The sequence below is a fragment of the Zingiber officinale genome, chromosome 10A, assembly GCF_018446385.1.
Source record: "Zingiber officinale cultivar Zhangliang chromosome 10A, Zo_v1.1, whole genome shotgun sequence".
Lineage (NCBI taxonomy): Eukaryota > Viridiplantae > Streptophyta > Magnoliopsida > Zingiberales > Zingiberaceae > Zingiber > Zingiber officinale.
This window is the reverse complement of record NC_056004.1, coordinates 2,636,020-2,780,198: the sequence shown is the minus strand read 5'-3', so window position 1 is coordinate 2,780,198 and position 144,179 is coordinate 2,636,020. Positions and strand designations below refer to the sequence as shown.

General features: G+C 39.3%; 9 protein-coding genes, 1 long non-coding RNA gene and 1 pseudogene across 15 annotated transcripts; 8 read left to right on the top strand and 3 right to left on the bottom strand.

Moving 5' to 3' along the window:
- The first annotated feature begins 29,130 nt into the window (after window positions 1-29,130).
- Window positions 29,131-29,588, top strand: LOC122027159. The gene has a single exon (XM_042586050.1). The coding sequence runs from the start codon at window positions 29,185-29,187 to the stop codon at window positions 29,443-29,445; it is 261 nt and encodes an 86-aa protein (XP_042441984.1). The 5' UTR covers window positions 29,131-29,184; the 3' UTR covers window positions 29,446-29,588.
- Window positions 29,589-30,686: 1,098 nt separating this feature from the next.
- On the top strand, window positions 30,687-31,831 carry LOC122027158 (chlorophyll a-b binding protein CP29.2, chloroplastic-like). Its single transcript, XM_042586049.1, has 2 exons — window positions 30,687-31,257; window positions 31,339-31,831. The coding sequence occupies exons 1-2, from the start codon at window positions 30,748-30,750 to the stop codon at window positions 31,702-31,704; spliced, it is 876 nt and encodes a 291-aa protein (XP_042441983.1). The 5' UTR covers window positions 30,687-30,747; the 3' UTR covers window positions 31,705-31,831.
- A 4,749-nt stretch (window positions 31,832-36,580) lies between these two features.
- LOC122027157 (uncharacterized GPI-anchored protein At4g28100-like) lies at window positions 36,581-38,557 on the top strand. The gene is made up of 2 exons (XM_042586048.1): window positions 36,581-37,477; window positions 37,899-38,557. The coding sequence occupies exons 1-2, from the start codon at window positions 36,848-36,850 to the stop codon at window positions 38,289-38,291; spliced, it is 1,023 nt and encodes a 340-aa protein (XP_042441982.1). The 5' UTR covers window positions 36,581-36,847; the 3' UTR covers window positions 38,292-38,557.
- Window positions 38,558-52,431: 13,874 nt separating this feature from the next.
- On the top strand, window positions 52,432-53,960 carry LOC122027656. Its single transcript, XR_006124484.1, has 3 exons — window positions 52,432-52,964; window positions 53,210-53,426; window positions 53,628-53,960. It is a non-coding gene; the product is annotated as an uncharacterized LOC122027656 (long non-coding RNA).
- LOC122027653 (LIM domain-containing protein WLIM1-like) lies at window positions 53,015-54,089 on the bottom strand. The gene is made up of 5 exons (XM_042586649.1): window positions 53,954-54,089; window positions 53,784-53,880; window positions 53,656-53,699; window positions 53,494-53,577; window positions 53,015-53,417 (listed from the first exon to the last, which is right to left on the bottom strand). The coding sequence occupies exons 1-5, from the start codon at window positions 54,086-54,088 to the stop codon at window positions 53,169-53,171; spliced, it is 609 nt and encodes a 202-aa protein (XP_042442583.1). The 5' UTR covers window position 54,089; the 3' UTR covers window positions 53,015-53,168.
- Window positions 54,090-54,780: 691 nt separating this feature from the next.
- Window positions 54,781-59,324, bottom strand: LOC122027655 (surfeit locus protein 1-like). Its single transcript, XM_042586650.1, has 6 exons — window positions 59,149-59,324; window positions 58,940-59,037; window positions 58,602-58,840; window positions 57,385-57,458; window positions 55,070-55,353; window positions 54,781-54,922 (listed from the first exon to the last, which is right to left on the bottom strand). Exons 3-6 carry the CDS (start codon window positions 58,651-58,653, stop codon window positions 54,853-54,855), a joined length of 480 nt encoding a protein of 159 aa, XP_042442584.1. The 5' UTR covers window positions 58,654-58,840; window positions 58,940-59,037; window positions 59,149-59,324; the 3' UTR covers window positions 54,781-54,852.
- Window positions 59,325-61,631: 2,307 nt separating this feature from the next.
- Window positions 61,632-63,093, top strand: LOC122027282 (F-box/kelch-repeat protein At5g43190-like). The gene has a single exon (XM_042586205.1). The coding sequence runs from the start codon at window positions 61,817-61,819 to the stop codon at window positions 62,957-62,959; it is 1,143 nt and encodes a 380-aa protein (XP_042442139.1). The 5' UTR covers window positions 61,632-61,816; the 3' UTR covers window positions 62,960-63,093.
- A 2,897-nt stretch (window positions 63,094-65,990) lies between these two features.
- On the top strand, window positions 65,991-92,455 carry LOC122027135. 5 transcript variants are annotated; one of them, XM_042586005.1, is made up of 18 exons: window positions 65,991-66,289; window positions 66,829-66,891; window positions 67,002-67,204; window positions 67,276-67,333; window positions 75,344-75,406; window positions 75,510-75,823; window positions 75,894-75,951; window positions 77,337-77,476; window positions 77,580-77,646; window positions 77,835-78,085; window positions 78,691-79,117; window positions 79,212-79,312; window positions 79,392-79,435; window positions 86,708-86,876; window positions 89,918-89,950; window positions 90,209-90,353; window positions 91,813-91,931; window positions 92,021-92,455. In XM_042586005.1, exons 1-18 carry the CDS (start codon window positions 65,998-66,000, stop codon window positions 92,162-92,164), a joined length of 2,691 nt encoding a protein of 896 aa, XP_042441939.1. In that variant the 5' UTR covers window positions 65,991-65,997; the 3' UTR covers window positions 92,165-92,455. The 5 variants fall into 5 exon arrangements, 4 of the variants coding, with proteins under 4 accessions (XP_042441939.1, XP_042441938.1, XP_042441942.1 ...); XM_042586004.1 differs by having other exon boundaries at window positions 77,832-78,085; XR_006124296.1 differs by lacking the exon at window positions 92,021-92,455 and having other exon boundaries at window positions 77,832-78,085; window positions 89,918-89,957.
- Window positions 92,456-107,185: 14,730 nt separating this feature from the next.
- LOC122028212 (serine/threonine-protein kinase GRIK1-like) lies at window positions 107,186-113,727 on the top strand. Its single transcript, XM_042587242.1, has 11 exons — window positions 107,186-107,581; window positions 108,233-108,307; window positions 108,411-108,455; window positions 108,849-108,923; window positions 111,505-111,592; window positions 111,681-111,805; window positions 111,929-112,024; window positions 112,238-112,304; window positions 112,395-112,510; window positions 112,611-112,689; window positions 112,822-113,727. Exons 1-11 carry the CDS (start codon window positions 107,366-107,368, stop codon window positions 112,950-112,952), a joined length of 1,113 nt encoding a protein of 370 aa, XP_042443176.1. The 5' UTR covers window positions 107,186-107,365; the 3' UTR covers window positions 112,953-113,727.
- Window positions 113,728-114,160: 433 nt separating this feature from the next.
- LOC122027921 lies at window positions 114,161-118,969 on the top strand (annotated as a pseudogene).
- Window positions 118,970-119,089: 120 nt separating this feature from the next.
- On the bottom strand, window positions 119,090-122,334 carry LOC122027922. Of its 2 annotated transcripts, none has more exons than XM_042586937.1 (4): window positions 121,732-122,334; window positions 120,739-120,795; window positions 119,561-119,988; window positions 119,090-119,372 (listed from the first exon to the last, which is right to left on the bottom strand). In XM_042586937.1, exons 1-4 carry the CDS (start codon window positions 122,263-122,265, stop codon window positions 119,336-119,338), a joined length of 1,056 nt encoding a protein of 351 aa, XP_042442871.1. In that variant the 5' UTR covers window positions 122,266-122,334; the 3' UTR covers window positions 119,090-119,335. The 2 variants fall into 2 exon arrangements, with proteins under 2 accessions (XP_042442871.1, XP_042442870.1); XM_042586936.1 differs by having other exon boundaries at window positions 121,729-122,333.
- Window positions 122,335-144,179: the final 21,845 nt, after the last annotated feature.

Here is a 144,179-nt window from a genome sequence, read left to right as displayed (position 1 = left end):
TTAAACTCAACTCAATAACTTTTAGAAACCAAATTAGCATTCAATCCTCAATTGCAATCTAATCCAACAATTACACTCTAAAGCTCATTCACAAAAATATTGAATAGAGGTAAACAAACAATTCCTCCAATTAAGCATTCACAAATTTCATTTGATCACAGCAACAAAAGGATATCCTATACAGATATCAAAATCTAGCTAACTAAATCATCAAAACTAAACAAACTAATGTGAATTAAAGCTTCTAATTCAAAACACAAACTAGTTAGCAAACTAATCAGTAGTTAAACAAGATTCGGATTGCAATGATTCAAACAAATCAGAATTGCAAATAAAATTTCATAAACGTAATTGCAGAGGGCATGAAGTAAAGAAGAAATATCAAAGAAAAGACTACAGATAAGGAATGGAATCAGATCTGAGGATCTGAGCAAATGTGAGAACAAATTAAAGACAAAGTTAAAGAAAATCAAAAGTCTAAAGACATTCCTCAAACCAAAACCAAGCTCCACATCCTTCGCCTCTGCCATGGCACAGAGCTGCCTCAGGGAACGCCCTTGTGGCAATCACCAGCAATCCACTAAATAACCAGCACATTCAGGAGAAGTCCAGAACTATAGAGAACGCCCTAGTTAGCTCGGATTCACCTGAAATCTCCAACCGACGAAGAAACAGAGCACTCTTGCCAAATCCGGAGACGCGAGGTGGAAATGAAGATGGATCGATCTCTGGAGAACCGGAGAACGCCCCTAATCCTCCAGAGATAATGGCAGCAGCTCAGATCGGAGAACGCCCCTAAATCGCTGCTCTGCACTTCGTCTGCTGGTCGCCGGATCACTAGAGGTTCGCCGGAGATGAAGATAAGTGAAGATCAGATCTGGAAGTGGAATGGGAGGCTGCGGTGTCGCAGAGAAGAAGGATGAGCAGTGGCCAGAATCGCGAGATCGCCGAGCTCACCGCACTGTAGCTTCTCACGAAGCTTTTAAATCATCTTCAATCTGATCGGACGGCTTATAATCATCGGATCTTGATCAACGGTGGAAAATTGCATAAAATCCGATCCAACAGTACCGATCTTTCTCTATGGACCAGATCTACTCCTCATTAGGTTGGATGAGCCTGATCTTCAATGGATGGCTCAGATCTACTTGATCTTCAATGGACGGTCCAGAATGCTCCGAGGCTTGATCGACTTGATTATCCCTTGATTTGAGCCCAAAGGTGGTCTGATTTGATCGGGTCCATGACCCTTTTGATGCCTACAAAATAATAAACAAATATTAGCATCAAATACCATGAAAATAGGCTAATTTGCAATTAGGTCCAAAATAATATGCAATTATGAAATATGATGTAAATGTGAGATTAAGCTATAAAAAGACCATTAAAAATGTGCATTATGAATCAAGATAATATAACCAAAATCATGGTTATCAAATCCCCCACACTTAATCTTGGACGTCCCGTTCAAGTCAAGAAAATTAAAAATTATCTCCATAGTAATTCCCTAGCAATATCTAGAAAATGGTAAAAAGAATTTAACTAAGGTCATCTTAAAGATCGCAAACATTCATGAATACAATTCAAACAATAATCAATAGGTATAGTAGTTTCAATCCAATTGAAAAATTAAGCAAATTGCAATCTCACAAGGTATTAACCTATTCTAGCCCCTCACACTCAAAAATGCATATTAGTGGAGCTCACTCAATGCAACTCACAACATTTCACTACCATAAGCTTGCTTATTTTCTAATTCTCCACCACTATAAACATAGTATACATGAATCAAAAGGATTTAATCATGAAGAATTGAAATGTAAACAAGAAGAACAATTAAAGTGGATGAAATGGCAAAAGAAAAGAATTCAATGAAGAAAATGAGAGATAAGAGTATTGGAGGAATATACTTGATGAGTTGACCAATTTGATGTATAAAGAGATGAATACCATTTGTTATTACCACTTCAAAGTATCAAGCTAACATCTCCTTCAATTTGAATGCAAACATAAAATCTTGATACTCTATCTCCACTTTTGATACACTCTTTTGATGCTTTTTTTTTTTTACTTCACTGTTTTTACACTTAAATTCCATCTCTTGAAAACTCAAATAATTTCAAATCAACTTATGGAGAAGAGTTCCCTCCCCCACACTTAAACTTTGGCAATCTCGGACAATGAAAAACCACATGTATCCAATGTATTAATACTCTTGAAGCCACCTTTTCTCATTCCACAAAATTTCTTTTTCTGTTCTGCCCTCGAACCAGAAACCAAATTTCCAGCATCAACTACAGAAATCAGCAAAACTATATAATATTTCTGCAATTCTACTTGTGTCCATTCTTTATTCTGTAGACCTCTGTTCTGAGGTGTTTTGATTCAGCATTGAAGTTCCTTATCTTGGCTGAATTTCAGGAGCACTTCTGAAATATTTTGACCTTGCTACTGAACTTCAACAATCCACACTTCATCAGCTGCAGCTTTCGTTGCTGGATAGCATGCTGCTAGTTAAACAATTATCCAGATAGCAATGATAATCCCTTACACTTGTTTCAATTCCATCTCTTTTCCCTTTTATATTCTTTCATACTCAATCAACCAAGAAACTTGATTCAGAACCTTAAATCCTTCCAGAGATCAGATCATTACAGCTTTCCCAAAAATCTGAAGTTACAGAATTGATGCTTTAAAGTCATTCCAGTTTGAAATAAGTAATCTGAAATTTGCTGTATAGGACCTTCAGTTTGATTCCACAAGAATTCAACCTCTCCTGCAGTTTGATCACAGAATTATGCAAGCACCAATTTGCAGAATTCACAGATTTTTTTCATTGCCATGGCTCATCTCCTTATAGATCTACAAATTACACAATGGCTATAACACCCATCAGTACTAGGAATTCAAAATCTGACAACCTGCAAACAGAATTTTGCAACTCATTTACAGCTTCATTGGTCTTCTATTTTCATATACTAGATGCTTCTAGTTACTTGTCTGGCTTTTGCTTACAGCATTTCTGTGTACTGTTTCAGTTTGTTGGATAACTTTGCTTAGAGCAATTCAGAAATTCAAACCTCTAAATAGAGCCAAATTGAAATTTTCAGCACATTAGACTGCAGATTTTCATTAAGTTCAGAGTTCACAAGTCTAGGTGATCCCAATTCAAATCATGGAGGGTTTAGCCTGTAGTAAAGAACACATCTTAACAGAATTCCACTTGAAATCTCATTGATCAGAAACTTGAAAACAAAAGAATTCAAAAAGTTTGTTTCAGATTTGAAGATCTTTAATGCTGCATTTCCAAGTTCTGCTAGCATTTTTTTTTTCAAGTGTGGGGAATCCATTTCGCTTGAGATTTGCAAAAGGAATTTAGGTCCAGTTTCTGAAATTCTCACAAAGTATACATTCAGTTTCCAGCTTCAGAAGTATATTTCCAGCAGGATATTATTCATGTTAAGTATCAGAACACCTCACAAATCAATTCCAGAATGCATTGCTAAACATTCTTCCTCCATTTCTGTTCTTGCAAATCTGACAAAACTTCTCAATTCAGCCTTATATTCAGAAATCAGCTTCAATTCCTGTGCAATTCATTACTATCTAGATTATGTATCATTGCAGAATTCTGGTACACTCATTGCCACACAATGCTAACTTGGTTACTCCCTTTCAGATGCTCTGCTTTTCAAGAATTCAAAACCATATTCAGATAAAGCTCTTATGAACATTTAACAGCTCTTGAATAATTAGCCAAGCTCCAAACAATCAGATGTGCAACTTTTATTGCATTTGAATCTGATTTCTCAGTAACCTCCTTTCCAACATTCTAATTCACTGCTTCTAGCACTGACAGCAATCTCGTGACACTTCAAATTCCAGCCATATGCAACTCTGTTTCCAGTTCCAGCATTCCCTGATTTCATTGTCTAACACATGCTAGCTTTCCAGAAGGAAACATCATTTACAGCAACTTAATCACAGAATTCAAACCTTGTTTCTGATTAGCAAACGAGTTGAAAGATTGGCACTAAATAGAACACAATTTCAACATTTCAGAAATTAACATTTGCAAGAATTCAGAAGTTTGTAGCTGCCCCAAACTCCAAAGTTCAATTTCAATTCTAGATTACCAAATGAATGACACGTACAAAAGCTTCCAATTTCATCAGCACTCCCTTGGATTGAATTTCATGAACATCACTGAAATTGCAGAGCATGACTAGCTGCAAATCTGGATCTTTATAGAGAATTTTGACTTTGTATCAACCTTGCCCTGTTTAAACTCCACAAATCTCAATACTTCATCATCTTGCTTCTTAAGATCCCTTTCAATGCATACTAGAAAGCTTAACAGGTTTCGGCAGCTCCAACTCATCTCAATCCTCTTCCCAAATTGGCACAGTTTATCACCACTTTATCCTGCAAAATCTGCAGGTTTCTGATGTACAATTCGAATCTAGAAAGTCACTGATCCAGCATTGAAGTGCAAGTGCAATTAGCCAATTTCAGAATCTACATTTACTTATTCTACAATTTCTCTTCAATTCAGGTAACATTCCTTGTCTCTCCCCTTTAGCTTCCCCTTTGCCTTGAATATTTCTCCCAATTACTGATACACCATTTGGCACCAACAGTTGCAGATTCCCAACTTCATTTAAAACTGTACACTGCCCTCTTTCATGCATTCTTCATCTCTGTTCTGAAACTTCCCAGTTAGAAATGTAGGAAAACCTTCTTAAAGTAACAACTCAGCTAGAGTTCCAACAAAATTTCGTGTTCTTCATATTATGGTTACAAAACACAGCTCCACAGAATCAAGTCAGAATCTGGACAACTTCTTAGATCAGATTCTAATCCATGTTTCAGAATTCCAGATTTGCCACCTACCCAATCTGAATTCCTGATTTTCTCAGAATTTCAAGGCCTCAAGACTTTTGTGAGACAACCATTTCTGATTTCTGTAATCCGCTGCTACTGATTCGGTTAAAGAAATTATGAGTCAATGAAAGCGTTTTAGTACTACAATTGCCCAGTTCTATATTAGTGAAGAACCAATTCAATCTCATGCTAACCAGCAGCAACAATTCAAAGTCACACTTCTCAATTCTGCTTCACACTTCTCAATCATTGCAGCTACCAGCTAATGCTTTCAGAATTCCAGCATTCCAGTCTTAAGTTTCGAAATGCAATTCCAAGGTAACTTCAGCTTCAATCATAAAGAATTTGAAGTTATTTCTGGTGAAGAAGTTGTAAAATGATTTGGCACACAACTGGCTTTTCTGCAAATTTTTCTTCTTCTTTCTTTCTCTGCTTATTGCATTTCTGATTTCAACTTCCAAATGCTAATAGAACTCTACAAATACTAAATTTCCTCCTCCGAATTCCTGCAATGATCAGATACCTCCTTGCTTTACTCCCTTATTAAAAGATTGGAGAATTTACTGATCATGTAAGTTGCTGCTGTTTTAACTCCTAGTTTCAGAAAAATAGGTCATTGCATTACTGCCCTTCATCAATTCCAGAAATCGATATAAGCATTACATCCTCTAATAGCTTCCTACACAGCATCCATTTGATAGTATACTTCAGCTTCCAGCAGGTTCCTTATTTCTGTTTTCAGCTTTTCACCTCTCTGAATTTACTTCTGTAATTACAGCAAACAAATTCAAAGATCTAAGGATTCAAGTTCAGTAATTGAACATGCTCATAATCAGATTCAAGTTGTTCTTTTCAGTAGCTAAATTCTGCAAAATTCAGCACAACAACTCCAACAGAAAGTTAAGATTTTAGCACTTCCAAAACCTTCTTCAACCTATGTCTTCAAATAGCTTGAGTGTATCACCAAAGTATCAAGTCTTAAAATTCTAAGCAATTGGAGCTTACTCTCAACATAATAAAATTCAAGACATGGATACATTTAGCACAGAACATTAGAGCCATTCTTTCACGAATGAATTTTCAGAATTTTGCACCATAAACACCTACTAAAATCAACCCTTACTCAAACATTTTCCAAACCTTGATCCATTTCTGCCATTTCAAATTCAGTTATGTTCCTTCCCCCACACTTAAAATCTTGGACATCCTTACTCATCAAGCAATTCATCCAAAACTCTCAACCAAATAAAAGAAGAATGACAAACAAAGTGGAACGAGAATTAGAATGCTAGAGGAGAATGTTTCAAGAAAATTGTGGAGAAAGAAATTATGAGAAAGCAAGAATGATAAATATCCTTCGTTTCCATGCATACAAATGCTATTGTGACTTTGAAAAGAAACTATGCAAGTTCCAGAGTTTCAATTGCTATGAGTGCATGTCACACAAAGAAAATAATAGAGTATAGGCTTGAGGTGGTCCTCTCTAGGTATTTTTTATGCAATCAAGTTCAATTGATCAAATTAGAATCCACCACCAAATTAACCAATATCATGTAAGAAAAACATCCAATCATGTCACATGACCTAAAATTGATGATCAAATTTAAGAGACTTTTACCATCTTAAAAATATTACTAAATAATTCCCATGGAAACTTTTATTCAAAATGAAAATGCTATGTGTACTAAGCATAATGCAAGTATGTAAGTAAAATGCAAAATGCAAAGTATGAAACTAAAGAAAGCTGCTCAAAAAGAACTTATTAACAATACATGAATTAAAATTGCAAAAGCAAGTGAAATTGGAACCAACTCCCCTTTCATTCCGGTGGTCGAAGAAGATTGAGAAGAATAATCCATGCCAGAAGTGGAGTATCTTTGTTTGCGATTAACTTCTTTTTATTGACCATTTTTCTATTGCAAATTCTCTCTGGAGGTCTGAGGCGGTTTAGTGTAAGCATCCACTCCGGAAGCCTATGTTCTCCTACAACATCAATCAAAGAAAACGTCTTCCACACGTATGTGGGGTAAAAAGAAGATAGGAGAATATTAGTATTGATACAAGATATGTCAAGGAATGAATCACAACTAATAAAATCAATAAATGGTACCTCTATTGAATTTTCTGATGAATCACACAAAATACTCACCTTGTCATTTTGAACGGTACCTGGAGTGGTGATTGTTACCTCTTCTTCATCATGTGAATGCTCAAGTTCTGGTTCAAGTGATGGTTCAGGTGAATGTACATCCTCATGTAGTGATTCTTGGGTACTTGGCTCCATAGCACAAGTCCCTACACTTACATCTTCAACTTCATCAAATCCAGGTGATTCTTGAGGTAATGCTTCCATTAAGCAATCCCCTACACTTAAATCATCTTCAAAGAAATGTTCAGAACCTAAATCACTAACAAGATCTTCAACAACAAAATCAGTAGGATCAGAAATTTGCATAATTACATAATCATCACAAAAAATATTAGAAAAATCATGTGAATTAATGGAAGTAGGGTCAGGCCTGACAGAATCGCTACTTTCCATCTCTCCACTGGAATTTTGTGCTTGCGGCTGATTGATGGATGATGCAATTTGATCTAACTAAATCTGTAAGTTCTGTATCCTTGAAAATTGTTGCTCTTGATGTTCGATCATTTGTTGCATCATCTCTCTGAGTTTCCATGTTGACTCATCCATCTGAGGATCATTTTGTTGAAAAGAATTTGGCATAAATGATGTTGAAACTTCTTGGAACCCATATGAACTCTGGAAAGCTGGATATGGCTCAATGAATGGTCCTTGTGCACTTTCATACCTGAAACATGAATTATCCACCCAATTAGCATTAAAACCATTTGAAAATGACTCATACCTATTTTGTTGATCCAAATTTGGGTAAAACTGGTACTCAGGTTGAAAACACTGATAACTCTCCATTCCACCTCCAAAATTCTGAAAATATGGATCCATGCTAAAGAAATCTCCTGTTCTTCACTACAACACTAGAAATCAATGTTAGAAGACTCAAGAGCATAAAGTTCCAAACACATGAAAATATAAACAGTAAAAGCACTTAAAAATTCAAGAATAAACCAACATGAAAATACAAAAAGAAATAAGCAATCAAATCAATCAAGATGCTAACAAATAAAATCACTCAATGATCAATCTAAAATTAAACACGCATTGCTAGTTTTCCCCGGCAACGGCGCCAAAATTTGGTGTCAACCATATTACATGTCACGTGGTGCATCAAATTAATTAATATTGGAACATTTCAAAACTAAAAATAAGCGATGTAGTATGGAGTCCCAAGTCGTATTTTTCCAAGGGTTACTAGTGAATGTGTGTAAATTCTAGAAGTAGTTCCAATAGAATGTGTGTGCATGTCAATGAATCAATCTCTTCAACTACAATTACAGTAGTAATTAAACTCAACTCAATAACTTTTAGAAACCAAATTAGCATTCAATCCTCAATTGCAATCTAATCCAACAATTACACTCTAAAGCTCATTCACAAAAATATTGAATAGAGGTAAACAAACAATTCCTCCAATTAAGCATTCACAAATTTCATTTGATCACAGCAACAAAAGGATATCCTATACAGATATCAAAATCTAGCTAACTAAATCATCAAAACTAAACAAACTAATGTGAATTAAAGCTTCTAATTCAAAACACAAACTAGTTAGCAAACTAATCAGTAGTTAAACAAGATTCGGATTGCAATGATTCAAACAAATCAGAATTGCAAATAAAATTTCATAAACGTAATTGCAGAGGGCATGAAGTAAAGAAGAAATATCAAAGAAAAGACTACAGATAAGGAATGGAATCAGATCTGAGGATCTGAGCAAATGTGAGAACAAATTAAAGACAAAGTTAAAGAAAATCAAAAGTCTAAAGACATTCCTCAAACCAAAACCAAGCTCCACATCCTTCGCCTCTGCCATGGCACAGAGCTGCCTCAGGGAACGCCCTTGTGGCAATCACCAGCAATCCACTAAATAACCAGCACATTCAGGAGAAGTCCAGAACTATAGAGAACGCCCTAGTTAGCTCGGATTCACCTGAAATCTCCAGCCGATGAAGAAACAGAGCACTCTTGCCAAATCCGGAGACGCGAGGTGGAAATGAAGATGGATCGATCTCTGGAGAACCGGAGAACGCCCCTAATCCTCCAGAGATAATGGCAGCAGCTCAGATCGGAGAACGCCCCTAAATCGCTGCTCTGCACTTCGTCTGCTGGTCGCCGGATCACTAGAGGTTCGCCGGAGATGAAGATAAGTGAAGATCAGATCTGGAAGTGGAATGGGAGGCTGCGGCGTCGCGGAGAAGAAGGATGAACAGTGGCCAGAATCGCGAGATCGCCGAGCTCACTGCACTGTAGCTTCTCACGAAGCTTTTAAATCATCTTCAATCTGATCGGACGGCTCATAATCATCGGATCTTGATCAACGGTGGAAAATAGTATAAAATCCGATCCAACAGTACCGATCTTTCTCTATGGACCAGATCTACTCCTCATTAGGTTGGATGAGCCTGATCTTCAATGGATGGCTCAGATCTACTTGATCTTCAATGGACGGTCCAGAATGCTCCGAGGCTTGATCGACTTGATTAGCCCTTGATTTGAGCCCAAAGGTGGTCTGATTTGATCGGGTCCATGACCCTTTTGATGCCTACAAAATAATAAACAAATATTAGCATCAAATACCATGAAAATAGGCTAATTTGCAATTAGGTCCAAAATCATATGCAATTATGAAATATGATGTAAATGTGAGATTAAGCTATAAAAAGACCATTAAAAATGTGCATTATGAATCAAGATAATATAACCAAAATCATGGTTATCACGTACTGCCATCATCGTACAGCGGCGGTGGCATGGTGTTTTGATGTGATCGAAGCGATTCGAAATGGATGGCACGATGCATGTTTTGATTCCCGTGACCTGGATCCAACGGTGGAGGCCGCCCGGCCTCCACCCTATAAATCCCTCATTTCCTTCTCTCTCGCATTTGCCTCTGCGATTTCGACCCCTGCCCCTAGCGCTTTGGAGCTCCGGCGATTGCGTCCTCCTGTTTCCGGCGATCCCCGGTGCCTCCCTTCGATCTCCCTTCTTTTTCGTAAGGTTCTCCTCCTTCCTTTCTTGTTTCCGGTGCTTTCTTTACATTTCTTTCTCCCGTTTTTGCTCCCGAATACTGTTCCGGTACTCTCTTCTTGTTTCTGTCATCTTTCCTGGTTTCATTCGCTCGGCCAATGGCTAGTTCTTCTCACCCTGAAGACCAGTCCCTCGGCCCATGGTACACCACCATGCAGTCCCGATTCGACCAGCGTGATTTTGATATTCTGACAGACAATTTCGAAATCCCCGAAGATTTTGAACTTCTTTTAGCCGGTCCTTCCGCTCGGCCGCACAGGCCGCCGCACGGAGCTTTCTGTGTCTTCCGCGACCAATTTACCGCCGGTCTACGTTTCCCTGTACATCCTTTCATCATAGATGTCTGTAATTTTTTCAGTGTGCCGCTCGGCAGTCTAGTACCCAACACCTTTCGTCTCCTCTGCGGTGTTGATGTTTTGTTCAAGATTCACAACATCCCCCTCCGACCGGAGGTCTTCTTTTATTTCTACTACCCCAAGCAAGCCGAGTCGGGCACCTTCATGTTCCAAGCTCGGCCTGGCTTAGTCTTTTTCAACAAACTACCTACTTCCAATAAACATTGGAAGGATTATTTTTTCTACATCTGTATGCCCGATCAGGCCAACTTCCCGACCAAGTGGCAGGTCAACTTGCCCCCCACTCCCGAGCTGAAGAAATTCAAGACCCGACCGGACTACCTCCATGCGGCAAATATGCTAGCCGGTCTGCGACTTGACATCAACAAGCTTCTTCATGAAGGAGTGATGTACATCTTCGGCCTGAGTCCCACACGGACTCCTCTTCCGACCGGCTTCGGTAAGAATTTTGCTTGGGCCTTTGCTTTGATTGCTAACTAATTTCTTTTCTTTTCTTTGCAGCGGACATTGTCATGGATTCGGTGATGGCCGGCGTTTTGAAGAGAAAGGCGGCGGCGCTAGAAGCCGCGGCGGCCAAAGAAATGGAAGCGCTGGGTATCCAGCCGGTCGGATCCCATGAAGGAGAGAGCGGGACTCAAGCTGAGTCGGCCGCTCAAGCTTCTCAGTAAAACGTGGCCAGCAGAGCCACCCCCTGGAGAACCAACTGCTCCCGAGGAAGGTTCCGCTCGGGAGGAAGAGCAGCCTTTACAAAAGAGGCGCCGCGTGGAGACTCCCCTGCGCTCGGCTACCTCCGCGGTCTAGCCATCCGAGCGGGTCACAGCGACTGCTCGGGGCAAGGCGCCAGAGGTCGAAGCCATTTCTTCCGACCGGACGCCTTCTGAATGGGACGAGCCGGCTGCGCCAATTGAGGCTATTCCAGTTAGCACCCTTCCGCCTGCTCGTCACCCGGTCCAACGCTCGACCATTCATTCGCAGTTTTCTGCGCCGGCTTCTGATCCCCTTCCGACTGCCGGTCGGATGACCCCCGGTCATGGCCGCACGATTCGGGTCACTCTTCATCTCCCGACTGAAGAGTTGCTACCGGAGGCCGACCAACCGACTGCGCCCGAGCACACTATCACCCTGAAGGGGCCTCTCGACGAGATGTGGGCCGACGCTCGGGCACGCGTCGCCATGATCCCCATCGGTAATTTGGCTAATAGCCATATGCAGCAAGCCACGGGGGTAAGTTTGTAATCTACCAAGTTTTGTCTTCATTCCTTCCGATCGGCCACTAACAGCTTGTAATTTCTCGTCAGAGGTGGGTGGAGGAAATTGCAGTTTCCAACCGCTTGGCCTTGGTGGATGAAGAGCTGCGACAACTGAAGGTAGCAATTGGTCCGTCCGGACCTCAGGGCCCTTCATATTCCGAGCTGCAAAAGGAGCTGAAGAAAGCTCAAAATCTGCTGGCGGCAGAGCAGAAGAAGACGGCCGATCAGGCCCACGCCCTGGCAGAGTCCGAGCGACAGGTTAAGTCGCTCGACACAAAATTAACCCTGGCCACTACTAGAAAAAATACTGCCATCTTCGATCTGGAGAAAAAGAACGTGGAGGCTCGGGGTCTGGAGCTGAAGGTAAAGGAGCTGATGGAGCAGCTCGACAGGGAAAAGGTGGGCCGCTCGGCCGACGCGGAGAAGCTTCAGAATCTGAATGAGGCCCTTACTGGCTCCCAGGCGGCTTTCAAAGAATATCAAGATGCCGAGCCGAGTCGAGTCGCTGCCTTAAGACAGAGTTACATCCGCTCGCCTGAATTTTCGAAGAAAATCTGCGAGCGGATGTACACAGCCTTCGACTTGGCTATGACCGCCACCACCACTTATCTGAAGTCCAAGGCTCTTCTTCCGGAGTCCACTACCATTCCGGCCGGCGATCAAGTGGCGCTCCTGGACAACATCCCCAAGGACCTCTATGATTATATCGAGTAACTTTTGTAATTCGGCCACTCGGCTAGATATGATCCTTTTTGTACTTAGGCCGCCCGGCCTAAAGTTTTAATTTTAATGCAGTGTTTTCCTTTCGCACACTTTGTCCTTTTGTTAGTTAATATGTGTGTTGTCTACTTGCCTATTATCACCCTTCTGGCATTCGAAAGGGAGTGTTGCGAAGTACTTGGTGTTACCATTCCGCTCGGCTAATTATTTCGAGTGCGTAACGTTCTGCTTAGATAGCAGAGATCGCTCACTAAAAGCCGACAAGTACTTTTGGGCTCTGAGCCGAGCGGGACGTAGAGTCGATCTAACGATATTGAAGGCGAGTTTCCGGGGCAATTGCATCCTTTTTATTGGCCTCTTCCGCTCGGATGATTCCGCTCGGATGATTTATAGACGCCGGCTCGTCTCTCGATATTTAACGTCGGAGCTCGACGGTCTTCCGCTCGGATGATTTTATAGACACCGGCTCGTCTCTCGATATTTAACGTCGGAGCTCGACGGTCATCCGCTCGGATGATTTTATAAACGCCAGCTCGTCTCTCGATATTTTACGTCGGAGCTCGACGGTATTCCGCTCGGATGTTTATAGACACCGGCTCGTCTCTCGATATTTTACGTCGGAGCTCAACGGCCTTCCGCTCGGATGATTTATAGACGCCGGCTCGTCTCTCGATATTTTACGTCGGAGCTCGACGGTCTTCCACTCGGATGATTTATAGACGCCGGCTCGTCTCTCGATATTTTACGTCGGAGCTCGACGGTCTTCCGCTCGGATGATTTTATAGACGCCGGCTCGTCTCTCGATATTTTACGTCGGAGCTCGACGGTATTCCGCTCGGATGATTTTATAGACGCCGGCTCGTCTCTCGATATTTTACGTCGGAGCTAGACGGTATTCCGCTCGGATGATTTTATAGACGCTGGCTCGTCTCTCGATATTTAACGTCGGAGCTCGACGGTCTTCTGCTCGGATAATTTATAAACGCCGGCTCGTCTCTCGATTTTTAACGTCGTAGCTCGACGGTCTTCCGCTCGGAGGGTTTATAGACGCCAGCTCGTCTCTCGATTTTTAACGTCGGAGCTCGACGGTATTCCGCTCGGATGATTTTATAGACGCCGGCTCGTCTCTCGATATTTAACGTCGGAGCTTGACGGTCTTCCGCTCGGATGATTTATAGACCCCCGCTCGTCTCTTGATATTTTACGTCGGAGCTCGACGGCCTTCCGCTTGGATGATTTATAGACGCCGGCTCGTCTCTCGATATTTTACGTCGGAGCTCGACGGTCTTCCGCTCGGATGATTTTATAGACGCCGGCTCGTCTCTCGATATTTTACGTCGGAGCTCGACGGTATTCCGCTCGGATGATTTTATAGACGCCGGCTCGTCTCTCGATATTTAACGTCGGAGCTCGACGGTCTGCCGCTCGGATGATTTATAGACGCCGGCTCGTCTCTCGATTTTTAACGTCGGAGCTCGACGGTCTTCCGCTCGGAGGGTTTATAGACGCCAGCTCGTCTCTCGATTTTTAACGTCGGAGCTCGACGGTATTCCGCTCGGATGATTTTATAGACGCCGGCTCGTCTCTCAATATTTAACGTCGGAGCTTGACGGTCTTCCGCTCGGATGATTTATAGACGTCGGCTCGTCTCTTGATATTTTACGTCGGAGCTCGACGGCCTTCCGCTCGGATGATTTATAGACGCCAGTTCGTCTCTCGATATTTTACGTCGGAGCTCGACGATCTTCCGCTCGGATGATTTATAGATGCCGGCTCGTCTCTCGATATTTTACGTCGGAGCTCGACGGTATTCCGCTCGGATGATTTTATAGACGCCGGCTCGTCTCTCGATATTTAACGTCGGAGCTCGACGGTCTTCCGCTCGGATGATTTATAGACGCCGGCTCGTCTCTCGATATTTTACGTCGGAGCTCGACGGCCTTCCGCTCGGATGATTTATAGACGTTGGCTCGTCTCTCAATATTTTACGTCGGAGCTCGACGGTCTTCCGCTCGGATGATTTATAGACGCCGGCTCGTCTCTCGATATTTTACGTCGGAGCTCGACGGTATTTCGCTCGGATGATTTTATAGACGCCGGCTCGTCTCTCGATATTTAACGTCGGAGCTCGACGGTCTTCCGCTCGGATGATTTATAGACGCCAGCTCGTCTCTCGATATTTTACGTCGGAGCTCGACGGTCTTCCGCTCGGATGATTTATAGACGCCGGCTCGTCTCTCGATATTTTACGTCGGAGCTCGACGGTCTTCCGCTCGGAGGGTTTATAGACGTCGGCTCGTCTCTCGATTTTTAACGTCGGAGCTCGACGACCTTTAAGGCTAAATTTAACACTGATGATATACGCCCTACCGAGCGGCGAGGGGTCTTCGTCTTCGATGACTTGGCTCGGATAATTTTTACGCCCGCCCGAACAGCACGGGGTCTTCGCCATTGAGTCGGTGGCTCGGATCTTATACATCATGGAGATAGGCCGCTCGGCAGATAATGCCAATTGCGTTTTTTAACATTTTGCTTCCTGTATTTCAAATATACGGCCAAATGGAAAATATACAGCATACATTATATTGGTGCACCTTTCACCCTGCCCCGGAAAGGCTGGAGATAATTTGCGCTTCATGGTTGATCCAAGTCCCAATCCATCTTCATCTGCTCGGCGGTGCTCCCCCTTGAATGTCGATTGGATCTTTGTCTCGGGGGAGGTGTCCGCTCGGGGAGCCTTGCCTGTTGCGACTTTAGGAGATGCTCGGAATAGAGCCCAATGAAATGTAACCGTGGCAGGCGGTGCTTCCGCTCAGCCACCTGATGCTAACGTTGTTTGTTGCTTCAGCCGCTCGACATGCGCATTCTCTCTCTGTTGCTCCACGAGCTTAGCTGCTCTTGCCTTGATTAGAGCGTCGAGCTCCTTCGTGGAGAGCATCACCGTGTGTGGTCGTCCAGCTTCGTCCATTGCTTCCGCTCGGATGCAGGTGCGTTCCCACAGACGGCGCCAAATTGATCCTGTCCGAATGCTGAGTCAACGGACGCTGGGCACGTGGCGCTCTCCGAGTCGCTGATGGAGATCCCCGGCTAATCGTACGAAGTTCCGGCGGACCTGCACAGAAGTCGGGCCGGGAAGGGGTTCCCGGCGGCGACCCTCCGACGCTCTAGTCAGGCAAAACTCAATGAGAAAGTGGCTCCGAAGATCGTAGAATGCGTACCTCCGGCGAAGGATGAGGGCCTTTATATAGGGTCGCGGAGAAGCGAGTGCACACATACCGAGGAGTACACATGTCCGTAGCCCATACCCCAGTAAGGGCTTGTCAGTGAGCTTACCTGACCCATACTGCTACAGTCCAAGCATGTCCTCGATGGGACAGCGGAACTTCCTGTCGTAAGATTTGGAGTATGGCCTAAATGTAGAACATACCCGCTGTCAGAAAAAGAGGTCCCTTGTCCTTTTCCCCTTTGCTTCCGGCCTGGTGTCCGGCCGGCCCACTTCCGAGCGTCCGGCCGGCTAGCCTCCGTCTTGCGTCCGGCCGGGCACATACAGTGGTCTACTTGGAAGATTCTCGACAATGTGCTTTGTGGAGACTGTTAGCAGTATGCTACCTCATGTATTCGGCCAAGCGTGCCATCCGCTCGGCTCTGTGATATTGTCCGATGAGCGCCGGAACCCTGACTTTCGACAGGGCGCCTCAACCATCACCTAGACACCGGCCGGCCGGCCGGTCAGCCCACCCCCTCTCCGGCCGGCCACCTGCCATTTTGACTTCCACGTGGCGTTGACCCTACCGGACGGGGGTCCCCTGTTCTTACAACCGGATCATCTGATATTACTGCACTTTCAAAAACTTTCAGATCCAAGTTTTGGAAATGCACAAACAAACGTACATTACTCTAAAAATCACGAAATTTTGTGTAGACACTATACATATCGCATATTATCAAGGAAAAATAAAATTTGACAAGATTTGACTCTTCTTAGCGAAAACTTACACAAAATTGAAGATTGTTGAAAACTTCAATGATTTGAGTAAGTGTGTATCTAAATGTTCGGTGTTAACTCCCATCCAAGAACAAACTTCACCCAAGGTTTTAAAAATAAGTTTTACACATATGGTAAATTTAAAATTTCCAATCATAATCGTAGGGCAACGTGCACATGATTTGTACACTTGCTTCCCTATGATTGGACAAATGAATGTTTCATATGAAAGTCATTTTTCTTGATAAAATAATGCATCATAACAAGCATTATGACCAAGATAAATGTCTCTAACCTCTCACCCCCATCTAAATCATATTAAGAGGACAATTCTAGATTTTTGTGAGAGGCAAAATTAAGGTGAAGAGACCTTAAAACGCTTTACCTATAAAGTGATCATGTAGGATGTGATTTAATTAATACAACACATTCCCAATTCTCTTCTAAGAAAGCTAAATTCGACTTCGGGAAGAGGTTTAGTGAAGATATCGGCTAAGTTTGATTTTGACTCAACATAATTTAAAATGATGTCACCTCGAGTCACATGATCACGAATAAAATGATATTTAACCTCTATATGTTTCGTTCTTGAATGATGGACGGGATTTTTGGTCAAGTTGATCATACTCACATTATCACAAAGAACTTGAACATTGTTATAGGTAAGCTTATAATCCTCTAGAGTATGAGTCATCCACAATAATTGTGATACACACTCTCCCATGGCAATGTATTCCGCTTCGGTTGTCGAGAGTGCTACACAATGTTGCTTTCTACTCGACCAACTTACTAGAGAGGATCCTAGAAATTGACAACTACCGCTAGTACTTTTGCGATCCAATTTGCATCCGGCATAATCGAAATCGGTATAGCCCACTAGGTCAAAAGATTCGATTCTAGGATACCAAAGACCAACATTTTAAGTTCCCTTAAGATATCAGAGAATTCGCTTAACGACACTCAAATGTGACTCCTTGGCACAAGATTGATACCTCGCACACATTCCTACGGCAAAAAGTATATCGGGTCTACTAGCCGTAAGATAGAGAAGGCTTCCTATAGCACTACGATATACCTTGGAGTCAACCTCTTTCCCCTCAATGTCTTTATCCAATTTAGTACAAGTGGCCATGGGAGTAGATATTTCCTTTGCATTTTCCATTCCAAACTTCTTAAATAGCTCTTTGACATATTTTGATTGATGAATGTAAATGCCCTCTTTTGTTTGCTTGATTTGTAACCCTAGAAAAAATGTTAACTCGCTAACCAAACTCATTTCAAACTCACTCTCCATATGACTAATGAATTCATTTAAAAAATCTTTATTTGTGGAGCCACAAATAATGTCATCTACATATACTTGTGCCACAAACATATCATTACAACTATCTTTTAAGAATAATGTGTGATCAATTTTCCCTCTATGAAATCCTTTTGATACTAAAAATATTGACAATTGTTCATACCAAGCTCGGGGAGCTTGTTTTAGCCCATATAAGACCTTTTCAAGTTTATATACATGGGTTGGACACTCCAAATTCTCAAATCCCGGTGGTTGCTCAACATATACTTCTTCTTTTATAACACTGTTTAAAAATGCTGATTTTACATCCATTTGGTACAACTTGAACCCCTTGTGAGCGGCAAAGGCCAACATCATCCTAATAGACTCCAATCTTGCTACGGGTGTATAAGTTTCATCATAATCTAATCCTTCGACTTGATTGAAACTCCTAGCAACCAATCTAGCTTTGTTTCTCACAACTATTCCCTTATCATCAAGTTTATTTCTAAAAACTCATTTTGTATCAATAATTGATTTGTTGGTAGGCCTAGGAACTAAATCCCAAACTTGACTCTTTCAAATTGAGATAGTACATCTTGCATTGCTAAGATCCATTCCGGATCAAACAAGGCATTATCAATGGTTTTTGGTTCTATTTAAGATATTAAGACGACCTGGCTTCCTTCATTTCTAAAGTAAGATCGAGTTCTCACTCCTTGAGTGATGTCTCTCACTACTTGATCCAAGGGATGATTTACATGAATTCTAGTAGATCTTGATTTTTGATTTGTTATAATTTCAGGTTCAAGTGGCAAAGGTTCATTTTTCTCACCATCACTCTCTTGGTATTCTTCTCCTTGATGATTTACTTCATTTAGTGTTAGTTTCTCTAATTCAAATTGTAATTCTTCATCGTTTGCTCTTGTAGAGTTCAAAGAAGGATTTTCTTCAAATACAACATTTAGTGATTCTTCAACTAATTTTGATCTTTTGTTGTAAATTCGATATGCCTTACTGTGACTTGAGTAGCCTACAAGAATGCCCTCATCCGCCTTGGCAGAGAACTTCCCCAAATGATCTTTGGTGTTTAGAATATAGACCTTACACCCAAACACTCTAAGATGTTTAATTGTAGGAGGTTTACCAAACCACAACTCATAAGGTGTTTTTCCTAGAAACCTATGGATTAATGTTCGATTTTGCACATAACATGCCATATTAATTGCTTCGGCCCATAGGAAACTATGAAGTGAATATTCATTTAACATACTCTGAGCGGCCTCTTGCAAAACCCTATTTTTCCTCTCAACAACTCCATTTTGTTAAGGAGTCCTAGGGGTGGAAAATTCATGTTTATACCCTTTTTCCATACAAAAATTTGTGAATCTATCGTTTTCAAATTCACCTCCATGATCACTTCTTATCTTGTTTATCTTATGACTCTTTTCATTTTCTACTCTATTACAAAAAGCAATCAAGGTATCTAGAATTTGATCCTTATATTTCAAGAAAAACACCCATGTATATCTAGTGTAATCATCCACAATCACAAAGCAATATCTACTACCATTTAAAGAAATATGTCTACTACTATCAAATAAATCCATGTGAATAAGCTCCAAAGCACTTGAGCTACTTACTATGTTTTTACCTTTATGAATAGCTTTGGTTTTCTTACCCATTTGACATGCATCACATATTTTATCTTTTTGAAACTTCAATTTTGGCAATCCTTGCACCAACTCCTTCTTTGAAAGTCTTTTGATATTCCTCATGTTGGTGTGAGCAAGTCTTCGGTGCCAAAGCCAAGTCTCCTCCTCTTTATACATGAGACACTTAGCAAACACATTAGTAGCACCAAATAGTTCAACTTGATAAATATTTTCTCTTCTATGGCTTATGAGAATATTTGTATTTAGTTCACTATGCTTGATTAGGCATTGAGATGAATTGAACTCAACTTCATAACCCGAATCACATAGTTAACTAACACTTACAAGATTAAAGACCATGCCTTTCACTAACAATGCATTTCTTATCACAAATTTTTCAGAAATTCTAATATCTTCTATTCCTATGACTTTTAATTCACCACTATTACCAAAAGAAATGGTACCTTTACTTTTGTATCTAAATGATGAAAATTTTGAAGAGTCCCCCGTCATGTGCTTAGAGCATCCACTATCTACAAACCACATTGTTGGATGCTCCCCCTTGACGCATGCCTGTTTACACACGATGAACCAAATGTTTTGGTACCCAAACTTTGGGTTCGGTAGCATCAATAACAAAATGCTTGGGTACCCAAGCTTGAACAAACTTAACCCTTGAAGCATGATTTCTACTAATTAGAGACATGAATTTAACTTCCTTATCTTGTGATTTAAAACCTAGTCCCACTTTGTTGTACACACCCCTTTGAGCTCCTAGAATCATGTCTAAATATTTTGAGCTTGAAGTAAATTTTTCTAGAGCACCTCTAAGATCATCAACTTGTAAATTCAACGATGCATTTTCCTTTTTAAGATCATCAAAATCATTTTTGTCATTTTCATGAAGCATGCAAATTTCACATGACACAATTTCATTTTTAAGTAATTTCAATTCATTTTGTAATTTTTTAACCTTCCCTTTTGATTTAGCTAGTGCATTGGTTAAGCATGCAATGGTGGCGTACATCTTATCAAGCTTGGGAGAAATTACCTCATCATCACTAGATGATGACTCACTTGAAGACTCCACATCCTCTCCATGGCTATCTTCATCTTTATTATCTTCAACATGGCTTAATGTCATGAGAGTCATATGCTTTGAGCTCTTCCTTTCATCTTCTTCCAATGAGCTTGACGATGAGTCGTCCCATGTTGTTTTCAAAGCCTTCTTCTTTTTCTTGGTCTTTTCCTCTTGCTTCCTCAACTTTGGACACTCCGTTTTGTAGTGCCCCTTTTTCTTGCATTCATAGCAAATTACATCAGTCTTAGTCTTAGAATCCACAAGAGATTTACCTTTTCTCTTTTCATCATTGAAAATATTTTTAACATCCTTCTTGTCAAACTTCCTTGAATGTCTCATCATTCTTCTAACAAAGTTTGTCATTTCACTTGATGATAGCTCTTCATCACTATCACTATCACTATCTTGCTCAGATTCTGAAGATGATTTCTTCTTCTCCTTCTTCTTTTCTTTGTGCTTCTTTTTGCTCTTTTCACCTGCAACCAAGGTTATACCTTTTTCTTTGTGGCTTGTGTTAGCTTGCTCATGCAATTCAAGTTCACAAAATAATTCATCTAATTTTACTATTGACAAATCCCTTGAAACCTTATAGGCATCCACCATAGATGACCATAATGAGTTTCTTGGAAAAGATTTTAAGGCATACCTTATGAGATCCCGGTTCTCCACACTCTCTCCAACTTAATGAAGACCATTTAATAGTTCCTTGAATCTCCCATGTAGTGAACTTACCGTTTCTCCATCCTTCATTATGAAATTTTGAAGTTGATTTATCAAAAGGTCTCTCTTTGCAATTCTTGAATCCTTGGTGCCTTCATTTAGCTCAATGAGCTTATCCCACAAATCCTTGGCGCTTTTGAAAGGTCCAACCTTGTTGAGTTATTCTGAACTCAACCCACATTGGAGAGTCACAATTGCCTTAGCATTTGCTTGAGCCTTCAATTTTTGTTCAGCGGTCCACCTTGATGATTCAAGCATCTTTCCATTTTCGGTTGGTGCCGTGAATCCCTCCGTGATTGAGAACCACATGTCAATTTCGGTCATGAGATAATGCTCCATGCGGCTCTTCCAATAAGCAAAATTACTGCCTTCATAGAATGGTAGTCGTGAAGTACTATGTCCCTCCTTCAATGACATCTTGTAACTCTTTAACTTGTGCTTTCTTGGCGATGAATCCTCAAAAGCAAACTAATGCTATGATGCCACTTGTTAGGATCGGTTGAGCTAGAGGGGGGGGGGGGTGAATGGCTCACTTCGTTTTCTTGATAAAATTGATCTTTCGCAGTGGACACTTGAAGGCAATGCTAACTCTTGTATTTACTTGGTATCCACCTCCTCAAGGAGGTGGCTAGTCCAAGGATCCACACCACCGTCACCCTTTCCACTATCAAACTTCTCCTTCTCGGACTAACACCGAAGGTGGAGAAATCTTACAAGACTTACAAGCCCCCCTCTCCAAGAAAAAAGATCACACTCACAACAATGAGGAAGAAAAGAAATATTACAAACTTGAAATGCTTCTTCCTTGTGACGTGAATCTTGAAAACGTGCGGAGATGGAAAGCTTGATCTTCAATTCCTTGAGAGATCTTGAGAACTTCAAAGATTGATCACACTAGAGCAATAGAACAGTAGTTTTCTCAAGGATGCCTTGTTTGAATCGATTCACAAGTATCCGTCGGAAGCCATCGCGTCAAGATCAACGGTGTAGATTACTTCACTTGAACTTGAATCGATTGGTGCAGTGCTTGAATCGATTCAGACATATGCTCGTGAAATCAAAAATCACAGTAACACTGTGAATCGATCGGCCGATCGATTGAGTGACTTCAATCGATCGGCTGATCGATTCAGGAGGCTTCTGTGCTTCGCACAGAAGCTTCCTGGATCGATCGCTCGATCGATTGGTTCCCCGATCGATCGGTTGATCGATTCAGAAGCATTCTGTGCTTCGCGCAGAAACTTCCTGGATCGATCGCTCTATCGATTGGTTCCTCGATCGATCGGTTGATCGATCCAGAAGCATTCTGTGCTTCACGCAGAAACTTCCTGGATCGATCACTCGATCGATTGGTTCCCCGATCGATCGGCTGATCGATCCAGAAGCATTCTGTGCTTCGCGCAGAGGCTTCCCGATCGATCGGCCGATCGATTGGCTTTCTTCCAATCGATCGACTGATCGATCCAGAGGCATTCTGCCTCACAAACATATCTAAATCGATTTACCAATCGATTTTTGCTAAGTAAGCTTAACACGCATCCAACCTTCTGACTTGCAGGAACTTCTCTTTCCAAGAATCCGGTCCTCGACCTTCTTGGACTTCTCTTGCCTTGCATCCGGTCTTCTGACCTACAAGAACTTCTCTTGCCAAGAATCCGGTCCTCGACCTTCTTGGGCTTTTCTTGCATCCGGTCTTCCAACCTGCAAGAAACTTCTCCTGCAAACTCACAATGCATGTTAGATCCAACGTATTAACCTAAACTTAAACAATTGTCAACACATTGAAACTTCCAGGGCAAGGGCATGATTGCACCAACATGTAGGGCTTTAAGGGCAGAGGAAGCATTGTTCACGAGCCACCACGAACCAGGAGGGGGGCTTCTTCTCCCTCTCTCACCGCCACCCTTGAGTGACGGTCGCCGACAACAACAATTTCCTAGTCGTCTCCTTCGTTCCTCACGCTAACGATGTCGGACTCGTGCCTCCATCGCTGCCAAGCACGCACGACCAGCTCCCCTTTTTCACGCCATGGCCTCACGAGCGGCCATTTTCTTTCTTCCTCTCCACAACGGCATCTTCACACCGTCTCCCTCGGCCCCTCCTCCGACCTTCTCCATGTCGACGCAACATAGAAGCATCGTCGTCGTCTAACCCATGCCGGCACACACCTCTGCCGCCTCGCTGCCTCCTCAGCCAAGGAGGCTACCGCCAAGCAACCCCATCTACTCCCTATCCATAGGCGGCAGCCTTGCTCGTTGGCAGTCGCCAGACACCGTGCCTATGCCTGTCGACGCCTCCATCGACTCCTCATGTCGCCACCGCCACACTACCGCCTCAGCCGGGCACCGCCTGCGTTTCTCTATTCGTCGTTGGTATGACCAACCACACTAAAGCAAGATCAGCCCCGGGCTGCATCTGAGACCGAGCTGTTGTATTCCACCATTATCGTAGACGACCTCTGATCCGCATCGTCATACATTTCTGACACCGATCCGGTATCCGATCCACGTTGACGTGTGTTTTCGGCACTGATCTAGCATTCAGATCACCGCTGTGTTCCAGCCATCGAGTCATTGTTATGTTCCAGCCTTCAAGCCGCGGTTGTATTTCGAACTATGTGTTTTGTGTCTAGCCTTCTTGTTGGTGTTATTTCCCGGCCTACGTGCCGAGATCTTATTCCGACCTCCGCGTTGATATCCTATCTTAATCTGTGTGCCAATGTCTTATCCTAGTCTGCGTGCCGATGTCATATCCCGGTTTACGTGCCGATATCATATCCCGGTTTACGTGTTGTATTAGGTCTTGACCTGCGTCGTCTTCCAGCCGGATCCAAGTCATACTCGACTAGGCGCCGTCAGATGCAGCTCTTCATCTTGCTCGGAGTCATCTGCTCTTCCGGGTCACGACAACTCAAGCAGCGTCTCGACCAGCTCACCAATTCCCCTGAGGGCACCCCCTAGACCAGGATGTGTTCTCTGTACTCACTCTACATTCATTTTATTATTATACGTCTTAGTCTGTTACTTATATACTCGTTGGATCTGCCTCGAGCATTGGGGTACTAGAGACCGAGGCGACCCGGTTGCTAGATGCAGGTAGCGTTTACCAAAGGTACTACAAGAAAATTGGGATTCTACAACACTTAAACGACAACGTTTTTTATAAAAAGCGTTGTCTATTTTTTTTTAACAACGCTTTTAGTGAAAAGCGTTGTCTATTTCATTATTTTCTTATTAATAGACATCACTTTTCTAAAAACCATTGTGTATTAGTGATTTTTACGGGTCAAAGACAACGCTTCGTAAAAAGCGTTGTCTATTAGACTGATTTTTAGTGTCTACGACAACGTTTTATAAAAAGTGTTGTCTATGTTTAAAATCTCATCTAAATCTTGATTAATACAAACCGTTGGATCTAAATCTTGATTAATACAAACCGTTGGATCTAGGTAAGGAGTAGAAAACCCGAACCCTTCTCCCAACTTCTATCTTCCGATCGTTTTTGATCCCGAACTCTTCTCCCAACTCCTCATCTCACGTGACCTTCTCCATCCAACTCCTCTCCGGCAAACTCCTCTCCGCGAACGCCCTCTCCTTCCAACTCCTCCTCTCACATCCTCTCTAGCAAACCCCTCTCCGGCGAACTCCTCTCCGCGAACCTCCTCTCCTCTGAATTCCTTCACGCAAATGCCCTAATCACGGTAGTGGGGATAAGAAGCAAGGATTCTTCTCTGTGCTAAGGGAGGAGGTTGCGAGGGGGCTTTCTCCATCACGGTCGCGGGGAAGGCCGAGGTCAGAGAGCCCGCGGCGGAGCACATGACCTTCACCGTCACAAAGACTTCCGAGGGCTACGTCCGGCCGGCGGAGCCGACGCCTCCGGGATCGCTGACGCTCGACTGGATCGGACGATACCTAACCCACCGCGGCCTCGTCGACTCCCTCCACATTTACAAGCACAGCCAGAACCCCGCCGAGGTCATCTGCGAGGCGCTGGCCCCATGATGCTCGAGCAGAACGACATCCTACCCTACACCGAACTCGAGACCAGTCCTGCCAATACCTTGATGATGATTCAGGTAAGCAATTTTACTGTATTTAGAAATGAAAAAAAAACAGAGAGCCAACACAATTTAGGATTGTACAAACCCGATGTTGAGGATGATGATGATGCTGTTGACGCTCATGATCAGGAATACTTGGAATTCAATGATCTTCTTCAGGTAACATCTCGGCTGTCTTCTTAAGCATGGTTGAAATAAAAAGGAAAAAAATTCTTGAAATGTTACCATGTGCATGAATGCTGCTAAAACAAAAAAGAAAGATGTTGAAACATGTGTATGTTTGAATATCTTTGATAGTTCTTCAGTTCGCAATTTTGGGATAAAAAGATTGACATGGTATGGACATATTCAATTACCACCAAGAATCATGGAATTGGACAAGTTGAATCAATTAGAATTAAAGGTGGAAGAGGTAGAGTCAGAGCAATGAAAATTCAAGTTAATATAATAAAAACGTCTAATTGATTTGAATGTTACAAGTTGTCTTGCATAGAGATCAATTTATGGGAAAGATCCATGCGCTGACCCAAAATAGTTGTGAATTAGAATATCTACATGTTGAAAGCTAACACAACATAGTATTGGTTTTGACCAAACAAGAAGATCGGGGGAGTAAAATATAATGTGTCTTCATTATTGAATTGCATGCTGTTAAGATAATCAGGTTAGCAGGGAAATGCTTATTCATTTTTATGCAACCGATTATCTTCTGCCTGATAATTATATTTCCTCCTCTATTGAAGATTATTAAATTGACAGTGAAAATGCATATGCATGCATCCGGCCATTATATGCCTGTATTAATTTTCATAACTTCCCAATATAATTCAACATTCTTTTGGTTTATGTTTCTTGTAGCAACTATATTTATTCATTCTCAGTATTTTGTGGCAATGTAAGAGCATGTCATATTCATAAAGGATATTATTTACTTGGTCGTCTCCATTTCAAATATGTTTTAACACAAACTAATATACTAGAGAATTTTTAGATATACTGGTGATTATTAATCAATTTACTGTAGTTTTTTCTATTCAAGTTATTCATACATTGGAAAATATGACATAAGTTCAATATTCCCATCGTACATGGATTTAACTGCATTTATTCTTTTTTATCTCCTATTGATATTGTCACAGAATTGTGTATATGCACACACTCAAGATCAGATTCTATAGTTTCTCTACAAATGACATAAGGGCTTATACTCTAGCTTAATTCATTCACAACAAAGAGAAGGATTCTGATGTGAATGTCTGCAATTTTCTTTATGTTTTAAACTCTGCTTTCGTTATCAAGGAACAGAAGTTACTTTGTGAATTCAAGATATTCCCAATTTGTCATGTGTCTTGATCTCTGTCATTTCAATTTTGCAGGATCAAATAGTAAGTTGGATTTTTTATGTTCAATTTCTTTTATAAACTTAAACCAGTCCTGAGAGAGTTACCTGAAATGAAAATGGAATTCCTTATATTCTGAAGATTGAAAAGGGCTACTATGGCAATTCTGAAGGTTGTGAGTATTTAATAGTATCTAGGTGGTAATAATATCATATTTCACATGATTTACTATGATTATTTTAATCGCGGTAATGCAACTTGTCTGACGAAATGCTAATCGTGTTGACTTTTACATTCTCCGGTTCCTCAAGTAAAATTCCTATTTGTAGGATTTGATAATAAAAAAACATGACGCATTTCCTTCCATAATTTGATAAATTCATCCTATTTTTCAGCTCATATTTTCCTTGTTAAACATAGCTTTCTAGCATTTGTTTTTTAACTTGTTGTGGCAGGAGACTTCTTCAGCACAGTACATCCTCCAGCAGTATATAGCTGCATCAGGAAGTTTCAAGCTTCTCAGTTCCATTAGGAATGCATATTCAATGGGGAAGGTGAGGATGGTGGCTATTGAGTTGAGACGACAACCAGGATCACCAAAAACAGGAACCAAACAAGGGATGCTGAGTCTGGTGGATTTGTGCTTTTTTTTGTTTTAAATTTGAATGTCACTAACTACTTTGAAACAGAAATATTCAATTTTTGTGTATAGTTGAATTCTCCTGTAAATACTAATACTTTGTAGTTGAATTCTATTGTTTGGTACGAGTTTGAAATCATTAGCTAAGCTAATTAATGCTATTTTATATGTCAAATTCGAATTTGGATATGGTAAAAGAAAATTAATAGTTTTGTAAATATAAAAAAATGATTTTGTAAATAGATTTTTTTAAAAATTTTTTTAAAAGACAACGCTTTTAAAGCGTTGCACAAGTATTGTCTTTGCCAAAAACAACAACGCTTTTAAAGCGTTGTAATAATGATATTTTTGTAAAAAATATACAACGCTTTAAAAGCGTTGTCTTTGCTACAAACGACAACGCTTTAAAAGCGTTGTCGTTGAGCAGACTTTTAACAACAGTGTATTTAACAACGCTTTTTTAGGCACAAAGATAACGCTTTAAAAGTGTTGTCTATTAGCTTTTTTCTTGTAGTGAGGATTTCTGACGACTTGGTCAATATAGAAGTCATCTCAGCATACCTCCCTCCGGGACGTCGCGATTTGGTCAACATTCTATCCATCTCACCCGGCGGTTCGTCTGACTCAGATTCTAGATAGGATCAACTGATATATTTATCAAGTCATTATCTAGACAATACTTTATCAAGTTAGTACTCAAATTCAACACTCATACACTCCCATTAAATTTATAAGAAGGTACTGATAATAATATATAATAATCTTAAATTGATTTTAATCAACCAAGATTTATAATATATGAGATCATAATCAATACATAATATTTCTAAATTTATTATATATATATTATTATCATTATAATTATTATGATGATATATATTTAATTTTTTATTATTATTTAGGTAATTTATACCTATGTCCAATGATAAAATTATCCAAAAATTATCATTTTATATTATTTCACCTTTCCTCTTTCTATCACCCGTTGGGAGCCCAAATTCAGAATAATGATCCTCTGATTTAGGATCTTTAGATCCGTCATAATCTTCTATCTATTCATTAATTAAGTGAATTGAATCCTACCTATTTAATAGATAGGATTTAGTTCATCCAACTAATAAATAAATATGATCTTTTTGATAAAAAAAAAATCAAGGATCTGACCTCCAAATCCATGACCCTGTTTCCACATTAAATGGATATATGTTAAAGATGGAAAAAAAAATATTTCGTGATTGCAAATTATAGATCTTCCCTATACCTCAGAAATGCACAGATGTCAATTTTTTAGGCATAAAAAAAATCACAAAAAGTTTAACGTTCACAGAAAAAACTCACAAGAAGTCGAAGAGAATTTTTTTTCTTCAAAGTTTCATATTTTATGATATTTTCACTAGCACAATTATATTTATAGCTATACAGAAGCAATGATTATGAGATTGAAATGCATTAATTAAATCAGCAGCCGCCGCCGCCCGATGGCATCCCATAGAATGTGAATGTGGGATCATTTGGATGACTTGCAGCAACCTGCCCCATTTGACATGGAGAGACCGTTGGATTTAATTTCTTAATTTGTGAATTTATATATTGATTTAATAACATATTTGATAATACCATAAAGAACCAATATGATAACTTAATCTAATTAACGTATTCGTGGATTCGGATTATAGGATAATAAGTCTATATGTGTAAAATCCTTTAATCTGAATCTGTTATTAATAATGAGCTGATAATCTGTGGAGTTATTTAATAATAATAATAATAATAATAATAATAATAATAATAATAATAATAATAAGACCGGATCAAGACTCAAACTCATACTTTAGACATCAGACACCTGCAGCCTGAAGTGTTGAACAGTTTGCCGAAACCACGGGTTTGGGCCAGTGGAAAACGTACTCAGCCCGCTGTTTTCTGGGACCGGAAAAACCAAAACCATCAGCGAGAATATTCTATAAAAAGCTTCGCCCTTGTTCTTCATCCGGCAACAGCTTCTTGCTTTTCCAGATTGATAGAGAACGTCGAGAGAATTATGGCTTCAGTGAAGAAAGCTTCGGTATTGGTAGCGGCGAGCGTTGGCGCAGTGGAGGCGCTTAAGGATCAAGCAGGGTTGTGCAGATGGAACTACGCCCTGAGGTCTCTGCAGCAGCACGCCAAGAGCAACATGAGGTCGCTGTCTCAGGCCGTGAGGATGTCCTCCGCCGTCTCTGATGGCCGAAGCAGCGAGCGAGCCAAGCAATCGGAGGAGTCGCTGAGGAAAGTGATGTACCTCAGCTGCTGGGGACCCAATTAGCGTTTGGAGATCGGACAGTTAGTTGGAGTGATGGATTGAATACTGAGCAGAGAGAAAGGATGAACTTTTGGGGATCATCTTGTGCAAGTGTATAGTCTCGCACGTATTGTAATGAATTGAGTAGTCTGATTATTTCTCTCTTACGGCACTTTTCTTATTTGGTTTGCAAATTGAATTCTTCACTTAAGAGTCATTCTTGATAAAGGAGAAATAGTGCCCGTTGGGAGCCCAAATCCATGGCCCTGTTTCCACATAAATGGAAATATTTTCTAAGATGAAAGATAAAAAACTACATTGTGATTGTAAATTTTATTGGGCTAAATGATGATTATGTCGTAGGTTATCTAAAATAGGCTTGCATTTTCTGTATTTTGTACAGAATATTTTCTAAAATCCTACATCTTTTCCAAAATAGGCTTGCATTTTATGTATTTTGTAGGGTAGAAATTTTTATTGTACAGCTTGCATAAATGAATGTTAGGCCATTATATTGAAGAACTCTTAATATGCTAAGCTAATAACTCGAATGAGTCTTTAATGTAGTTCAATCGAATGTCACTTGTAAAAATTGTTAGGTCGGATTTAAGGAAGGCTATTAGGGACTCGATCTTCACTTGGCTAAAAAGTCGAGTTGGACAAAGTGTCCAACTTGTCTGATCGGATCATTCGTCTGATCACCTATATCACTTGACCGAAATAATTAATCATACTATCCTGAGTGACAAAGAGGATTTAGCTCAGCATAATATTTAAATTTTAAATAGGATAATTAAAAAAAAATTATATCAACCACGAGGAGACAGAAGAAATAGTAAATTGATATATAGTATATTAAAAATGAATATCTAAATTTGAAAAAAATATTTTTTTATTTTAAATTATACATTTTTAGTGCTGTGATTAGTTTTCTAAATCAGACCATAAACTGGCTCTAAGTCTCCAACAGAAACTTTGTGCATGAGTATGGACAAGAGTAGCACGATAAAGATTAAAGATGTAAGATTTTTTTCTACCTCGGAGCAATAATAATCTACATGGAGATTGCTGAACAGGTGAGACCACATATCCAAGCAATCTTCCTCGACCACAAGAACCAAACAAAAATCTCCAACGTGGCACAATTAGATAAGGAGGGGATAAGGAGACGACCTTCTCAGCCGTCAGATAGATCTCCATCACCACATCGCCCGTCCATTCTCAAATCCACAGATAGCCCCCTTGTTCCCTATAATCCACCGCCCCCCAACCTTCTCGTCCACTCACTGCGTTCGTAGTTTGATTTGCGGAAGAGGGAACTGAGCGATGGCCTCCACCTCCGCCTTCTTCGGCACTCGCCTCCTCGAACACAATCCGCTCATGGGCGTCGACGCAGCGGCGGTGGGAGTGGGAAGGATCCAGGCCCGGTTCAATTTCGGTTCCAAGAAAGCCGCCCGACCAAAGAAATCCAGGGCGCCGACGTCGGACCGGCCACTGTGGTTCCCCGGCGCGAAGGCGCCAGAGTGGCTCGATGGCTCCCTCACCGGCGACTATGGGTTCGACCCCTTCGGCCTTGGCAAGCCGGCCGAGTACCTCCAGTTCGAATTGGACTCGCTGGACCAGAACCTGGCTAAGAATTCCGCCGGAGACATCATCGGCACCCGCACCGAATTCTCCGACGTCAAGTCCACCCCTTTCCAGCCTTACTCCGAGGTCTTCGGCCTGCAGCGCTTCCGCGAGTGCGAGCTCATCCACGGCCGGTGGGCCATGCTCGCCACACTCGGAGCCATCGCCGTCGAGTGGCTCACCGGTGTCGCCTGGCAGGACGCCGGGAAGGTAAGGCCCAAAATATATATCTATCAAAATCGATTTTTTTTAAAAAAAAAGATAAATTGATGCACAAAATCGTCGCTTTAGGTTGAATTGGTGGATGGGTCGTCGTACCTGGGGCTTCCCCTGCCTTTCAACATGACGACGCTGATATGGATCGAGGTGTTGCTGATCGGATACATCGAGTTCCAGAGGAACGCGGAGCTTGACCCGGAGAAGAGGCTTTACCCCGGCGGGCCGTACTTCGACCCGCTGGGGCTAGCGTCGGACCCCGAGAAGAAGGAAAGGCTGCAGCTGGCGGAGATCAAGCACGCCCGCCTCGCCATGGTCGGCTTCTTCGGCTTCGCCGTGCAGGCTGCCGTCACCGGAAAGGGGCCGCTCAACAACTGGGTCACCCACCTCAGCGACCCCCTTCACACCACCATCATCGACAGCTTCTCCTCTTCCTCTTGAACCCGCCGTCAGCTTTACTCGAACAGGGCGCCGCAATATTGTAATCTCGTTTCGTGTGATTTTGGCGAGGTTAATTACTTGTATATCTAATTAAGTTATTAATCTTCTTCTTGCCTATTTTAGTATTCTTCTCGCGTGTCAAATTTACAACAACTCCACAAAATTTGCTTGATATTTGTTTCGTCCCTAATTCGTCCTATAAAATTTATGGGCCTTCTAAGCAAAATAACTCGTGCATTAATTGAAAATATGTAGTTTAATCTACCTTTGATAAAGCACTAAGTAACAACGTCAATTCTAAACGCAAAATGACAAATAATCATTTTATTAAACCATTCACTATTTCATTGTACTCGTTCATAATTTTAGTATAGATCACCCCAACAAGTCACTTTGTATTTGTATCTTCACCAAATGCTTCCTTCACCAGATTTTCAGATATATCTTACTTACAGATAGTCTTTGTAGTACTTGCAAAATTTTCTGAAACTAAACCAAAATCACTAAGCTAGTTCTATCATTTTTCAAGCATCTGTCTATTGAGAATTGTTTGGCAACGTTTTGTGAAATGATGGTTTTTATACATTTTATTAAAAAAAATGATATTCTGGTTTTGTATTTTGATATTATGGATTAAACAAGTCGTTTATAAGGCTGAAAGAATTATACTGTCAAGATTTTGGATCAGCAGCCCAGTTCTATCAAGTTAATGAGACATTCTCATTCTAGGTTGGGTGGTGTCTAGATGGCCTATGGGCCTTGGTAATTTGATTGAAAGTGTTCACGAAAGCTCCGTTACTTCAGTCTTGTTGATAATGAACACTAAACTTTGAGTGATACCTAGGTTCATACTTCATAGGGAGCTTGAACTTAATGCAGCTTACTGACTGCACACTGTTGCCCTGTTACGGAGGACTTAGGATTTGGGCCGTTCTATGTTTGGTATTCAATGGTTGATTGCCATTACATTTACACATCACACGAAGCAAGTGATGCGATCAGGGATATAATTTAACCCATGAATCAATCATTCACCTTCCTTGCTTGAATTTTTTTTTTTTTCTTCAGGCCTTTTCTAAAGAGCAACCATGTTTCTGTAAGGAGGGTCCATAGATTGGCTTTTTATCAGAGGATGCACTTCAATTAGTATGGGGATCCCAAGTTTTGTTAAACTCTTTCTTCCAGAATAAGTTAATCACTAGCATCAGAATCACATGTTGTTATTAATTTAGTGCTATTGTCCATAACCTAGGTTTATAATTGTGTTATCAGGTGGAAAATCTTGTTGGAGAGCGGTAAGCTTTTGCATGAGTCGCTTTCCTCTCATCCAGCTCAGTGCTTTTAATATTTTATAAAGTAGAATTTTGAAGTTGATTGTGCTGCAAAATGCAACGATCACATTCCGCTATTGTTAAATAGTATACACTGTCAGTGATGAGGCGCATGATGGGTGTGGGGCTCTGCACATTGCAGCTCACCTAATGCGTGGTTCATATGCACTGCCTAGGCTATGGACCGCAGAATAGGACAAAATGATGGAATGGATGAATGGAGTTGCAAAGTTGCACTATACCAATGTGACTTTGTACGAAGCAGAGGCCTTGTCCTACTGTTGGATGCCCACAACAAGGCCAAGAGGCTCTCTGAGAATTATCTGTATCTGGTGAGTAAATCGTCCCCGTGACCCAACGCCTAACCTGCACAAAGACTGCTGCTATCCTGCAACCAAAACGTAAGTTGGGACATGGATGCAACCCATAGGAACACTAGAACAGTAAGCATCCTCAAGAGCCACTGTCACTGAACATTTGGAGCTAAACTATCATTGAACTTTTCTCCACTTTCTTGTGCTGCCTTTTTCTTTTCACTTTATATTTATTAATTCCATCTTTTTAGAGGTTTACCTACCCCACCCACATGCCCTTTCCTTTTCATTCCATCTGATCACCCTTATGAAAGGCCATAGCGCTCCATTCCCATCAGTGGCTTCCATAAAATACTGATGGAGAAAAAACACAAAATAGCAGGGCGCTCTGATCTGTTGATGGCCTTTTGCATGATTAGAACTTTCTCGGAGGCATTGGTTTTAGTGGGGCTTGGTGTTCTTTTTCTTTGATAGTCCTCCCTATTCCATGTCTGGCAATTTGGAAACTAGCCAAGGAAATGGAATCAGGATAACAAATGCATCTAATATTAGATAAATATTTGCAAGATTGAGAAAATGTCTTTTCATATCAGTGATACCACAGAGAAAGAATTGATATGTACGTAAGGTTTATTTATTAATTCTTTGCTATCACTCCACAAAACACTGATCTAAAGTGCACTCACTAGTCTAATTGTGTAGGATCAGTCCTCACCAACTCACTCTGCGCTGTCTTTACCAGTTATCTAAATCCATGAATATCTAGAATATTGTCACTAATGCAGCAATTTTGAAGGGTAGAACTGAAACTCATGTGATAATATGGAAGGTAGAAACATCTTCCATGTGAGTGGTCAAAACGCCAGAGTTCTTTCGCAGTGGGTTGTCCCCGGCAATTACTAATAAACGCCCACACCTCTCTGATCTCGCCTTGTTGCCACCCAGTCTCTCCCATCACATTGTCCTTGCATTACAGATCAAAATTTGGGTTTGATTGAACGAACGAGTTGAAAGGGTGCGGCTCCAAACTCTACTCTTAGGCTAGAGTAGGATGAGTATGAGTGCAGTCTGCAAAATGCATTTGGAAGGAGTGCGATACGGCTGTTTTCGTCATTTCTAACGTCCCTTCGCCAACTTCTGTCTGCTGCTGTGTTCTATTTGAAAATTATGAAAAGTTTTTATGATTATTTCACCCAATGCTTCGTTCCCATTTTAAAACTTCAGATACTGAGATTTTCTTTTCCTTTTCTTCTTCTTCTCAGAGCTGAGTGTTGGATGCAAGAACAAGAGCACTAGCGGCATCGCCTATTCTGACGTGCTGCTCCAGCTTATCGACACGGCCTCCAACAACCAGTCTCACCACGTGAAATGGTGGAGGTTGCTGCAAGGCATCCAAACGATCCCCCATCCACATGCTATAGGATGCCATTGGGCGGCTGCTGCTTACTAGCGGGTACCTCCGTCCTACTATCCAGAAAATTTGTCCTTTACCTCCCTGTCACACAGTCTCAGTCTCAGTCTGTGTACCTGGGAGGGAGGAAGGCAGCAGATAAAGAAGGAAATAAGAAAAAAAAACAGGTAAAAAAATAGATTGTGCATTTCAAGAAGAGAAGGATGTTTGTCAGGTAGCGAGAAAGTGAGGAAGAAAAAGAGATCATCCTCCTTTCCACAGATTTTGCATTTTAAGACCATCTCGACCTATTTTCTTCCTCAAGAAAATAGTTGTGCCGAGGGAGGCAAAGGGCTCTACATTGATCCTGGAGGTTAACGGTCTATAATATTCGAACACAACGATTATCCTCTCCCACACTGATACTTGGACATCAAACACTGAGTGGGTTCTTATTGTTACTGATCATATGTACAGTTTGTAAAAATAATTGATGGGGTTCCATATCCTCTTCTAGGTACCTAGCATCGTGATTCCCTCGAAGTCTTACAATCCTGACCATCAGGCGCTACATTGTCGTCAAGGTTGTGCGACCTCATCTAGCTAAAGAGTCGAGGGCACTTTAACGAAAGTCAAGTGCCAATGAAAGTGGTCAGCGGGATGATGATGAAGCACGAGAGGTAAAGAGGAGTTGGCGAGAAAGAAAATAATAAAAATATTTGTATATTAACAACATCTTTACTTTCCCGTGTAGGCAAAATTAAGGGAAAATTTGCATGTGGTCCCCATTGATAAATATAATTTTACATGTATTCTTCATTGGAAAAATTCTTTGTTTTCACTCCCTAGTCTAATATACTTACCTAATTGCCCTTGATATTTTAAGTATAAAAAGTTTAAAAAGGAGTATAAATCCTCTTAAATTCAGTAGATTAAATTAGAATCTAGTATATTTTTTATTAAATTGAGTACGATTCTTTTTCCACATCATTTGGATGGAAAATATACTAGATTTTCTTTAAATGGTACTCAATTGAATGGAAAATATATTAGATTTTCTTTAAATGATACTCAATTGGATAAAAAATATACTAGATTTTTTTTCAAATGGTACTGAATTTAGGAGGAATTTTATTAAATAGGAAAAAAGTCGTACTCAATTTAATAGAAAATATACATTCTAGTTAAAAATGTTGAATTTCATATGAATTATATTTATTTTTAGACTATTTATACCTAAAAAATATGAAGGACAATTTTAATAGAAAATATACTAGATTTTCTTTAAATGATACTCGGATAGAAAATATACTAGATTTTCTTTAAATGATACTTAATTCGATAGAAAATATACTAGGTTTTCTTTTTATACGGTGGAGGAACTATATTAAAACAGGAAAAAAATATACTCAATTTAATAGAAAATATACTCGATTCTAATGTAAAATGCTGAATTTAAGAGAAATTATACTCATTTTTGAATTTTTTGTACCTACAAAATCTTAGGGGCAATTAGGTCACAATATTTGCATGAGGGAGTTGAGACAAATAAAACTTTGCATGCAAGGAGTGGAAACAAAATTTTTTATGAGTGAGGATTACATTCAAAATTCAAGTTATGATTAGAAATTTTTCTCTACTTTACCGCAAAATTAATCTATTTTAAGTTTTTCCAATTTATCATTTCGATTAAATTGGTAAATATTCATTTAATCAAAAGAAAGAAAAATATTTTGTTAATTTGTTAAACGGACAAACTATTCAATTAATTTAGTTTATTTTTTAAAAATAAATATAGTTCACTAGGCAGCTGAAAAAGAACAAAAAACATGCAGACAGAGAAGTCTGCCGTCTGCGAGCCCTCGGCCGTTTGGCCGAGAAATGACCAAGAAATTGACGTCTAGTGTCCTTTCTCTCTCTGTCTCTCTCCCTCCTCCTCTTTCTTTTCTCGCATCTCCACCAACTCCACCTCAAAAAGGTGCATTTCGCTCTCTTCTCCTCCTCTTCTCTTCCACCAGCTCGCTCGGCTTACGCCGGAGGAACTCTGCTTCCCTTCCCTGCACTGCCCGTCTGTGTTGGAGAAAGAAGAGAGAAAGGAAAGAACGAAAATGGCCCCTTTCTTCCTCTATTTCTTTGTCTCCCTCCTCTCCGGAGTCACGTCGCAGGCCGCAAGCCCGGAGCTTCGTCCCCTCAGCTCCGACGGCTTCGACCCCACCACCGTCCCTTCCTTCCCCGTCGCACGGGGCGTCAACCAGAGCTCGGCCTGCCACCTGGACCTCTCCGACGAGCTCTTCGGCGGGGTCAGCGACGCCTGTGCCCGCGGCACCCTCGACCGGAGCCGATGCTGCCCCGTTCTCGCCGCCTGGCTCTTCGCCGCGCACGCTCGCTACGCGCTCGAGCTCCGGCCGCCGCCGCAGGCCGAGGAGGGCCTCGCTGCCGCCGACGGGCCGATGATGCCGGACGACAACCAGAAGTGCGTGGACACGCTGCACAGCGCGCTGGAGCGGCGCGGTATCCGCCTGCCGCGGGCCAACGCCACCTGCGACACCGTACTCTGCTTCTGCGGCATCCGGCTCCACCAGGTTGGGTCGCTTCGGTGCCCGGCAGCCTTTAACGTCAGTGGCGGAAAGGATCCTCCGCGGAACGCCACGCCGACGGCGGCGGTCCGTCAGCTGGAGCGCGACTGCCTCAACTCGTCGTACGCCGGCTGCACTCGATGCTTGCACTCTCTCGAAAAGGTATTTGTCCTTCCCATTTCTTTTACTCAATTTCTCTGTTCTCTTTATTTTGTGTTGGAGTATTTCTTTTGGATGTTTTACAAAATCAATTGCTCAAATTACTGATCTTTGTAGTCGGAATTGTGAGCCTGGTGAAGACAGAAGTAATGGGACAAGATTCAATTCAATTCATTCATTTTTTCAGTTAACGGAGTTATTTTTTTTAAAAAAAAATTGGGAAATCAAACGTCTTGGTGTTCTTCTAGTCGCTTTCTGAATGATTTTTTTTTAGCTCCGCGTGAAAATTTCATTTTGTTGTTTGTTCTGTCTTCGACCAACGTAATAAATGAAGAACATGCAACGTTCGGTCACTCTACGTGCCTTCGTTTTCAATGTATCACAGTCGATAAACATTCTGTCTACGCTTCTTATTCTTGAACAGGTCAAGGGAAACGGCGGCGGGGTAAACAGCAGCGTAAGCGGAAACCGGACGGCGAGAATGTTCGGCCGCGACTGCCAACTAATGGGCCTGACGTGGCTGCTGGCCAGGAACCGGACGGCGTACATCCCCACGGCCTCCGCCGTCCTGCGCGCCGTGCTCTACAGCGCCCATCCACCGCAGGGCGGCGGCGGCGGAGATTCGCCGGATTACAAGTGCAGCCCTGACCAGGAGAACATGCCACTGGCCGTCGATTCCCTCCAATTCCAGCAGCTCGCCGGCTCCTCCGCTGCAGCTCCACCCTCTCGTGTTCCCGCCGGTTCCTTCGCTTTTGCACTTGCGCTCTCTTCCACCTTTTTGCTGCTCCTTCCCCTCTCTCGGCTTCACTCGCTATAAGACGCAGACGGCGGTGCTCACACTTTACATTTTCTATCCAACTTTTTGTTGCTTTTTGTCCATTTTTTCCCGTTTTAGACAGTCAGATAATATATTGTAGTTTTTTTTTTTTGTCTTAAAAAAAGTTCAGGATCAGTATCATTAGCCTATGATAATGGAAAGATGAGCAACATGGCCAGCTCCATGATCAAAGTTGCCACCATTTGTGAAATTAAAACTAATTCACGTTACATAAAGAGATATGTTATTCTGTTATCTTGGCAAAATGTGAAAATATCCCGACATTGTGTGCTCCTTTGTGGGTAATTCAATGTTGTTACAGAAACGACTCAAAGATGCACCAACATGCCTGAAACACTGACAAGCTTAACGGAAACCTACAAAACTTCCCACAATAAAGCAAAGCTCACCTGAAAGGTTTAACAGATCCAAAGTGAGCAGTCTTGAATAAGCCTGCAATAGTGAGATCTTATTCAAATTTAAACTTCAGATTGTATGAATTTTGCTTCTTCAGAAAGAACACCAAAAGAGAAAACGTTTACTATCTCATTCGCTTTTTCGGGAGAAGAAACATTGTAAGTGATAGATGCAATAGCAAGTGTAATTTGCCAATGTTCAGAAAATGAGAACTTAGATAACTGATTGATCATATATTTAGAAGGTCCAGTGTGTTCTCAACCATGTCAATTTCCGTGTGTTTGTTGGAACACATAACACGTGAATGATACTTCAGAGTTCAGACAAGAGTCAGATAACATTGAATTTGAGATGATCAGTGGGATCCTATGGAAATTTTTCATCAACCGTCAAGATAAATTAAGAAGTGTTCACGATAGACAGTCAAAAGACTAACATCCCGTGTGATGTGGTGAGAGGAGAAAGGGGCAGAAGCATAAGGATCCTCTTTTTAGGTTGTGGCTTGGACGAGAGAAAGGGGGGTTTTTGGTTTTTTCTCCGGCCCAAGCCCCCCCCTCCTCTTCCTTACGAGGCCACTGCTTCCACCTACTCTCGTTGCTGCCAGTGGCAGCTGTCTCCTCTCATGCATGAGCATCACCGCGGAACTCCCTGTTCCAGCCAACGGTCACCCTCAAATGGCCTCCAACGCTACCTCCCTCTAGCGGTCACCGTCGGAGGGAACCTAAATGTAATATGGTTTGGGAAGGTAGTTTTAGGATTTCAATTTCATGGTAATACTCTTGATGCAATATGAATTTTCAATCTCAATTCCTCTATGTCTATGACTCATAGGAAACCTAAATAAATACTAATACTATCTCATGACGGTTATATCATAGTACTCTCCCTATTGACATTTGATTCTACTAGTAAAAAAGGGCAGCATAGAAGGCTCGATTTAGTGGTTATCCTTTGTCACCAAGGAACTCCCGATCATACGATCTAAATTATTCTATCACCTCCTAGTATAGAATTAGGGAAAATCCAATAAACACTACTTAGAGAATTCCCTTGTATGAATTTATTCTCCATTTTGAGGGAACGCGTAAGATGTCTGATTTAATAGTTATCCTCTATTATTAAGAAATCCTCGATCATATAATTTCGAGTATTCTCGTTATATATAGTGCACAGGGCATAGCACAGCTGGGGGCGTATGGTTTCGTAGCTGAGAGGTCCAGGGTTCGATCCTTGGGCTGTCATTATCTGGGGTTAGCGTCTCAAACATACACTTTCAACTGTGTACCTATATTTATCTCCCTCTATATCTATGAGACCGACTCTAAGGGATCGCTGATGTGATGATTCTAATTTTTTTTGTCCGATTACTCTAGAGAGAATATCATGAAGTTTTATAACTCCTAGGTCTCAATGTTTTCCATTGTTCAGACACTCCTAATCGAATGAGTAACCTCCGCAGCAAAATCAATTTTATAATATTCATCACAGTTTACTTTTTTAGTTTGCCCTCTAGAGTTTACCAAAACGCACCAACACATCCCTACATCTGATCAAGCAAACGCTAGAGGTGGGCTGTTTTGGTGCATTTTGGGATACTCTAGTGGTTGACATATTAACTTTGAATTTCTCAGGAGCAAAATGAAAAAGTAACTAAACACTGTAGGAAGTAGCAAAATGATATTTTCTTAAAAGATAATCTAAAAAGAATGCAAATGCTTTCATTTGATGTTTTTTCCGGTAATAGCAAGGATGCATTAATTAGATCTTGCTCCTACGAACATAACCGAATTGATATTTGGGGATAGATTATCATATGAGAACGGGATCGAATCCCGGAGAATAACTTTTTAGATAATAAAATCTTTCTCATCTAAAAAGCCAATCGATCATCATAATTAATTTATTTTCTTTATCTCACTATAAGGTCAATAATGAGAGATGTTTAGGAGGAAGGAATCACTTATTCACACATGAATAAGGATGCATTAGATATTTCTTAAAATCATTTAAGAGATAGCAAATGAAATATCATTGAAATATTCATGTGTAAATAACTCTTAACTGTCTTCCACTCGCATTTTATGGAGAGATGAATAGAAGAAAATCCGATTAGGATTGTTACGGAGGATCTTCTATACTGAAACACAGATGATGTTACAGGGTTACGGTGTAGTGGAAGAATATTAAGTTGTAACTCAAATATTCACAGTTTGATTCCTTGCTACGGTACATTTGCAAGGATTTCTTCTCTAAATGGGGGGCGCAACCATGGGATGTTAGGTTTTTAGACCATCCGCTACGAGTGCTTTCTGATTTACTTTAACAATCAGTGACAAACTTCTGTAAGACTAGACCGATCATCCCAAATTTGATATTATGTAGTTCAACATATAGATGTTATGCTAGCTTAACTACTGAATACCAAATTAATGCATACAATCACATATATCATAAACAGCTCTTATGGCCAAACTTATGATCGACATTTCATTTTATCAGGATCTTCTCCTTCATTGCTTGGAGAAGATGCAAATTTGAAAGCAATAGAAGAGTATTATACAATAGAAAAGAAAATAACATACCTATATATAAAATTCTAATCCATTATATAGAGCTACACATAAATTTATGGTCCATCATTTCACTTTTTTAGGTTTCATCATTTTATGGATCTATCCTTAAGTATTTTCGATTATTTTCTTGAGCATATCAATTTTTCATTATATATTGGCTGAACTAGTAATGTGGGTATGTGGGGTGACACTGTAACTCCAACACCTTAATTCAATATAATTCTAAACATAAAGTTCTATGTGAGTCCGTAGCTTTCACTTTGACCCAACGTTGTTTATGTAACTGGATCCATGTTCTATATTCTATAGATTCCTTGTATTGTAAAAAGAAAAAAAAAAGAAAAAAGAATGAGCCTATTTCTCGAAGGCCCAATAAGACCTCTTATTGCAGCAACAAACAGGCAACCTTGGTGAACCAATAAAAATTTCCATCTTCTCTTGTTTGATCTTATTCTGTGTTCTCATACACCTTATTTATTTATTTATTTATTTTTAAATTGCTTGCTTTTTGCAGATGGTGTTCGACTCCTAAGATGTTTTAATATCCTATGTATTTGATTTCTGTATAAGGGATTTAATAATTTTATATTGCTAAAATGAAGAGCATAAAGTTATGAATAAATGACTACTATGTTTGAAAATTTCTGATTATTTATCGCCATTGATCATTTCTGACAACTATACAATTTTTCCATATGATGCTTAAATTGAATGGCCAGATCCCTAGTACTTTATATCAGCTCGTCCCGTCTAGTTAAACTTGTGACATCTCTACAAGGATTTTGATATTCTGGATTGCTATTTTTATCTCTTGAAATTTAGGCAAGACTGATGCACCCTAATAAAAATTCCGGAGATTCACATGCTGCACACAATTTTCAGGTGACTACATACCGTTGATATATTTCCTGACACTCAGCAGTTATTCTTTGACAGATGATTATGATTCCCTGACCTTGTTGTCATGTAGTGTCTTTTGGCCTGGTCGAGTTTGAATACGGCAGGTCAGGATGATCAATTGAGTATACCACCTAGCCTAAACCCTGAGGGGCTGGGAGCTTCGGAGATATCGCCTGACTGGCAATTTAGCTGGCCGAGAGTTTAGCTTACTGAAAGCCCTATGCCTGATTACAACCAGGTCGTGCAAACTCCATCCCTCAAGTCCAGGCCAAACATCATCCCGACCGCCTACCCAGGTGTCTTAGATCTGGAGTTCCAGTCTGTGAGATCTCATCCGATAGTAACCAGTCCGTTTACGCGAGCTAGCTTGAGGAAACCCGACCGATGAAGGTAGGTTAGGCATCACCTCGATCACACGTCCTGTTGCAGAATTGGTTTCCTGGTCGGTAGACTCCGCCCTGGTTTTATATGTCGGATGGTTCCAAGTGGTCCTACTTTGTATGCTGACTATCCCGCCCCCTTGATTTCTGATTGTCACGTCCCCTGATTTCTGATTGTCACGTCCCCTTGACTTTTGACTGTCATGTCCTCTTAACTTCTGACGATCGAATCCTACCATTATGCATCGTATCAAGCATATATGTACATAACTAAGTTACGTTCTATTTAGAAAATCTATAGCATGCATCAAGTTTCTACACAATTCAAATTGTGCAAGTTAATAGTAGAAGTAAATTAGGTTGACTTTGATATTCATTTTGCTTATTGTAATTTTGCCACGTTATTAATAATCAATAATAACACAAAAATTTCTCCAAAATTAAAATCTCTATTATTTTGTTTTTGTGGTTATCATTGGCATGAAATTGCAGTCTTAATATCAAATATATCAGGGTGCAAAGGCTCATTATAGGAGAGAAAGCAGCCTTCGAGTGGAAACTTACAACTGCATTATCACCAAACCAAACCTCAATTGGCATTTCAAACTTATCAAATTGCTCTTTTTATTGGTGAAGGAAATCTACATTGTCATGTGAAGAAGCTCATTCATTGATAGGCTTAGCCTAAGATTTCTTGTGTTGGATTTATTTGCTTAACTGATCATATATTAAGAACTATAGATTTGGAGAATAAATTCTACATCTTAGTTTTATATGGCTAACTTGAACTTTTTGTGGTTTGTGCCTCTATCAAAGTCCAATAGTTTGTCAAACAAAATTATTATGAATGAAGCCTTCCAAAGCGAGATTCATGTTATTAATTGTTGAGAGTTGCCAGTTTAATGTATAAGTTTGATGCTGAAACATGGAAGAAAAATCAATGTTATACATCTAAAAGACTTATTTAAGAAGCTTGTATAGATCATAGGTTATTTTTCAATGAAGCAACTCCAAACAAAGAAGTAAAGGAAGAAAAAAATATGATGAAAGGCTTGGCATTTTAAGCTCAGAAGAAGTATTGAAAATTTGAAATAAATGAAAATGCCTAATCTGTTGAGAGAGAAGTGATTCTTCATCATAGATTGAAGTTCCATCTGGAAACAAGAGAAGTGGAGCCAAGCACGAAGGCATTCAAAGAGTAAGATTTGTCATGTTTGCGACCAAAAAACATATGAAACTCCAGATCAATCGTCACTAGCCGGCAATCCATAAGGATTACAAATCTTTGGTGATAGATCTGTAAATCCGGAATCATGCTTACAAATAATCACTAGAAAAGTTCATCAAGGATTAGCAAAAAGGCCAACCTAGGATGAACTAACAACTTAGAGTAGAGAAGAAACGAAAAAAAGTTGAAAGAAAAAAAAACGGATGCATATATAAAAGCACATAGCTTAGAAGATGCAAATCAGATCACGGACACTGGATCTCACATAGTCACATGTCCAGACATATACAAATAGATGGAACTGTATGATTCATGCTAAAGCAAACGAGGTCGGCTCAGAAGATTCAAACTGACCTCATTCTTTTTCCTTCATCGAGAAGGATTACTCGAGAAATAATCCATGAGCAGAAGCAATGCCGGCGGCGAGAGCTTGTTAATGGAAGGGAAAAAGGAGGGGAAGAAAGTAACAGGAAAGGGAAGTAAAATATTTTTTTTCTTGTTGTTTAGGAGGGAAAGAGGAAAGGGAGGAGAATTAAGGTTAAAATATAAAATTATAAAAATATCTTATTTTTTTTAAAACAATGAAAAAATAAGGATAAATTTGGAATGAGTGCTCCTTCCCTCTCCTTCCCTTTCTTTACCCCTCAAATTGAGTGCAAGAAATTGCACTATTTCTGAGTATGTAAGGATAAATCTTACCTTTTTCTCCGCTTCTCCAAATTCACTCCATCTCAAACAAAGGATAAAGGACCGTACCAATCAATTTAGGATTTCTTGGAGGAGATTAACGGATCTGGAGCATACCAGTCCGACAAAATATTAAATTTAATTCGGCAAATTACTAAACCATGTAATTAAAATCGCTAAATATCCAAATTAAGTTAACTTTTTTCAATTTATCAGGATAATCGATAAAAAATGAGATTAAAATACTAGCCATTTGGATGGATATCTATGAGGGCATGTTTGGTTCGGGATTATCGCTGATAATCTTAGTTAGTTGATCCTGTCCGAATGCTGAATCAACGGACGCTGGGCACGTGGCGCTCCCGACTGCTGACGTGGATCTTCGACTGGTTGCACGAACCTCTGGCGAACCTGCACAGAAGTCGGGCCGGGAAGGGGTTCCCGGCGGCGACCCTCCGACGCTCAAGTCAGGCAAGCAAACAGTGAAGAAAGTGGCTCTAGAGGTGTTGAACGCGTACCTCCGGCGAAGTATGCGGCTCTTTATATAGAGCGGTGAAAGAGCTCTTACACATCCACCGAGGCGTGTACGTATCCGCAGCCCATACCTCGGTATGTGTCTGTCAGAAAGCTTACCTGACGCCATACTGCTACAGTCCAATCACGTCTTCGATGGGACAACATAACACCTCGTTGTCAGACTTGGAGTATGACCTAGCCATAGGACTTGACGGCTGTCAGAAGATGTTCCTGTCCTTCTTTACCCACCACCGGCCGGGACGTCCGTCCGGCCGGCTGGACGAAGAGCGTCGTCCGGACGGCCCTCATCCCCTGCGCCGGCCGAGCGGCACGCCCATCACGTCCCGCCTGTCGTTTGCATTGATATGCTGGGGAGACTTCCGGGCGGGTGCTACGTAAGGACAGTTAGCACTATGCTACCTTATATCTTCGACCAAGCCTGACTTCCGCTCGGCCATTCTTTACTGTTCCATTGAGCGCCGGATCCCGACTCCTATCCGACCGGCCGGGAGGTCAGCCCCTCCTTCTCCGGTCAGCCGACCTGTCCACTTGGCCTTTTGACTTCCACATGGCGTCGACCTCTCCAAACGAGGGCCACCTGTTCTATCCGCCGGATCATTAGTTATCAACGATAATCTTGTTTGGTTTAAGTAATTGGTGATTCCTGGTAATGCAACATTCCCGCCACATCAACAATTAGGGAATAGAACCGGAAATCAGAAAACCTTGGAAATTAACCTTAGGTTTTCTACGATTCCGGGGTTATCAATATTTTTTCCAAAATTACCCTTCTAAGAGCATAGTAAGAGCATTATAAGGGATGTCGATCGCGGCATCACTATCATCAACCTATGTCTTCTCTTCCCTCTGAGCTCCTCCATGAGATCTTCTTCCGCCTCACCCTCTCGGAGTTTCTCGTGTCCGCTCACGACTTCTCTTGACGACTTCCGCAACCTCTATGAGAGAAGCTCGATTGCAAGCTCCGATCGCGGCAGCGGATGACTCCTCATCTACAAGAAGAGGTTCCTTAGGGATTTCATACTATGTGGATTCAATGACCGCTTCAGCCGAAGGTTCAAGATCCCCATTGAGAGCACAACTGTCGCCCCCGGCGAGGACCTCTACTTCCTCGCTGCCTCCAAGGGCATCTTCTTTTTTTGCCTCCAGAAGTCGTCGTGAGCTCGTCGCGATCAACCTCGCCACATGCTTTGTGCGACAGATCTTGCCCAGCCCCATAGGGTCGCGTGACACCGCGTCGTGGAGGAGATTGGGGCTGAGGTTGGTCGTTGATCCCTCCCGCGTCAATCACTTTCACTTCCTCTTCGTTCTTCGTGGAGATGGCGCACCAGCGGCTTGCGGAGGAGGGGGCATTGCTGCAGGGAGAACTTGTCGGTGTAAAAAAATGGGGGAGGAGCCCCAATTTTAATAAGGGAAAATAAAATATATTAAAATAATTAAAAAATTTAATCACATATCTAAATATATATAAATTTAAAATATATATAATAAGTTAATTACATATCTAATTATATTTTTAAAATATATAAATTTATTTTAAATTTTAAATTTATAAATCAATTTTATTTATTTATTATATATATTATCAACTTATTCATTAATTAATATTATAATAATAATAATTATTATTATTAATTTAATTTAATTTATTCTACAAAATTAATCAAGGGGTAATATAGTAAATGTCAAGTTAGATTATACCATTACCTAGTTGTACTAAATAAGATTAAGATTATGTTTTATTCTCCCATAACCAAGGTTATGTCATTACTTTGTAATCACATAACCAATATTACATATGATAACTTGAACCAAATGCGCCCTGAGTGCTTTCTGATTTATCCTTATGGTCAGTGAGAAACTTTTATAAGGCTGAGAATTGGTCACCTTCGAGATTAGTTGATTCGAAGAACTGAATACTAATTTTATTTTTGCCCCCTTGCATTCGCTTGTGCCTATCTTAAGATAGTGTTCATCAACGCAATAATGATCTGAATTGATTGATATACCCGTATATGATTAAAAAGTCTGATTTATATTTTAAAAACTGTTAATATAGTATATGGAACTGATATTTGAATACATAAATATAATCAGGAGAATTAGGCGAATATATAATACATGATTTCATATCAAGCTCTCTAGATCCATAAGTCGATTTTATCTAAAACTGATTGATACATCTAGAAAACTCGAAATGCTATAAAATCATATTATATAATTCTTCTAATTATATTTATGCCCTTAAATATTATTTTCATATGTCATGTTAAGAATAATAATTTTTTGAATACGAATAAAAGCTTTAATCAATTGTTACAATGTAATAATTGTTAGACCCCATAGTTGTTTTGATGTGATCAACCAAGTTAGGTTAGGTCTTGTTTGGTTTTGATCCCTGTGTCTAAGTGTGCAGGAGCTTAGGAGCCTAGAAAGTCGAGCGGAAGATGCAGCTAGCGAGAAGGACGACACGGGAAGGGAGTCGACGGGCTTGGTGCGTCCGAAGGACGAAAGAGCTGCGGAAGAGTACACCGGTGGACGAGAAGAACGTGCACGACATTCGAGGGATGAGAAGCCGGAACGGAAGTCTGCTCGAGGAGAAGGCTGAAAATTGGGTTCGGGTGAGCCCTATTTCGGTTGGCCGCAATCACCCAAGCGATCGGACCTTCAGAAGAAGAAAAGGAGTCAAAAGGAGCTGAAAAAGCAAGCTAAAAGCGCCCTCAACGAAGGGTTGGAGGAGCCTCCGTTGCCTACAGGCTTGAGGGCACCCTCATTGCCTTAAGGACGCCTTCCACATTGTCCAGGGGCGCTCCCATTACCTTGAGGGAGCCCTCCACATTGTCCAGGGCGCCCTCAAGGCCATTGGAGGCGCCCTCAACCCAGTCTACTTGACCGTTTCAAATTTGAATAAAGTTTTAACCAATGCCTCGACTGGAGGCGCCCTCAATCCCTTTGGAGGCGCCCTCAAGACTCGAGATAGAATTTCCAGGAGCTATATAAAGGCCCCTGGAGCTAGGAATTATGTATTCAACTTTGCATTCAATTCCTAGCAACATCTGAGCTTCCTTACTGTGTAAAAAGGCTTCTCCGCCTACAGTGAAGGAGACATTTCTAGTAGAATTGTTCAACCGCCTTGGATTAATAACCATCTAGGTTGTAACCATGTTAATTTCTTGAGTCTCTTATTTTCTGTTTCGTTTATTTATTATTATTGTTGTTATTTTTAAGTTGTAGCACGAGGAGGGTATTTTTCTTTTGCAGGCAATTCACCCCTCCCCTCTTGTCGGCCCCGCTGCACCAACAAGTGGTATCAGAGCCTGACAGCCTCAGAAGGATTAATCGCCGTCTGAAGCAATAAAGATCAAAACGATGGTCGGTGCAAGAATTCATGCCCCAAAATTTGATGGAGACTTCGCTATATGGAAACGCCGAATGGAGGTATTCTTCAAAACAGAGTTCGATATTCTTTTAATTATAAAATACGGTTTTGCAACCCCTAAAGACAAGGAAGAATACAACTGGACGAAAAAGGAGCAAGCTGATTTCGTGGTCAATGGAAAGGCAGAGTTCCATCTGCTCAACGTCCTGCCACCCCAGGAGGTAAGTCGGATCGGAAGCTACGACTCCGCCAAAGACCTCTGGGAAAAATTCTTAAAGCTCCACGAAGGCACCTTAGAAGCGAAGTTAGCAAGGCGCGACATCCTCCAGACTCAACTGACAAATCTCCGGATGAATACTGGCGAAAAGGTAGCGCAACTACAAGCGAGAACTAAGGAGCTAATAACTCAACTAAGCAATCTCGGAGAAACGGTAATAAACCGAGACTCGATCCGGTATGCGCTCAACGTCTTCCCAAGAACCCCAGAATGGGCGCCCTTAGTAGATGCATACTACATCTCTAAGGACTTTGAGGTAAGTACGCTAGAAAATTTATTTTCTACACTTGAACTTCACGAATCTCGAATTGCATAACCCAAACAAATAGAGAAGTCAAATCTCAATATTACCCTACAAGTTGAGATGGACGATCCCGACTTCAAAGCATCGATTGATGGAAATGAAGCGGCACTATTGGTAAGGAAGTTAAATAAGTTTATTAAAACTAATAAATTTAGATCACAGTCGAGAAAGCATCAATGCAATAGAAGAACGGTCCGATACTACAACTGCAACGAGGAAGGGCACATCAAGGATGACTGCCCAAAGTTGAAGAAAAGGGACAAGGAGAAGTCCTAAAGACCGACGTCCACTAAACGCAAGAGTCTAAAGGCTACATGGGATAAATAATCATCCTCCGAATCTGAAGTCGAAGCCTTCTCAGGATTATCACTAATGGCCAACCATCAAGTAGAAGAAGATGAGACCAGCTTAGAAATGAGCATAGATTAAGGGGAAGGATCATCAGAAGAAGAAAGCTACGATGAAAGGAGAGCATCAAAAATGGAGGTAAGTTAGGTACGTGTGCTAACCCCAAACCGTCTTTTCGCTTCATTAAAGTGCTTACTAAAGACTTAGTTAAGTTAGAAAGGGAAAATAATGAGTTAAAATTAAACTTAGCAAAAGTATGTCCTCTAGAAATGTACGATAATCTAAAATTAGAGAATGATAAATTAAAAATTAAAATTGAAAAATAGAAAAATGATCATGCATCTTAAATAAATTTCAAAAATCAAAATTTATAACTTATGGGAAATTAAATTGGTACATTAAACATCACCAAGGACAACTTAGAAAAATTCCCAGAAATTATATGCCCCTTAAGTTTTTGCTTAATCCAGTAGGAAGGAACCTATACTGGGTTCCAAAATCTTTTTTAGATTAAATTTTTATAAGTTAGTGTTTTCAGCAAGAAAACTTAAACAGTGAATTTCTTTATGAGACTTTGTCTAAGAAAGTAGTTGTTGCTCCAATAACCAAAAATGTATAGTGCCTCGCCACTACCTGAAAGTCAAAATATTGAAATAAAGTATTTAATTAACTTATTGATAAAGCATAAAAATAAAAATTAAACAATGCTTTAACAAGATTTTTTTTAAAAAAACAGTTTTTGGAAATTTCTCAAAAGTTAGAGTTCTTTGTTAATTTAAATTTTATTTTGAAAAATTCCTACCCCATTTTTTGCTGTGATTAAAGAGGGAGAGATAGGAACAAGTTTAGGGGGAGTTAATATTTTTAAATTGGTACTTAAAATTTTTTTTTGGAACAAGATAATATTTTTGTTTACTTAGTATTGCAAATTCTATTATTGCAATCTTTATACTTAAAACATTAGTTTAATAATTTCTTTAAATTTCTACTTGTCTTGTCTGTTTTTTTCCCTAACTTAAACTTGAGTTGATGCACATCAAAAAGGGGGAGATTGTTGGACTCCGTAGTTATTTTGATGTGATCAACCAAATTTAGGTTTGGTCCTGTTTGGTTTTGATCCCTATGTCTAAGTGTGTAGGAGCTTAGGAACATAGGAAGTCGAGCGGAAAACGCAGCTAACGAGAAGGACGACACGGGAAGGGAGCCGACGAGCTCGGTGCGTCCGAAGGACGAAAGAGTTGCGGAAGAGTACACCGGTGGACGAGAAGAACGTATGCGGCGTTTGAGGGACGAGAAGCCGGGACGGAAGCCTGTTCGAGGAGAATGCCGGAAATTGGGTTCAGGTGAGTCATATTTCAGTTGGTCGTAATCATTCAAGCGATCAGAGCTTCGGAAGAAGAAAAGGAGTCAAAAGGAGTTGGAAAAGCAAGCTGAAGGCGCCTTCAACGAAGGGTTGGAGGCACCTTTGCTGCCTACAGGCTTGAGGGTGCCCTCCACATTGTCCAGGGCACCCTCAAGGCCATTGGAGGCACTCTCGACCCAGTCTACTTAACCATTTCGAATTTGGATATAGTTTTATCCGATGCCTCGGCTGGAGGCACCCTCAACTCCTTTAAAGGCGGCCTCAAGACTCGAGATAGAGTTTCTAGAAGCTATATAAAGGCTCCTGGAGTTAGGAATTATGTATTCAACTCTGCATTCAATTCCTATCAACATCTGAGCTTCCTTAGTGTGTAAAAAGATTTCTCCGCCTACAGTGAAGGAGACATTTCTAGTAGAGCTGTTCAACCGTCTTGGATAAACAACTGCTTAAGTTATAACCAAGTTAATTTCCTGAGTCTCTTACTATTTATTTCATTTATTTAATATTATTGTTGTTATTTTTAAGTTAAAAATACGAGGAGGATATTTTTCTTTTACAAATAATTCATCCTTCTCTTTTTACCGACCCCGTTGTACCAAAATAATTAATTCAAAAATACTTTTTATCAATTGATGTCCTGAATCGATTGTTATATTATAATAATCAATCATGATAGACAAATACCACAAAAAGGTAAAATAGATATGAGATTATGTATAATCTGATAATTCTAAAATTGCTATGGGATTTGGATACTTTTACTACGTGTTTAATTAATTTGTCGAATTTACTTTGTTTTATTTCATAATAGTATTAAATAAATAATTTCTTGAATTGAGATAAATTAAATACTCAAAACTTTCCAAATTTTTAAATAAATCAAAATTTGTGGGTATTACCGTCATTTTATCAACTGTGATATACAAGTAGTCTTTCACTCTTTCTTCACTGTAGGGATGTACACTATTAAACTCTCTACTCGTTTAAGTTATATTCAGACTTCATCTTGACTCGAACTTGAATCAAATTTTTATCATAAGATTCGAGCTCGGTTCATTTTAGAATTATTAAGCTCACGAATAATTTGAACTCGGCTCGTTATTAACTTAATTATCAAAATTAACGAGTCTAACTCATTAAGTAAGCTCGAGCTCATTTTCAAACTCATTTTTAGACTCGTTTTAAGGCTCGTTTTGTAAATTTGTTAAGCGAGCTTGAAAACTCATTTGATTAAATATTCAACAAACATAACAACTAAAATAATATAAACTCAACACATCATTGAACATCCCAAACTACTTCATTAAACTTCCAAACTCAACACATCATTGAACATGTTCGCGAGCCCTTTAATCGAGCCGAGCTTGAGCCCGAGTTCATGAACTTATAAACGAACATGTTCTTGAGCTTTTTAAATAAGCCGAGCTCGAGCCTGAGTTCATGAGTCTGTAAACGAACACGAGCATATTCTCGAGCCCTTTAAATAAGCCGAGCTCGAGCCCTTTAAATAAGCCGAGCTCGAGCCCTTTAAAAGAGCCGAGCTCAAGCCCAAGCTTGCGAATTTATAAACGAACATGTGCGTGAGCTCATGCGCTGAATATCTTTAAGCCCGAATTTGACTCGATAAAATTGTCGAGCTCGACTCGATAAGTTAAACGAATGAATTCGAACAAGTCTTTTATTGAATCGAGTTTCGAATAGCTCGCGAACCGTTTAATCCATTTACATCTCAACTTGGCTACTAGGTCGTGAAAGAGGGGAAGAAATCGCAGAAAGAAAAACGATTATGGCGACGGTGGGAGCAAGCGCCAGCTCCGCTGTCGTCTCCTCCGCCTCCGCCTCTGCTGTCGCCACCTGCCCGTCAACTGTCGCGCCTTTTCTCTGCGGAAGAACTACGTGTCCCTTAAACAGCTGCATGAACCGCGTCTCAAGGAGCAATTCGACGAAGAGAAGCTTCGTGATTGCGATTTCAATATCAAGGGAGCAGAAGCGGCCCGATCCACCAGCGATTGGCCTCCTCATGGATTTCGGAGACGGGCGGTTCTGTGGCCGGCACCGCTATCGATTTCTCAGAGTTAACAGAGGGTAAGGGGACTGCTGATGATTCCGTTTCGGCCCTTGCAATTGGTGAATCCACCGGGGGAGATGGTAAACAAGCTTGGAAGGGTAAGGATACAGCAAAATCTGATGCAGAGAAGCGCGCCGAATCGGAGGAGTCTTCGGAGAACCCCATTTCGATAAAGAAGGAAGGCAATGGTCGAAATCGCCCGGCAAGGGCGCAGTGTAAGCTCGCTGGGGTTTAGGTTTACTCAGGCAAAACTTGAACATCTGAATTATCCAAAAAAATGATCATCGCTAAACAAATTAGTTAAATTTAGACAAATTGAAAAGCCAAATCATTCCACTCCAATTCAACAAAATCAACTAATTCCCCAAGAGACAATGCATGGGCATTAACACACCAGCCTTGCGAGGATGAATCATCATCTATGGCTCATCAGTTGTTTCCTCTGTTTTACTTGCCTCAGGCTCATCAGTTACTTCACTCGCACCGGAATTCGCCTCTCTATCTGTCTCGAGTTGGCTTAGGTTGCCCTTCTCTTTGATGAGCTGAGTGTGGTGATGCTTGCAGTAGAGTTTTCCGTCGTGAGCAATGTAATTAGAAGGGCTGATGACGCATCCGCCATGGCAGCATTTGAAACAGCTCTTGTGATATGCTGCTCCATTAACCTTGACCTTCAACAGGTATACAATTCTATCATTCAGTTCATCGATACATAAGCATTTTGTTCGCAATAGTCTGAGAGATAACCCTTTCAGTTGGATAAACTGTCTTGCTGCATCCAACACACTTTTCTTGTGTGCCAACAAAAGCATTTGACATTCTGTTTGCATTCTGCAGTGCCATAATTTTTTTAACTCAAGTGTCAGTATCAAATCTAACAGGCTTACCAAAAACTAGACTGCTCTCTACCTCATTGTCGATAGGCTTCTCTGGTTTCACAACTTTTGGGGTCCCTAAAGGTTGCAAACGAGAGCAGTTTCAAGTTTCAGAACATCAAGAATTTTTCATATGCAAATGACAGAAAATGACGGTGAGACCTTCAAAGCTTTTCTCCAGGCTGCCTGTGCTCTTGTACAGCTGATCAAAATGGGGTTTGCAATATAGCACTCCTTCAAAGGAATTGAAGTTTCCCAACTGCACAAAACTAAAAATGAGAAGGAAGACGACGACGACAACATTGATGAAGGGAGAAGGAAAATGATTGAACCTTTAAGGTGCCGTTGCAGTGGTGGCAGCGGAAGCAGGCCTTGTGGTAGGGCCGCTTATCGGCGATGAGCTTGTAGACCAAATACACCGTCTTGTCGCAAGCAGTGCACTTGGTGGTTGTCCCCTGAAATGCCATTGTTGTATCTACCTTCCGGTAGCTCGGAGAATTAAGCAATGAGGAAATGAATGGTTATGGAATTTGGCCTTGTTTGATCCCAAAGGAGATGAGAGGAAGCATGGGGATGGAGAGGGAGGAAAGAGGAATAAAAGGAAGTAGGGGAAGAGAATTGCGGAGGAACCAACAAAAGCAAATAGGAAGAGAGGTAGTGAAGGATAATGGTGGATGAGAAGATAAGCCATTATTAGCTAGAAAGAAAGGGAAGGGTTTGTGAAGTGTCCAACTCACCTAATCTTCTTGCCCGATTGATTCGCTTAACTTTAGAATAAAAATACTCAAAGAACATTCATTCTGATTAATGAATCATTCAAATTTCATTCCGATTAATGATCTTTCCCAAAAGTTAATATAAAATCAAGCAACAATAAATTTTTATAGATATATAAAAAATGATATCAAAACAAACACTCTTTCATTGTCCCATTATCAATTAATATTTAATATCAACATTACTCTTAATTTTTCTGGTAAACAAAACAACAAAATTTCTTCCATCAGACCTGTTCCTCAAAATTTGAGGATCACAGACAATCAAGTACAACTGCAGCATGGAAACGACCTTGGCATATAAATTGCAATTGTAAATGAACAGTCAATACTTTTATTTGGTGCACTATTCTTGACTGCCATAAATATTGTTTCTAATCGAAATGAACACTAAAAATATCGGTTTTGACTTAAACATTCCTAGAACACCAGCAACAAATAGTCTGAGAGATTCATCATCTGCGTAATTTATTCGGTTTAATCGGCTGGAAAGCCATGAAAGATACAGCAACCGAGAGGGAGTGCCTAAAACATAGAGAATGACAAATCAGATATGAAGTAGCTGCTGCCTTGTCAAAGGAGAGCATATGAATCGTCATTGCTAAGCGAAAGATCAATTATGCATCGGGAAATGGCAGGAAGATATAGTTATGAAACCTAAGAAGTGCATACCATGTCAAAGTATAATTCAAGTGATCTTGAGGCATGACGGAGTAGCGGAACAATTTGTTGACATCTTTTGGAAATGGATAAGGATTGGTTGCGCTGAAATCTTCATTTATGTCTTGGATATAAAGAGTATTCTCTGTAAGAGCACAGGATCGTGCAATCATGGGAATATTAACGTAGAACCATTGCCCACTGCTGGGATCATTTTCTGGTACAAATATGTTTGGATCCTCACTTCCTCGAATTACACCCACAACTCGTGTTGGATGCAGGATGTCTTCTTCCACCTGAAAGTTCATTGTCACAATTTGAAAAGAAAAACAAACAGGAAAAACCATGGTTCTAGATAGCTTGTATGATTACTAACTACATAAAAAAAACAGATTTTCATAATTTTACGATATATAACAGAACTTTTCATCTCTAGTGCAATAAACTGAGATAGATATGGATAAAACAATCAACAGATGACAAAAGATAAATGGAATAAGAAATCAATTAAAAGAATAATATAGAGGGCAGAAAATTTATATCTGAACTGCCCTTGAGATCTGTTAGTACTCCATATGTCTCTCATTTATCCTAACATGTCCACTTCAGCCAATAATATGATATAATTTAAATCAAACTACTATAACTTAGGGGGCGCTTGGTTCTTTCCTAGGAATAGGAATCGGAATGAGAATCATTATATTGTGGAATGAGAATGGGTATGAGCATGGATATCACTCTTAAAAATAATCTTTGGTTAGTTGCATATTTTCTATCGGAATAAATCAAAATTTCCTTTTTTACCCTTAAAGGAAAATAAGAGAAAAAACTAGATGTGAGAGAAAGATGAATGTGAGAGAAAAATATGATAAAAGAGAATGATGAGAGAGAAAGTATGAAGAGAGAAAATGTGATGAGAGAAAATGAGAAAAGAGAGTGTGATAGGAGAGAGAATGATGAGAGAGAAAATATGATGTGAGAGAAAGTATGATGGGAGAGGATGAAGAGAGAGAAAATGTAATGAGAAAAAAGAGAGGAGAGAGAGTGGGATGAGAGAGATTGAGGAGAGAGAAAGTATGGTGAGAGAGAAAGTATGATGAGAGAGAAAGTGTGATGAGAAAAAAAGAGAACAGTGAGTGTGATGGGAGAGATTGAGGAGAGAGAAAGTATGATGAAATAGAATATGTGTTGAGGAAAAAAAAAAAGAAGTGTGACAAGAGAGATTGAAGAGAAAGAAAGTGTGATGAGAGCAAAAGTGTGATGAGAAAAAAGAAAAAAGATAATGTGATGGGAGAGATTGAGGAGAGAGAAAGTATGATGAGAAAAAAAAGAGGAAGGAGAGTGTGATAGGAGAAAGAAAGTGTATGATAAAATGATGAGAGAGAAAAATATGATGAGAGAGAAAATATGATGAGAGAGAACAAGGAGAGAGAAATGATATTAAAGAAAAAATAAATAAATATATTTTGATATTTGATATTAAGGGAGAAAATTTTAATTTTAGGTCAAGGGTATTTTTGGAATAAGGAAATATTTTGATTGATGAAAATAGGATAATGACTCATTGAAGGGAAGGTACATGGGAATGAGTCATTACCCAATTTCAAGGATTCATTCCCTTATTTGTATTCCTATTCCTATAATCCAAACATTAACAATGACAATCAATGATTCTCATTCCCATTCCCCACTCCTATTCCCTTAAACCAAACACCCCCTTAATACACGATCTACATCATGAGTAATTTTTGCAATTCTTTTTCATTCTTAATGATCATATATATAATCAAAATGATCATATACAGGACATGTATTGTCTGGTGAACATAACACTAACTAGTTGAACCAACACAAAATGAAATTATCTGCATGTGTAGGTTAGCACTATTGGCATAATAGATTCATGTTCAAATATGACTAGAAATTCTAGAAATATAATAGTTGAATCTATAAGAGTAGAAGGTAGAAAGGGTAAAGAGAGATAAAGAAAGAAATTTGAATATTACTTGTGGCATTGTCTGCCATAATGCTCAACGAAAGGAAAAGATTTATAACCACGAACCCACCATAAATCGTGTACCTTGATGGTAAAATTACCTTAAGTTATTAAGGGTGGTAGTGAAGGGCTCTAAAAAGAAAGAATCGGGCATTAGCATAATGCCAACAAATCCATCAATTCTTCATAGCAGTTATTTTCCGAACATGAACTTGTAGGACGCAGTTTCGGTAAAAGTAAACATGATACGCCAATCTGTAGTATCTCATAATTTATCTCACCTACGAAAAATCAACAGTAGAAAAAAAAACAAAAGGTAACAAGGAAATACCTTTAAAGCTTTAGGTTTCTTAAACCAAAACTTCCACCGCAGGCTTCCTTCATTCTCTTTTGCCTCTACTGTTCCTGCAATTGAGGAGGTTTTAAAGTTCTCAGAATTCCCTAATGATTTTTGTCGCCAACCACGAGGAACCCATCCTCTATTAACCAGGACTGGATTACAAGATTATTCAAGTAAATTCAGGAATCAAGTACAAATATAATTCTTCAAAAAGAAAAGCTGGTTAGGGAAATGTAATTAGATTGTGAATTATATTACAATGATGCATAAGGGACACAAAACACAATAAGAAGAGTGAGCATATTTTATCGTAAGGAGCTTTCTGAAAGATTTTACATGGAATATAACCAAGCATTAGCTCAACAATACTGTTATGTGTTAACCAGGACTTAAAGATGCAAGGCGATAAAAAAATAATCTTAAAAGATAATCTGAGTTATATTACATTGAGGAATCAAATATAAGTACCAATTTATTAATATAAAGCACTAATTAGGATTACTAAATTAGGTGGTGAAAGATATTCAACATAATAATTTGCATTGTGTAATCATTTCCTGTTGTAAAATTAATCAGAGACCGAAATAGAACAAATCTCATCCTGAAGGAGTTTTATGAAACATGGCATCCTAAAAGATTAATAGGTTATCTGAATAGTAGCATTCATATTCCTAGATCTGCATTATATAGAAGCACGAGCAGGTTGACAAGGTAAAAGACTAAGCTATTCTACAAGCATACAATTCATTTGTCAATCAACTGAAACAATATAACCATTGTTTCTACGAGGTTATTCATTAGATCATCAATTGCATATCGCTTAAGACTATCTCCTTGGGCATGCTTCCTACTGGTATTTTTCTACATTACCTGCTGATTATGTTATTATCTTACAACTAACAACAAATTTCTATCAAAGAACATTAGTTAAGGTGGTTCTCTTCAATACTCTTCTCCCAAAGTCAATTAAACATGTGATACTGGGACCATATAAAACACAATTTGCTAAAATAGTTACAGCACAGAATTTTTCCTGGAAGCACATAAAAATTACCAATGCACTGAAGTGAAGTTTATGCAGTCATTCTTTTCAATTATCGAGCGCCAAGAAACATTTAGCTTAAACTACAAAGAGCTTCGGATTGACTATCGACAGGTTAAAGACCTCAAATTTACACAGATGAAGACTGTATTCAGTGAAAACTTACGTCCCACGCACAGTTCTCCTCGGAACCAATGGAGTGATAACATAATACCCATTCTCTGTAACTCCTGATATGCTCCTCGACCGTGAACCTATATAAACGGACTTACTCTCATCAAAATCACCCTCGCATATGACCTCCGTAAATTCCAAAGCATTCCAATCGTAATTCAAAGAAGATAGCTCGTTCCAGTTTAATGGTTCCATCTCCAGTCTTTTCTTCTTATAATCCAACAATTCTATCTGATACAATGAGATGAAACACAAAACCAATCAAGATGTCATTTTTATAGCTAAGAGGAAAAGGAAGTGAACAACAGAGACACAGGCAGGAGCACATACCATCTCCTGTCTTCTGAAGATCTGCCAGGTCCCAAGTCGGAAAGTGATTGCATCCGGGAGGAAGAGCAGAGCTTTGGACAATTTCCCTCTTTTTTTCTCTGGAAAAGAGAACAAAGTTCAGACTATTTGAAAAAAAAAAAAAAAAAAAAGAAGCAAGAGGAGCAAGATCAATGAAGTGAGTGCAGAAAAAGTAAGAGAGAAATGCGAACCTTGCGATTGAGAGGCAGATGACGCCACCGCCGCAGCATCGGCGGAGGCGGCGGCGGTTGGTGGAGATGCATTAGACGAAGAGAAAGCAGCGAGAGGCCTCGCGGCGAGCCTTGGAAGCTACAGGGAAGAGCGCGCTTCAGTTTTAGGGTTTTGGAGAGACATGCCGCCACGTGGGAGAAACTAAGGTCTAAGGGTGCGTTTGGTCTGCTTTGCCTGTTTTTTTATTTTTTTAAAAAATATTTATTTTTTTTAAAAAAATAATAATAATAATAATTTTATTTTTTAAAAAATATTATTTATTAAAATATAAACCAAATATTATTTTTAAAATATACATATTTTAAAAAATAAAAATAAAAAACACATAAACGAAATGGACATCGTCCACCCTTATTAAATATCGCTCTCTGGGCAAAGTCAATGCCCAAAAAAACCTAAATACCCTATTTAAATACATGAACCTGAATAACTAGTAAATTTTGTTTTCTACATTTTGAGTTTCACTAGATTGAATTTCAGATTTAATAAAAAAACTTGAAGTTTATTAAAAAAAATATGAGAAAAAACAAAAGGACGGCGCTTTATTTTGCAATTTTTTAATTCCTATAATATTTTTAATAGTTGAAAAACATGATAAATTGAATTAACACGATCAATTTCGATGATTCGATTAATTTAAAAATTCAATATTTTATATTTATTCATTTTTAATTTTAAATTATATGAATTAATTAAATAGATTAATTGAAATATTACAGTCAATTGATATTTTATATCTTTCTGATTCGAACTTAACTCTGATAAATTAGTTTAATTTGAATATCTAATATCAATCAATTATTGATGATATCAGTTGACACGAAAAATCCTATAAATTAAGCAATTATTTAATTTTAATATCAAAGTTCGACATTTATTTTAAAATATTTAATTTAATCCGCTCGATGATTTCCAACGTATTGCTCATCCTATTAAGTTGATCTAAACTATTTTAAATTCATAACATTAGTTAAAATTGTTATAAAGCAATTTTAATTATATCATTTTTGGTTGGAAACGAATTTTTTAATAAAAAATAAATATATATTTTCTTTTTTTCTCTTTGTTATGTGTTTACTGTTTAATTATATGAAGATATAAAATTGTTAATTCTTTATTGAACAGGAAAGAAATAAAAAAACATATTTTATAAGTACAAAATTGTTGGATATATAACACGTGGATAGCGGGTGTTGATCTAATAATTGGGTCTAGTTAATCATCTCGATGAGTCTCTCAAATCGAGTTTGGTATAATTATCGGGACATTGTCTCATTTATACTTTTGACATTCCCTTTTAATTATCAAGGTATTCCTTCGTATAAGAAATATATATTTTTTTAATATCATCGTTACCGATTATCGTTGATTATCAAATTATCCTTTTAGATATTGACCCATTCTTTTAGATAAATTTATCCTTAAGGATAAAAATAGAGTGAAAGTTTTCTTTTAAGAGGTTTAAAGACCTAAACACTTTAATCATGTCAATTCTCATTAATTCAAATACTTAATTTAATTAATTAATTGATTGATTGATTATAGATAGTAATTAATTAATTAATTAAAATCATACTATTCTTTTAATAATCAGATTCCATCAATAAAATTATTTATAATTTTATACCGTTAAAAAATTTTATATACTCAAGTTATTGTTTATGTAATTTCATTTAACTGATGTGTTAGTCAAATTTTCATTCATCATATTAAATTTTTTATTAGATATTAATTTTTCATTCATTAAAAAAAAAATTATGATGAAATAATTTTATCATATATATTTAATTTATTGGTGAAATCAATTTACCAACCCAAATAAAGAAGACACGATGAGTCGATTTAAAAAACAAATGGATGAATAAAATAAAAAAAAAAGATTTTTTTAATTTATCTTATTTTATTTCATTTCTCTACCATTACTTCCCCAAATCCCCAATTGAATTCTTTATATTCGCGTGGAAGGACTGAATTTGCACAGCTCCTAACCTTTTCATTATTTTCTTTAGACACCCTATATTAAAAATTATTAAGAGGGCATCCTTTTTTATTTTTTTATTTTGCGGATACCAATATATTATTACAAAATTATTCTAACATTAATTAAAACTACTTATTTGTCAAAATTGCTCTAACTTAATCTAAATTGCCTAAATTCAATCAGAATTATTTCAATAGAGTAGTTTTGATTAACTTATTATAATAATATTAAAATAAAGGTATTTTAATAAAAAAAAGAGATAAATGATATTTTAATAATAATAATGAAAAATATTTTTTCCTAAAATATATTTTATATACTAAATAAGTTAAATCCCTCAAATAATAAATTATTATTTTTATCTAAGCAATACAATAAAAATAAAAAAAATATTGAGGGGGTGTTTTTCAACATTTACTGAAATTATAAGAATATATTAAAGATTTGGGGCTTTTTGGACAGTTTCTTTTTTCAACTCTTTACAATTCGTCTTCGTTCCCTGCCCCGATTCGACTCTTCCCTGTATCATCAGAGTTCTTCACCGTCCCCGATCAGCTATTCTCCGACGAACTCCCAATCGGAAGCATACATCTCACCGCATCGGAGAGGAGGAGGAGGAGGAGGAGGAGAATTTGGAACCTGTCGGGATGCCGAGAGCTCGAGCGCAACGCAGAGCCAGCAACCAGATCGAGAAGATGAAGAAGGTGGTGACCATGGACCCTTCCATTTGGGGGCGCCTCCCGGACGAGCTCCTCGACCGCATCATCGCCTTCCTCCCCCTCCGCACCATCCTCGCCCTCCGCCCCACCTGCCGCCGCTTCCGCTCCTTCCTCTCCTCTCCGGCTTTCCTCTCCCTCCTCCACTCTCAGTACTCACCTTCCTACCTCCTCCTCTCCCACCCCCAGTTCTCCGACCGCTGCCTCCCTATCTACGACTCCGTCGCCGACCAGTGGCGCTCCGTCTCCCTCCCCTCTTCCTTCGCCGATGCCTGCTCCCCCTCCTCCGTTCTCCTCTCCTCCGCTTCCGGTCTACTCTGCTTCTCCCTCGGTCGCTCCGCCCTTCTTGTCGCCAACCTCCTCACCAGCTCCTTAAAGATCCTGCCTTTGCCAGTCTACTCCGCCTCCTCCCCCTCCGCTGTCACACTCGTCTCCTTCCCCTCCCCTTCCAACTCCAAACGTGGGTACAAGATCTTCCTCCCTTCCGACTCCGCCGACGCCGTCTTCCTCTACGACTCCGCTTCCCTCGCCTGGACCCGCTTCTCGGGCTTCGAGTCCGTCCTCCGCCGTGGCAATCCCCGCCAAGCCGGCGCCTTCTTCGAGGCATCGCTCTATTTCACCACCCCCGAGCCCTTCTCCGTGGTGGGATTCGACCTCCGCAGCGGCTCCTGGGATATCGATGCGGCGCCCGCCCTTCCCGAGGACATGGCGTTTGTTCGGCTAGTGGGCGGCGACGGCCGGCTCTACCTCGTCGGCGGGGTCGGAAGGGATGGAATCTCCAGGAGCTTGAAGATATGGGAGCTGGTGGGGAGGGCTTGGGAGGAGCTGGGGCGGCTGCCGGATATGATGTGCCGGAAGTTTGTGTCGGTGTGCTACCACAACTATTCCCACGTGCAGTGTCTGTGGCACGAGGGCCTGGTGTGCGTCTGCTGCACCACCTGGCCGGAGGTGCTGTTCTACAGGGTGGCGAGGGCTACATGGCATTGGCTGCCAAGGTGCCCCATGCTGCAGGAGAAGTGGAGTTGCGGCTTCCATTGGTTCTCCTTCTCTCCTGACCTCTTTGCTCTAGTTTGACTACTAGACCCTTCGATTAGGGCTTTTTCTTTTCTGTAAGAACCAAATGCTTGATGAAATTGACTAAACCGATTGCAATTTTCTTCTCATATTTGTTCTTTTGCATGTACAGTTAAAGCTTCTCCTATTCCTCACTTGTATGAGACTTTAATTTTTTTACATCTGTTTTTCTTCACTAATCGAAAACTTGTTCGATATTGTGCAAGTTCAAATAGGTTCCTATGCTTAATAGGTTCGATAGATTTAACAGTTTTCTTTTTTCAGTCAAAAGTTTTCATCTTCTATATCTTGTATCTTCTCTAGATTCGAATGAGTAGAAACTTATTGACATTGTGCAAGTTTAAACAGATTCCCAGATTCGATTACTATATCAAGGCAATTCTACCTATAATTCTTTTTAGTTCTTACTGAAACAAATTCAATCTTCTAGAACTTCATAGTCATATATCTTATCAGATTTACTGATCCTTCAGTTCTATGTTAATATATGCCTAGTTTGTGTTTCAACATGTGCCCTTACAATCGGTTGTCTCAAGAAGAAGGTTCTGCGAAGAAGGTTCTGCCATTGTCTGTATCACCAAACTTAATCCTATCAAAAATAAGCTTAATTCAGAAAGATCAAAAGGTCACTAGTACCTGAGTAAAACCTACTGGCACATTGTTTACCAAAGTTCCTTTACACAACCAGAACACTCACCAGATAGAAAAGTTCAAAGTCATTACAAAAAGTGGGAACCCAAAAAGTAAACGCTTGTGCTTTGCTTGGGTCTCCTTTGAACTTTCCAACTTGTGGTTTTGACTTTTGTGATGGCATTGTTAGATTTCTTTTCTCATTTCTTTGATCAGTTAAATTCTACTGTTTCTGATTAGGTTCTCTATCTCATTAGGTTTCAAGTGATATAACCAAGAAAAGGGAAACTGAAAAGAAAAATCAAAGCTAGATTATCTGAACTTTGAACTCAAGATCTGAAACCGACAAATAGTGAAAGACAAACCTGATTTAGAAGATTCTGCATTGGTTTAACTTTTAGATCTGATATTTGTTATTAAAATATTATTATGATATGGTGATGGAGAAAAAAAATGGGGATTGTTAATGGCTGCAGGAATAGCTTCTAGAGCTTCAGCTGCATGTTTTGACTAGAATATGAAAGGAAATGGTTTCACTGGATCCTCCATGTTTGTTCGTTTGTTGCTTTCCTTGTGTGGCATGATTCAGATGAGCCTGAAAGAGGAGATCTATGAGGACCAACTACCTGCTCTTCAGATCATTCAGCACATAAAACAGAGGAAATAAGGGCCATTAAGCTCTATTAAAATTGATTTGATATGAATTTAGTTTGATTTTTAAAAAGTGTTTGGGTGACGTTGGAAGCTCTTAAATACGATTGTCCCAGGAGTTAACACATTGATAGGTACCTCCAATAATACAAACAACATGCTTGCTCTTTCTTTCGGTTTTTCTTCTAAAAAAATTCTTTCTTTCTGTTTGTCTTCTAAAGAACTTATTTTGAACTTGAAGCTTTGATTGATAGAGACTGATGATCTTTTTTTTTATTTCTATTCGGGATGAAAAGGTGTAAAAGACATTTCTTCATCAAGGATGAGAGCAATACCTTTCATAAAGTAAATTCGTTGCATTAATAATCTTTTAGTGTCCCTTCTCTTTCATATATATATATATATATATATATAAAAGATTGATACGCTGCGCGTCTGTACAGTGCGTGACTGTGCGCGCACAACATATCAATCGGTATTTTTTATTTTTTTTATTAGTTTTTAAATTAAAAAATTTCTTTATGATTTTATTTCTAGGGTTCAGGCTTTAGTTGTAATGTTAAAGTTATTTTTTTTTTAGATTTTACCTATGGGGTTTAGGCTTTCCAATTAGGTTATAGTATTTGATTTAAAAAAAATATTAAAATAAAATTAATTTAAGTATTTATTGAGTATTGTAATATGTTAAGGGGATATATTAAGGTATTAACAATTTATATAAAGAAATATTTAATTTTTTAATTGATTTTTTAAATTTAAAATATAAAAAAAAAAGAAAAAATAAAAAAAAAACCGAGCGATCTCCTGCGCGCGCGCACAGTCACGCACTGTCCGAGCGCGCAGGAGATCACTCCTATATATATATATATATATAATGGGATAAATTATACAGATCATCTGTTTCTTAAAAAATATTATATGTCCTAGGGATATAGTGATACCTTTCGTATTTTTTTACGGTAATTCTTGTTGATCAGAATCTGGTCAGTTAGAATTTTTTATCCTCCAATTAGAATGCATGTATGTACATGCATGTAATTAATGTATAATATTACTAAAATACCCATGTGTACACTTGCATGTATTAATTCTAGCTGACCAGATTCTGACTATTTAACATTACCCAATATATGATGAAAGAGAAAAATAAACTTAGATTTGAATTTCTATTTTTTTTTAAGAGATAGTTGTCAATACACGAAATATCCTTTTTACTCTAATTTAAATTTTAGGTATTTAAGTATAGATGAAATGTTATTTTAATAGTTTTTAATAAAAAAACTTTCTTTTTCATTGTCGTGAAAAAAATCATCTTTTTTATTTATTATTAAAATAAAATCTCACTCCGTGTAGTTTTTTATTTTCAAAAAAAAAAATACTCTTATTTGGACATTGTTATAGTCTGATCAACAAACATTTTATAATTATAGAGGCCCCCGCCGCCGCCTCTCCAGTCCTCACATTATGATTTTCAGCACCGTTGTCGCATTGTCACCGCCGTTGCGTTGTCACCGTCGCATAACATTCTTTAGATGGAGTTTTCGAGCCTATTTATGGTTTGGGCCAAGCCCCGTCCGGCTTAGATTTACTTACTAAAGGAAGTTATGAAGATTTTGCTGATGTTGAGGCTGGGCTTTTTTGGTATATGAGATTAAATTAGGAGCTAGCGAGCAATTGCTGCGAATAAGTTTTTTTTTTAAATTTGATTTTTGAATTTGCATTAATTAGAATCAACATCGGACCAGCATGTTGCTGTTATGACAGTTGTAACCAGTCCGTTGTACCAGCAGTTAGGATTATTCTTCTTTTCCCATCTCTCCGGTCCAGCCTCGCTCGGGTCGGCTGGCGATCTTCTCTCCTTCGGTTCCAATTCGGCGCGACGCAAACCCGCCCACGCCGTAAACCCAGAAGAGCCTTCCGCCCGTGCTCGACCGTCGTCGCCCACGTTCGCCAGTGCTCGCGATTTCCGCAACCCGCTTTTCTTCCTCCTCTTTTTTCGCGGACAGAAACGCCGGCATCTCGAGTTTCCCCATCTCGACGTTCGCGGTGGTGAGTCCTGGTACCCGTCTTTCTTTTTTGGATTTTTATTGCGTTGTCGTATAAAAGAGAACGTTGATTGCTCGCTATTTTTGACCGCAAAAGACTCCTGGGGGAGCGAGGAAGGTGGTGTTTACATAGGGTTCTCCTATTTTTTCCTTGAATCGGGTGAGATGGTAAGAAGAGCTAAGGTCTAAAAATGTTATTTTGCAAATTGTACTCGGGAACGTAGCAGAAAAAAATTGAGCAGCTAATTCAATTTTGGGATGCTAGTAGTTGAGGGATGATTTTGCATCAAGGGTTTAGGGATTCGGTTGCACTGGAGTTTGAGTGTTATGAAGAGGGTTGTTTGGCGTTGGAGGCGAGGCAGTGGTAGATATTTTGTCTAATTTTTGTTCCTTGAGATTTGGAGTCATAGGACACGGGTGTTAATTTCAGTTTATGTAAATTATGTTTCTCTTCACAAAATCTTCAGTTGGAGGTCTTGTTCTTACCTTATTCTATTTTGAGGTTTTGTTATAATTGTTTTTTTTCCCTTGTCCTTCATACAGTGGCCATGTTCAATGATTCAGATACCATTGATGATTTTCTTTCTCCCACAGAGACTACCACAGGTATATGTTAAGAAATGTGTTGCTGTTTATCTACTTGGTTTTTTTCCTCATTTATTTTTCAAAGTTATCTTGTTCACTTAAATAATTAGTTGCCACTTTCATAATCACAGGGCGACAGTTGGGCAAGTTTCGTCCTAAAGCTCGTGCTAAAACTGTCAAGGTTGTCTCTGCTTCTACCAAAACTTCAGATGTTGCCCGAGATGTATCTGCTTCTTTGGAGCCAGTGGCTCTTGATTCTCATTCTGAGCTTGAGACAGAGCAAGCCCATCTCCAACCTTGCACTTCTAGTGGTTCTATAGAAAATTTGTGCCAGGTAAGATGTTATTTTTCTCAAATAATCAGTTTTATATGAGAAAACATATTATATAAGTTAACTTCTTTCAGGATGAAAGTACAAGCTTAAGTTTGAACACATCCAATGATGATCCCCTGAAGCTTACAGGTAAATCTGGAAGTATTGAATTGGATTTATTACCTTGATTTTCATTTAGTGATTAACAGATATATTCCTATCTATCTGAACTTTCATGCCCTTAGCACCTAATGAAGTAATGAGGTCATTATTTTTCCATACAAGCAACACACAAAGGACTTCAAATACTAAACTAAAGAAATGATGGATATAGTATCCTAAATTAACCAATTTGACTAAAGGTCTATTTGATTCCATGCGCATAAATCCATTTTTTGTGACTAATATCGTTGACAAGACTTTTTTTATTAATCAAATATAAAGGAGAGTTCAGTTGTTCCTGCCAACTATTTGGACATGCTGAAGAATCCAGTGTGAAAAGGAAGTCCATCAAATCTTTTTGAGAGAAAAGTACCAGCGTGTATGAAATGACCAAATCAACTGAATTAAATGCTAGATGTTATGGTCAAATTGTAAAAAATGTTTAAAGCTGCTGACACATGGCCAACGCAAGTTTGATATTGGGTTTGATCAGAGAAAACACACAAGAGTTCGACTGAATCTAACTTGAACTAGGCCAAATCAAATAAAACTCACAATCCTCTGTATGGATGTTCGACTGAGATGACTACGGATCGCTAAAGAATTCAGTAAGTGCCACTAAACCCTTACAGTTTCAAAGTTGATTTATGGGGTTGAGGTTGAGTTCGTGAAACCTAAAGTTGAGCCAGTGCAAGCCGAGCGAAGAAGATCCCCGCATGTGTCAAGGGTGCTATTTATTTCCTTTTGAATGAACGCTTTACCTATCAGATGGTGGCACTCAGTTCTTATAGGATAGGTGCCAGCTTCTAATTAGTTATGGTTGATGTGCCGTGGTCTGGACTCGGCCTTCCTTCTGACACGTGTCTGTTTACTCCCAACAATATGTGGGTAATTTTACCTACATCTGTGGAGGACTCCACTTATGTACACAACAATCTTATTGTCCCCACACATCCAAAGAAGATTTTCTGCTCCTGCTCAGTAGCAATCTCAGAACAGCATTTGCATTTCACTAACTAGGTATATTAAGGGTTAGCTACATAGGAGGGAGAGTGAAGAGTTGGTCCTTAAATCAGAAAATCTTTGGAAGATAATGTTGTGCTAAGGCATGGTGACAGCATCGCATATCTGATAAAGATGGTAGAAGTGTTGATAGTGAGTGCTTGGAGTAGAGTGGGCAGCTAATCTTACAACCGTCTGCATATCCAGCATGCTGACAAACTATCCCTGTTTCCACTTTCCTCCACTCCTAACTTCCTGGTCACTGCATCCCAGAGCAAGCGATTGAGAGTTTGTGTGCAAAGACATACCATAGGCTTATGATAGGTGGAGGTGAGCTAGGTTGAACAGTTGGACACAACTGAGTGTTGTTTTGTGAAATCTATAGCTATCTAGGATTTAGTTTGCTTAATTTTCTCATTAGCTTCTTCTTCCAATTGTATTCCTTGAGTGTCATCAGTACCTTGAATTTTTTGATTTTTGATATTCTAATATCTGTTTCTTTCTGTTTTTATTGGCTATAGTTCTCTTTCCTGGTTACATTGCCTTGGAAATTATCATCGTTTTGGTTTCTAGTAAATAATCTGTCTTTGTTTTCAATGTTGTTTTAAAAAAAATCTCCACCCACACAAGCTGCTTATGTGGCTACATAAGCTTACGTAGTCAGGAGGGTATGCCATCCACATATGGCCACATAAGGATACTGGGTTATACTATTGAACTAACCCCTACAACTGCTATTTTGTTTGCGATAATTGGCCATGGTTTTCATCTATGGCACTAATGTCATGTGTTTTAATTGTACATGATCTGGTCCAAAATCTAAGTCAGACGGATCGTTGGATGAGGTGGATGGAATGTTGACCGAATCGCGATATCCCGGAGGAGGGTATGCTGAGATGACTTCTATGTTGACCAAGTCGTCAGAAGTCTTCCGGTCAACACTACCTGCAGCCAGTGACCGGGTCGCCCCGGTCCCTAGTACCCCGATGCTCGAGGCAGATCCAACGAGTATATAAGTAACAGACTAAGACGTATAATAATGAAATGAATGTAGAGTGAGTACAGAGAACGTACCTTGGTCCAAGGGGCGCCCTCGGGTGGATCGATGAGCTGGTCGGGATGCTACTCAAGTTGTCGTGGCTCAGAAGAGTATAGGATGCAGAGCTGGATATGACAACGCAGAGCCGAACGCGGTGACACAAAACTGGATGCAACCTCGACACGTAGGTCGGGATATGACATTGCCACGTAGGCCGGGATAATACATCGACGCGCATGATAGCATATGACTTTGGCATGCAGGCCGGAATAAGATAATGACACGCAGGTCGAAACATGACACACATGCTGAACAAGACAATGACGCAAAGGCCGAGAATAGTAGCGGCTCAAAGGCCAGCGACGGGCTAAATCAGAAGGGTCGACACATACACCATTAAACACGGATCAGCGTCGTATCTGAAGGCAAGGGCGTCGACCACTTAGATCCGCCAATAGGGGTGCCCGTTGGTTGGATTCAGCAGCAGGGGCGCCGGTAGTGATGCTAGCAGCGACGTTGGTAGTTGGCGGCTGCTCACCTGGGCTATAGACTGGAAGAGAGGTGCTGTCAACGAGAGGAGGAGAGGGGGAGGGAAGTGGCTGCTGGTGTCGATGGCGTCCAGAAGCAGCGATTGCAGAAGCGTGCGTGAACGGAAGTTAGGGGGCGGTCGCTCGAGGGAGAGAGCAGCGGCGTTGGAAGTGGAGTCGACCACGTCCGGGTGGAGAGGAGAGGCGGCTGCTGCTTCCGTCGTTTACGGTGTGCGTGAATGGGAGAAAGGGGGTGATCGCTTGAGGGGGAGAGAGTGGCGGCGAGGGAGAGTTGGAGGCGGGTGGCAGCCTGACGGCGGTGTTGGCCTACAGAAGGGAGGAGGCAAAAAATTTATATATTTTTTAATAATTAAATTTTTATAATTATTTATAAAATTTTTAAATTATTTTAAATATTTTTTTATAAAATTTTAATCTATTTCAATTTATAAAAAAAAATTAAAGTTTGATTTTAAATTATATAGCTATATATTATATAAATTATATTTTTTTACTTTATTTTTTTATATTTTAATAAAAATAATAAAATAATATATTATAATTATATTAATTAATTAAAAATTTATTTTATTAATTACTAATGTATATACCAAATAATTATAATTTATATAATAATTAATTAGAAATTATATATCTTACTATTTGTAGTTAAAAATGAAATTACGTTAATGTTCTTTCTTTGTTTCATACTGAAAATTAATAATTTTCTTTGATTATTTTTTTAATAAAAATAAGCATTCTCATGGTTCTCTTTAATTTCACATCTTAGGATTGGTAACATCACGATCAGTTTAATATCTAATATAAAAAATTAAATTATTTTTTTACGAGGGAAAGTCCGTTACAGTAGCTTGCTGCTGAGGTTCTCGAGTGTCGCCCTTGCATTGCATTATTGCATGGGCCTAATGCACCCTTGCCAAGTTCAATTTATGGGTCAGACCTTCTTACCAAGTTCAATTTATAGGCATGGGCCATTAAATTATGCTTATTCATGCATTATATTACACAGGGTCGTCTCAAGGTTCCATGATGCCATAGGTAAAAAAAAATTTGGTCTTTAATATTTTTTTATTAAATTTCCGCTTCTTTTTTCATTCGGACTTGGGATTGAAAATAGCAGGTTTACATTTATTTTTTTAAAAAATAAAATATTAATTTTCTAGTTTTCTAGTTTTTTTAATGTAAAATTATTAATTAAAATTTTATATTTAAGTTTTGATAATATTTTTTTAATTGATAAAATTGTTAGATTATTTATTTTTTCTTTAAATATTGTTGAATGTAAATAAGATTTTACTAATTTTAATTTTGAAAAATTTCTTTTTGCTAAAGCTACACAAGTATAGTTAATAATATTCTATAAGTTATCTATGCATCAGGAAAAAAGAATTTAGTTTTTTTATAAGGTTCAGTATCTCAATGTGTGATTTATATTTCTGGATTTATTATTATTTCTTTTAAAACTTTTAATTCTAAAAATAAATCTAAATCATCAATAGCAGATAACATGTTATATGCTAAAAAGTTTTCAAAATTTAAACATTTTATTTTTAAAAAATCATCATAGGGTAATTTAACTTTTCTATTTCATATAAAAAATTAAAATTATCTTCATATATTTTACATTGTATAAATCTACTTTAAAGTGAAGAAATATCTGGTCAATAATATAATTAAAATAATTAATTTAAAAGATTATTCAAGTGAAAGCTTCACCCTATTAATTTTGTTCTCATCAAATCGTTTATTCTTCTAATTACACATTTTTCACAAAATTTTGATTCTATATTTATTTTATTTGCAATCTCTTTGGTAGAAATCACGGGTAGATATGAATCCATTTTCTTTATAATCATTAAAAAAAAAACGAGACCTTTTAACTGATAATGCAATATCAATGTTCATATCTTTATATTGTAAAAATTTACTAATAGCATTAACCACAAATAATATATCATACCAAATAACCATACCTAATAAAAATTTAAAATTTTCAAACTCATATGTTGCTAAAGCATTTGCTTCACTTTTTGGTTTAGGATCTTCACTAGTTTCTGTAAGCATATATAAAGTTTCTCTTATCTGTGAAGCTTGATATTTTATTGCTTTAACACTTTCAAGATGACTTTCCTAATTTGTTTGTGATAATGGTTTAAGAGTTAAATTAGAAACATAGCCTTGTAAAATTTGCCATCTTTTTGTAGAAGAAGAAAATAATGAGTAAATAAGTTGTATTACACCAAAAAATGTTAGAGCACTAGGACAAGAATTAGCTATATCACGTAGTACTAAATTAAGACTATGACAATCACATGGTATATAAAAAGCTTCATAATTTATATCTAACAATCTCTTTTGTACACCTTGTTGTTTACCTTTTATATTAGCACCATTATCATATCCTTATCCTCTTATGTCATTTACATCCAGTTCAATTTTCTTTATTATATTAATCAGCGTATCAAAAAGACATTTTCTGAATGTGTCATCTACTTTAAAAAATTCTATAAAATATTCTTCTAATTTGATTGAACTTGTTGAAATATTAACACATCTTAATATAAGAGACATTTATTCTTCATGACTTACATCGGAAGTACAATCAAGTATAACTAAACTCATTTTGTATATATTGATCAAGATAATGATCATGAATTTTACCATTTTGAATATGTTTAAGGTGTTATTGTATTATAAGATCAAATTCTGCAATCATTTCAATTAAACCTAAAAAATTCCTATTATTATCTTCATAAATTTTCTCATTTGTACCACGAAATGTCAAATTATGTTTTGCAAGATTTTTAACATAGTAATAATTCTTATTAATACATTTTTCCAATGTTCGTTTTTCCTTATTTTTTTGGTAAATTTTGATCAATGGTTTTATTTTTAAACAATCTTATTTCAATATCAAACCAAATATTCATATTTATAATATATTCACTACTTCTTTCATGAGTTTTAAGCCTGCCACTAAGATTTTTTCAATTTCTACACACTTCGTTTGCTAATTGAATTGTAATTGATTTTTGACTAAATAATTTACAACAAAAATAAAATATTTTCTCTAATCTTTTGAATATATTAACTATTTTCTATCATGTTTTTCTTTATTTGACAATTTTTAAATATAATTATGGCAAAAAGACGAATATGTTCGCCCCCAATGTTCTCGTCAATTCGTCTCAGGGCTAATACAGAGGAGGTAAATCACGGACGACTACTAACCTTTGGAATAATGACTAGCACATAAGAGAGACATTTACCTCGGCTTTGCCGAGATTTGAACCCCAGACCTCATTGTGGCAACACCTCATGTGCTAGCCACTAGACCCATCCGAGGGGACACAATTTTTGAATATAATGAATCATAGAAAAATGTCTAAAATTTTCATCATTTAGATAAAAAATATTGATTTCTCAGTTTTGATTTTGATTATTAATAATAAATCTATCAAGTACATTTTTTTAAATTAAATAAATTCTTTTATTTTTTATATATTCATAATTGTATTTTTTTACATACATATTTATATTGAAATAATAATAACAAAGAAAATACAAGTCTCTATTATTTTATCAAAATAAAATTACTTAAAATTAAAGCAATAATAAAATCTTATTTATGCCGTATAATTTTAATTTGATGATATTTTAAACTTTGACTATTAACTGCACAAATATAATAAGAAAATAAATAATATTAAATTTAATTTAAATCGAGAAAAAGAAAAAATTAGAAACAAATTCATATAATTATTAATAATCTATTTTTCTAGTGATATTTGAGTCCATTCCATCCATAATTTATTATTTATATACAACAATAAAGAATATTTTGAGAAAAATATTACCTGATTATTGAGGAAGGTGAAGGACATCTTTTGAGATTGAGAAAATTACAGACAAGGTGATGGGAGAGAAAAAATACAGAGAGAATGAGTGAGAATATGAAAAGAAGAATACAATGAAAAAAAATAAAATTTGGTGGTGAAAATTTAGGTAGAATTGTAGAAAAATATAATAATTATAAATATATCATTAATTGAAGTTGCCATTGGAATAGATAAATGAGGAGGGCCGTTTACTGTTGTGCCCGTAAATCGAAGAGTTATGCTTAAAATCAAAGCTCATAGCTATTCTGTTGAAAATTAAATTTTAATTGTTAAATTTATTTAATTTTTTTTAATAATAATAGGCTCTAATTTTATTGGACCCCAGGCCTGTCTTAAGCCAAAGTTTGGGGGCCGCATGAGAGGCTTCGTTCGCTCCTTAGCCTGTCATTCGTCTCGACAACTATTGTCTTAGTATTTATCGTGGCCATATATCTCCCTCTCTAGCATGAGAGATATAGGAGAATGTAAATAATAATTGAACCCGAGCACACATTATTCTATCTCTCTAGGGCTAAAGAGGTTCAGTATTAGTCAGCGATATTTAGGGGGTGTTTGGTTAAATGATGGGAATGACTATGAATATAGGTTTGATAGTAGGGTGAAATGAGAATAGGAATGGAAATGAAATCCATCATGTTATATGGGTTTGGTTGATTCTCATTCCCAAAATGTGATTCCCAAACCCACAATCCAAATACTATTTTTTACTATCATTCCATTCCCTCATTCCTAAACCCATCAACCAAACACCCCTTACATATGCAACGCGTCGTGTGTGATTTTAATTAAAACTTTTATTAAATCCAACTTTTCCTCACATTCGCGATCAACCTCCTCCCCCTTCACGATTTTTTCTCGCCATCGCCACACTGCCGCCTCCTCGTCGCCGTTAATCTCTCACCGGTGACCTTGCCAAGCCCGATGCTTCCAGGTAAGTCTCGATTCCTTCACCCTTCTCCTTTCTTCCTTCCCCCTTCTGTTGCGTGCACCTGACACGACGATGACGCACGCGAAATTGCTGCCCTTCCTGTGTCGGTGCCGGTGCCGGTGCCGGTGCCGGTAAAGTGTCAGAATGGTAGAAACCACGGTTCGAGATTTCATTCCTTAAATTTTGACATGTATTGTTATATATTATCTTTGATATGTCGAATAATATTATTTGAAAAATATGAACCTCATTTGCATTTGTGTGCTGCTTATGCATTATGAAGTGGCTTACTTGCATACTTCCTGCATATGGTCTGAAATCTTCATTTTTATCAGCTTCATATTTTTCGTTTATTCATGTTAGTTAACTTTATAGGGTTGAGATTAGCAATTTAATATATATATATATTTAATTATTCCCCTCCATATGTTGCATATCCAACTAGTAGATTTAGAGGATTTTTAGTTTTCTTGGAATTCCAATTCTCCTTTAAAAAAATAAAAAAAACCATCATAGAGGATCTTAGATTGATATCTTTTCTAATGTTTTGCAATTATTCATTTTCACATATCCTTGGCACAGAGGTTATGTTCAATGATTTGGATTCTGTTGATGATTTTCTTTGTCCAATGGAGACTACCAAAGGTAAATTTAAGGAAAAATGTTTGGGTGTTTATTTACTTGTTTTTTTTTTTCAAATAATATCTTATTAGATTAATCCATTAGCTACCATTTTTTACACTCACAGAACAACAATTGGGCAATTTTCGTCCTAAAGTTCGTGCTAAAACTGCTAAAGTTGTTTCTGCTTCTACCAAAACTTCTGATGATGCCCAACATGTGTCGGCTCCTTTAGAGTCTATTGCTCATGATGCTCATTCTGAGCTTCAGACTGATACAACCTGTTTCCAGTCTTGCATGTCCAGTTGCTCAACAGTTTCGTGTCAGCACAAATCGATGCCAGAATCAGTACAGCAACCAGAGGACATGCAGACAGAGCTTGTAGCATCCCAAGGTAAACATGCAGATAATGTTCAGCTGAATGAGGGAAATTTCTGCCAGGTAAGATGATCTTTTCTCCAGTAATCAATTTTATGTGAGGCAACATTTTATATTAGTTAATTTCTTTCAGGATGAAAACACAAGCATAACTTTGAACACTTCAGATGATGTTCCTTTAAAGATAGTAGGTAAACCTGGAAGTCTTTCGAATTAGATTTTTCACTTATTTTCATCTAAGGACTACAGATATAATGATATATTCTTATTGGTCTGAACTTCTGTGTTGTTAAGTCCCAATGGAATAATGGTGGTAGTTATTTCTTAATACAAGCACACATAAAACTGTTCATTTATTCAACTAAACAAATGTTTGATAGAGTGTCTTAGAATAGCCAAGTTCACTTTCAGTCTATGTGATTATAGTTTCTATGCATATAAATCCATCTGTTTATACATGGTAAATATCCATGACAAGTATTTTTTTAATCAAACACATAGGAATTCAAATTTTCTTGTCTAAGTGGATGAGTTGAAGAGTCCCATGTGAAAATTTAAGTCCATTCAACCACTTTGAGAGAAAGTATGAGTGAGTACGAAATGGTCAAATAAACTGATTGTAAATGGTGGATGTTTTACTTATGCACACAACAACCATGCTATTCCCATGCCTATCCATCAGAAGACATCCTACTCCTTCGAACTCCTTTTCAGCACAGCATTCATCTCTGAAAAGCATTCACATTTCACTAACACCCTATTAACTGAGCTATTGTTAAGAAGGAGGGTTAGCCAAGGTCAATGTTGGTCCTTAAACCAGAAGAATAAATATATTTAGATAATGCATTTGTATTGCATCACAGGATAACTGTTCTTTCATATCAGATAGGACGGAAAGACTGTTGAAAAAGGGAACTAGGAGTAGGGCGGGGATCCAAAACAAAAGTCTAAAATACCATATTTCATCAAACACAAACCTCAAGCCACAAACTAATAATGTATGCATTTAGTTCAGTTTGGGAGCTTATATGTTTTGGTTTGTGTATGAAAATTTTCAGTTATTTCAGTTTAGTTAGGTTAGAAATTTCTATAGTCAAACCAAAAATCACCTTGGCTAGTAAGTATTATTTGGAAAGTTAATTACTTTTTCCTTCCTTTCTGAAAGCCGGTATTAGGAATTTCAAAAATGAAATAATGACAATTACTGCTGATATTGAAATAACACTTTTACAATGAAGAAGATGTGATAAACTTGAGTCTTGGAACATGCGGCATACCAGATGAGAGGATGGGTACAAGTATGGAATTTTTCAAAGCCAAAAAGAGCTAGAGATATACTTGAACAAAAACCAATTCCAAACAAATCGTATATTCAAGCATCCTAATAATTAAATACCAATTAAAGGGAAGCAGCTTACAGAATCCAATATTATTAGAAATGATCATAAAATTTGAGAATTGAACCAATAATTATACTTTTTGTGTGATTTTCTATTGCCTTTTTTTCCTGAACCGTTAACACAGGATTTGCAATGTGCTAGGAAATTGGTCACATTGTTACATTTTTGTTCTTTAGGTATTGAGGAAATTACTGACAACATAGACCACGGAACTATTGTATCTGAGCAAAGTATTATGTCAGATGTTATGCTAAGACCTCTTGAAGTTTTGATGCCTGATGATGATCTACATCCTTCTTCAAGTGATCTGCAAGAGGTGGTACAAAGTTTTCTTCTTCACTATGTAATTCATGATTCATTTTGTTCTGTTACTTCCATAGACCATAGCTTATTTTTTTACTTCCTTTGTTTTATTGTAGGAGATAGAAGCACTTTGTGGCCTTGAATCACTTGACAATTTGTCTGTTCATCATGGTAGCAAAATGGGTAAGAGGCAACCACAATGGTTTGGAAATATTAAAACAAATGAGATTATTTCATTCTTGTACGGTTCTGTTTAAGTATTTTCTTAGATTTGTGCACAAGTTATTTGCTACCAAACTTTCTACTTTTCTTTTTTCTATTGTAATACACTTTTGGATGTCCTTTTGATTTTAATTCTTTTTTTTTAGAAGTTGGAAAAGTAAGCAAATTCAAACCCAAAGTGACCAAGCTACCTTCGAAAAAGGCAACAATAAAATCTGTTTCTTTTATCCTTCCTGATGCTTCCTGTTCTGCTATTCCTGTGGAATCAATTTCTGCTATGGACACTTCCTCCATACAAGCGACAATCCATGACCCTACAGATAACTCTTTGCACACTTCAGATACAGCGTCAGACTGGAATGGAGAACATCAAGTAGATTATGCAAGGATAGGAGAAGAGGTTTTTTCCTAAAAAAAATAATCTTGATTAACTGTCATTATTTGCCATATCTCTTATTACGTCTGAAGATAGTGATTTACAGTGTTTAATCCATTTTGGTCTTTTGATGTCAAATCTATAATTACTTTGATACATTTCTGAAATTTTGGTATAGTGAGGCATAATTAATTTGTCCAAATTAACAAAGGAGCACATTAACAAATGTGTAAAGGAGTATGCTAGTTTTTGTAATTATAGATATCAGTTCTAAAGTTAGCCAAAACATGCAACTTGGTGGAAAGAAGATGGTTTCTTGCTCTTATGGCAGTTGACAGATTAAGTGCACGATTAACTTACTTGATGTCAAACAAATGTGAGAATCTTACATCTACACTCTCGTGTTCTCAAGACTTGTCCAGCATTTGCCTGATCCAAGTATCCTCCTGGGTACTGCCAAGTGCTATCCATCAGTATAAAACCTTATAGCAGCATACAAACTAAATCCATCACCAACAAAAAAGAAAAATACAAACTAAATCGGTTTTACTTGTATGTTTCACTTTTACCTATAGTAGATTTTGTAACTTGAGCTATTATTTATAAACTCTACCACTTGTTTCTTGCAGAATAATGGAGAAAATGAGCTTCCAAGAGTTCCCAAGGGTATTGATGTGATGTCTGAATTTCAATTTATTGAGGAACCTAACCCCCAGAACCTGGAGAGAACTACTTCAGAAAATGACACTAATGCTGGTGCTACGATATCTACTAGAAAACTGCGAAAGAGGACAGTTAAAAGCAGGGCTGGCAACCTTGAAGGAACAATTGATGGTGATTGTGGTGCTGAAATCGATGAAAGTCAAAGCAACGATGGACAAGAGGATGAAAATATGCCAAAGCCAAAGAGTGCTAGCAGAAAAAGGAAAGGACAGACAACTGAAGGCCCAAAACCAGCTAAGAGGGGCAAGAAAGTCTCTTCAATAACTGATTCTTCTGTTGTGGAATCATCTAAAAAGAAGTTTCCTCAATGTACAAGGCGAAAGAGAAGACAAGGTAATTACACTTCTTGTTCTACTGAGTGTGTTTTTTGCTGCATTCTGGTAGGAAGTCAGGGAAACCTGGTACAATCATATATGTGTATCTCTAGTGAACAAGATTTTGCTTCAAACACCTGAAGAGGAGATTGACCGAAGACAAATTTGCATAAAGGACCTAATAATGCTCACAGAAGCTAAGGAGCGTATATCCGTATGTCATCGACTTGATTCTTTGAAATTTATCATTATCAGTGGTATTTCATTTATGTTGGTTGTGATGTATTATGCAGACAAAGGAACCGACTGCAACGGGTAATTTATTTTCGAATCAGAGGTATGAAAAACTGTTACATCCTATAGAAAACGAGAGTCCTTTTCTGTGCATTTTTCTCATTATTGGCATATATCACATTTCATGCCATAAAACATTAAGAGTACTATTTAATGTTAATGCTGATGTCATGTTTACCTGAAATCCATCCTGGGCATATATTTTGTTTGTGTATTTGGTTAAGTTTATCTGTAAAGCGCCAGATCTAACAAACTCGTACCATGTATTATTATTACCTTATCTTGCTTGAGGAGTGTTATAGTGGCATTTCTGACACAGAATGCATCTATGCTGTAGAGGGGCAGACTGAAACTAAGTTGCATAGCATGCAGCATAACTACAAAGGGAAGGATATGACACTAAATGTTTGTGTTTGTGGAAGAAATATAATAGAGCATAAATTGGATATCACTAAATAAATAATTATGCATATTACTTGTATGAGATGATTTTTTTTTAAATGATATTCAGACACGTGGAAAGCTATTCCTCTTTGTAAGGAGTTAGTTGGAGTTTTCTAAAAATATCCGTTTGGCAAATATGCTTTTAGCATTTGGGAATGTTTCCTTAATATGGGAATAAATAATAGACATAGAGCTGTTGATGAGTGACTGGAATTGCAAGATCATGAAACCATAACTCTAAAATAATTTTCAAAGAAATGATTCCTCTTGGCCGTCATTTCTTTGACCCCAGCACATAATCAAAGGTTGATGTTGTTGAATCGTGAAAGATGAGAGAGGGAGGGTGAATCTCGTTCATTAAAAATATTTTTTTTATCGTTAACGTAAAATCGAATTAGAGTAAGAATTGCAGCGGAAATAAAAAGAAAGTGTGGAGAAGAGAAAAATTTCTCTATGTTATTATTAATATATTTACATGTAGGTATTTATATACATAAGGAGAGAAAAGAAAAATCAATCTCAATCCCTAAAGTCAAGGGAATACAATCAAGATCAATCTCAATCCCAATAATCAAGGGAATCTAAATTAATCATAATCCCTACAATCAAGGGAATCTTCAGAAGTATTCAACACTCCCCCTCAAGCTGGAGAATATATATCATATGTACCAAGCTTATTATATATGTAGTCAATTCAGGGACTTCTCAGTGACTTAGTGAATATATCTGCTAGTTGATCATGTGAATTGACAAAGCTAGTAGATATTTCTCCGGATATGACTCTCTCTGACAAAGTGACAGTCAACCTCAATATGCTTTGTCCTCTCATGAAAAAATGGATTCGAGGCGATATGCATGGCGGCTTGGTTGCCACATATAAGTGATACTTGTGTAACTTCTCCAAAACTTAGTTCCTGAAGCAACTGTTTTAGCCATATAAGCTCTTGACTGACTATGATCATAGCTTGATATTCTGCCTCTGCACTGGATCTTGCCACAACATTCTGCTTTTTGCTTTTTCAATAAACAAGATTATTTTCGACAAATATACAAAACCCAAAAGTAGATCTTCTATTAGTGGGAGATCCTGCTCAATCTGTATCAGAATATCCTATAGCTCGAGTATGCCCTTTGTCTTCATACAAAATACCCTTTCCTGGTGCGCCTCCGATATATCGAATAATGTGAGTCACATTATCCCAATGTTCCTTGCATGGAGAGTTTAGAAACTGACTTACTACACTTACCACAAATGAGATATCTAGACGAATAATAGTAAGGTAGCTTAGTTTTCCTACTAATCGTCTGTACCGTTCAGGATCTGGAAGAGGCTCCCCTTGATTTAGCAAGAGGATTGTTGACTGTCTTTGAGTTTAACATTCCTGTTTCTTCCAGAATATTCATTGCATACTTCTTTGGGATATGATGATCCAATCTTTAGACTGTGCTACTTCTATTCCCAAGAAATATTTGAGTTTGCCGATATCCTTTGTCTAGAAATGTTTGAAAAGATATTGTTTTACTTGTGAAATCCCGAGATGATCACTACCTTTGATGACGATATCATCAACATGAACCACTAAGTAGATGCAACTAGTGGCGATAAGAGACAGAATGGTTAGTCTCGCTCCGAGTCATGCCAAACTGTTGAATTACAGTACTAAATCTACCGAACCATGCCCTGGGTGATTGCTTGAGGCCATATAAAGATTTCCACAGCGACATACAAGACCAGAAGACTCTCCCTGAGCAACAAAACACGGAGGTTGCTCCATGTAGGCCTCCTTAACAGGTCACCATGTAAGAATGCATTTTTGATGTCCAACTGATAAAGAGGCCAATGTCGAATTGCAGCAATGGGCAGGAAAAGACGCACAGAAGACATCTAGGCAACAGGAGAAAAAGTGTCATAATCCAATTCGAAGATCTGAGTATAGCCTTTAGCGACGAGCCGAGCATTAAGCCGATCAACCGTGCCATCTGGACCAACTTTCACCGTATATACCCATCGACAATTAACAACTGACTTTCCAGGTGGTAGAGGAACGAGGTCCCGAGTCCCACTGTGCTGCAAGGCACATATTTCATCAAGCATAGCCCTTTTCCATCTTGGATGGGCAAAGGCATCACCTGTTCTCTTTGGAAGAGAGACAGATGACAAGGAAGAAAGATAAGAAAAGTAGGAAGGAGAAAGACGATGATAACTCAAGGAAATATAATGAATAGAAGGATTCTGAGTGGAACACACATTTTTCCGAAGTGCAATGGGAATATCAGACTCAGGAGACGGAACCGGAGGAAGAGGCGAAGGACGCAACTCCAAAGATGTGTCTATGGTAATGTCAGTGATGGGCGGCGGCAAAGCAGGGCGAGGACGACACCGATAAACTTGCAAAGGAGGAGATGGGGCTGGAGGTGATAGAGATGCCCCCGGAGGATAAAAGACAGTCACTGGTATGACAGAGAAGGAGAGAACTCGGATGGAGATATGTGAGGCCCAAAAAAGGAAACCAAATCAAAGAACGTGACATCAGTAGAGATAAAGTACCGACAGAGAGTAGGAGAATAACACTTATATCCTTTCTGAGACCGGTGGTATCCAAGGAAGACACATTTATGAGACTGGGGAGAGAGTTTGTCAATGCCAAGATCAAGAGCATGAGCAAAACATATAGAACCAAAGACCCTAGGTGGTAAAGGATGAAGAGACTGATGAGGATAAATTACATTATGAGATATTTTATCCTGGAGAGTTGAGGAAGACATGCGATTGATGAGATAACACGCAGTAAGTACAACGTCGCCCCAAAACTGATGAGGAACGTGAGAGTGGAGAAGAGTCCGGGTGGTCTCGAGGAGATGATGATTCTTACATTTTGCAACCCCATTCTGTTGAGGGGTATGAGGGCAAGACGTGCGATACAACACACCATGAGATGCCAAGAAGGTACGAAACTGAGTGGATAGATATTCGTGTGCATTATCACTTTACAAAGTTCGAAGAGAAATACCAAATTGAGTTTTGATTTCATAGAAAAAAGATTGAAAGATAGGAAATAATTCTGAATGATCCTTTATCAGATATAACTAAGTACAACGGGAAAAATTATCTATAAAAGTAACAAAATATCGTGATCCCAATGTAGAAGAAATACGACTTGGACCCCAAATATCAGAATGAACCAAAGCAAAAGGGGACGTAGCCCGACTCACAGTACGAGGAGAAAAGAACTGCGAACATGCTTTCCTAATTGACACGACTAACAAGACAAAGACTTTAAGTGAGAAAGACTAGGACTTAATTGTTTCAACTTATCCAGACCTGGATGTCCCAACTGAGCATGAATAAGAAGTGGAGATGTCGCCGTCGAACCAACAAGAGAAGGCTGTTGAAGCCTGTATAGGCCATGAGACTCACATCCGAAGCCAATTATCCTCCCCGTACTTCGGTCCTGTAAGGAAATAAAAGTTTTAGTAAAAGAGATGACACAATCAAAGGCCCGAGTAAGTTGGCTTATGGACAATAAATTAAAGGGAGCTCCGGGGACATAAAGAACATTATAGATAGAAAGAGACGGGGAAGGATGAACAATACCAATACCCTGGGGTTGAGTTTGGGAACCATTGACCATGGTGACAACGGGTAAATAATTGAAAGTAGAGAGAGAAAAAAAAGGGATTTATGACTAGTGGCCCCAGAGTCGAGAACCCAAGGACCCGAAGAGCGAGATATGCGAACAAAGGAATTACCCGCGTGTGCAACAACAGCAATGGAATTTGAAGCTTGACGATCCTCATACCATTTCAGAAAGTCATCATAGGAAGGCGGTGGGGTTAGATCCGGTGGTAATTGTGTAGCGGAAGCTGAAGAAGTGATAGAACTTTGAGCGATCTGAGCAGCGCGAGGAGGCTGACCATGGAGACTCCAACACTTAACAATCGTGTGTCCTGGTCGGTGGCAGTGATCACACCAAGGACGTCCTGCCACCCTTATGAGGTGGAGGTTTGTTGTTGTTTCGAGAGACTAAAGCTGACGAGTCAACAGGAATGTAAGGAGGCAACGTTAAGACTTTGGCAGGGACACGGAGGAGAGTTGCCTAGGTATTGTCCATGGTAGCTTCTGCGGGGTTGCCTAGGATTTGATCGCGAACATGAGAATTATTTGTGGGCAGACCATATAAAGCCAGAGACATAAAAAAATTCTTTCGGTTTTCATGCTCCGTAACAAGAGTGGCCGCAGGTGGAAAAAGTTCATTGAAGTCACAAAGAAAACTAGAGATTGAACCTAGATAGGTAGACATTGAATCCTTAACCTGATGGGCATTGAGGATGGCCATGAGATCTTCACAAACTTGATAGAGTCTCCGAGAGGTGTTTGTAAAGAGTTGTTGAGCCTGTGTCCAAACAGAGTTACAGGTTTTGTGAGTGCGGAAGACATCCCTAAGAGATGGATGGATGATGGCTCGGATAATGCAACACAACTGGGTATCAACCTTTTTCCAGAGAAGACGATTGGCGACCTGGACATCCTCTTCGGGGTGAGTGAGATGTGTCTCATAACCCTGTCGAACAAGCCAAAGCTCAATGTGAGAGGCCCAAGAAGAGTAGTTCTTACCATCCAACTGCTCGGAAGAGAGTGGTGCAGTGATGTGGTTGGTAAAGATTGAAATATCCAACTTTGGAGCGTCGGAGAAAGCCATTGATTAGCTCGGTGAAATAGGGCACACGGCGAAGAAAGGCTCAAGCGATGCAAAAAGATAGGTGAAGACGGTGGAACTGCAGGAAGAATAATTCATGTTGTCACCAAATTGTTGATCTCCCGAGCCTCTCTCCGTCGCCAGACTGCAGGAAAGGACAAAGGACGGTGTGCTCACGACGTAGGAAAACACCAGCGTCAGTTCGCGAAGAGGAGAGGAGGGCGGTAGCGTCGGGCGGTTGTCGAAGAGGGGCTGCGATATCTGTGTGAAGAGGCGTGCGCGATGCTGCGACGCAAGGAATAGCGGCGCAGAAAAAAAATAGGGTTTGCATTTCAACTTGGCCCTGATACCATGTGGAGAAGAGAAAAATCTTTCTATGTTATTATTAATATGTTTACATATAGGTATTTATTTACATAACGAGAGAAAAGAAAAATCAATCTTTCAAGGAATACAATCAAGATTAATCTCAATCCCAATAATCAAGGGAATCTAAATCAATCATAATCCCTACAATCAAGGAAATCTTCGGAAGTATTCAACAGAAAGCAAAACTAAAGACTCAGTTATTTTTACTTAGTTCGGAGCCCAACCGACTCCTATTCTAAGGCTCGTAATCCTTGACCACTTTCGTTGAACAATACTAATATTAGTTCTTTCGAAGAAGCAAGATCGTATAAGTATGATATAATGCTAGTAACGGTCCTACTACCTTCAAAGAATAAGTGCAAGACAATATTAAAGTTACTGACAACAATTAAGTAGAGATGTAGCATAGTTGTTGAACTACTCGGAGCAGAGTTATCGAAGCTTGCACAAACAGTCGCAACAAGGGTAGAGTAGATCGGATGAGAGAGTTGTGTCTGGCTCGGTGCTCAAGGGCTCTTTTATAGGCAGAGTTCGGTCGACCGAAAAATTGTTCGGTCGATTGATCCTTCTATCGGTTGACTGAACCCCGTGCCTTCCTTCTTTGCGTTGATCCGAATCGGCTGATCCTATGATTTTCGCTATTCGATCGACTGATAAAGCTTATCGGTCAATCAAACCCCTGATTTAGGTTTGGTTGATTGATCCCTATTATTTTTCGATCGAACTACTTGTTTACCAAGTTCGCGAGTTCTGCCATTTTTGCTTGTTCGGTCGACCAATCCTATGGTTTGATCGATCGAACCTTGGTCAACTCAGAACTTAGTTTTATCTGTGAAATAGAGTTAGCACAAATATAATAGTAATAGTTCTCCTGCAAATAGAGTTAGATAGATATATTAATGTATGAACAAGACAGTAAGGACTATTCTGATCTTAACTTAGAAATCTTTGTCGATTTCTTCAGTTGGATCAGCGCCCAAGGTTTGTCCCTCCTATGACACGACCTCACCACAGTACCTATCTCAACTCACCTGCCAAACATCGTGTCCTCTAGACCTGTTTGGACTTAACCGCTCAGCATAAGATCCTCCAGACCTATCGAGTCCACCTGCCAGATATCAGGTCCACTTGATCTACTTGGACTTCCTGCTTGGTTCCATGATCTGCTGAGATTACCCTTGCCTAGTATCAGGTCCAACTGATCTACTAGGACTTTCCAAGTTGACCTTCCAATAAACTGGATTAATTCATTAGATAATAACAAGACTTAACTTGAACGTTTGATAACATCAAAATATAGGTTTGATTATGGTGCTTCCTGCACCAACTGGTATTTATTCAGAGGAACAACTAAGAGGATTGGGGATTTGAATCACACTAGGGACGAATATTCTAGACGCCAATTTCTAAGTTGCATAAGTTGTGCTCCGGATTTAGACGAACTAGAGGGGAAGGTCATCTATCTAATAAAAGGAAGCCTGGTATACGAAACTCCCACCAATACGGGGTTTAGAGGAAAGGTTGGACCATATTAGGTCTATTGTTATCTTGCATTGCAAAAGATTATTTTCGTGACTTGAATCCGTGACCATAAGGCCATCTATCTAATATAAAAGAAAACATTGATGTTTTTTATTTCGTTTTTTAGACAAATGTGCCACAATCATGTCATAATTAGGCTGTTTTATACCATTATTTCATGTGGCTTCGGTAAACATCTTGTTTTACTCACCATTTTTTAGAAAAATGTGTTGCATAAAGTTGTAATCGAACTGATTGATCATAATTTTATGCGGCATTACTAGTTCCTTGGATGACAATGGTCTTTTTGGTGATGATGAAGAAATGAGTCGTTCTGGTGGAGTCACAAATTATCCCAATGAGCCAACTACAAAGAAATTGAACTATCATTCATACTCAAATCGGCTTCCAACTGTCAGATGGTCAAAATCAGAAACACAGTTGCTTTATGAGGTAACTTGATCTTTTCAAATTTCTATTGTTGCATGAATTTGCCATAACTAGCTGATCTAATGATATGACCTAGTCTGCCCCTTAATCCAGTTTGTTTGTATAGTTAATTCCTGTATTTTGCTCATGTACTTCATATATTCTCATTCTGTTATGTCTCAAGCACACTGATTATACATATTAACATGCAACTCAACTGGAGGTTTAGATATCCATAAAGCTTTGTTCGGGACAGACATTTGATATGCCAATGTCAGTGTTGTGTTTGGTAAAATGTAAATTAGGTTTTTTTTCCTGCATACTCCAGTTATTTCATCAAGTAAAGCATTAGAACACCAAGCACTACTTTGTCATGCTAATAACATTGAATTTTTATATGAGACAGTGTCTTCATGACCCTAGTTGTGTCTTAAAATTCTTTCTTGACAATCTGTGAGTATCTGGAAATTATCAAAAGATCTTTTCCTTGGTAGATGTGGAGTTATAACATGTAAGTAAAATTAAAAATAGTGAAATATTTAATATTCTTAATGAAGATTGAATATTGGTATTGAATGTATAGAATACTAGTTAGTTGTTTAGCAGAAAAAATGGTGGAAATTACATACTAATGGAACCCTTTTTGTGACTAGAATAGTGAAAGAAGCATAATGATATGTAAGTATCCATAATTATAAAATCCAAGTCAGCCACTACGATGTTAATGAAAAAACTCTTCAAAATTCTGAAGCTAGACTTACACCTTAACTGTATGTTTACTCGGAGACGTGGATTATGGAAGGAAAGGAATCATTGAAGGAAAAAATCCCTGAGGGGAAGGAAGAGAAAAGAAAAAAAAACGGAATGGAAGAGAAAAGAATCTCGCAGAGGAAGAGAAAGGTTGTTTCCTTCACCATCATCGGGCATGATGGGGACTTCCCTTGATTCATCTCCACCAGATTCATCTCCTCATGAGAAATCAGGATGCAACAACCTTTTCTCCTCTTCCCTTCTTCTACTTTCTCTTTAGATCTCCTTCCTTGCTGCTCTCACTCGCCGGCAGAGAAGGAGGTACCGTTGAGGAATTCAAGAGAAGCAACGGCGATGGGCGACGATGTCTACCCTCCTCCCTCCAAGCCCACCACCCACCCTGGAGGCCCCCCAGCCTTCCCGCCCACCAAGGCTCAGGCGATCGATGCTGCCCACCAACCGTCATGCTCCTGGTTGTGCTTGTCGGCGACATTTTCTTTGCCATCATCATCCTTGTCGCTCTCACCAGCAGCAATTTCTGTGCTATTTACCGCATGCCTCGACCTTAACAGCACCTCCTGCAACCCCAACAAGAGCTTACCTACCACTACGACCCCATCACCTTCTCCATCCTCTCCGGCAGCGACAACCTCGGCGACGGAGCCTTCCGTGCGTTCGTCCAGGACGTGGGGAGCGTGACCCCTCCCTCTGCTTTGGCTTCCATCTTCAGCCAAGCGCTAGACGTTGCGACAGCGTCATGCGTGCAGAGGGTGGGTGGAGATGGAGATGCAGATGAAGGCCAGCGTGAATATTGGCGGGCTGAAGACGAAGCGGATCGACATAAAGGTGCCGTGCGAGGGGCTCAGCGTGGCATTGCTCACGGGGAAGAAAGCGGCTGCCGCCTCACCGGGGGATGATTGCACCGTCAAGCTCCGCCTCAAGATCTGGAAGTGGCAGAGGTGGCCACACAGTGCAGGGCACACATGTTGTTAAGGGCAGCGTGATGAGGGACGACGGAAAGAGGCGTTCCGTCCTATTTTGGGTGGTAAAATTTTGTTCATAAGTGAATCAACGGATGGATTTATAAATCCATCCGCCTCTTTTTTTTATATCAAGTAAACAACGTAAAGGATATAATATCCATCTTCTTATCTGAAATAAACGGAGGAAAATTCTTCTTGCAGAAAATTTTCCTTAGTTTTTGAATCCGTCATCTCAAGTAATGAGATAAACAGGGCGTAAAGAGATGGGTGACAGAATGAATCATAATAAATTGAAGGTAGACATGCATCTTTTAGAGATTTGTAGCTGGAAAAGTCATAAGATGATGAGAACATTAATAGTTGTATAGTTGCTAAAATTACTGGCACAGAAGCAAAGAAAGTTGTCTAATAGAAAGTATATGATACTTAGAACTTTGTAGTTTGCATTATACATTAGGTAGCAAGTTTTAAGAATGGAGAAAAAGATATTTATCAAATTTGTCATGCTAGGGGAAAGGGACTAAAACTTAAGTTATATTTAGTATATTAAATATCTGATTAGTGGATGGTTCCAGCAGTGTGTACCAATCTGATGTACCTGATCGCCCAACCACAAAATATTGAAGGATTAGAAATATAGGAGCTATATGAGTATATTATCTCACCACTTATGCTCTTCAAGTTATACTCTAGATTTTCTTTAAAGTTTCTACATTCACATGATACTAAAAACCATAAATGCTGAGATTTTCTATGGATGGAGGCATGGAGCAACACTCCACTGTTAGTATATCGATTATGCTTGTATTGCTCTTCATGGTGGAATTATGTGTTGGAAGCAACATCTAGTTGGTAGGAGACTTGAATGTAAGACTAGTTGTTGAATAATAGATCCATTTGGCACAAGAAGCAATAAAGATGAATCTTGTTTGATGAAAGCAAACAAACATTTACATTTTCTATGCTTGAACCCGACTTAGTTCACATGCTTCACTTCATGGTTGACATTCCTCTATTCATGCAAAGATCACTCCCTCTTATTAGGATTCTTTTTATGAGATCAAATGGTTTGCGTTATCTTGACTAGGACTTCTCAAATGTATCTCTTTCAGATTAAGATGCAATTTAGTAATTTACTCCTCTGACTTATAATATTGTGAGATGATGAAAATCTTACTAAACCAGGCTCTCAATTGCTTTAATTTGAATGCAATATATGAACATTTCTATCCACTGCGTAACACAACTGTTAATTAATGTCAAATATTTAATAGCTTCCACTGTCTGCCATTTATTTGTTTCCTGAAATGTTTTGAAATTTCTTGTTTCTAGGAAGATGGCACAAGAGGTCATCAGACAATGCTGGTACTAGGTTTGTTTCCAGTTGGCATGTTTATTCTTTTTTGATCAGAAAACCAAATGCTTATAGTTGAATACAATTAAGCCTTGTCCAAATAGAAACATTCTTCATCCCTGATACTCATATCAAACATGGAGCGATTCATGCACTCGGAAATTATAGCTGACTAATGTTAAATAATCTTGTCTTCTCTATTTGAATAATTATTGGAAAAAAATTTTATGATGTGTCATGTTTATGATGTTCTGATGGATTTTCTATAGGCTATTCGACAATTTGGATCGGATTTTGAAATGATACAACAGTTGTTCCCTAATCGCACACGACATCAAATAAAGCTAAAATTTAAAATTGTAGAGAGGAAACATCCTTTGCAAGTTCGTGATGCTTTATTTCATCGTTCTGAAGGTATGTGAGTGGATTTGGCTATTTTCTCCCTTATATTATTAGAGCTTTGTGTTATTATCTGATTCCTTAAATTTATGTATTGGCATATATGAGACCAATTTTATACGGCAAAGTAATAGATTGGGGGAAGTGAAACCCGTTGCGAAGATAATTTGTGGAGATACGTGAATTCTTTTGGCCCTAACAAAACCTTATCCTACATTGAGGTTGGCTGTATTTTTTCTACGAGTTGCTTTTCCCCTTTAGCATCGTAATTGATACTATGCCATAAGCTAAAAGAATAACGTGATGCATAATCAATCACTGTTTCAAAAAGTGTCCCTACACCTGTGTTAAGGTACGAAGTGCTACATCTTAGCAACTTAGTAGTTGAGGCAAGAAGAATATTACCTAGGTCTAAGGAACAAAAATGGGATGCCCAATATCACATATTATCTCCCTATATCATTTATTTGACCTTCCATATTCATCTTTTGGTACTTGATTGTACCTTGATTTTCCTCCTTGATTCATTGCAAGGCAAAAGTGAAAAAGAGAAATAGGAATGCTTAAGGATAGCATGAACCATAGTGTTTCCTCCTTTTTATTTCAGACAATAGGCAATTCAGTGACATCAATAGTCCAAAACATGTGGTTCTTTTCTCCTCTCTCTTCCCCTCAATAGCGTGATACAACCTCTTACTGGTACATTTTGGTTTGCACTCTTTCCCTCACTCTTCTTTGTAATGATCCATGCACCTAACTTCACAAAGAAATTATGTTTTTCTTTCCAAATCATGAATCAACAAATGTTACCTATGCTTGTTTCGTGAAAGATATTTTGGAGGAATTGGAAAGAAATTCAGTGGCCTAGTCCATCCAAAGTTGTTAGTCAACTTACGGAAAAAGGTAACAACCAAGTCCAGTGTATCACTGGTGTAGCTAACTTAGCTGAATTCGTGCAAATTACTATATCACCGGATGGGAGAGCTAATGCAACTTGCTGATGTAAAGGGGATTAATTCATTTTAAAATTATGACAAGAAAGTACTGCTGATGCCACATCAAGTGGTATTAGTAAACATCTAATTGCTCTGTAACCTTGTTCTCTCTACCAGTGTTTTTATGTGCTAAGAACAAAACAAATGATTGGGAGTAGCTTTGAAGTTCAAGTCCTATATGGTTTTTTTATGCGGGAGAGGCTTCTTATTATGCCAAAATTAATGGTATGTTTGGCATCCTCGACAGTTGAGATTTTATGCTTATGTTTAATCCTGGGAGCAGCTTCTCACGAATTATTTAGTGACACAGCTATTACACTACTACCTGTTCTTCAATTAATTCAAAGCATGTTAAATTTAAAAACAGAATTTTATATATCTTTTATTCAGTAATCATTGTTGATAGCCACTTTTACAAAATAACCTTGCACACCCCCTTTCACTTGCAATCTGATTGATATACTAGTTTTATTTTACAGATTTTTCACACGTTATGCAAGTAATTAAGATGGTCCAAGAAAAGGCCGAGACATCTGCAAAAGAAGAGACAAATGATGATCAGGAAAATGCATCACAATGTAACGTTGATACAAATGAGGTATATTTTTAATGTCTCTTTTGAAGATCCATATTTCCTTGATCAGCTCAGCTTCTACTTGATATGCGGCTTATATATCATGTACGCAGAAAGAACTAGAAGGCATTGCTGATGAAGGAGATGATTATGGAGGTAAAGATGAAGATGCTGGCTATCCAGATTTTGATGAGCATGAGTGGGATAGCTGTACTTACCGTTGTGAGAAGGAAGAAGATTCAATACGGGATTTCTGAATTATTTTTCTGAACATCGTGATCACTTTTCTATCAAGAATGATTGAATTTGAATCCATCTCTGACCTTCGGTTGACAATCTCTTTCATACAAACACTACTAACATTTTTAGCTGATCAATTTTTGCTGCTCATTCACAACTGGCCTTGTGTTCCGGTTGTCAGTCTCCCCCCCATGTCTACAATTCAATCCATACAAATTGTGTGCATTGCTCCACAGAGCAAGAATTCATATATTCTTTGTAGTCACGATCTTGAAACACTTGAGATTTCAACATGTATTTTGCCATCATAAGCAGTTTTATTTACATTGTCTTTTTACTGCTTGTCGGGTCTGTATTTTTTGCATGCATGTTGAATTTTGATTGAATAATTGTATTATGTTGGTTTGCAGAATGGACATACAATTCAAACTTGAATAGTTATTTTTGTTTAATTTACTTAATTGATATTATGGATATTATTGATTGTCTATTATTCACTTAAATTTATGAAATCACTAAAGATTATTGAAATTAAGCATTCCTTTTTTTCATCTTTATGTATAAATTATGAAACAATTTCTACTTTTTTTTAATTACTAACTGTTGCATTTGTGGTTGGTTATCTAAATTTGATCTCTTTATTATAATATGTTCAAAATAAGCCCTACTTATTTGGTTACTAAGAATAAGAAATAAATGGGGTAAAAATCAAAAGGCTACCTGATCTCATTTCTGGACATTTTATGTCTTTTGAAATTCTCTTTATTTTTTTTACTAACTATGTAAGATCGTAGCTACTATATACTTATATCAGCTAGTATAAATACATAATAATTATAACAGTTATAATTTTATAATTGATATAATATAATAATGAATAATATTGATTAGAAATAAACTATTTATGTAATAACAATTCGTATCAAGGTTGATCATAGGTGAAGTGTCTACATTATAAGACGTATGAACTGTAGTTACTATAACATAGCGTTATTAATATTGACTAGAGTCAAAATTCTATTATAACATAATGTTAATCAATGTTGGTAAAACATGGAGTATTCGTATCATAAATAATAATTTCAGTTAGTCTCATTAATTATTTTTGGGGTGACCGGCTCGATTTTATGAAAATTTCTCACCATTCACTAGGATAAATCATGAAGTGCACGCGATGGCCAGCCTAGCATCCTTTGATCGCGCCTCTCATTTAGAGGAAAAATTTCTACAAATACACCATAGCTGGGGATCAAACCGTGGGTGCGTGCGTGACAACTTGAATGTCTTACCACAACACCATAGCCTCGGGACTAAAACTAAGGTAGAGTAAATTTTTTATAGTGACTAACTCCACCGTTGAGCGACCCCATACCTCAGAAACCCTCGAAGGGATTGTTTTGGGAGGTACAATTTCACTTTGTTGCTAACAGGACACGAACACTGCACCTCAGGTAATATGGTATCAACGTGCTAGCCACTAGGGTAAAACAACGAGTGGCCGGCTCGGTTCCACGAAATTTTTCCACCAGCCATCAGGATAAATCGGGAAGCACACGCAGCGCCCAATCCAAAAGCTCAACATCCTGTAATTGCGCCTATCATTTGGAGGAAAAATTCTTATAAATACGTCATAACTGGGAATCGAACCGTGAGTACTTGGATGACAATCTGAATGTCCTACCATGACGCTATAACCCAGGGACCTTTTAAATTTTTTAATTAAAGTACTTGTATTATAGCAACTATGGTTCATGGCTGTTAACATATAATTTATTGATGTTGATCAAAGTTAAATTGTTTATATTGTAGTTATGATCTATAACTGTTATAATATATTTTGTTTGTGTTGATCAAATTGAAGGGTACATATTATCTTACTATTTAATTAAAAATTTAGACCCTTTAATAAGCAACTCTCACTTGATTCAGTGAAGTCCAAAATTAAATTATATTAATATCATTTTTAAATTAAGTTATGTTAATATCATCTTTTTCTTTTCATATTCAAAATAATTTCAATATTTATTAGTAATTTTAACTTTTTATTCTTGTCAAATCACATATTATAACCTAATTTTTACTATCTGCAACGCTTCTTCTCATCGCTTCAATCCTTATTAGTTCTTCATCATTCTCTCCTCCTCTCTCTCTAATTTTTACTACAACTTTCTCCTTGTTATTCTTTTTATATAATAATACATCAATTTATCTATTTCGGCTCTTCTGCATATCAATGAAACTGCATCAATCCATCTGTATTTCATTGATTCTTTAGGAAAAATCACAGCTGCATCTATCCATATCTTTATCTCATCAGTTATCTCATTGGTTCTTCAAGTTATATAAGACATTCTCGCTACATAACTTGAGGTATGATTAATAACCTAATTCCTAATTTATTTTCGGATTAAGTTTTTTATAGAATAAATCATACTAGTTGTTCCTGTTCGAAGGCGTGAAGCCGGAAAGCCGAGGATGTGACAGTCCCGCTAACTGGATGAAGACTTGCTCCTATCTGTAAAACAAACCAAACCAGGGAAGGGGTCCCTAGCGTTGACCCTCCGATGCTCAAATTAGAAACAGAAGGAGAGGAATCGAAAATAATAGGGATAGAGATGAATCTTGTCTTTCTTCATACTTATCATACTTTTTTATACTTGTTTTAGTGACCCTTCATATGCCTCTGTTTAATGATATTAATTGCAGACAGAAGACATCTTTGTATTAACTTCTCCGCATTCAATGATAGATGAAGTGTTCTATTTTATTTTCTCTTCCCCTTATTAAGTATCCGTCTTTTCCTCTTTTATTATATCGGTTTATTACACTGTCAATGGCATACCCCGAGTCGGACGGGTTACCCGCTCGATCCGCTCTCCTACCGATCGGGCTGACTAGACACTGTTTCATCCAGATAGCCGACCAGACAACAGTTCCTCCGATAGGCCTATGTAGCCCCCTCTCACTCGGGCGACGCAGTTGAGCCTCTGAGCCCTGACATTGACCGTTTTAACTTTAACTTCCACTGTGGCCGTTGACCCATGCCAGGTGGGCTCCTCCTTACCGCTACATCACAAGTCTCCCCTTCAAGTCTAGTCGAAGAAGGCTGCAAGTCTAACTAACTGGATAAGAAGATGTGTCTTTGGCGACTTTAAGATCTGTTCGGCCTATATGTTTCAGTGGTCGATCGGACTATGCTTGGTCTTTAATCGTTGATCGGCCTACAAGCCAACGCCGCTTGGCTTCAATTTGCCGTTGTTGGGTTCAGCCATGTGACCTGCTCTTTACGCCGATCGAGACGACGAGCAACAACACTGGCACATGTTTTCCTTTTCCTTACGCGTCCTTAGGCGAGCTCGGTCTTGGCTGACGTCATCCAAATTTCTTGAAGACCGTGTAAATCCTTGATAGTTATGACTGAGCACGCAACCATACCTTTTTAATTAAGCTCATTAAATGATATCCAGTGACTGAAGCAAACGTGCCCCTCACTGTCGCCGCACGCTCAATGTGACAGGCGGATATCCTCTTGTAATGAGGTGTACGCCTTTTCAAAATCAACGATGGGATCTGCTTCTAGGTTTCCGTAGCTTTGGATCGGACGGCTGAGGTCAATCGACCGCGAGGTTTATAAACCTCACGTGCATCGTCATCTTCCTCACTCTACATCTTCGTCTTCGAACTTTCCAGCGACCCTGCATTCTTCTTCCTTTCCGGCGATCATAGCGATCTTTCTAGTAAGCTTTCTGTACCCTTCAACCGGATATATTCGTTGTTTCTAGCATCCTTTCTTTCAATCGAACTTCTTCATTGTTTCTTGTTGACGTTTATTTCCGATGGCAAGCTCCTCTCAACCTTCTGTCTCCATCCCTGGGCTCTGGTACACGTCCATCGAGTCTAGGTTCGACGGAAGCAATGCTGAGAGTTTGAGAGCTTCCTTTGAAATTCCCTCCGATTATCAAATTGGTCTTCCTTCGGCTTTTGACGGCTCGAATGAGCCGCCTCCGGATTTTGTATGCTTCTTTAGGGGCCAATTTACCGCTGATATGTGGTTCCCGATCCACCATTTCTTCTCTGTCGTTTGTAAATATTTTCGTATTTCTCTCCATCAACTAGTGTCGAACTCCTTTCGGTTGCTGTGCGGGGTCGTCATTCTGTTCCACTTGGATGACATTCCTCTTACTCCTCGGCTCTTCCACTATTTCTATTATCCCAAATTATCCGAGCCGGGGACTTTTCTCTTCCAAGCCCGAGTGGACCTAGTCTTTTTTGACAAGATGTCGTCCTCTAACAAGCATTGGAAGGACTACTACTTTTTTGTTTGCTTTCCTGAGCGGCCAGACTTTTCGACCAGCTGGCAATTAAAGGTGCCACACCCTCCCAAGCTCAAGAAATGCAAGAGCCGTTCGGACTACCTCCATGCAGCTTCTAGCTTAAATGGTCAGAAATACCATATCCACAAGTTGCTGCTGGAGAGCGACCTCTACGTGTTCGGCCTAAGCCCGATCCGCTCAAGGCTTCCATCCAGCCTAGGTATGCTCTTTCTTTTCCCCAACCTTTGAATCTAACTGATTTTTCTTCCTTATGTGCAGCTCTAATCATGTTGTGAGTGTTGGTGCGGTTAGCACTAACGATTTAACCCAGATTTTGATGAATGACAAATCAGGTTAAGTTAGTCTGTTGTTGTCTAACACTCTGATCGAGTGTGCAGGAGAAGCCCAGACAGGTCGACGGGCTGACCGGATGTCTGGCACGAAGCCTAGCTAGGTCGACGGGCTGACCGGATAGTTGGCGAGAAGTCCAAGCGGTTCGACGGGCTGACCAGACGCTTGGTGAGAAGTCCAGCTAGGTCGACGGGCTGACCGGATAGCTGGCGAGAAGTCCAAGCGGGTCGACGGGCTGACCGGACGCTTGGCGAGAAGTCCAGCTAGGTCGACGGGCTGACCGGACGTCTGGCAGGTAAGTAAGGTAAGTCACTGGAGGGGAGTGACTGCGAGGACGCGTTCCCAGGAAGGGAACATTAGGCGTCGATCCGGCTTAGATCCATTTCGGATATCTAAGTCGAGATCGTGACTAGATTCCGGTCTCGGAAAGACGGAATCTAAGTCATACTCTTTGCTATTACTTTGTTGAACTTTAATTGTACTAACAATCTGTTTTACAGGATATATATTTGCCTCCGGACTAACGTTTGTCTTGCAGGACGGATTCTGCGGGAAAACAGGGTCCGGGCGCCCGGAAGGAATCCAGGCGCCCGGAGGTCCGGGCGCCCGGGAGGCAAACTTTATCCTGATTGCACGTCGCCACGTGGAGCTCACTGGTTGGACCTGCCACGTCTCACCAGGGCGCCTGGAAGGGATCCGGGGCGCCCTGAGCTTCATATAAAAGAAGGGACAAGGATAGAGCTTCTATAAGAACTCAGAATTCAAGATCTGCTGCTCTGTGCTCTTGCGACGCCACGAAAAGCTCTCCGACTCAGTGCTGATTTTGTTTTAATTCTATTGTCAGTATTTTCTTTATCTGTCAATTCTTGTACTTAACTCTGTAATATTCGAATTGATAGTGATTGCCCAACGAAAGTGGTCAAGGACCACGGGCATTCGAGTAGGAGTCGTCACAGGCTCCGAACGAAGTAAAAAATAACTGTGTTCATTTACTTTTCCGCTGCGTATTTATACTCTTGTTTTTCGAATCGATATTCACCCCCCCTCTATCGAATCTAACGGTCCTACAGTGAGTGTATCTGGCTGGCAAGTGTAAGCTTGCATACGCAAACATCAACCCGTGGCCGTGGTCGAGCTAGAGAGTCGCGGTATGCGACCGGTCGGTTCCAACGAAGATCCTCTCGGCAAGGAGGAGGAAGTCGGACAGCCGTGAGTGATGCGAAGGCTGCAACAACGGATCTTTTGCTTGAATGGTCGTCCATGGTTCCGATAGCGATCGCTTCAGAGTCGGCGACTTCCGACGAGCCCCTGCGACACCGCAAAAGGCGTCGAGCGGAAGGGGATTCCTCCCGATCTGCGACTTTCGCCATGCTGACTCCAACACTGATCGTCTTTTGTCCCTCTTTCGAGCTGGGCGAAACATCTGCGCCTGCTCTCGATTAGGGAGTAACTATGCTCTCAGGCTCTATATCTTCTGATCGGACACCGTCTTTGTCCAGTCTGCTTGAGGGATTAATAGCTGCATCGCCAGTCGCCTTCATGACACCCCCTTTGTCGGCGACACGAGTGCCCTGCGTTTGACCGACGTCATCACCTCAATCGGCTGGTAGAGCAACGTTAGCCCGTCCGCTCCAAGCGGCCGACGCCACATAACGACAGTCATTCATCTGCCTACGGACAAGTGGCGTGCTTCAGACAACGCCTAATCCCGAGCCCTTGAGCACCAGATAATTATCCAGGGGTCACTCGTCCAAATATGGGCTGACGTTAGGGCTCGCACAGCGGTCATGCCTCTGAGGGCACTCGTTGACAGACATACCCAAATGTCCACTGGGGTGAGCATTTTACTTGTACGTTCCGATTTATTTTTGCTCGGTTCTAATACTTTCTTAGGTTTCTTACAGTGTTGGGTAGAGAGCCTGATCACATGTCAAAGGTTCATATTTTTGGAGCAAGAAGTCAAACAACTGCACGTCCTGAGCGGCCAGGCAACGTCATCTCAGGCGCAGTTGGAGCAAATGAGTGCTGAGATTGCTCAATTAAGAGCCGATCTGAGTAAGAGCTTTGAGCAGTTGGAGGCGGAGAAGAGAAGAGGGGTCGAGCAGGCTGCACAATTAGCTCGGCTTGATAAACATGTCAACTCCTTCGAGTCCAAGCTCAATTTGCCAACACCAAGAAGCTCCGGGCCATTGAAAACTTGGAGATAAAAAAAATAAGGAGTTTCAGGTACTGGCCTAAAACCTAAAGGAGACTGAGGCCACATTGAAAGCCGAGCGGGATGGACGATCGGTCGAGCAGACCGCGACGAACACCAAGCTCGCTGCGAAAGACGGAGAGCTCGTCTCAAAAAATGAAGAACTGGCGTCGCTGAAGGTAGAGCTGGAAGCCTCCCAATCGGCCCTGGCGACATATCAAGGGGTTGAGTCTAGTAGGTTCGATCTCATGAAGTAGGTTTATATCTGCTCGGACGCCTTTAATGATATGGTCGCCAATCGGACACTCCATCTATTCAATCTTGCTATCGACGGGATGCTTGATTAACTGAAGGAAGGCGGCTACCTTCCCACCACTCTAAAAAGCAAGGTCATTAGCTGGGACAAGCTGACTAAGTCGTCGTCCGATGATGTTTTAGATTATCTTAAGTGAGCCTGTTCGTGCAAGTTTTACTATTGTAATTTTTTGAAGTGTCAATGAATGATCGTTCGTATGGCGAACCCTTATTTTTTTGTCCGCTTCTTGTTGTCCGACATTTTTGGTTTTGACTTGCATTTAGTTCACGCATTGTCACCCAAACCAGAGCGAAACTAAGTTGCTTATACCCCCAAGTGTGGCTTCATGATCTTTTGATCGACAATGGGCTATCTGATTTCATAGCCAATCGATTAGTTTCGAGTTGAAAGTCGTTGCTCGACCGTTGATGAAGATTGGGGTTTGAGGTCTCCACTCAACCGTTGATGAAGACTGTGGTTTAAGGTCGTCGCTCGACCGTCGATGAAGACTGGGGTTTAAGGTCTCCGCTCAACTATCGATGAAGACTGGGGTTTAAGGTCGCTTCTTGACCATCGGTGAAGACAGGCGTTTAAGGTCGCCGCTCGACCGTTGGTGAAGACAAGGATTTATGGTCGTCACTCGACCGTTGATGGCGACAAGGGTTTAAAGTCGTCGCTCGACCGTTGGTGAAGACAAGGGTTTAAGATCTCCGCTCAACCATTGATGACGACAAGGGTTAAGGTCATCATTTGACCGATAATGACGACAAGGGTTTAAGGTCGTCGATCGACCGTTGATGATGACAAGGGTTCAAGATTGCCGCTCGACTGTTGATGACGACAAGGGTTTAAGGTCGTCGTTCGACCGTTGATGACGACAAGGGTTTAAGGTCGCCGCTCAACCGTTGATGACTACAAGGGTTTAAGGTTGTCATTCGACTGTTGATGACGATAAGGGTTTAAGGTCGTCGCTCGACCGTTGGTGAAGACTGGGATTTATAGTTGTCGCTCAACTTTTAACTTGGTCGATCGACTCAAGAGTCTGGAAAACTTTCATCGTTTATTCATGTCTATCCTGCATCCAGAAGGCATATACATAAGTACATTTATATTTGCTTACGCACCTCTCACCCGACCTTGTAGGATTGGAGATGATTCACGCTCCATGACTGCTCGAGCCATTTTCTGTCTTCATCTTCCAAATAGTATGCCTCCGAACGAAGTTTCTGTACGACCTTGTAAGGTCCCACCCATGACACCTTGAGCTTGGTGACGTCCCTGGCCAGCTTGATTCTCTTCCAAACCAGATCGTCGACTTGGAAGGATCTCAGGATCACCCTTCGGTTATATTTTTGCTTCATCTGCTACCTATATGCCATTAGCCGAACGATAACTTTATCCCACACTTCATTCACCAAGTCGAGCTCTATTAACCTTCGCTCAATGTTTCCCTCGTCGTAGAGTTACACCCGGTTGGATTCTACTACAACCTTCACGGGGACCACTGCTTCTCCTCCATATACCAGCTGGAATGGTGTTACGCAAGTTGCCTCCTTTGGAGTCGTGCGAAGTGCGCAAAAGACACTCGGGAGCTCGTCGACCCAGCTATCCCCAGCATGGTCGAGCTGAGCTCGCAAGCCTCTAAGGATCTCCTGGGTTGTGGCTTCCGCCTGGCCGTTGCTCTGGGGGTAGGCCACTGAGGTGAAGGTCTGCTGGATGTCATAGCCTTCACACCACTCCCTAAGCCTCCGACTCGTGAACTGCCTCCCATGATCCGAGATGAGTTGGTGGGGGATACCGAACCGATACAAGATGCTCTGCCAAATGAATTTGATGACCATCTGCTCACTTATCCTTTCCAATGGCTCGACCTCCATCCACTTTGAGAAGTAGTTCACCGCGACGAGCAGGAACCTCCGTTGACCAGTTGCCATGGGAAACGGTCCCACGATGTCCATGCCCCATTGATCGAACAGGCAAGACACCGCGGCTGCCTTCATCTCCTCAATCGGTCAGTGAGGGATGTTGTGATACCTTTGGTAGGATATGCATGTGGCTACTGTCCGAGCGACATCCTTTTGGAGAGTTGGCCAAAAATATCTAGCCAGGAGAATCTTTCGAACCAACGAACGGTCGCCAGATGGTTTCCACAGGAGCCTTAGTGCACTTCCTGCACGATGTATTCTGCATCCTCTGGTTCAACACACTTGAGTAGGGGTCTTGAAAAAGATCTCTTATAAAGTTGGTCTCCGATCAAGGTGAATCATCCGACCCTTTTCTTTGATAGTCGCGTTATCTCCCAGTCGACCGGAGCGCTACCCGATCAGAGGAATTCAATCAGCGGCGTTCTCCAATCGCTCGGGAAGACCACTCCCTCCATCCGATCGATGTGCGCCACCAATGAGACCAGCTCGATCGACTGGATGATCTCCACTGGGGATAATGAACTAGCTAACTTATTCAGTTCATCCGCTGCTTGATTGTCCGATCGGGGGATCTTCTGTATAGTGACCTCTTGAAAATTTGTCTTCAGCTTCTCGAAAGCTTCTGTATATAATTTGAGTAGGGAGCTGCTAATCTCGAACGTCCCTGATAGCTATTGGGCGACCAGCTGAGAGTCCGAGTGAATGATGACTTTTGTGACTCCAACATGCCGCGCTACCTGTAAGCCGACTATCAAGGTTTCATACTCAGCTTCGTTGTTGGTGGCCCGATAATCCAGCGGAACAGAAAGTTGCATCCGGTCTTCCCATGGTGAAATGAGCAGAATGTCGATCTCGTTGCCTTGTCGAGTGAACGAACTATCGACATATATTCTCCAAGTTGCTGCTGGCTCGACGTTCTGGACCTCTGTGACAAAATCAACCATGGCCCGAGCTTTGATTGCCGTTCGGGATTGATACTGGATATCAAACTCACTTAGTTCAGTTGTCCATTTGATTAGCCACCAGACGCCTCTGGATTGAGAAGGACTCTTCCCAGGGTACTGTTGGGCATAACGATAATCGGATGAGCAAGGAAGTACGGGCGGAGTCTCCGAGCGGCAAGCATCAAAGGGTAAGCTAATTTTTCCAGATCAGTGTAGCGGAATTCGACATCTTTCAATATATATCTTAAAAAGTACATGGGTTGTTGCTCATGGTCGTTCTGCTTGACTAATGTCGAGTTCGACCGCATACTCTGTGGATGACAAATATATCCAAAACAACTCCCCGACACTCGGCTTAGCTAACACAAGTAAGGAGTTTAGATACTTCTTGAGATCCTCCAACGCCCGATCGCACTCCGCATCCCACTAAAATTTTATCGCTCGATGCAGCACCTTGAAGAACGATAGGTTCTGGTCGGATGACTTGGATATGAATCTGGACAATGTTGCAATCCGTCCGGTCAACCGTTGGGCCTCCTTTAAGCTGCGTGGAGGAGGCATGTCTTGCAACGCATTTACCTTGCTCGGATTTACCTCGATACCCCGTTTGGTGATGATATATCCGAGGAAGCGTCCACTCTTAGCGCCAAACAGACACTTGCTCGGGTTTAGCTTCATCCTGTATGTCCTCAAGGTTCGGTATGTCTCATCGATATCTGCACACAGATCAACAGCTCAGACTGACTTTATTAATATGTCGTCGATGTATACCTCCAAGTTGCGGCCGATCTACTTCCGAAACACGTTGCTCATGAGCCTTTGGTAGGTGGCGTTATCGTTCTTTAATCCGAACGACATGACGTTGTAGCATAACGTTCCATTAGCCATGATAAAGCTCATTTTTCTTGATTTTCTTTGGCAAGCGACACTTGGTGGTGACCTTGATATGCGTTGAGCATGCAAATCATCTCGTAGCCCGCCGTAGAGTCCACCATCTGTTCTATCCGGGCAGTGGATAGAAATCCTTCGGGCATGACTTATTCAAGTCATGGAAGTCGATGCACACCCGACATTTGTTACATGGCCTGGAGACCAGCACAATATTAGTGAGCCAACTTGGGAACTGGACTTCTTGGATGTGGCCGACCTCCAGTAATTTCTCTATTTATGCTCGGATGATGAGATTCTGCTCCGCACTGAAGTCCCTTTTCTGTTGCTTCATGGGCGGGGCATCTAATCGGATATGAAGTTCGTGATGGGAGACGCTCGGCGAGATCCCTGGGAGTTCATGGGTCGACTAGGCTAACACGTCATGATTCCGCCTGAGGCAGGCAGGCAACTCCGCTTTTTCCTTGCTCTCCAGATCAGCGGCAATGAAGGTTATCACATCCGACTGGTTCAGGTGAATATGGACTTCTTCTTTTTCTTCATAAGCCATCACAGGGGGCTTCTTAATGATGACATTCACCTCTAAGCACAGGTTTTTTCGAGGGGTCCTTGCTTTTGATCTGACAATCTCGATGTAACATCGTCGAGCGACCAATTGATCACCTTTGACTTCTCCTACCTTGTCGTCCACCGGGAACTTAATCTTCTGGCAGTAGGTGGACACCACCGCTCAAAACTCGTTTAGAACCGGTCGACCTAATATAACATTGTATGCTGACGGTGCGTTTACCACAATAAAGTTTGTGACCCTTGTCCTCTTCAGGGGCTCCTCGCCAAGTGAAATGGCTAGCTTGGTCTGGGCGATCGGCAACACTTCGTTGCCTGTGAAACCGTAGAGCGGGGTCATCATCGGCAGTAGTTCGCTCCGGTCAATTTACAATTGATCGAATGCCTTTTTGTATATGATGTTTACCGAGCTTCCTATATCAACAAAAGTTCGATGGATTGTATAATTGACAATTACCGCTGGGATGATCAATGCATCGTCGTGAGGGATCTTTATTCCTTCCAAGTCTTTGGGGCCGAAGCTGATTTCGGGTCCTTTAGCTTTCTCCTTGCTGCAGCCAACAACGTGGATATCGAGTCGCTGAGCATACGACTTCCTTGCTCGGTTAGAATCTCCGCCGGTCAGTCTGCCTGTGATCATACCTATCTCCCCACGAACGGCGTTACTCCGGTTCTCTTCCTCCCATGCCGATGGTTCCTTCCGCTCGGCGAAGCATCGGGCGGGACTTGGATCGTTCCCACACTTAGGTCGATGGTGGCGTGGTTCGGGCGCTGTCCTTTCTCCCTCCCTTTGGACGATTGATCGGTGCCTTTATCGTTGATCAGGTGACAATGATAGATGGCGATATCCCCGCTGGGCTGGCCTATTAGCTACCAGGTCATTGTAGTCCCGGGTGTTGTGCGCCATCGACTGGTGGAAGGAACAGAACATTGACGTCCACACCTTGCCTTTTGCAGCTTTTGGACGAGCAGTTGCCACATGCTGCATGACATGTGTCGTGGGCTCGTGTGGCGGGGCTCCTCCTGATCGAGGCCCCTTGGGAGGTTGATGGCTGCTCGGCTGCCGCCGTTCAGATACTCCTGCGGGTTTGACATGCGTCTCCTTCTTCCTTGCCGCCTGGGCTTCTTCCACATTGATGTATTTGTTAGCCTTCTTTTATAGGTGGCCAAAGTCCCTTGATGGCCTCCGAATGAGCGACCAGAAGAACTTTCCTTCGGCGAGTCCTTGCGTGAAGGCATTCACCAATACGTCCGAGGAGACTATTGGGATGTCCATCGCTACTTGATTGAAGTGCTGAATATAGGCCTTTAATGCTTCTCGGGGCCCCTGCTTAAGCGAGAATAAATTTACACTCGTCTTTTGATGGCAGCGACTGCTAGCAAAGTCATGCAGGAAGGCCGCTCGGAAGTCCTTGAAGTTGTGGATCGAGTTGCTCGGTAACCGCTTGAACTAGCGTTGCGCCGATCCATATAACGTGATGTGGAAGACTCGACATTTCACCCCATCCATGTACTGGTGAAGTGTAGTCGCATTATCGAACTCGGCCAAGTGGTCATCGGGGTTGGTTGCTCCATTATATTCCCCGATTATTAGTGGGGTGTAATGTTTCGGTAGAGGGTCATTTAGAATCCCCTTCGAAAACTGTTGATTGACCCGCTCAAGTGAATTATCCTCTCTGGGTGCCTTCCTTTTTCTTGTGTCTCGAGCGGGTGCCTCATATGAGGAAGATCCCCGGTCTCTGTCCGCTCGGGTCCTCTCTTTTGCTGGAGTCCATAACGACGCTCGGTGTTAAGGGATCGACGCATGAGGTGCTTCCCCATAGGTGTCGATTGGCCTCTTGTTCGAGTTCCGAATGGAAAGCTGTTCGTTTGGTCCCCTCGCTCAACCTAGCGACTTGCCGTAAAGGCTGCAAGCTCCTACGCTTAGCAATCGGCCAACACCTGTTGTTGCTGTTGTTCCAATATCTTCGTCACTCGAGCCTGTTTTAGTACGTTAAGATCCTCTTGTGTCAGCGTCACTGTTGTGAGTCGTCTAGCGTCTTCCATCTTCTCATTCGGATGCTGGTTACGTTCCCACAGACGACGCCAAAATGTTACTGTCTGAAGGCGTGAAGCTAGAAAGCCGAGGATGTGACAATCCCGTTGACTGGATGAATACCTTGCTCCTATATGCAAAACAAACCAAACTAGGAAAGGGGTCTCTGGCGTTGGCCCTCCGATGCTCAAGTTAAAAATAGAAGGAGAGGAATCGAAATAATAGGGACAAAGATGAATCTTACCTTTCTTCATACCTATCATACTCTTTTATACCTGTTTTAGTGACCCTTCATATTCCCCTGTTTAATGATATTAATTGTAGACAGAAGGCATCTTTGTTTTGACTTCTCAGCATTCAATGATAGATGGAGTGTTCTCTTTTATTTTCTCTTCCCCTTATTAAGTATTCATCTTTTCCTCTTTTATTATATCGGTTCATTACACTGCCAATGATATACCCCGAGCCGGACGGGTGACTCGCTCGACCCGCTCTCTTGCCGATCGGGCTGACCAGACACTGTTTCATCCAGACGACCGACCGAATAACAGTTCCTCCGATCGGCCGATGCAACCCCCTCTCGCTTGGGCGACGCGGTTGAACCTCTGAGCTCTGACATTGACCGTTTTGACTTTGATCTCTACCGTGGTCATTGACCCGTGCCAGACTGCCAGGTGGGCTACTCCTTATCGCCGCATCACTAGCATTGAATAATGTTATTTAATTACATCACAGTAAATATTCATTTTATATAATTTATATGTATTCATGCATTATATTATACACGAATGTATATGCGTGATCAATTATTTCTTATTGTTGCAGATGAAATACCCTTTTATAATAAATAAAATAGTATTTTTTATTATTTCAATAAAGAATGTCTTTTTTTTGCTAAAATAAATATTTCATTTTTCTTAGTTTAAAGAAGGAAAATTAATTTGATTGTTTTCTTTTGTTGTTTTAATGAATTACTGTTGTCAATAAAAAAATATTTTTAAAAGAATTTTGAAGATACATTTAATTAAAAGATAATATTAAATTAAAAACCAATACTAAATGACTAAAATTTAACCCCCTAAAATATACTTTTAAAGTTATTATGATTACACTTTTAATATTCAAGTGAAATTATCTTTTTATATATTAATAATTAATTAAATTATATTAATAATTAATTATAATTTAAATAATTAATTGCAATTTGAGATTACAATCCATTTTCTCAAGATTTACCAAAAATTAAATAGGTATTTTAATAAAAATAATAATAATTCTAATTAATCTTATTGATTATTTAGATGAGCGATCGACTTTATTAAAATTTACCATAAACTATTAAGACAAATTGGAAAGTACATGGGATCGTAAACTCATATGCCCATTATCTTTTATTACGTTCCCCATTTAAAAAAAATTCTAAAAATACAACATAACGTGGGCCTGAATATCCTATCGCGGCAGGACGAACAGGGGTTTTAATAATGGCGGGATGGTTTCGACTTTATTCCAATTATTAGCGAACATTGGCGCACCGAGACACGTGCGACCTCGGCATAGGCCAAATGATGCTTTCTTATGGTCGTGAAACGCATCACGATCTTCTAGGGATCCACGTTTGATTTGACTTCCTCATTCTCTGATCGACGATTTTCTTTGTTTTCCAAGCGGATTCGAGTTCGATTTATGCTTGCAACACGATTCTAATGTCGAGATTCATGATCTCCGATCTCGATATGGGCATGGGCTGCTGCGGCTGCCTTGGATTCTTTAAAAAGCCTGAAAGAGATGTGGATTTCGAGAAATTTCGCATACTCGATCGGGATCGATTTCGAAAGGTTGCGACCTTGATGCCGGGAAAGGATCGAGCGATCTGCAGGGGAATGCCTGTGAAGGAAACGAAGCTTTTGACCCTGAGCCAGGTACCGTGCGATGATATCGTACTAATGGTTTTTTGTTTGGTTCTTGTTACGATCAAATATGATATGTTGTTGAATTCGTTTTGTGATTTTAAAAATGGTAGATTCTTCAGTTGTTTTTTTTAACTGATTGCTTCTAGATGTCAACGTCAAATTGCACCATCTGAAAAAACTTGGATTTCAATCCCGCATTCATCATTCAATGAAACAGATCGAAGCCTCCTTGAGTTTTGTTGGTTTTGGTATATGTTTAAACTGCTAATTACCAGTATGATACTGTACAGACTGGTACGGCTGATTTTTTTTTATAGAAATTTTGGATAAGTTTCTTGATAAATACTATTGCTGCGTACAAACTTTTAGAATTTTTGGATAATTTTATGGATACATACTATTGCTGCATAAAATGTTAACATGATTTTTAGAAAAAAAAAAATAGCTATGGAAGTCCACAAGCACTTACATTTGGGTGAATTCAGGTTTCAAACCTAAGACGTTTGACAACAACTTCCTAAGGCCCTTATGAACTTAGCTTGTTGGCACCCTCAAAATATTAACATGATTATCTGCAATTTATAGTATTGATGAATGTGATGTAGTCTTTATATTCAACATGAAAAACATCTTATAAGTATTCTAAATGTATCTTTGCAGGATGATTTTGGCCAAAAAATGATAAATGAATTTGCCCGCATACGTACAATAGGTCGTGGAAGCTATGGAAAAGTGGTATTTATGTTACTTGATTTTAGAACTTAGTTTATGCTGAAATCATCTTTTATGAACTTTTTTGGAACTTGAGATGATTTGCCTGACTTTAAATATGACACAGATTTTGTATCAGAATACTATTGATGGCAAACAGTATGCATTTAAGGTATGCTTCTTGTTTAGTCCTCAGTTCTTCCTGTTGCATTGTTAAGGAAATATTCATGCTGTCACTGATAAGTCTACTCTTTGCTGAAGGTTGTAGTAAAGTCATTTTTCTAAGAGATTTCTTGCATAATAGGTGGTTTCCTACATTGTTCTATATATAATTTCTTGATACTCCCTTCAGTACTATATGCTACTCTAAGTCATAGTTATTGCTTCATAGGTTATATATTACATTATGGGTTTTCACATACCCTGTTACTTCTTTATCAAATCAAGATTAACCACATGACTTGCACAAAAACACTTGTCTCCTTTTCATAATTTTTCAACATTGCCAACAGTTGTTTGAGACAGTTAATAAGTGTTCTCATGTAGGAAAATCTTTCCAGTGCAGGTATTTTACAAGTCTCGTCTATCTAGGGTGCAAGTTACATCCACTGAAACAGCGATGACAGATGTTCTTAGGGAGGTAGGTTTGCTCTTCATCTTAGTCGTGCCTCGACGCTAAATGATTTTTTTTTATATATAGGAGTATATTTTTCACTTTTCATTTTTGACTCATTTTGCTGTTAGGGATTGATTGTTCTTTTTCTTTAGATGAAAATTCTGTGAACTTACAGTTCTTGGCAATAACCATAGGCGTCGTAGATTATGTATCCTATATTTATTTGTTTGTGTGATCTTGAAAACCATACTGTGAGTCCTGTTTCTTATGGATAATTGGAAAGGATATTATCTCAAACATTATTCAGTGGAAAGAAAGATTGGCTCGTCGCCTCATTCTAACATGGTGTTATGGTGTTGTATCAAACATTCTTGAGTGGATTATGACTAATGCATAGGGAGGCAGTTTTTTTGTTTGTTCTTGTCATCCATCTGCTTAGATTTTCTATGGCAATGGTCATTATTGTGCCAAGCTATTCTTCTTTTATTTATATATATATATATGTTTGTGTATGCATATTTCAAAAAAAGTTCATGGCTTTGGTTCATTTGTTATTTTAGTTTGATGTTTTTGATGGCCCCGTGTAGACCGGCTAGAGGGGGGCGAATATCCTGCAATAAAATGTTAATACTTCTCTTGCTTTCAGAACTTAGCAAGGAACACACGTTAGTTTAACAAAAAATAAAAACATAAAAAGAAAGTAAGAGACACAAAGAATTTACTTGGTTTGCAATCGGGGAGGTTGCTAATCTAAGATAGTGGAAGTTCACTAAATTTCTCCTTTGATATAGGCGGAGAAGCCTCTTACATGCGTTGAAAATACTAGTGATTAAACCAAAGATTACAAACGATTAAAACAAGTGTGTTATTTAAAATTCGAAAATCATAGCTCTATTTATAGCCCATTGGTCGAACTAGTCGTTTGCTGACGTGGCCGCTCCCAAGCGCCTGGACCTAGTCTAGACTCTTGGACGTGGTTGCCTCAATCCTCTTCGCAACGGCTCTTCATCGACGAGTTATTGGTTCCCGGGCGCTTGTAGTCTTGCTGACGTGGACTCTAATCTGATCCTCGCTGCAATGATTTTATGACTGGCCCGTACTGGTCCAGGCGCCTAGACCTGGTCCGGGTGCCTGGACACTGAGTTGTCCGGTCGCTTGGGTGATCCATCGGTCTCCAGAGTTGAGCTCACCTGAACTCAACTCCGTCCTTCTCCTCGAGCTTCCTCTCCGGCTTCTCGTCCCTCGGAAGCACCGCACGCGCCCTTCTCATCTATCAGTGTACTCTTCGACAACACCTTATCCCTGACGACTTGCTTCCTATGCCATCCTTCTCGCTAGCTGCATCTTCCGCTCGACTTCTTGTATTCCTAAGTCCCTGCACACTTAGACACAAGACATCAAATATGCAGAGTCTAACTTAACTCAGTTGATCACATCAAAACTAACCCGGGATACTTAGATTTTGACCTCACTTGACTAGGCTAAGGCATTGCCAGTTTTTCCTTGGTTTTGTTCAATCCGCTATCTTGTTCACTATTACAATTCTTTCAGAGAAAAACTTTATAAAATATCTATTTGTCGGAAGCATCAAAGTATCTTTCTGGATGTCAAACACCAAGTAAAAGACCTAGTTAGGATTTCATTGATTATGATCATCATGTTTCTAATATTTTATATTTTGGATTAGACCTGACTTTTGCCATGCTGATTTCTTGGGAGGTAACTTCCTTAGTTGATTTCATTCTTCCTACGTCTTTGTTCATAGTATTGCTTGCTAAATTGAAATTAACAACTGATAATTTCATAGATATTTCATCAATTGATTTTCTTCAATGCACTGCTCGGGGGTTATTTTTGTCATGTCTTCACTCTTATTCTCCGGAAGGATCCTCTTTTGATTTGTTTTCTGAATAAAATGTGCTTTATCATTAGATATTGATGTGTTTGATAAGTAATATACTAATTTGTTATACTAAAAGTGGGTTTAGACAGATATTTCTGAATAAAATGTGCTTTATCATTGGATGGTTGAATTGTTTTCTTTATCAGTTTGTACAATCAGGTTGCATGATTGTTTCAAATTCCAATTTGTTACTAGTACAGAGTTTCTTAAGAGGCATATTTGTTTATCGCATGTTACCTATAGTTAGTAAAGTACATCAACTGATGTTACTTTTTTTTAAAAAAAAAAATCAGCATTTTGTGTTATCTATGTCAAGTTGTCTATATCTGCTCGATTGCAAGCTGTCATACACAAATTCCATGTACTATCCAGTGTCCATGTGAGTTATGAATCTTGCACATAAATCAATTGTGTTATGATTTTGGAAGATGCAATGTATTTGTCTTCGGAAAATTATCATCCAAGACCAAGAACAACTAGCAAACTAAATTATAGGTTCCTGGCTAAGAAGTTCAGAACTATGAGCGAGCAGGCAGTTGCATGCTTTCTGAACTTCATGTTTTTTATATTTTATTAGTTTAGCTTGAAATAATCACTCTATGTAGCAGAAGAACATTCTTTCTAGTTATTATTCTTTTCTTTTCTATATGATTGAGCATCATAGTGAAGTGGAATATTATTAAGTTCTCAATTGTTTGGTAGGTGCTAATAATGAAGACAATAGAGCATCCAAATATAATCAATCTCATTGAGGTGATTGATGATCCTGATTCAGTTAGTTTATACTTAGGTAACATTGGATGTTCCATCAATCCTTTCTTTGCATGTGCTATTTATAATCATGATTGTCATTATGTAAGATGCTCTTCCTATTGCAGTATTAGAATATGTCGAGGGTCAGCAAGTCTGTGCTTCTTCTGGTACATTCGGAGGAATAGGAGAAGTTACCGCTAGGCGATACTTGAGAGACATAGTTTCTGGGTTAATGTATCTTCATGAACATGTATTTTCCTTTCTTTTTCATTTTTTACAAGAGTTCTCCACAGAAGAAGAAAGCTATTAAGTTTTTGTCAGACTTAATTATTATTCAAGTTGAATCATTTCAAGTTTTTCTATATGTTTTTAGGATATTGTTCATGGAGATATAAAGCCTGACAATCTGTTGGTAACAAGAGAAGGATCAGTAAAAATTGGTGATTTCAGCGTCAGCCATATTTTTGAGGTAATATTTTCTCCCATTCCGTTCTCTGATTCTTCGCCATCCATGAATTTCTACATGAATCTGTGTTTTATACAACAAAGTAAAATTAGAGTATTATAGTAAATTTCCACAATGTGACCATGCCACCTTAATTTTGTAGTTTCTAATCCGACAGGAGAGAATCATTGTCCTTTCAAACAGAATTCTAGCCTGACTGGATTCATTATTTTGTAGGATGGTAATGATGAGCTTTGCAGGTCACCTGGAACCCCTGTTTTTACTGCACCTGAATGCTGTTTAGGTAGTCACTCGTCTCAACCACCACAACTGTATCAATTGAAGTTCCAACTTTGTCGATTCACAGCTTTTAATCTTTGATGTGTTCAAACAGGTTCAAGTTTCCATGGTAAAGTTGCCGACATCTGGGCTGTCGGTGTTACACTACACTGTATGATACTAGGTTATTGCCCTTTTATTGGAGACACTTTACAAGACACTTACGACAAGGTAAACTTTAGTTGCTGCCATTAGTCAGTAAAAAGTTGTAGAACACAGTAAATCAGTTTTTTTTAAGTTTCTGATCACACCGGTATGTTGTTCATCTCAGATAGTTCATAGTCCTCTGAATCTACCCTCTGAAATTGATCCTGATCTTCAGAATTTACTAGGAGGACTTCTATGTAAAGGTTAGCATTGCTTATTTTCTTGTTATTTTGCTATCCATCTTTAGAATCAAGCTAGCATTTCTGATCAGGAATTGTAAATCTCATTAACTAGTTATTCCATATCTAAATTATATCGCAAACTCTTCTTTGCAGATCCTTCGCAGAGGATGACACTAGATGAGGTAGCTAACCATTCCTGGGTCATCAGGGACTGCGAACCGCTCTCTCGAACACCATGCAGATGCAAAAGTGTTAGCTTAGACAAGGAAATTAAGGCAAGATGATACTTCAGCAAATTTCGGAATGCCTTGTGTGTTGAAAAGTATCCATCCAATCCAAGTACTTCCATTGTGCTCATTAAAATGTCATCTGCTAGTGACTGTTTGTTAATTGACATGATGTGGTCTACGTGAGTTTATCATCTAGGTTTAGAATTTGGATTGATGCAAGGTTTTCATCGTGGAGATCTTGTGTCTATGTAATCATCCAAAAGATCATGTTGTGAGGTGCTAAGTCTGACTTAGAAATCAAGTCAGACTTAGCAGGTCAGGTCGAGCACAACTCACATTTAGGTAGAATTGGACCAAGTATGACATGAACCTGAATTGGACACAACCCAAGTTTGGACCGCGCCCGGCGCTAGATAGAGGACAGTATGGATCTGGGTTGGGCATGCCCCGCATGCTAGCACATGTGTGCCTACGCTTAGAAATGCTTGAAATAATTAAAATATACTTTTTTTTTTTTTTTGAAAAACAGGCAAGTCTATTGTAGTCAAATTATGCTTAAAATTATAAAATTGACCTTAAAAATTATGTTTTGCAGTCGAGTAAAACATCACAGGCTATATGTGAAAGTTTGTTTGACACAATTTGTGACGAATCATATCGTGCTCAACTTAACATAAATAAAATTAGCTGATAAAGCCCGTATTGTGTTAGGTTCAGACCTATTGATAATGCATCATCTTCAAGATTTAAATTAGATATTAATCTCTATATTAATAATCTTTATAATTTATCAACTCAAAGAAAATTAGTATATTTCGACAATTATTTAAGGATAGTATTATAAAATATGTTTTATATCATTTCAAATTAAAATTACATAATTTTCTCATCTTAAAGTTAAATTTCAAATTCAAGAATACTTATGGTAAAATTGTACGTACATTAATTATATGAAGAATCAAATTAGATATTAAAATCCGCATTAATATTTTTTAAAAATAATTTTGTTACATAATCTTCTTTGTATATCAAAATATTATTTAATAACCAACTTATAAAATAACCATAGTAATTTTGTTACATAATTATAATTTTATCATCTCAAACTGAAATAACCATTTTATATAATTATTTAATAATAATAAAATTTAAAATAAATCAAATAATTATCTTTAAAACTCTGAATATGATTTATTATACTAATTTAGAAAATTTTCATGATAGTAGTTGTTAAAAACATCTTGAATAAGCCTCCTATGTATGTTAAAAAAATGATTCAGGTCCTGTAAAAAAAGGTCAAACAGATACGACAATGGACAACTTGAGATTAAAAGTCAACAGGATCTTGCTCAAGATCTAGCTGATCCACCATTGTTCAAATTCCACTATCACTGTGAATGATTCTGAACATGCTCATATAGCCAAGAAATGAAAGAAGATGAGAAAACTAACACTATCTCATATGACAAAACAATTAGCACATCCAAATACATTAGTGAAATAATTTTACACAAAGTTTAATGCAGAAAAGAAAATTTAAACTGCAACTGATCAAAATGCTGTTCAGAGTTCAATCTGAAAACTTTCCATGGATGTTGGACAATGATGTAATGAAATGAATGAAACATGATAAGGTGCAAGCTAGAAAAGTAGGAAACTTTTTTAATCCTTTTTTTTTTCAGAGCTTGCTCCTATTGGTGTAGCACCCTTCTTTTGGTCAGTGAGATAAGAAGGCTTAATGGCCTCAATCATTACTGAGCAATATGGCAAGTACTTGTTAGCATTTCAAGTTCTAGGTTATGTTCAGTTTCTGCGAATGTGTTGGGAAACTTTGCTCCATTGAAAGTTGTTTCAGATTGAAATTGAAAAGGGTATTTCATTGTTTGATCGGACCGATCAAAGAGATACATCAATAGCATTGTGATCTAGAATTCTAGTTTGTTCTTGGTTGAATTGATGCCAAAACACTCATTTTGGAATTGAATCAGAAGAAGAAGTGAGAGGACATAGATGAGTCAATTAGCATTTGCTCTGAACAACTTTTGAACACTTGGAGGAACAATAATGAGAAATGAGATGCCTTTTAGACCTGAAAATGACCTAAGAAATGTTTTGATGAACTGAGTTTTCATGACTGTCTGATTGATTCCTTTCAAAAATTTTATAGATCGATCTTGCTAGGGTCAAGATCTAATCACAAATAAGTTGAAGATTCTAAGATACAACTAAAACAAGGCATTTACAGAGATTTGTATAATCTTAGAATCTTCACTATGTCACCACTAACATTGATCTCCAGAAAGCTAAAAGTTCAATCTAAATCTATATATGTTCACTAAAAGGTTTCGTTTCTAGCCACTTAATAAATTCTTGGTGGTCCATGTCTTTTCTGAAAAAATTGATTCCATCTTAAATCTCAGGTCATTGGATGAGACATGATATGCTGGCTTCTACTCTACACCACACTTCTTATTTGGGGACCTTTGGCAATGAAATGGTCTATTCACCAAAAGATTCTCAAAAATGCTATACTGATTATGAAACTACATATTTGCAATATTACAACTGTTTTCCTTGACACTTTTCTCAAAAAGTATAGTTTTATAGTTAGCAGAGCATGTAACAATAACTGAAAAATTCATCGACGACTTATAGATAGTATGGATTTCTACCTTTGTTTCCTCTTTCTTTCACAATTGTTGCATATTTTTTGGTGTTGTCAATCCTCAAATGTTTGATCCTCTCCATAAGAGAGAAGCCCAACTAATTCAAGTCAATTTGCTACCAGATGAGAGTCCAACCGCATTAATGTCCAATCCAACTCATCATTCTTCAAACATGTTTGCACACTTCTGGTCTTCGTGCTTTCACTCTCTTTCCCATCTCTTTCGGCATTTTCCAACTTTTCTTGCCTGCTGTTTAAAAAGAGTTCATGCATTTCCAGGAATCCTGATCCAAGATCAACTTATTTTAGTAAAGAGAAAGCAGTAAGAGTTCTCCCGAATGCTTCAAGAAACCATGAGTTCTCTCACAAAGAATCTGAGACGCTAATGCTAGTGTTGAATGTTTCAGAGCCACCTTCTCTGTGGCATGAACTCTCAGGGTCAATAAGAAGCTTAATTTTACCCACAAGAAACAGACCTTCTTCACTGACCCAATGGATTGTATCAGTGATCTAAGGCCTCTTCCCCATACTTCATTGGGCAAGGAATTATAATCTCAAGTCTTTTAGGAGTGATCTTATTGTCGGATTGACTCTTGCAAGCATCGGTATCCCACAGGTGATTGATTGCATGATGTATCTTAATGTGCTGCATTGGGTTTTTTTCTTCTAGCTCAATTGCTACAATTCCCTTGAGGCCATTTGATCTTTCGCAGAGCATTGGGTATGCTAATTTAGCTAAACTTGATCCTCAATATGGCCTTTGTAAGTTGCCTTTCCTTTCTCAAATCAAGTGTTGTTAGAGTCATAATTTTTTTTCCAAATGAGTTAACGAAGATTCACTCACTGTGATAGATACAAGTTTCGTGCCACCTTTGGTATATGCCGAGTGGGTTCTTCACGAGATATAGCAATTGGTCCAGTTGCTGTAGTTTCGCTTCTTCTATCGTCTTCTATCCTCAATGACTCAGAAAATAATGGATCCTTTGGCTGATCCAACTGCTTACAGGAATCTGGTGCTCACATCAACCTTTGCTGGAATTTTCCAAGTTTCATTTGGATTCTTTCGGTCTGTGCTTCTTTCATTCTCCTAATATTCACTACTTGGAACAGTTGTTTCTTTGTCTCATCCAATGTATGCAATGCTGTCTAGATTGGGCTTCATAGTGGACTTCCTTTCACATGCCACAATTGTGGGGTTCATGGGAGGAGCAGCAATTGTAATAGGACTTCAGCAACTAAAAGGACTTCTTGGGATCAGTCACTTCACTAACAATACTGATATTGTTTCAGTAATCAGGGTTGATTGGGTTGCACTTCACCACGATGTAAGTAATTGAAACTCACAGATCCTCACTACACTTGTATTGTTTCTTGCAGTTGACCCAAAGTTATTCTTTCTCAACAACAGGGGCACCCTGATAATTTCCTCATCGGATGCTCATTCCTCATATTCATCCTTTCGTGAGATTCATTGTAAGTATCTCAAAAAAATTTTTGCACTAACTTCTTTAATATTTGCAAGCTAAATATCAAAAGTTCCAACATTAGGGTATGAGGAAAAGAAAACTCTTCTGGTTGGCTGCCATCACTCCTTTGTTTTCAGTCACTCTGTCGACACTTCTAGTGTACTTGACAAGAGCAGATAAGCATGGTGTCAAAATTATTCAGCAAGTAAAAGAAGACTTGAATCCTAGTTCTGTCAGGCAAATTAAACTAACCGGATCACATGTAGGCAAATCAGCAAAGATTGGTCTCATTTGTGCAATCATAGCTCTTACTGTATGCCTTCATGAACTTGATCAATCCATGATATCCACATTCTTTTTTTTTTCTTTTTCCAAATGAAAGCACAAATAACTAGTTTGTGACACATCCTCAGGAGGCTATTGCTGTTGGCAGATCATTTGCTGCAGTAAAGGCTATCAACTTGATGGTAACAAGGAAATGGTGGCAATGGGCTTCATGAACATTGCTGGATCTTTGTCTTCTTGTTATGTTGCAACAGGTAAATATTACAGCTAAAAGAGTTTGTATCAGTAATGATCAGAAAACTACAGAAAGAATACCATCATTTTCAGGATCGTTCTCTCGGACTGCAGAAAATGTGAGTGCAGGCTGTGTTACAGCGGTATCAAATATCATAATGGCTCTAACTGTACTTGTATCCTAGGAAGTACTAATGAAGCTCTTGTACTACACACCTATTGCAATATTGGCATCGATAATCCTTTCAGCTCTACCTGGTCTCATCAACTTCAAAGAAGCTTACATAATCTGGAAAGTCGATAATACGGATTTCCTGGCTTTGCTTTGGAGCATTTGCTGGTGTCTTATTTGGATCAGTGTAAATTGGTCTCTTGACTGCAGTGAGTATCTTAATTTTAAGTCAATGTTCTTGAGATGAGAAGTAGTTTTTTCTGAGATCTTTGATGGTGGCAATCATAGGTGATCATCTCCTTTGCAAGGATAATTATAAGAGCACTAAGGCCAAACATTGAAATGCTGGGAAGAATCGAAGCGACCAACATATTTTGCAGTATGAAACAGTATCCCTCTGCCATCACAATACCAAACTTGCTAATAATTAGCATTGATTCACCTTTCCTTTGCTTCATCAATGCCAATTTCATAAGAGAAAGGTAAACTTCTCCTAGCTACAAAAAAAATACTCTCTCTAGAATATCTATCAGCACTCAATTTTCACATTGTTGCTCCAGAATCATCGCATGGGTAACTGAAGGACATGATGTCATAAAGGAGAAAACAGGAATTGAAGTTACTTCAGTGATCATTGACATGTCCAGTTATTAGTCCATCAACTCAAAGCCATAACATCAGTTCTTCATTCTTCGTCATGTCATCATTTGAAACTCCCTCATTGATTTGCAGATGTTCTAAACATCAACACATCAGGCATCTCAGCTATCGAAGAACTCCACAAAAAACTGGCCTCTGCTTGTGTACAGGTAAGCCAAATAATTCTAGAAGTAAAAGTGAATGCAATTTGATTTATTTTTAATCTGGTCTCTATATGGTTTCATTGACAAATGCATTTGGGTTTGGTAGGCTTGTCGACAAGCTAGGAGCACGAATATTCCTCACCGTAAGTGAGGCTGTGGAAGCAATTGCTAGTAGTGCCATGAAACAAGAGAACTCTGATATTGTTTGATAAATATCAATTTTGTAGATGTGGTTGTGGTTTTGTTACTTGGATATCATGGTGTAACTGGAGGGTTGAGGTTTTATTGTTTAGCAACAAGAGAAAAGCCTTTTGCATTTCTAAAATAAGAATAGCTACAGTCAAAATGTATGAGTTGAGGATATGAGAATGTTAGTCTTTCATATACTATGGTAACTCGTAGATTTCAGGGATAATATAACAATGACAATGCTTCGATTTGTTTCATGTTTTGATTTACAAGACAAAGAAACAATTAGCTGTAGACACAAACTCAATCAATCAGTATACTGAACCAACTAAGTATTAACCTTGCAAATTCTCATTCTGCATGAGCAAATATATGAATATAAATAGATTTACTAGCAAGATACTCACAAAATTTAGACTTGATCAAATACCACTATTCACAAGAAATCCAAGGAAAACATGAACAAATCAGCATTCAACAAATACTCTTTTGGTTCTAGTATTTATGCGATCCTTACTACTGCTACTACTACCTACGTACCATAACATAATGACTTCCAAACGCTTAAACTTCACTTGGTTTTATTAAATTATGAAGCCTCCATTACTGCTTCCCAATTACTTTCAGGTGTTGCTTTCACTCCCTTCTTCCTCCACATGCCTGCACAGAATACACAATTGTAATGAGAAGCAAAGATAATTAGAATTCGAAATGTGCAGATGGCCTCTGGTTGCCTAGGACTGTGAGCCAACTTTCTGTAACTAATGCAATAAAAAAGATAGCTTATGGAAGACTTCAGACGCAAATACAAGACTACAAGAGCATGAAGATGAAACAGAGGAACTCACGCTATGCAGAATTGAGTGAAGACCGGGAGTCTTGACCTCTGGTTAAGGCCATACAGAACACGAGTTATCTGAGCATCCTCGATTTCTGTCAGGAGCAATTGAAATGATGACTTTAGTGACATTGGTGAAGCAAGAGGTGCCACCAGCTTCGTGTTATACGCTTCAGTTAGATCCGTGATCAGAGGAGGAAGATCACTAATAGTCCCCCCTTCAGTTAATAATGCTGGTTTGCTCAGGTTCAAATGAAGATCAATTGATCTTTGTGGAGAAAGGCAACAAATTTTCAATTTGCTGCAGTTTGTCTCTGTGTTCAAGAGAGTAGTAGGAGAAGCTGAAGCAACATTTTTGGTAAACTCTCCTGCAGCAAAAACATCTGTAGCTGACGGAAGAGAGTGATTACTGCACCAGCCAAATCGTCTAGCCGATAACTGAAACGTGAGACAGTTTTACCTCTGATGGCATACTAGATTCCAAATAAGACAACGATGACAGGAAGCCCAAAAAATGTACTGCTTGATTTAGCTTTACCTAGAATGTGGTTTCTGGTTTTGACTTGCATGGATGAACTTAATTCACCCGTCATTATGTTCTATGATTATGTAAACATCAAGTTTTTGCTTAATCTTTGAATTCTTAATTGATATGCACATTAAACTGTAATTATGGTAACAATGAACACGACATATACTGGAGCATGACTAATTGTAAATTTTAGAGAAACAAGTGTATGTGTCCCTGAGCCTCCTACTTTGCTTGTAGAAAAGCATGTACTTCATAGACTCTCCCTACTTATTACTAGTTGCACAATGATAAGTTTCATCTCACACAAAAGCATAGCATACAAATCAAACTTCTGACAAGATTATCTACACTTATACAGGGGTGAAACTATAAGTTATTAGAACTTTCTTTTGGTTGCAATATATTTAAAATGTCATTGGTGGGCCAGAAATTAGAACTCCATTTTCCTTTTAAAAACATTATACATATAGTACAATAAAGAATTTGAATTTATCTATTGATTAATGTGAATCTCATGCAAGGATAATATCAAATGGTTCAGTTTCTCTCACACAGTAATACATTGTGAATGAGCAAGGGGAAGAAAACATGATTTATGAAAAGTCCAAAACAGTTAACATTGTCTTGCAGAATCATCTACTAATGTCCATGCCTACCTCAGAGTTTTGCTTCACATCAGGGGCATTATGCAGCTTCTCTTTCCAATGAGCAAACTGCAGAATTGGAAATCATTAAAACAGAATGTGGGTTCTATACAAACTTGAAGATGAAAATCTATATACTTATACAATATCAAAAAATTATACATACTTATAGTATGTTTGGTTCATAAAAGAAGCTATTCAATTCCCAATGAATTTTGGTAGAATAGGTTTCCCTGAATTTGGTTGCAGAGCCAAGAATACTCTCTGATATAATTATTATTCTCTAAATCCCTCTTGGTTATTCCTTGTGAATTGCATTCCGTGAACCAAACTTACTGCTGGACTCGCCCTCAAACTGAAGATGTTAGTGGAAGAAATCATGGAACTTGAATTAGATGAAGGGAGCTGAGAAGTTCAAGTGGCATAGTGTTGATATGCAACAGGAAATCTTCTTGTGCCAAAATAGATGTTGGACTATGTTCTTCTTTATCTATGTCAAAAAATTTAGGCTTAGAAGATAGAATCCTTAGTTCCCTTCCTCTATACAGATCTATCTGAGGGCTTGGAATATGGGTTTGTGCACATTGAACCAAACTTAATGCTAGACTCTCCATCAAACTGAAGATGTTAGAGGCAGAAATCATGGAACTTGAATGAGACGAAGGGAGCAGAGGAGTTCAAGTGGCATAATGTTGATATGCAATTGCAAATCTTCTTATGCTACAAATGGATGTTGGATCTATGTTCTTCTTCATCTATGTCAAAAGTCGTGCAAATTGGTATATATATGCTTGAAGAAGGAATGAAACGATATAAGAAAAATCAACATTTTCAATGAGAAGATAGTAATGCCAAAGATGCCATGAAAAATAACAAATAAACTAGAATGGATCTAGTGCTATGTGAAATTGTGAAGCTATAGAAATAAAAGTAATAATAAGGCAAGTAAGGATGATTAATAAACTAGTAAGAAATCGTCAGAAAACTGAATAATTGATTGACCACGCATTTGGAACCATTGCGGCAGATGCCATTCTCATCCAGGGCGCCGCACACATCTCTTTCAATATCACTCCGTCCGATTCCATGTCCGGCGTCGCTCACAAGCACCCCGTCCATGACCACCATGCCCTCCCCCACCTCCACCTTCACAGGCGTCACGTACTTCGTGACCCTCCTCGGCGGGAGGTTGTCGATCGGAGACAGAGGCGAGATGAAAGAGCGTCCCCCGACCTCCGACGCAGGCGGAGGGGAATCCAAGGAGGGCCGGAGCTTGAGATGGCCGCGAAGGCGCCGCGTGGTGGACGAAGAAAGATCGAACGAATCGGGGGGATAAAGGTGCTTCCCCGAGCGAGTGTAGCGGAGGAGGGAGGCATCGATGTCGACGGAGTCGCCGCTGGAGGGAGAGTGAGGGGTGGCGGCGACGCAGGCGTCGAAGGCGGGGGCGAGGAAAGCGCTGGGAGGGGGAGAAGAGAGCCGCCCCCTTCGGATCGAGGAAGGAGAGTCCATCCAGGACTCCGGCGGGCTGCTCCGCTCCATCAGATCGTCGCCGGCGAGCCGAGCTTCTCCATTAGGTTTTAATGACCTCGTCCACGAAAAAGGAATAAAAAAAACTTAACGGCGAAGGCAGCGGGGCGCGCTCTTCGATTTCAAATTTAATTTAAAAAATTAATAAATGATGTAAATGGCAATTTTAAAATTTTATTATATCATCGAGATGTTATTTTTCCATGTAGGCTGGTGCCCTTTTACATAATTTATGAGAGACTTTTCTAAGCTTAAAGGTAATATTTATTTTTATAAAATTTATATATATTCATATAATATTACACACATAGTGCATGTCTACAATCATTAATGTCATCATTATATTACACTATTATATAAATCTGGTCTACCTTATCTAATTTATGGATGACATTTTGACTAAGATTAAATATAATATTTATTTTTATAAAATTTATATGTATTTATGTATTATATTATGCACGTAATGCGTGTGCGTTCACTAGTTATAATAATATTATAAGTATTTTTAAATGATTTTAATAATATTTAAATAATTTTAATATTCTTTCATGTATATTTTTAATAAATTGAATTAAAAAAATTACTTTAACCGAATATTATTATTATTATTATTATTTCTCAGTTATTTTATTAATTAGATTTGGACAGTTTTTCACCCACTCTAGTTTATGTTTTAGGAAGATCGTAAATGAATCAAATGTTGATTAATTAATATGATCTTCGATTTGATAATAATTTATTTATATTTATTCAATATAGATGTAAGATCAATTAAATCAATAAATTTGAATAATTTATTAAATTAAATAAATAAATTTAAATATATATATATATGTTCAACTCGTTAATATTCATGAACAATATTCACAAAAGATGTTTTGAACAATATTCTAGAATAATGTTTATAAATTATGTTAATCAATAGAATTCTTACCAACATGTTAAATAAAAAAAAAGAAATTTTAAAATGAATAAATAATTTTATATCATTAAGTTCAATAACCAACATAACAAGTTTAAAATGTAGAAATTTCAAACAATAAATTAAGCTTGAATTGAGAGCTTGATAACATCTAAATGAATCAAGCTCAAATTAAACTTGAAACAAATTCAAGCTCATAAAAAAATCAAACTTGAATAGTCATTTTAACGGCTTGATTCATTTTAAGTTAGGCTCGATTTAACTCAGTTACCTTATTAAATAATCTTGAATATCATAAAATTTAGCTCGGCTAGTTTATAACACTATAAAAACTTTTGCATTTAATTATTTCTATTAAAAGATATGATCATCCACTCAAATGGTTGGATGAGGCAATTTAACCATAACAAAAGATTCTATACAATCCCCTGTTTTGAATGAATCTATCCTTTAGAAGAAGGAAAAAACAAAGTGCACCTACAAGTAAATATTTGCAAACTCAAGCAAACACACATCCAAGGTCATGTCAATCGTAGAGAACTTTCCAATTGAAGAAATTTGATTGCCGTGGTATCGTAGACCGTCGAGTAGGAACCTAAGATCGCGCTGCTGAACTAGAACTCATCTGCATTAGACCATCTTGTAGTTTCTCAAGGGAGGCCATGACCTCAGACATGGCAGGGCACTTCTTCATACCCTCTCCGATGCATTGTTAAGCAAGGAGGCTGAGCTCAAGCGCCCCTTCTTCGGATACTCCCCACCGAGCTTCGGGTTGACGATCCGGTGTAGCCTGTGCTTATTGCTCAATTAAGGCCTCTCCCAGTCCACAAGTTTATGCTCTGCTCCCACCCTTGATTTGTAGTAAGCTCGTCGCCCCATTAGAATCTCCAACAGCACAACCCCGAAGCTATAGACATCGGCCTTCACCAAAATCCTGCCTGCGGTGATGCACTCTGGAGCTGCATATCCATAGGTCCCCATGATGCGAGTTGATATGTGAGTGTCATTGTCGGTTGGTCCATCTTTAGCCAAGCCGAAGTCACAAAGTTTGGCGTTGAACTCCTACAATCGATAGAAATAGAACTGATACAGTGAATAAGATAGGGTCCTCGAAATTGGGGTCGAGGTTAAGAAGGCCGGCTGATGTGGCTGTCAAAGTCAAGGAGGAGTCAACACTCAGGGTTAGCACGGTCGCATGGCTCGGTTGAGTAGTCCTACCGATCAGACCTTTTATTCGATCAGACCCCAAGTCCCCCCGGCTTGATGGAATCTCGAGCCATATTAGTTCAATTCAGAACCAAGTCCTCTTGGTCTGATTGGATATACTAGACGTACGACTCGATTGGACTTTGAGTCCTCAAGCAGGCTGAGTCCTCAAGGTGGTCAACATTCCTCAACCGACTCGACCGAAAATGAGGTCCGACCAAACGTTAGAGGGGATTCGGCTGACCTACCATCAAAGCGTATTAATGGCTCATCAGCCTAACGACCTAATATTTTTTTTGACGTTTTGTGTAACCATTGTCAAAGAATCAAGAGAGTATTCCCTGTGCAATCCATACGGTGGAAGCTTCTGTTGGATCAATTACGCACGTGAGAAGGGGGGGTGAACCACGTGGTTTTCAAAAATTCTTTTTTTAATTTTTTTTTTAAAAACATAGTGTGAATGCAGCGGAAAAGAAAAACATGAAAAGCTGACACGAGAGGAACACAAATAATTTACTTGGTTCGAAGCCTTCGGCGACTCCTACTCCAAGACCTAGGTCCCGCGGACCTATCGATGGATAATTCACTATAAACCTCTTCCAGTACCTCCAAAAGAGGGAATCAAAGTATAAGCAAAATTAGAACAAGTGCAACACCCTGCACTTGTCCTTTTTGCAGTATTTAATTACACAAAAAAAGTTTACCGACACTTTGGGGATCGAAGTTGGAGGGCTCATGTCGATGTTAGTTGTTGGCCGCTATCAGAAGTCCTCCGATCAGTCGTCGGGTGCAACAACTTTGCAGTAGAGTTATAGTAGGAGCCTGGAGAAATCAGAACTTCAAAAGAACGCGTAGTAGCTCATATGGTAGTTGTTGTAGGTTGTTTGGTCGAGTCTGCTTTATATAGGCTGTGGAAGGCACCTTCCATGACTATGGAAGGCGCCTCCAATAAGGTAAGTTTGATCCCGAACAACCTGACACTTATCCGCTGCGACGCCAAAATTTTTCCTGTGGAAGGCGCCTTCCATAGCCATGGAAGGCGTCTTCCATGAACAGTACGAAGACACCTTTGCTGCTTAAAGGCGTCTTCGGACACTGTTCATCCGAAGGTAATTTTTTCTCTGTAAAATAATGTTAGTCCAGAAATACCCTGCAAAATAAGTATTAGGACAATTTAATAATAATACAAAGTAGTAATTAGTTCCTGTCCTCTCAGGACCATAAACTAGTCAAGGTTTCAGCTTAGAGATCCCAAATGGACTTAAATTAGATCGACACCTACTGTCCCTCCAACTAGGATGTATTCTCACTTGGTCACTCTTCTCCAGTGACTTACTTTAACTTACCAGTTTTCCAGACATCCGGTTTGCCCGTCGACCTGTCTGGACTTCGTGCCAGCTATCCGATCGGCCCGTCGACATAGCTGAACTTCGTACTAGCTATCCGGTCAGCCCGTTGACCTAGATGGATTTCTTGTACACTCAATCAAGTGGTTAGATCATGACAAAACCTAACTTAACTTACTTATTATTCATCAAAATATGGGTTAGACCGTTAGTGCGAACTGTACCAATAATCTCTCCCTTTTTGATATGATGACAACTTGGGTTAAGTTAGGAAAAAACATACAAGTATGAATAAATTTGGTTTACGTTATTTGGATTTTGATTTGTTTTAACTTAACCCTTTAACTCGCCCCCTTTTGCATTCATCAAAAAAATATGAATAGACAAAAAAAAGTTTGTTAGGAAAAGTAAGAAAATATTTTTTTTGATAATACATCTCTGGACTACTTCGAGGGAGGAAAAAAAATATATAACCATAAAAATTTGTAAAAAAATATTTTACAAAATGTATTTAAAGTTAGTTTAGAACTCACTCAGTCTTTCAAAATGATAAAAAAAACAACGTATTAAAAAGTTTCAAAGTAAAAATAAGTTTTGAAAAGAACCTGTTCAAAACTATTTTCAAAGGATTTTGTAAAGTAGATTTTAAAAACATTTTAAAGATATTTTTCAAAATGAATTTTAAAACACTGCATGTTAGTATTTTCACAATAATAATAAAGGTGAAACTACTTTTAAAATTTATAAACTTTATAAAGTTTAAAGTTTTTTTTTTAAAAAAAGTTGAAAATGTTAAGTTCTCCGAAAGAAACTTTAAAAGTTTAAAATTAAGATTTGCCAAAAAAAATATTCAAAATACTAAGTGCTGCAATATTTAAAATTGTTTGAAAGTAGTTTAAAAAAATTGAAACAGTTTTCAAAATAATTTTTCAAGACATTTAAAAATAGATTTTTGAATAAAAGAAATATTTTTAGAATTTATTGACTTATTAGTCCCCCTGAACCTGATATTTATTTTTAAAATAATCGAATCAACTATATATTATCCTTAACTGTCTAACCATTAGTTACTACGCTATCAGAAGATAGCAGCGTTCACTTGGTTAGTCAGGTTAAGTTATTTTATTCAATTAGTGTTTGACTAACCTGAATTTCTTAACCTGATTAATATAAGTTTGGTATTTAACGCCCAGACTTATTTTGATGCATTGATATAAACATCTTAAGTCCAGGTAATCTGCATATGCATCTCACTCCTTTCTAAGTTTGACAATCACAAACAAGGTAACCCTAATGTGTTGGTGAGATGCTCAAGTCCTAGATCTACAGGAATATATTTTCTATGAGTTTGATCTAGACTAAGGCTAAAACTGATTTTGAAAAATCTAAAAATAAGGGAAATTTTAAGAAAAATTGAATAAACAATTTTGCCCTAGAATTTTGAAATGTTGAAAATAAGATTGAAAATTTTGGTCCTAATCTATCAAACACATTTCTAATTTTAGCAATCAAACTGAAAAATAACTAACTAAAAATAGTAAGTCAAGTCATATACAATGCATAATAATGTGACATGATCAGGTCTGATGGTCATGCATAACATCGTCAGCTGCTGGTGGTAGGGGTCGCTCAGGAGTGCACAGGGCCTGAAGAATCTGCTCGAATCTGGTGGCCATGTCATCTCGGAGGAAGGTAAATCCAGTGGTTATCTCCTCCCAGAGTGTGTTGAATCCATCCGAGACATACTATCGAAGCTGTGCAGAGGACTCCTCAAGTTGAGCGAGTCGATCCTCGATGGATAGAGAAGTCGAGGGTTGGGTCAAGGTTGAAGGATGGTTCGAAGTCGGAGCATACTCAAACATCTCTTCAGCCATAAACTCTGGCCACTCCTCTCCCTTAGCTGGAATAAAAGGTGGATACCACTTGTTGGATCGATTACGCACGTGAGAGGCGGGTGAATCACATGGTTTTCAAAAAATTTCTTTTTTAAGTTTTTTTTTAAAACTAAGTGTGAATGCAGCGGCAAAGAAAAACATGAAAAGCAAACACGAGAGGAACACAAGCGGTTTACTTGGTTCAGAGCCTTCGACGACTCCTACTCCAAGACCAAGATCCTGCGGACCCATCGATGGGTAATTCACTATGAACCTCTTCCGGTACCTCCGGAAGAGGGAATCGAAGTACAAGGAAAATTAGAACAAGTGCAACGCTCTGCACTTGTCCTTTTTGTAGTATTTAATTACACAAAAAAATTTGCCGATACTTTAGGGATCGAAGTTGGAGCACTCGTGTCAATGTTAGTTGTCAGCCGCGATCGAAAGTCCTCGGATCAATCGTCGGGTGCAACAGCTTTCAATAGAGTCGTAGCAGGAGTCCGGAGTAATCATAACCTCAAAAGAATACGTAGCAGCTCGTATGGTAGCTGTTGTAGGTTGCTTGGTCGAGCCTACCTTTTATAGGCTGTGGAAGGCGCCTTCCATAGCCATGGAAGGCGCCTCTAATGAGGCAAGTTTGATCTCGAAAAGCCCGGCACTTATCTGCTATGACATCAAAATTTATCTCGTGGAAGGCGCCTTTTATGAACAGTACGAAGGTGCTTTCACTGCTTGAAGGCGCCTTCGGATACTGTTCATCCGAAGGCAATTTTCTTCCCTTCAAAATAATATTAGTAGAGAAATACCCTGCAAAACAAGTATTAGGACAATTTAATAATAATGCAAAGTAGTAATTAGTTCCTGTCCTCCCAGGACCAGGAACTAGTCAAGGTCTCAGTTTAGGGATCCCAAATGGATCTAAATTAGGCTGACGCCTACTATCCCTCCAACTGGGACGTGTCCTCACTTGGTCACTCTCCTCCAGTGACTTATCTTAACTTACCAATTTGCCAGACATCCGGTCAGCCCGTCGACCTATCTGAACTTCGTGCCAACTATCTGGTCGGCTCGTTGACCTAGCTGAACTTCTTACCAGCTATCCGGTTGGCCTATCGACCTAGATGGATTTCCTGTACACTCAAACAAGTGGTTAGATCATGACAGAACCTAACTTAACTTACTTGTCATTCATCAAAACCCGGGTTAGACCGTTAGTGCGAACCGTACCAACAACTTCTACCTTGTAAAGCACAAAAATGGTGGGTCTATTTTGGAAAAGTTGTCAGAATGTTAGAATGGTTGGTTCTTTTTTAGAAATACATCAATGTTCATCCACATAGGAAAACCCGAGTGGCCTAAGAGCTAATCGGACATACAGGGCTTAACTCTCCACTTCTCATGGGCAAAGTTCCCAGCATAAACCCGAGTGGCCTTAGAACCGGCTGGACTTACGGGGCTCAGCTCTCCACTTCTCAAGGGCAAAGCTCCCAACATAAACTCGAGCGGCCCTAGAGGTGGCTGGATCTATAGAACTTAGCTTCCTACTTCTCATGAGCAAGGCTCCCAGTATAAATCTAGAGGCCCTAGAGTAGGCCGAACTTATGGGGCTTAGCTCCCTACTTCTTATAGGCAAGACTCCTAGCATAAACTCGGATGACTCTAGAGCCGGCCAAACCTACGGGGCTCAGTAACTCATTTCTCAGGGGCTGTAAAATATCGAAAATAGGTGAATATTAATAAGGGACGAATTTGTCCTCTACACCGACGCGTCTCTACAGGGTATGGGTGCTGTTCTGGTGCAGCACGGTAGAGTATTCTTATATGCTTCTCGATAGTTGAGGGAGCCTGAGAAGAAAATACTCAGTTCATGATCTGGAGTTGGCCGCTGTTATTTTTGCCTTGAAGATTTGGCGGCAGTACCTGTATGATAGTACATTGAGATTCTCACTGACCATCGGAGTCTCAAATATCTGTTCATTCAGATGGAACTTAATCTTCGACCGAGGAGATAGATGGAGTTCCTGAAGTATTATGATTGTACCATTAGCTATCACCTGGGGAAAGCTAATGTGGTTACCGATGCACTTAGCTAGAGGTCCAGAGGGACTTTAGCTTGCCACCGAGTTGTGGTCACAGATTTGATTCAGGATTTCTCTGAGTTAGACATTGAGGAGCAGGGACAGACAGAGCAGGGTATTCTTGTTACCATAGTTGCTCAGTCGTCGATCAGGACGAGAATCCGATAGACCCAGTTGTTGAGACCTCATAGAGCTCAACGTGAGGCAAAGTGGTCCATATTATCAGACAGAGGATGTTAGAGGCATAAGACTGCCAGAAGTGTTATGCTGACCGGAGTCGGAGACCCTTAGAGTTCTCCATTTGCGACCAGGTATTTCTACGAGTTTCACCCACGAAAGGGGTGAAGAGATTGACCTCAGAGGTAAGCTAGCTCCGCGATACATTGGACCTTTCCAGATCTCGGAAAGGATTGGAGCAGTAGCTTATCGGTTGACACTATTGCCGTCCTTGGCAGGCGTTCACGCCGTATTTCACGTATCTACGCTGAGGAGATACGTACCCGATCTGATACATGTGTTGATAGATAATCTCAGTTCTCCGTTCAGCCTGACATTACATATGAGGAGATTCCGGTACGGATTCTGGACCGGAAAGAGCGTCAGTGCGGAACAAGACTATCCGGCTGATTAAAGTTGGATGGCAGCATCATTCGGACGAGGAGGCTACTTGGGAGCTCGAGGATCTGATCCGAGCTCGATATTCCCATCTTTTCACTTGAGGTATGTGATTTATTTACTGTTCAGCATTTATGCACTATATCTGTTGTTAGTACTTGCTGATGGTAGATAACGAAAATTTGGGGACCAAATTTTTATAAGTGGGGGAGAATGTAAAATATCGGAAATAGGCGAATATGAATAAGGGAATTTTCCGGAATTTTTGGACATTTTTCGGGAATTTTTCGGAGCTCGTATGGACGAGTTAACGGGGATGAAAACGGGGCCCGGAGAAAAAAACCTATTTAGGCTACCCAATTAAGCGAGGAATTGTTTCTTTTATAATTCCTTTTTACTTATTCTAATTTTTTTTTCCTTATTTCTCTTCCTCGCCAAAACCTGCTGCCCTCTTCCCTTCTTCCCGACGCCGAGCCCTAACCGCCGGCCCGGCGGTTTCTTCCTCGCTGAAGCCTTAAACCCCTCGGCCACTTCCTCTTCTCGGTTTCCTCCTCTCCTCTTACATCTTCTCCTCTGCCGACGCCGAGCATCAGCCACAAGAGCTCCGGCGGCTTCGCTCTTTGCCCTAGCCGACCCCTTCATTGCCGGCGATCTTCCCTGAGCCGAGCATCACGCCGGCAGCCGACCTATTGCCTTTGCCCTAGCTTGGATCGCGAGCCCTCTCCGCCGCTGAGATCAGGAACACGCCGGCGACGCACGGAGCAGCGCCTTTCCCCTGGAGCCTCAGCGTCGACCACCACAGTGTCGTGGCCCTTTTCCCTCTTCCCATCTTCGCCAGTGCATCTCTGCTTGGATTACATCCGGCCAAGAACAACGAATCAAACCCTGGTTCTTCCTTGGCGTGCCACTTCCGAGTGCGAGTTTGTTTCTCCACAGCGAACCCCTTTGCCCTACCTCTGCCTTAGCACTAGCTGCACCTCCGATACAGAATAGGTGAGTTTGTTAATCAAGCTATGGTTGGCATCAGATTTGTAGAAAATGAAGTAGCATTTTCTGTATAGGTTTGTAGTGGTTATGTTTTTGGGAACATGGTTTGGAAGGAAATTGTTGATTTGATTGCTTGTTTTGTTTCACGTCAGTACAAAACATGTACTCAAATGTGCTCTAGATACATAACTAAGCACAAATAACCTAAAGGTTCGAACCTCTAAAACAATATAGTATAGAAATCCTCTACTTATCAACCAATAAAACTAAATCATTCATCTACTAACTAATCAAGAATACCTTAATCCTCCACAAGCAACTAAGGTATATTCAACCACATAATATCATATGTATAAATGTGTACGACTCAAAAGAAAAAGTCAATATCAAGACACTCTCATTTTCATCCTCAAAAATATCAGCCCACATAATATCAGATGAATCAGTCTCTACTCCCCATGAGGACAAGTTAGCATTCAAAACATCAAATCATTATTTATCCACGAAGTCCAATATCAGAGGAAGCAATTATCCATTTTATCATCCTTTTAACTAACCACAACTAACCAGATTATTAAAATCTCATAGGCACACTCAACCATAAACTCTCTAGCACCCAATTTATAATCTGATCACCAACCATAATCATCAAACCTGTGAATATTATAAATGACACTCACTATGTCACCATCAATGACAACCCAAATATAAATCATCAAAATAGTTATCCACTAATAGATCATCAAAACAAATATCTAATAATGGATCATCAAACAACCACATAACATTTACTCTCATAAATCATTAGAAATCAACACATCACAATATCTGATCTTCCAAAATCCCTCAACCTCAAATCATTCTCAACAATGATCAAACATGATAACTCTCCAATGCCCAATTTTCATCGTATCGGATACCCTATTATCCAAAAGATACGAGTATAAAAAAAAACTCTACTGGCTAAATCCACAGGAATATATAGGTATCATCCATTACCCAGCTACTGGCGGGTACTTTTGACTTATTGTCTTTGATATGCTTAGTAATTAAATTAACAAGATGCATTAATTGTGTTTCTTACTTGTTTCGGTTAATCACTGCCCAATACATGCTACCTGTTGATTGATTGTTTGTTTACATCTTGTATGGATATGTACATGATTCCACATGCTCATGGGTAGTGATATAACCATATTTTACCATGTCAGGACCTAGGTTTGATACCTTATATGATCAGATACCTTGATATGATTCATTCGCTTTGGTGCACATTATGATATGTCCAGAGATTGGTTTAGTATATTACCATGTTTAGTGACATGCACCATTCGCATGATTGCATGCTGAGTGATTGATTGCTCCTTTATTGTCGAGCACTTTGCCAGTTTCATCACTTGCTCGTTGTGGCCTCATGGGTAGCGGGACACGTGGTAGCACGTCGGTTGCTCTTCCGGTGCTTCGTTGGTCCGCTCATGGGTAGTGTGACGCATGTAGCACGTTAGAGATCCCTCCCGTCACAGTGTACCGGGAGATGAGAGCATGGCGCTCCCATTTATGATTTGGGGTAGAAATATGTCCGACAGCATCCATCCACTCGGTCACTCATCGAGAGTAGTGATGCAGAGTGTCGTCACAGCCCTACCCACTCGGTCCCATTGTTGTTGTGAGTCGCCGGGGTGACCATGACATTGGCATCATATGCATGATGCATTTATTGTTTGTGTTTGTGTTTGTTGCACTTATATGCTGCACATTGCTTGGATACCTTGATTGACACGCTTACATGTCTTCTATACCTTCCGGACTGTTTGTCCTTTTACCGGGTCCTGGTTAGTGCATATTCTCTCCTGTTCTCTTCGATTTGCATCTATCTTTATTATTGTCAGGAGACTGTACGCATGATTAGTGCTAAGTGTTATTTCTTTATTGCATACCTGCTGAGTGTTGGACTCACCCGCCTCCATTGTTGTTATTTTCAGGTTGATGCTATCAGGAGGGAGTTCCAGTTGCTAGTCCCCTGCAGACCTCCAGCTATTTTCTATCGTTTGTATTATTTTTGATTCTCACTTGACTATATTTGGATTTGGATGTTGAATACTTAGATATTATATAAGTTGTCTCGTTGATGGATTTGTTTTCGATTTTTTTTACTACTACATGCCTGCCTGGACGGCAGAAGAGGTAAGAAAAATCGGATTTGGACTTTACGAGTGTAGTTGAGTAGGGTTGATTTCAAGTCAGAGTATTACTATGTTGTTTATTTTATTAACTGCGTGGTTGTGACAGCCAGAGGCTGAATACTTATATAAACTGCGTGGTGATTGGTTTTATTTACTGTTATTATTCCAGCCGCCTGTGGCTGAGGTATATGAGTTATGTAGAAGTTTCAGATTGTCCGCCGTACAGGGGAGATGCTGCCGAAATTTCTTCGGACAGGGACTCCTCTGGGGCGTGACAATTTAGTGGTATCAGAGCACAGGTATACGATCATTTGTTTTCGTATTTTTGATGTTTGGGATAACCTGATACCAATTTATTTACTTGGTATCAGAGCGCCAAGTTTGGCGATACTTGTTGGATGTTGGTATTTTGGATTTTTGAGATTTATCTGATACCAATTTATTGGTATCAGAGCAGGTTATGGATACCTGCTTTTGGTGTTCTGGATTTTTGGATGTCTATTTCGGTTTGTATGGATTTCCGTTATGGTTATGTTTCGGATTTCCGTTTCGAATTTATTTGGATTTCCGGCGATGTTTCTCGTTCGGAGTTTGAGGTCAAAGGTTGGGGACAGGACAGCGACGGAACATCTCTAGACAGCAAATAGGTATGATGTTTATTTTATGATAGTTATGACATGTATTAGCACTTTATCTTTAGTACCTGTCTGGTTGTTGTAGCCATATTACATGTGATGGGTTAGCCACTGATTCTTGGTCGACCCTAATAGAGATCAAGGATTATAGTCTCTGGTGATTTTTCATATCATACCATCAGTAGTTTTAGCTTCTGTTACTACTATTAGGGGATGGAGGCACATATCAGCCTCTGCTATTGTTGGCTGGGTAGTGGATGATACTTACATATTCCTGTTGACTTAGCCAGGAGAGTTTATACTCATATCTTTTGGATATTAGGATACCAGGTACGATGGAAATTGATCATTGGGGGTTACCATGTTTGATCATTGTTGAGAATGATTTGAGGTTGAGGGATATTGGGAGATCAGATATTGTGATATGTTGATTTCTAATGGTTTGTGAGAGTAAATGTTATGTGGTTGTCTGATGATCTATTACTGGATATTTGTTTTGATGATCTATTAGTGGATAACTATTTTGATGATCTATTATTTGGGTTGTCGTTGATGGTGACATAGTGAGTGTCAACTATTTTGATGATCTATTATTTGGGTTGTCGTTGATGGTGACATAGTGAGTGTCATGTATGATATTCACAGGTTTGATGATTATAATTCGTGATCAGATTATAAATTGGGTGCTAGAGAGTTTATGGTTTAAAGTGCCTATGAGATTTTAATAAATCTGGTTAGTTGTGGTTAGTTAACAGGATGATAAAAAAAAAAAATTGATAATTGTTTCATCTGATATTGAACTATGTGGATAAATAATGATCGATGTTTTGAATGCTAATTTGCCCTCATGGGAGTAGAGACTGATTCATCTGATATTATGTGGGTTGATATTTTTGAGGATAAAAATTAGAGTGTCTTGATGTTCTTAAATTCTAACTGTTTCTTTTGAGTCGTACACATTTATACATATGATATTATGTGGTTGAATATACCTTAGTTGCTTGTGGAGGATTAAGGTATTCTTGATTAGTTAGTAGATGAATGATTTAGTTTTATTGGTTGATAAGTAGAGGATTGCTATACTCTATTGTTTTAGAGGTTCGAACCTTTAGGTTATTTGTGCTTAGTTATGTATCTAGAGCACATTTGAGTACATGTTTTGTACTGACGTGAAAATGACTGATTTAGCCATATATCATTATCGGCTTGGATAGGTTATAAAGGATCGATGTATCCTATTCCATGAAGATTTTGACCGTGGATTGTATATACCTGATGGGATAACTTAGAGGGTGCTTTGGGATATGTGACCCCGCTGATGTAAGGAAGTGTAGAGCTAATTGCTTAACACTTATGGGATACAATAGTTACTAGTGTATACTGGGAGAGTACATTTGGATTTATGATGATAAAATTTTCCCCATTAGATATAGTCTTGGTAGTGTATGACATTGACTGGCAATGTTATACCACGGTGTGTATATCTTTCTTGTCCGATACCAATTCCTTTGAACCTAGAGCAGGGTTGTTACTGGATGATTAGACTGCTTTATTTTGGGTTGCTTTTGATTGATGTATTCATGCTTGATACATATGCATGAATTTTGTTTAGATATACCCGTAACCCAGGAGTGTTGGTAGCATAAGGTTGGTCTCTTTGATTGAGCTGGTATACTGATTTTGCATGTCTATGTTGGATGTATATTATGATTGTTATGTGTTGTAGGAGTCCTGTGGTAGACTGTCCATTTACAAATAGTATATGTATCCATGTTCTGATATGGTTTGTAGTTTCCTTGTGGATCATAGATATGTAGTTCGGTGTATGTATCTGGATGTATGATTGAAGATATCTTGTCGATTAAGTCTGAGATGTAGTATAAGTACATCGGTGGTGTTTTGATGGAGGCATTTGTCGATTTAATCTGAGTTGTGATATGTATATATGTGTTTGGTGTGGTATTTGAGGTATCTTTTTGATTTGTGAGTGCACCTGGGTTTGTATGTTTTATTGGAAGCATATGTTGGTTATACTCTTGGCATAGGTGAAGATATGTCATGTGAGTGTTGTTTGAGGTGTATTGTTGATTTTACCTATGTTGATTTTGCACACGGGTTCGGTATGCATTGTTGGAGATATCACGATGATTTATACCTATGTTGTGAGTAGGTTTGGTGTGTACTAATTGGAGGATTTTGTTGATCATACATATGTTGTGTGAGCATGTGTGCTAGGTGTATACATTGGTAGCAGTATGATGATTCTACTTATACTGAATGCAGAATGTGGAGTGACTGCATTATGTCATTTGTTGGATTAACCCATCAATTAATTTTCCTATTCGGTGGATGACCCACTAGGATGCTGATAGAGTTGATGATGGATTTGATTAGTTACTAGGTTGTTATAGCCTAGGCTAACCACAGTGTATTGTGGTAGAGAGATCTTGTACAGCCTCTAGCTGGATAGTTAGGTGCCTTGGGGTACTTATGTATTATTTTGTGGTGGAGCGTTGCTCCCACATATCACGGATTGCTGGTAGAGGAGCATTGCTCCCATATTTATTGCAGATACATATTTCAAATTATTTGTGGTGGAGTGTTGCTCCCACATATTGAGGATTTTTTGTGGTAGAGCGTTGCTCCCACATATGTGGTGTTTCCTGTGATGGAGCGTTGCTCTCACACTGGAGGATTTATTCTTTGGTGATTTATGTTGTTGATGATAAGATATTTCGATTTATTATCGGAGATCTTATGGATAGGAATGTCTGTTATACGGACATTTTGTGTCTTGAGTTTTGCCATATAGGCTTACAGTGCCTTAGAGGTTTTTAGAGACTTGGTGATTTTGGTATTTCCAGGATGTTTGGATAGGTTTCCATTGTATTTGTGGATGATGTTGTGATTTATTTCAGATCCGCGGTGAGTCACGCACATCATCTTTGCATAGTCTAGAGATGTTTCGATGGGAACATCTATATGCAAAGTTCAGTAGTGTGTTTTGGGTTTGTCTTCTATATGATGTTGAGACACACGGTTACCAGTAGGAGTATACCGTGGTTCCCCAGGAAATTGAGGTTGTTACCGTTGGGAGTAGACGGAGTCTAGAGAAGGAGCTCGCAACCTCCTTTGTTTGACCGATATTTCCTGAGATATGTTGAGGGTTTCTCATGGATTGCTATGCTACTTTCACGCGTGACCATAAAAGGCGTGAAGTTTACTTGGACCGAGGATTGCAAGACCAGCTTCTAGGAGCTAAAGCGGAGACGAGTGTCGACTTTGATTTTTGGTTTTTTACCTTCGGAAGAGGACGAATTTGTCCTCTACACCGACGCGTCTCTACAGGGTATGGGTGCTGTTCTGGTGCAGCACGGTAGAGTATTCTTATATGCTTCTCGATAGTTGAGGGAGCCTGAGAAGAAAATACTCAGTTCATGATCTGGAGTTGGCCGCTGTTATTTTTGCCCTAAAGATTTGGCGGCAGTACCTGTATGATAGTACATTGAGATTCTCACTGACCATCGGAGTCTCAAATATCTGTTCATTCAGATGGAACTTAATCTTCGACCGAGGAGATAGATGGAGTTCCTGAAGTATTATGATTGTACCATTAGCTATCACCTGGGGAAAGCTAATGTGGTTACCGATGCACTTAGCTAGAGGTCCAGAGGGACTTTAGCTTGCCACCGAGTTGTGGTCACAGATTTGATTCAGGATTTCTCTGAGTTAGACATTGAGGAGCAGGGACAGATAGAGCAGGGTACTCTGGTTACCATGGTTGCTCAGTCATTAATCAGGACGAGAATCCGAGAGGCCCAGTTGTTGGGACCTCATAGAGCTCAGCGTGTGGCAGAGTTGGTCCATACTATTAGACCGAGGATGTTAGAGGCACAGGATCGCTAGAAGTGTTATGTTGATCGGAGACGCAGACCTCTAGCGTTCTCTATTGGCGACCATGTATTTCTGCGAGTTTCACCCACGAAAGGGGTGAAGAGATTTGACTTCAGAGATAAGTTAGCTCCGCGATACATTGGATCTTTTCAGATCTTGGAAAGAATTGGAGCGGTAGGTTACCGGTTGGCACCACCACCGTCCCTGGTAGGAGTTCATTCCACGTATCTATGCTGAGGAGATACGTACCTGACCCGGCACATGTGCTGACAGATATCTCAGTTCCCGTACAGCCTGACGTAACCTACGAGGAGGTTTCGGTACGGATTTTGGACCGGAAAGAGCGTCAGTTGCGGAACAAGACTATTCGGCTAGTTAAGTCGGATGGCAGCACCATTCGGATGAGGAGGCTACTTGGGAGCTCGAGGATACTATCCGAGCTCGATTCCCCCATCTTTTCCCTTGATGTATGTGATTTAATTTACCGTTCAGCATTTATACGCTTTACCTGTTGTTAGTGTTTGCTGATGGTAGATAACAAAATTTGGGGACCAAATTTTTATTAGTGGGGGAGAATGTAAAATATCGAAAATAGGTGAATATTAATAAGGGAATTTTCCGGAATTTTTGGATATTTTTTTGGAATTTTTCGGAGCTCGTACGGACGAGTTAACGGGGATAAAAATGGGGCCCGGAAAAGCCTATTTAGGCTATCCCATTTAAGCGAGGAAAAGTTAAATTTATTTATGTGTTTTCTTTTTCCTTTTCCTTATTTTCCTCTTTCCCATTTTCTTCCTCGCCGAATTCCTTCCCTCTCCCTCACGCACCCGAGCCGCATCCCCTCCTCACCCAACGGCATCTTCTCCCGAACCCTAACCGGCGCCGAGCGGTTTCCTCTCCCTCTCCGCAGCCGACGCCATTCTCCCTTCCTCCCTATTGCGTCGCTTCTCCTCTTCTTCGACCGCCGGCCACCAGATTCACCGAGCCACCATAGCCAAGTTTTTCTTCCGGCCTATTCACCTCCGTTGGTCACCAGGTCCGAATTAGCACCGCCGGGTGCTGCCTCTCCGCCGAGCCATCTCCGGCCTATGCCCTAGCCGACCCCCAACCGTCGTGCCCTAATTCTTGGCCGCGCCTTCTTCACCCGACAGCGCCGCCGCCGCACGGGACAGCGCCGGCGACACTCGAGCCAACGCAGTCGAGGACCCAACTCTAGCCTCTGCCCTGACTCTCCTAGCCTCCAGCCACTGTGCCCTAGTTTTGCTCTTTACTGTGGTTCTGTTTTGTTGTTCCAGTAGCCACAGCAGTTGTGGATTGAGGTAAGTTTCGTTTGTTGTTTAGGATTATGGCTTGATTGAGTGTCAATCTTGATTTCATCTGATCCGAACAGTGAAGTATCCAGCAAGGAGGTTGGGTTCGATGGAGGGTCTTGGTTTCGACAGCTGTTCCATTTGTAGGCATCTTGTTGTCAGTATCAACACTCCCTGCTGTGGATCAACAATCACAGTCGTTGATTAAGGTAAGCTATGTTTGGAGTTTCAGTTGTATTTCTATGAGTATTTGGAGGATATGCATTTGTGTTGGATTATGTGGAGATGTTGCAATCTGCAGTTGTTTGGTTAGTTGAGGATGTAGGTAAGTTATGATGGATTTATGTTTCACTTAACCTAATGTGATTATGGAAGGCTTAATCTATTGTAGTTGTGATGAATTAAGTACCGTTGATTTATGTCGGATTAGATTTAATCCTTGGATTTATTAGATATGATCACATTGCTAATCGTAAGTTGATTAGCGAAAGGAAATGATTGTGCTGATTGAGGATTATTGATTAAGGAGATTAATTCAAGTTAATAATTAATTAGGATTAATTAATGATGGATTGATTAGGGTTTTTCCTAATTGAGTTGGGTTGGATTTAGCTAGTTGTTTATAAAATTAGCTAAATTGTATATCACATTATCTGCAGGACTTTGATTCGAGACAGTGTCTCGACGAGGGATCTATTTTGGATTGGACCTTTCTATTGGAGGCGGGTACTTTTGACTTATTGTCTTTGATATGCTTAGTAATTAAATTAACAAGATGCATTAATTGTGTTTCTTACTTGTTTCGGTTAATCACTGCCCAATACATGCTACCTGTTGATTGATTGTTTGTTTACATCTTGTATGGATATGTACATGATTCCACATGCTCATGGGTAGTGATATAATCATATTTTACCATGTCAGGACCTAGGTTTGATACCTTATATGATCAGATACCTTGATATGATTCATTCGCTTTGGTGCACATTATGATATGTCCAGAGATTGGTTTAGTATATTACCATGTTTAGTGACATGCACCATTCGCATGATTGCATCGCCGAGTGATTGATTGCTCCTTTATTGTCGAGCACTTTGCCGTTTCATCACTGTTCGTGCTCCGTTGTGACGCTCATGGGTAGCGGGACACGGCGTGGTAGCACGTCAGGTGCCGTTGGTCCGCTCATGGGTAGTGTGACGCAGTATGGTAGCACGTCACCCCGTCACAGTGTACTGGGAGATGAGAGCATGGCGCTCCCCATTTATGATTTGGGGTAGAAGTACGTATGTACTCCGACAGATCCCATCCACTCGGTCACTCATCGGAGTAGTGATGCAGAGTGCACGGCCACAACCCTACCCACTCGGTCCCACTGTTGTTGTGAGTCGGCTGACTGGCGTCAGGGGTGACCATGACATTGGCATCATATGCATGATGCATTTATTGTTTGTGTTTGTGTTTGTTGCACTTATATGCTGCACATTGCTTGGATACCTTGATTGACATGCATACATGTCTTCTATACCTTCCGGACTGTTTGTCCTTTTACCGGGTCCTGGTTAGTGCATATTCTCTCCTGTTCTCTTCGATTTGCATCTATCTTTATTATTGTCAGGAGACTGTACGCATGATTAGTGCTAAGTGTTATTTCTTTACTTTGCATATCAACTGTACCTGCTGAGTGTTGGACTCACCCCGCCTCCATTGTTGTTATTTTCAGGTTGATGCTATCAGGAGGGAGTTCCAGTTGCTAGTCCCCTGCAGACCTCCAGCTATTTTCTATCGTTTGTATTATTTTTGATTCTCACTTGACTATATTTGGATTTGGATGTTGAATACTTAGATATTATATAAGTTGTCTCGTTGATGGATTTGTTTTCGATTTTTTTTACTACTACATGCCTGCCTGGACGGCAGAAGAGGTAAGAAAAATCGGATTTGGACTTTACGAGTGTAGTTGAGTAGGGTTGATTTCAAGTCAGAGTATTACTATGTTGTTTATTTTATTAACTGCGTGGTTGTGACAGCCAGAGGCTGAATACTTATATAAACTGCGTGGTGATTGGTTTTATTTACTGTTATTATTCCAGCCGCCTGTGGCTGAGGTATATGAGTTATGTAGAAGTTTCAGATTGTCCGCCGTACAGGGGAGATGCTGCCGAAATTTCTTCGGACAGGGACTCCTCTGGGGCGTGACAGGGGCAATGCTCCCAGCATAAACCCGGGTGACCCTAGAGATGGTCGGACTTACGGGGCTCAACTCCCACTTCTCATGGGCAAGGCTCCCAGCATAAACCCGGACAACCCTAGAGCCGATCGAACCTACGGGCACCTCACATGGGTATGACTCCCAGCCTAACTTAGTCTGCTCCAAGCTGATTGAACTTCTTTTAGGAGACAACATTGTCAGAGAATCGCAACAACTTGTCAGAGAATAACGGCTACTCGCCATATAATATTACATTACTCTAGCATACCTACACAATGGAACCTTCCTTTATCTAAAGGAGGGCTATTATACATCCTCTATCACTCAATATATTATGACGCTAGACATTCTCTGATCCCTCATTATTGTGGAGGTTGTGAAAGCTGTATAAAAACGGGTCCTCTTCGTTGGCCAAGTAGGCGCACTCATGCATATGTATCCATATACTCATGCACACACTCATCCATACTATTGTTTTATTGTTCATTTCGAGCCTGTTTTAACTTAAGCGTCAAAGTGTCTACGTTAAAGACCCCTCCCTAGCCTGGTGACTAACACTTTCTTCTCTCAGTTCTTGTTTTTGCTGTGTAGGTTCGTCTACATCATCTTCGTCTTCTCGCGGTTAACATTGGAGCAACCTAGTCAACGCACTATTTTTCTCGCTTTCATACAGGAATATACATATAATATAGTTTTTTTTTTTACTTTCTACCTCTAGGGTTTAGGCTTCCCAATCAGATTATAGTGTTCAAGGTAAAATTTTTTAAAATTTTACCTCTAGAGTTCAGACTTCCTAATTGAGTTATAATGTTCAGTTAAAAGGAAAATAAAAAAAATAAGCATTTACAGGATATAGTAAGGTGTTTACAGGGTATAGTAATGTATTTGAGATTTATATTTAAGAAAATATTGAAAATTTTAAGATTTTACCTCTAGAGTTCAAACTTTCCAATTAGGTTATAGTGCTCAGTTAAAAGAAAAATTTAAAACAAAAAAATTTAGACGTTTACGTGGTATAGTAATGTATTTGGGATTTATATTCGAGGAAATGCTGATTTTTGAAAATAAACAAATGCACTGATATCCTGTGCTCACATAGTCGTGTACTATGTGATGCGCAGGATATCAGTATTATATATATAGATATATCCGATACGCTACACAATGCTATAATACATGACTGTGCGTGCCCCATAGTGTATCAGTTTTCTTTTTTCTTTTTTTTTTAATATAATTTTTTTAACTCTTTACTCCCTAGAGTTTAGTTTTCCCAATTGGATTATATATTTTAAGATTTTACTTTTATGGTTCAGGCTTCTCAATTGAGTTATAGTGTTTAGTTAAAAAAAAATAAAAATAATTTTTTAAAAATATTTATGGGGTATAGTAATATATTTATAAGTATAGTAATGGGTATAGTAATATATTTAGGATTTATATTTGAGAAAATATTAATTTTTAAAAATGAAAAAAAAATTAGCTGATAGTGCACATGGGACGGGCAGGATATATAAAATATTATATAGTGTCATTGATTAAAGTTATTTTGATAATGTTTATAATTTGATTTTTTTTATAATGTATCTAGTTCTTTGAACACTAATTTTAGTTGTGATTAATTTGATCATGTAGCAGTTTCAGAAAGTGTTCACGGAGAGGCTCAATCAAATAGTTAACTTTTTGGAATTTGAACTTTATCAAAAAGGTATATTTTTTAAAAAATATTAAACTATGTAACATTGAATCTGGGACTGATAAGTTTTCTTCGACTAACAGGATAAATCAGAAAATACCCACGAAGACCCATTGAAATAGCCAACTTTCTAAGTTTCGAACCTTATCAAAAAGTATATTTTTATAAAAATCTTGAATCAGGTAACATTCAACTTGGGCGACCAGCCTAGTTTTACAGAAGATTTCCATCGGTCACAGGATAAATCTGAAGGCGATCACAACAGGCAACCTAGAAGTTTAACATCCCATGATTATACACCCTATTTAAAGAAAAAATCCTTATAAATACATTGTAACTGGGGCTCGAATCATAAATGCTTAGGTGATAATTTAACGCCTTTGGCTGCATGTAGCCCCGGGCTAAAAAATTATATCTTATTTGGCAAAGGTGATTCACTCGCCCCTAGTATCCCCGTCAATCATTTCCTAGATCAACACAGATGAGGTAAATCACGGATGACTACTAGTTATTAGTACAAGTGACCAAGGTATGGGGGAGGACATGCCTGAATGCATTTTTATAAAAATATTGAATGAGGTAACATTGAACCTGGAGTGATCGATCTGATCTCATAAAAGTTTTTCATCAGGATAAATCAGGAAACTATCATAACGGGTAACCTAGAAGCTCAGCATATCATGATTACACATCCTATTTAAATTAAAGAAAAAAAATCCATATAAATATATTATAACTAAGAATCGAATCATGAATATTTAGATGATAATTTAAAGTTCTTCAGCTGTCATGTAATCCCGGGCTCGAAAATTATATCTTAATTTGAATGCGATATTGTGTTTCGACACTAATATCATTTGTCACGAACAGAAATGCTAAAAATTTGATCTGGCACAGGGTTGAGAAGAACAAGAACACACTGGGTGTTGGGGATCCAGCCAGCGGCACCAGTACCGACCAAGTTCATGTA

Coding starts and splice junctions, on each gene's coding strand:
- LOC122027159 (XM_042586050.1), top strand. CDS start 29,185: ATGGCTTCAGTGAAGAAAGCTTCGGTATTGGTAGCGGCGAGCGTTGGC.
- LOC122027158 (XM_042586049.1), top strand. CDS start 30,748: ATGGCCTCCACCTCCGCCTTCTTCGGCACTCGCCTCCTCGAACACAAT. Junction 31,258..31,338: donor CCTGGCAGGACGCCGGGAAG/GTAAGGCCCAAA, acceptor TCGTCGCTTTAG/GTTGAATTGGTGGATGGGTC.
- LOC122027157 (XM_042586048.1), top strand. CDS start 36,848: ATGGCCCCTTTCTTCCTCTATTTCTTTGTCTCCCTCCTCTCCGGAGTC. Junction 37,478..37,898: donor GCTTGCACTCTCTCGAAAAG/GTATTTGTCCTT, acceptor ATTCTTGAACAG/GTCAAGGGAAACGGCGGCGG.
- LOC122027653 (XM_042586649.1), bottom strand. CDS start 54,088: ATGGCATTTCAGGGGACAACCACCAAGTGCACTGCTTGCGACAAGACG. Junction 53,578..53,655: donor AGAAGCCTATCGACAATGAG/GTAGAGAGCAGT, acceptor ATGGCACTGCAG/AATGCAAACAGAATGTCAAA. Junction 53,418..53,493: donor CAGTTTATCCAACTGAAAGG/GTTATCTCTCAG, acceptor TACCTGTTGAAG/GTCAAGGTTAATGGAGCAGC.
- LOC122027655 (XM_042586650.1), bottom strand. CDS start 58,653: ATGGGTATTATGTTATCACTCCATTGGTTCCGAGGAGAACTGTGCGTG. Junction 57,459..58,601: donor AGGAGAACTGTGCGTGGGAC/GTAAGTTTTCAC, acceptor CCTCAATTGCAG/GAACAGTAGAGGCAAAAGAG. Junction 55,354..57,384: donor AGAAACCTAAAGCTTTAAAG/GTATTTCCTTGT, acceptor ATGAACTTTCAG/GTGGAAGAAGACATCCTGCA.
- LOC122027282 (XM_042586205.1), top strand. CDS start 61,817: ATGCCGAGAGCTCGAGCGCAACGCAGAGCCAGCAACCAGATCGAGAAG.
- LOC122027135 (XM_042586004.1), top strand. CDS start 65,998: ATGACAGTTGTAACCAGTCCGTTGTACCAGCAGTTAGGATTATTCTTC. Junction 79,118..79,211: donor AAGGCGAAAGAGAAGACAAG/GTAATTACACTT, acceptor GTGTATCTCTAG/TGAACAAGATTTTGCTTCAA. Junction 90,354..91,812: donor TTTATTTCATCGTTCTGAAG/GTATGTGAGTGG, acceptor TTTATTTTACAG/ATTTTTCACACGTTATGCAA.
- LOC122028212 (XM_042587242.1), top strand. CDS start 107,366: ATGTCGAGATTCATGATCTCCGATCTCGATATGGGCATGGGCTGCTGC. Junction 108,308..108,410: donor GTGGAAGCTATGGAAAAGTG/GTATTTATGTTA, acceptor AATATGACACAG/ATTTTGTATCAGAATACTAT. Junction 112,511..112,610: donor TACAAGACACTTACGACAAG/GTAAACTTTAGT, acceptor TGTTCATCTCAG/ATAGTTCATAGTCCTCTGAA.
- LOC122027922 (XM_042586936.1), bottom strand. CDS start 122,265: ATGGAGCGGAGCAGCCCGCCGGAGTCCTGGATGGACTCTCCTTCCTCG. Junction 120,796..121,728: donor GCAATGGTTCCAAATGCGTG/GTCAATCAATTA, acceptor CCAATTCTGCAG/TTTGCTCATTGGAAAGAGAA. Junction 119,373..119,560: donor TTCACTCAATTCTGCATAGC/GTGAGTTCCTCT, acceptor TATTCTGTGCAG/GCATGTGGAGGAAGAAGGGA.